The sequence below is a fragment of the Chrysemys picta genome, chromosome 4, assembly GCF_011386835.1.
Source record: "Chrysemys picta bellii isolate R12L10 chromosome 4, ASM1138683v2, whole genome shotgun sequence".
Taxonomy (NCBI): domain Eukaryota; kingdom Metazoa; phylum Chordata; order Testudines; family Emydidae; genus Chrysemys; species Chrysemys picta.
The window spans coordinates 36,906,280-37,028,175 of NC_088794.1; the positions used below are offsets into that span (position 1 = coordinate 36,906,280).

At 47.5% G+C, this 121,896-nt stretch overlaps 3 protein-coding genes and 1 long non-coding RNA gene across 11 annotated transcripts; 2 read left to right on the top strand and 2 right to left on the bottom strand.

The window, feature by feature from the left end:
- Positions 1-22,089: 22,089 nt before the first annotated feature.
- Positions 22,090-45,952, bottom strand: LOC101953472 (cytosolic 5'-nucleotidase 1A-like). Of its 3 annotated transcripts, none has more exons than XM_024102172.3 (7): positions 45,710-45,952; positions 39,394-39,452; positions 36,243-36,410; positions 34,159-34,288; positions 33,304-33,426; positions 31,597-31,775; positions 22,090-30,561 (listed from the first exon to the last, which is right to left on the bottom strand). In XM_024102172.3, the coding sequence occupies exons 2-7, from the start codon at positions 39,436-39,438 to the stop codon at positions 30,259-30,261; spliced, it is 948 nt and encodes a 315-aa protein (XP_023957940.2). In that variant the 5' UTR covers positions 39,439-39,452; positions 45,710-45,952; the 3' UTR covers positions 22,090-30,258. The 3 variants fall into 3 exon arrangements, with proteins under 3 accessions (XP_023957940.2, XP_023957941.2, XP_005307822.2); XM_024102173.3 differs by having other exon boundaries at positions 45,806-45,951; XM_005307765.4 differs by having other exon boundaries at positions 45,723-45,950.
- Positions 45,953-51,271: 5,319 nt separating this feature from the next.
- On the bottom strand, positions 51,272-56,535 carry LOC135982987 (uncharacterized). Its single transcript, XR_010600479.1, has 3 exons — positions 56,364-56,535; positions 54,948-55,063; positions 51,272-52,465 (listed from the first exon to the last, which is right to left on the bottom strand). It is a non-coding gene; the product is annotated as an uncharacterized LOC135982987 (long non-coding RNA).
- Positions 56,536-56,550: 15 nt separating this feature from the next.
- SYT8 (synaptotagmin 8) lies at positions 56,551-79,579 on the top strand. The gene is made up of 9 exons (XM_024102174.3): positions 56,551-56,751; positions 66,701-66,832; positions 68,643-68,800; positions 69,728-69,823; positions 70,537-70,704; positions 71,996-72,163; positions 74,893-75,010; positions 76,102-76,235; positions 77,335-79,579. Exons 2-9 carry the CDS (start codon positions 66,718-66,720, stop codon positions 77,566-77,568), a joined length of 1,191 nt encoding a protein of 396 aa, XP_023957942.2. The 5' UTR covers positions 56,551-56,751; positions 66,701-66,717; the 3' UTR covers positions 77,569-79,579.
- An 11,181-nt stretch (positions 79,580-90,760) lies between these two features.
- LOC103305694 (uncharacterized) lies at positions 90,761-120,530 on the top strand. Of its 6 annotated transcripts, none has more exons than XM_065592040.1 (5): positions 90,761-91,008; positions 104,113-104,211; positions 106,742-106,831; positions 108,309-108,493; positions 108,746-111,361. In XM_065592040.1, exons 2-5 carry the CDS (start codon positions 104,124-104,126, stop codon positions 109,601-109,603), a joined length of 1,221 nt encoding a protein of 406 aa, XP_065448112.1. In that variant the 5' UTR covers positions 90,761-91,008; positions 104,113-104,123; the 3' UTR covers positions 109,604-111,361. The 6 variants fall into 6 exon arrangements, 5 of the variants coding, with proteins under 5 accessions (XP_065448112.1, XP_065448115.1, XP_065448114.1 ...); XM_065592043.1 differs by having other exon boundaries at positions 90,780-91,008; positions 108,037-108,493; XM_065592042.1 differs by lacking the exon at positions 90,761-91,008 and adding an exon at positions 102,251-102,473 and having other exon boundaries at positions 108,037-108,493.
- The last annotated feature ends 1,366 nt before the right edge of the window (positions 120,531-121,896 follow it).

Consider the following 121,896-nt stretch of genomic DNA (forward strand, 5'->3'; position numbering starts at 1 on the left):
TAATTTAAAAAAAACAATACTAGCTGCCTATTTAATTTTAAAAACAGCAAAAAATATCCACCTCCCTTTCCTTTTCTTATAAGGAGTCTTGAAGTTTAAATCTCCTCAGTGTGATAGATAGGCTTGCTTTGATCTGCTTAGCTCTTGGAAGTTCAGGGACTCCGGGCTGCTGGCCCCGGGCTGCCTGAGGTCCCTAGGGACAGCTCTGTCCACCATTAGGGAATTTTTTCCCGAGAACCCCCTGTAACATTTCGTGAACCCCCAGGGGTTCACAAACCCCAGTTTGGGAACCACTGGTATAGGGTGATATGGAAGGAAGGGCAGAAGTAGACAAAAGTTGGCTATTGTCCAAAGCAAGGGCAAGAGCAGTTGAGGATGTGATAGGTGGGATGGGGCTAAATTGCGAGGACAAGAAGCTTGTGATTGGTGTGGTGGAGGAGGGGGAAGGACCCAGGAGGGAGGTGATGTGGTCAGAGTGATGGGTTAGAGGGAGGATCTTAGCAATGGAGTTTGGAACTGTCTGGAGGGGTATAAGGCTGCAGGCATGAAGGCCAGAGGGGAGGCGGTTGCAGTAGCTGAGATGCGAGAGGTGAAGGGCCCGGATGAGGGTGTTGGTGTTGCAGACACAGAGGGAAGGCAGGAGCTCTGAAGTGATGAAGGAAAAGCAGCAAGATTTAGGATGGAGGTGTGCTGGGCAGAGCTGAGCATGTGTGGGACGGACACAGTAGAATGTTGGCCGCCTCAGAGTGGGAAGCTGGCCCATCACCTGCACATTTCACACCTGTGCTCTCACCTTTCCATCAGCCTTCCAGTCACCCAAACTTTAAGGAGGACAAATAAGTTTGAAATAGAAGTGCATTTGCAGGGGTGATATATTTGCTTCGCTTGTACCTTTGATAACACACGGAGGGGCAACGTGATGATTCTGCTTGAAATGAGCTAACTTATATAGACAGTTGTGCCAGATCTTCAGTAGCTATGTGGAAGTCAATAGGTCTGCACAGATATACTCCACCTGGGAATGGGCTCCCAGGATCAAATTGGACTCCTCATGTGACCCTGTTGAAGTTAGTGAGAGTGCATAGGATGTCATTCAGAGAAATATTTGACCCTTAGCTGGGCATCTAGCTAATTAAAAGCTCTCTCATTTCCCTAGTGTCCCAGCGGCACTGTCAGCTCCCCAGCCTTCCATGGGCCAGCCCCAGAATCCATTAGGACAACTGGTTTCCGCAGTGGCTGCAGAATTTTCCCTCCTGTCTCCCCTGCAGGGATGACCTGCTTTTCTGAGGGTGGAAGTTGGCCATCCACACAAACAGCTTCAAAGAAGGTTTGGCCCTTGTCCTATGTTTTGGAGGTGAAGGCGTTTGACCAGAATCTAACTCTTTGATGTTTTGTTCCTGCTAGGTAACTGGCTGGTTGCATCCAGTTCTGATACAGACCTGGGGATAAGCCTGAGCAAATAGTTACTCTCAGCAGGAACTGCAATGACCTTGGGGAGTTACTAAGTGTAGCTGCCAAATGCTTGTGCTGGATCTTAATTATTCCTTCTGTATCTTTCTCACTGAGGGCCTGATGTTGCTAGTGGCTCCTGGTGCTGAATGCCCTTCATTCCCATTGACGTCACACGGGTGGAACTTTCCCCTGAGCAGAGCACCAGCACCAAGCCTGTGTACCACTTAATCTCACCTAAACCCTCAGGGCGCAGAGCAGCCTTCTGAACAAGAGTGAATTTCACATTGAGAGTGGGCTGTATAACACAGCTGATTTGCCCGCTCCTTTGAAGGGTGCTGCTGTGCCTCTGTTTCCCCTCCTCCTGCACCTTTCAAATACTCACGTACTGGCATTTCAACTGATGTCTCCCTTTTTGGCTTCTGGCTTATTAGTGTTATTAACAGTAACTATTTGCCCTTCACCCTTGTATCTGGTCTCCCCAAGATGTTTACAGCCTTTTCTCCAAAGGCGTCACAGTCACCTCTGTATCAGAGCTCTGGCTAGTCTTGCTTCTGGTCTGGCTTTCCAGCCAGTTAGCACTCTAATCCCAGACCTTCTGACTGGCCCTGGCCCTGGTCTCTCCCAAGCTCCCTCTTATATAATCCCCACAGGAAGTCACTTGATTCCCTGGTCATTTTACTTTTCCAGTTATGTGATCCCTCCAGTCAGATGCTTCACCCTGGGGAGCTACCATAGGTAGAATTCTGTCTTTTAAAGGGTCACTGTAAGGGGTGTGTTGGCCAAGCATGTGCTTAAAGAGCAATGCCTGGACTAGCATCAGGAGTTTGGTCTTCAGTGTCAGATGAGTGGCATTGGGCTATCATTGGCGACAAGACCTGCTTTTGGCAATGGCTGGCCTTGCTTTAGTGTGTGTAGATGGGAGCAGGGGATCTATCCTCAATGACAAAAGCTTTTTTAGAGATTGTGCATCCCCTGCTATTAGCTGTGCCAGTGCCTTGTGGATGTAAAATGTATCCAGCAAGCTGACCCATACAGTCCCCTTAAACGTATGTCAGCATCCAGAGCGTCTTCAAGTCCCTTTGGGGTAAAGCCCCAAATATTACAAATGTAAGCTCCAGATACCTCCATTCTATCTCCTTTCCCCTTCTCTATCTGTGGGGTAAATGAGTTTCTCTCATGCCTCCTCCGTGACACCGCTCTGGGCCTATTTAATGCCCTGCCTATCTCTACTTCCCATCACCAACTCGTTTCTTGTCAGCCTATGGCACCCAACACTCTAATTACACCCAAAATTAATTCTAATTAAATCCACTCATATCCTCCTAGCCTTGGAGCTCCCTGAAACTTGGCCACTCTGCCCTCCTCGCCCCAAGAGCTGCCAGAGATACAGAAACTGCCTGTAGGACATATTGTCCCCTGGATAGCTCTCCTATTTCCACCCAGAACAAAGCTGCCAGAAAGCTCAGATACTATGGTGATGTGGGTGCACATAAGCACATAGCTACCTAATCTTCCTTTCCCGCTACTCAGGCCATATCTCCTTACTACTCCAATCCCTGCACTGATTTCCTCTGCTCGTCTGCATCAAGGCCTCTGTCTAGCAAAACACTTAAGCTCATGCTTAACTTTAAGTACATAAGTAATCCCAATGACTTTCACCAGGACTACCCATGTGCTTAAGTGCTTTGCTGGCCAAAGTTCCAGGTTCTCCTCCTCGCTTCAAAGCTCTCCACAATTCTGCCCTGCTAAAGTCCCCTCAACTCCTACTATACTCACTCCTCTTCCCTCCGTTCTGCCTTCGCATCCTCATGGCTCTCTCTATCTTTCTACCATGCCACCACCATAAGCTCAGAACAGCTCCCACCCAATGTAGGCTTTGCTGGTTCCCAGCCTTACTTACAAAGAATGCATCCCAAGACCCACCAACTGACAACAGCCTGTGTTTGTTTTGCTTTGTTCTGTATTGTGCTTTCTGATTCATCCGCTCCTCGGGGCAGGCTTTGTTTGCCTCACTATATCTCTTGTGAAGCAGTAGGTAAAATGATGGGGTTGTGTGCACAGTTAATAATAACATCATCATGTTATTGGCATGTTCAGTCTATGAGTGGACAAAAAGCTACTCTGTGATCATAATGAATAAACAATGTTACAGGACTATAAATGGTAATGATTGGTTATCTTGTCTTCTCCTCCCATGATGTGAGGGCAACCATCTGAAGGTTAAGTAAGCTCTAAACCCACTACCACACCACCATGCCCATGTCATGCTCCTTCAGAAGGCCTTGTCAGATTGCGCTGTGACAAGTGGCACAGCTGATTTTTGGGTCAATGTTGCCAGTCTACTGTGTGAAATGGATGGATAGACATTTGTATTCAGCCATGTTCCACAACTTTCAGCATGTACCTCATACTCCTGACACATTCCCCCATTCCTAATGTGCACCCTGCTTCCCAGCGTGTCTTTCTCCATTCCCGGTGAGTTCCCCCGTTTCCCCATTCTGGACATATATCCCCTATGAACTCTCCATTCCCAGGACATACCCGCTATTCTCTCATGTACCCCTATTCCTGACATGGACCCTCACACCCAGTGTATTTCCCCGCTGCCATCATCTTCCTGCTGCCCTGGAACAGCTTACTATCAGCTCACACAAGGGCTAGGGAAGTACAAGTCAATTTAAATGCAATAAAAAATGGCATGACTTTCTTCCCAGAATTTCAACCAAACCTGAACTAACCCTTTCTGCAGGTTGAAGGCCATTTGGCTAATTCTCCTCTGAGTATTTTTCATTCTCACGTGTCCCTAGTTCCAGCTGGGACAAGCAGCAGAGACGTATGTGTATAATCCACACAGATTACATGGAGCCCTGTGTGGATTAGCCTGGCAAAGCACAGTTTCCGGGCAGGTGGGGGGACCATTATTGGCATGGGGAGGGAAGCAGACTCACCTGCTGTCTCAACCCCCGGACTCTGAAATGTGGAACCGTCACCCTCAAAATGAGGGACAACACACCTTGAAATGAGGAACACAATAAGGGACATACATTTTGTTATTGAACACTGTTTTATTTACCAATATATGTAGGAACAAGCATGCAAGCAGCCTGGAACATATTATGATGAGACTAAATGCTGATTCTGTGTACTCGAAGCATGCTTTACACAGAAAGCCACTATTTCCAATAAAAGAAACAGTTCATTTGCTCTAATGCTCACTGTTGTATTTTGTGGTTGTTGGGTTTTTTTTCTAACTCCAACACTTCCTTTGGTTGTGATGCCTCAAGTGTTTTGTTCATTTGAATAGAAATTAGTGGTTTAAGTGTTTTGACGTTGAACTTTTGTCTCAGCCGGTACATTGAAAACTGATCCATTAGCTGCCTGGCTTCTTCAGCACTACTTGTAATCTCCAGTGTGGCTACCAGATCAGACACAGCAGTGGCTGACACCTGCAGCTTTGATGTGGGATCAAGGAACATGTCTGCATTTTTTTAATAGCTGATCTGTTAAGAGGAATTTTAAAGTCATTCTACCCCATACTCTGACATAAAATAATGCAACTTTTTTACACCTGTACTTTTCAACAGAAGGTCCATGGAGGGCATCTTCATGCTGGTGGATATAGTCCTCACTTTCTGGACTGACACATACTTGGTTCAGAGATTGAAAATTTTCTTCGCTATCCAAGACTTTGCAGTCGTCCTGCTTGACAGCAGCCTCTGGCTTCAGTATTCTTCTAGAAAATGGCTGGACAATCCTACAGAGGTCATTATGCTAGGTCAGCAGTTGAGTTTTTTGAGCTTGCATCCTCACATTGAACTGGCATTAAATAAAGAAAATGAGATAGATGCGACAGAACTCCAGCTAGTAATCTTGCAAGTTGTATATGGCCATTATGCCTGTACTACCAGACATGGTACCCATAAGATGCTAAGGTGACAATTATGCAAGCTCTTGACACTTTCGAGACTGGCGCTCAGCTGCAGCTGTTGACCTTCATGTGACGTATTGGCTGGCCTTGCTCCACTTGCTCGCAAAGCGGCAGTGACTGGTTGCGAGCGTGAGACATGAGGACATCATGCACCAAGAACACTTGCTGAGCAGCCATATAGGGACTTGGCAATGGGCATGCGGGACTGTGGGACAACTTTAAAAACTGAGGCCAGATGCAGGCTGTACCCCACAATGTGGGACACTGGAGAGGTATGTCTGGGGCTATGCGGCAGTGGAACAGGCGGACTATGGGAGAATGGACTCACCCAGCAGGGTGCAGTGGTGGGACAGGGAGACCCTCCCTTGTAGAGACAATAGAGAAACAGGACAACTAGACTCTCACCACCGGAGCAGACATGTCCTGCATAATGCAGTGGCAGTAGACCTTTGCTGGAAGAGTTAGAGGAGCAGACTTGTCCAGTACAGCAGCGGGGTAACTGGACCCTCATTGACATGAGCTCCAGAATAGATTCATCTAGCAGACTACAGCCCAGCTCATTCTTTGATAGAGTCTAAACTGGTTTCTTTTGATGGGTCACAGTAACGATACTACCAGTTCCTCCTAGCACCCCTCAAGTTCACCTCTGCTCCATACAGACATGGAGCTGAACCAACAAACTTTAACTTTAGAAATGCTGAATCATGACTTGGAGGGGACAGGAAATGCTGTGTCTGTTGCAGAAATGAAGCCCACAGCATTTCCAGCTTCCTCCTCATCTCACTAGCTTTTTTGTTGCGTCATGTGCTTCCAAAGGGCTGAAATTTCTGCCTTGGGAACCTGAAAGCAAGTGCTCAAGGCACTTTGTTTGAATTCCATCACATTTGGAAAACATTTACATTTAGGGAGGGATTGAACAGCGCCAGAGGTGAAGCCACTGAAGTCATGGAGGAGCTGAAGTGAAAATGCGTGGTCACTCCCACAAAGCAACCACATGCTGAGTGGACCTAGAGAGAGACCTACCTTCTCACACTTAGCGGTGGTTCTGGCAGGGAAGTGTGGGGAATCTTATACTGCTCATGCCTGTTCTGTGGAACATTTGCCTGTAGCCTCCATGGCTCTCAATCCTTTGCTATTTGCCAGCACTATATTTTCCTTTCATTTGCCGTCAAAGTTGTCCTGATAAAGATCACAATTTATGCTGCCAAGACTCCTCCACATTGAGTAATACCAACCACACTGAGTATGTCTGCACTGCAGCTGGGACTGAGCCTCCCAGCCCAGGTAGACAGACTCATGGTAGTAAAGGTTGAACTAGTGTACTAAAAATAGCCACGTGGTTGTTGCAGCCCAGACTGGAGCTCTGGCTCGCAAGCATAGGGGTCAGGTCGGCTTGACAGCTTGAGCTGCAATATCCACATGGCTATTTTTCATGCACTAGCTCGAGCCCCACTAGCGTGAGTCTGGCTACCTGGGCTGGGAGGCTTGCTTGCCATCATAGTGTAGACCAGCGGTTCTCAACCAGGGGTCCAGGGCCCCCTAAGGGGCTGTGAGTAGGTTTCAGGGGGTCTGCCAAGCAGGGCCAGTGTTAGATTTGCTGGGGCCCAGGGCAGAAAGCTGAAGCCAAGAGCTCCCAGCCCTGCCACCAGGGGCTGAAGCCAAAGCCTGAGCAACTTAGCTTTGTGGGGACCTCTGTGGCGTGGGGCCCTCGACAATTGCCCTGCTTGCTACCCCCTAATGCTGGCCCTGGCTTTTATATGCAGAAAAACAGTTGTTGTGACACTGGTGGGCTGTGGGTATTTATAGCATGTTGGGGGGGGGGGGAGCGGCATGGCTCAGAAAGACAAAGGTTGAAAATCCCTGGTGTAGACATCCCCACTGAGCCTTCTCCTTCAGAGTGGAAACTGGGATTGTAAAATGAAACCACTCAAGTTTCAAAGCAGATGTTCGGGATAGGGGACAAATCACAGCTAGACTCAGATGGTCCCAGGACTGATGCGCGCTAACAGACCAGTTACTTACTAATCACTGCAATTCACCCTGCGGCAGAGGCCCAGAACAAGGCCCACCAAACATTGGAACGGCCTCTCCACTCAGGTGAATTTCACTGGAGTGAGAGCAACAGTCAAATAATCGAGATCCTGAGTCAGGACTCTTCTCTGAATTGATCCCAGCCTTCTGGGGACCCAGGCATATTATGGAAATTGTCACAAGCTCATACTTGACAGCTCTGACCAACGTTTTCAAAAAGTGACCTCTAATTTTGCATGGCTTACTGATGGGTGGCCAGTTTTGAAAATTCAGCTTCTGTGCCTTGATCATGTGTCATTACCTGAATATGAATTGCCTCAACTAGTGTATATACTTGTCTTCCTCAGTATATGCTTGATTGTATACTGTGGCCAAGATTTTCAATCCTGGATGCCTAAAGTTAGCCTCTTAAATTCATATTTAAGCACCTAAATAAATATCAGAGGTGCTTTTCCCATTGTTTCAAAGAGAATTATGGGTAACTCAGCACTTGCTCAAAATCAGTCTGCCTATATCAGGGATTCTCAAACTGGAGGTCAGGACCCCTCAGGGGGTCGCGAGGTTATTACGTGGGAGGTCGCAAGCTGTCAGCCTCCAGCCCAAACCTCGCTTTGGCTCCAGCATTTATAATGGTGTTAAATATATTAAAAATTGTTTTTAATGTATAAGGGGGGGTTGCACTCAGGCTTGCAGTGTGAAAGGGGTCACCAGTACAAAAGTCTGAGAATCCCTGACCTATATTAAGGTGCCTAAACATGGTTTGACTATTTATATTACAATTGTGCCTTGTGGTCCCAGCTGAGATTGGGACCCCGTCGTATAAATACACATAGTAAGAGACAGGCCCTGCCCCACAGAGCTTACAATCTAATAGACCCAGGGGGAAACAGGCACAAAGAGGGGAAATGACTTGCCCACAGCAGAAGAACTGGGAATAGAACCTAATGCTCAGAATGCCTAGCCCAGTGCCCATGTCATGTGACCACTCTCCCTATCCTCCATGGGCCCTCTCTGATGACCATAATAGTAGGCACGCAAGTTTGAAAATCTTGGCCAGTGCATGCCTGTAAATAACCATTTGAAACACGAATGATGATGTTGTTTCTTGTGTTACAAGTAGTGTCTTCGTTGATTATTCACTGGGAAGGAGTCTAAAAATTGTCTTTAATTGTCACTGCTCAGGCTCTGGTTTTACTTTCTGCCTCTGGTTGCAGATGGAGGTGATGTCTTCTGCTGCCATGGCTATTTGGGCATCCTCTAGCACTGAGGAGTCTGAGGCAGATTCCACTGCTGTGGACTGACTTCAGCTGATGGCAAATGCCCTTGATAGCAGGGGAGGTTAATTCAAGAGCTTCCCTCTTCTTACCAGCATCACCTCTGTGTTACTGGGTTCCCCATTAGACACCTGCTCTTCATCCAAATGCTGCTGTTGTCCCAACAGTGAGAAGCTGGGAGGAGATGGTGCTGTTTATTTGGCAGTGGAGCTGGCAGCCATCTGGCCTGTTGTATCAACAGGTCTCTCAATAGCTTCATATAGGTGCTGAATACTATGAAGGAGAGAGTGGAGGCTGTGGGGATCCCCAGGTTAGGGCTGTGACGGTGGAGGAACAGTCACCCATAACAATTCTAAGGGTTCCATCACAGGACGAATGACCTTAGCCAATGTGAAGGTGTTTGCATTTGGCCCTGCGGCTTCTTGGAGGAGGGACGGGCATAGTTTTAAATGCCACAGAGATGTCAAGCAGGATAAGTGGATATACCTCACGTGTCTCTGGCCTGCAGGAGGCCATCCACCAATGCATCAAAGGCTGTATGAGTCCCATGTGCTAGCCTGAAGCCTGATTGAGGTGGATCCAAGATACTGGCTGCTGACAGGTGGAGACTGTCTTTTGCTAGCTCCTTGATTAGCTTGCTTAGAAAATGAACATTATACACCGGGCAGTAGTTTGCACGGTCTCCAGTGTTGTGTAAAGATTTCTTTCGTATTTTTCAGACTGCTGCATGCTGTAGGGCCAGGATGGGGGAGATTCCTCATTTCCAAAAAGAAGGTTTCTAGTTTAATTCAATCCAAAGAAAAAAGTGGTTTTTGGACCCTCAGCCTGGACCATAGGGAACATCTATTCACATCACAAAAAGCCCTGCCATCCTGGAATGGCAGGGCTCAGGGTGAATTAGTATTGTGAGCTCCACATCAAAAGACAAAGTCTCAACCTCCCAGACAGGGGTAGAGGATAATGAGAATTCCTGGCCCTGGCTGTTCTCCAAGACTCTGGAAGCTGCTGAGAATCCAGTAAGACCAGTGGGTAGGGTGTGAAGCTGATTACACTGCTCTACAGCCAAAATGCTTCTGAAATAAATGTAGTCAAACTTTACTAATTCTGGGTCACTGAGAATGAAAATGATGCTTAAAATTGTTGATTGGCTCTAGTTTTCAAGATATGCTATTGGGTCAGTATATACGACCCTTGACTTGGGAATGGCGGGGGATAAGTGAGTTATAAAGGGAAGGGATCTCAATTTAAACCAGAAATGACTAAAATACATCTTTGACTGGATCTATGAATAAATCTATGACTGGGTTTGGACAGTACTTGCTTTTTAGGCAAAACAATGAATGATGCAATCTGAAGCTGGTATTGCGTCATACATGATATGAATTGCATCATGTTATTCCTAGAAGTCATGGATGATGCACTCATAACGAAGCTTACATCACTCTGCTGAACAAATTGCCCTATATCAGCTCTAGAAATCATACAGTGTCGTGCTCTCTTATTTGTCAGTGTTTGATTTTGCAAAGGGACACATTTCTGTTTAGCCAAAGTGAGCAGAGATGCCTTGTACTTGTGTGAACAGTGCAGATAGCTTCTGCTATGTTTGTGGTGAAGTGACTTTTGCATCACAAAAGCGCAGTATAACCACTATGGTTAAGAAAGCCTATCACCTTTATTTTGGCTGCAAAATTGGAGATCAGGACAAGAGGTGGGCCCCACACATATGCCGCAACACTTGTGCAACAAATCTTCGCCAGTGGTTGAACAGGAAAAGGAAATCTATGCCTTTTGCAGTGCCAATGATTTGGAGAGAGCCAACAGATCATACCAGCAATTGTTATTTCTGGATGGTGCCTCCAGTTGGGAAAGGTGTGTCAAAAAAGAAAAAGTGGACTGTGCATTATCCAAACATTCCATCAGCTATACGCCCAGTACCCCACAGAGACGGACTGCCGGTTCCTGATGCATCAGAATCATTTTCACTTGAGTCAGACGAGGAAGAGGAAGAGGATGAAACTTCTGGTCCTGAACCATCAATGTCACAGGACCCACATTTTCTCCCATCCTCCTCCTCTGAACCACACCTCATAACACAAGGTGAACTGAATGACCTTGTCAGGGATTTGGAACTACCCAAGAGTAAGGCAGAGCTGTTGGGCTCCAGACTACAGCAGTGGAATCTCCTGGCAGGTGATGTTAGGGTTTCCATGTTCCGTGACCATCAAAAGAATCTTGTCCCATTCTTCTTCATGGAAGGTGATCTTGTAGCCTGCAACAACATTGATGGTGTGATGGCAGCCCTCAACATCGTTCACGATCCAGATGAGTGGAGACTGTTCATTGATTCATCGAATACGAGTCTTAAAGCTGTTTTACTGCCTAATGGCAATGTTTTGCCATCAATTCCAGTTGGTCATGCAGTCCATATGAAGGAAACCTATGACAACATAAAACAACTTTTGAGGTGCATAAACTATGACCAACATCAGTGGCAGCTTTGTGGCGATTTGAAGGTTGTTGCTCTCTTGCTTGGTCTGCAGACTGGATACACAAAGTACTGCTGTTTTCTCTGCGAATGGGATAGTCGTGCAAGAGATTCCCACTACATCAAGAAAGATTGGCCACTCCGACAGTCATTGGCGCCTGGGAGGAAAAGTGTTCAGCATCCACCACTTGTTGAATCAAGGAAGATTTTGTTACCACCCTTACAAATCAAGCTGGGTCTGATGAAGAACTTTGTCAAGGCCATTGACAAAACACAAGCAGCTTTCAAGTACCTCCGTGGAAAATTTCCAAGGTTAAGTGAAGCTAAGATAAAGGAAGGTGTCTTTGTTGGTCCTCAGATTCGTGAACTTCTTCGAGATGATGCATTTGACCAAGCACTGCGTGGCAAGGAAAAGACGGCATGGAAATTTAGTGGCAATAAATTTTCTCAGAAACAACAAGGCAGACAACTACAGGTTGTTGGTGGAAAACCTCCTCAAGGCATACAAAAGCCTTGGTTGCAACATGTCACTAAAGATACATTTTTTGCACTCTCATCTAGATTTTTTTCCACTGAACTGCGGAGCAGTGCGCGACGAGCACGGTGAGCGATTTCACCAGGACATTGCAACAATGGAGAAATGCTATCAGGGCAAATGGAGCCCATCAATGCTTGCAGATTATTGCTGGACAGTGACAAGAGATGCTCCATTTAATGAATACAAGAGACAAGCCAAGAAGCGCCAAGTAGACACTGAATAGGACTAAACTATGTACATAATAGTTTTTTGCCTTTTGTTTCATAATAAATTTTATTTATATAACCCTTTTGCTGATTTTTAAAGTGTTACATAAACAGGACAGGTGAAATATTATCATGTAAAGCAACCATAAACACATGAAAAGACCTAGGTTTACAATTTATGATTAAAACTCTACTATCTACACAATATACATAGACATAAAATGTAAAAACTTAAATATCTTAGAAACAGTAGCCAATCAGTTGTTTTAATTGTCATATTTGAATTCAGCACATCAAAATACATAATAAATAGCACATTTTATCTCTGAAGCAGACGACTTCTCAAAAATTGTAGACCGGTGTAATGAGAAGGTGTGAATCATTATTAAAAAGAACAGGAGTACTTGTGGCACCTTAGAGACTAACAAATTTATTAGAGCATAAGCTTTCGTGGACTACAGCCCACTTCTTGTTATCTTCTCCATTTCCAGTTGTTTACACAGCCAGCTGGCCTTATCTCAGTCTTAACTAGCATGTGTCAGCCAGCTTGTCCTCCTCCAAGCCCCTATCAAGGTGAGATACTGGGAACCTCGATCAGCAACTCCAACCAGCTCTGATGAAATGGAGACTCAACTATGCATCAACTGCAGACTGAAGGCACCACATCCCTCAGCACCAAATTCTCTCCCCTGACAGCTTCACAGAGACACTGGACAGGAAGCAGATGGCTGTGGTACCTGAGAAAAAAAGAGCTCTCAGGGGAAACAAATGGTCACCTCCAAGGAGAGGAAGGGAAAGGAAAGAACGGAGCCACTCAAAAATGACAGCCCCTGGCAGGGTCTGCAGCCATCTCAGCGAGACCTCCGGACAATGTTACCAAAGGCTGCCACTAGATCTTAAAGAAGCAGAATGGATTCTTGCAACTAGTTCATCAGCTGGTGTAAATCAGCAAAGCTCCATTGACATCAGTGGAATGAGGCTGATTTATACCAGCTGAGAATCTGCACCTTGATTTCTGTCCATTGCCAGGAAAGGGCTACTAACCAGTGAGATGAGTGCAGGCTCCATACTATATCCAGACCTAAAAACCTGTTTGACCGGGCCCAGGGGAAGCTGGGCACTCCAGTTATTGCCAGAGTTCCTTCTCTGCTTCCCCCTGAAAAGGGAGAGAAGAAGCTGGGAGATAGTCAGCAAGACTAACAATGTCAACCAATCGCTTATAGTTGAGCAAGGGCCTGTGTAATAGGGTTTACAAACCCCTACAAACTGAGCACAGGCCAAAGGGAGAGGAGAATCTTCCCTGCTTATAGGCAATCAGGTGTCCGTTCCGATCCTCTGTCCGTTCACGTATCCGGGCAGAGTTCCTCTGGGCGGCGTCCACTGGCTCCCTTGACACCTTTGAGGAGCAGTGGGCACTGTCCGGGGTTCTCTGCTCGGTGTCCCCGTCAGGTTCCCTTCTTTTGACCCTTTGACCGCACTCCTGTCCCTGTTATTACTTTAGTTGTCCCCCGTAATCATTTGGGTTTCAGGCCCTGTGGGTCCTCCCCTTAGGCTGGGGGGGCGGGGATCCTTTAGCAGTGGGCGGACAAAGCTTCCCGGAACCCAATAAGTATAGGCAATCAGGCTAATCCCATGCCCAACCAGCTGCCAGAATTGCCAGTGGTGGAGACATGCCCCCACAGCTGTAACCAATAAAGACAACCAGCAGAAAGGCCTGGCATAGGAGAGGGTCAACAGCTCCATGCCAGGCTGCCTGTGAGAAACCAACCAGGAGACAAAAAGAGACTAAGAGAAGAGTTTACAGCCAGGTCTAATTGTAGATGAATTGAAGGGGACCAGTTAGGGGAAAAAGCTGGGCCCCCTAGGGAGACTGCATCAAGTGCAATTGACAGCCTAACAGTAGCTTCTTTAAGAGAAGCTGTACCTTGCCCTCTCAAAGGAAAGTACTGACAATCTGCACCAAGAATGGACCCAATGGCTGCCAGTTAGATTCTAGTAGCCAAGAGGGACAAGGTCTGGGATACTTGACTGATTGAAGGGATGCATTGCTGGATGTGTTGCAACCCACCTACTCTTGTAATTAAACCTCTAGCATATGCCACTCACAGTACAAGCTCAATTAAATGAAGCCTGAAATGCTATGGGGGTTAAAAAGGCCAGGGCAAGTGGGCAGATGGTGGGGGAGTAGAGAGAGGATAGACAGGCAATGGGGTAACACCTGATACTTTAGCCTATTCAGAAGGTCTCCAGTTTAGTACAAATACAAAACGGTTTTGGAAGCCTCTGCTTTTAGGGAACATGTCTCCAAGTTGCAAAAAGCCCTGCCCAAAATGGCATGTATGGGCAGCCTTTGAGCCACAGAGACCCAAGACTGGGTGATTCAGATGAAGGCAAAATACCCATAATGCACCTAGCAATACTGCTCTTGGGGGACGAAGGTCCTTTCTATCCCCTATAGGTGGTCATCTTATGTCCAGAACCACAAGATTTCTGCCTGTTTAATGTTTTGTATATGGTATCCACAGGGGGTCTCATGTTTTGGCTCCAGACTTCCATATAGTTAGACTACATGTGATTGATCAGCCTACTCTGTGAATCCAGGCTTCTTGGCAGAAAGATACAGCTGTTTGCTGTTTGCTCTTGACCATGCCTTTTCCTGCAGTCAGCGATGCAACAAACATAAGAGGGCTTCAGATGTGCTGGAATAAACAGTGCTTGCTGCTTTAAGAGCCAATGACGTAGCCTCCATGATGATCCCTGATCTTGGCAGCTGCTTTTAGACCCAGTGACTTAGGCCAGCAAAATTTCAAGCTGACTCACCAAGGGGTGACTGACACGTGAAGGACTCATCGAGTTCTTTCACAAACACAACAGTACTCTACTCTTTGTGCTAAGGGGTGTGCTGAGCTGTGTGCTCGAACCCCTTATTAACAGGCTGTCCTGTTACTAATCCCTGGGGAACGCTGGGGAAAAAATCTTTGTTTGAGAAAACTCTTCAGAGCACATTGCCTAAACATGAAACCCAACTGTGGCCCTAGTGAGATACCCAGCAGCAGCACCCAGTACGGCAGCTGCAGGTTTGCTGTGGGTTCACCACTTACTTCAAAGCGCTGCAGTATTGGAAACTCAGTGCTCGGAATCATTTCAGCTCGTCAGAGGGTTACTAGTGGCTTTTCCACTATTACTCTAGGACACTGCAGTGTTTTACCCAGGACAGTATTTCACACTGGCTGTAGTATTTTACTGGCTCAAGCTCTTTTTTTGTCTTTTATCTAGGAAGTCAGGAGGGTCTCACTAGAAGCTACTTGTAAATGTTTTCTATAATGAATTCAAATGACGATCTTGTATGTGAAAAAGTGTAAAAACACACATCCACACATGAGCACCCACCCACCCAGGGATACACACACTGCACGCACACACACAGAGTATGCATATATACGCACACACAGATGCAGGAATAGTCACACACATAGAGTACATATGTACATGCACACAGAGTACGCATGTACACTCACAGTCTCTCCCTCATACATAGTGTACACATATACATGCACACATAATCTCTCTCACTCACAGTACACACACAAGAACTTAGTCACACACACAGAGTACACACATACAAACACACACGGATTACCCACATACATGCAAAAACACACACACACAGACATGCATTATCACACATATACAGACACACATAGAGGACACACATACGAAGTCCAACATGGAGAATACACACACATTTGTGCATGGTTACATAGTCACACACATATACACACAGAACACAAATGTGTGCACATACAGAGTCTCTCTCTCTCTCTCCCCCCTCCCACACACGTCTACCTGCCTTTTGCCTTGTCATTTTTGTTTCCAAAACAGTCTCAAGTTGCAGCCAAAAGTTAATAAAGCTGAAATTTCTTGGACACCATCAATGCAGCTGTCAGTTAGCATGTAAACACCTGGTGTGCTGCCAGTCCCCTCCACAGCACCACCATTTCATAAAAAAGACCCAGTTTTTCTTCTTTTTCTTTCAAACTGCAGTCACACTATTGCAACAAGCCCAGGATAACTGGTGCTTATGGGGCACTGCTGTGGGGAAGCTCACAACCGTAGGAGCCCAAAGTGGTGTTGCTATGAGGAAGCCCACACTGCTGGAACGCCATTTATACATTTGACAGGCTGTGTGTGTGTGTGTGTGTGTGTGTGTGTGTGTGTGTGTGTGTGTGATAGAGAGAGTGAGTGAGCGAGAGACTTTAGGAACACTAATCTCATGTGCCAAAGTCCTGAGGCAGTTGTCACCTCCCCCTGGCATCTGGATGGACAGGGTAGTAAATGTTTTCACCCAGTCTTATGGTGACCCAGGTCATTGTGACTAGGAATAAGGGGCAAAAAAAGAAAGGGGATTGGGGACATGCCTTGGGCAAGGATCCTCTGTACAGTAATCTTCCCTAGCCCAGCAGAAACAATATCCCACTGAAGCAGGTTTCTTCTGATCTCATAGTGAGCCTGTCACATGCCTCCACAGAACAAAGCTGGCTTGTCTGGCTCTGGCTGAGGAGATCAACTCAGCCTCTTAATAGGGGCAAAACGGAGCATATCTGGGAAGCCAGGATTTCAAATACCAGCCAATGGTGCGCTTCCCGCAGGCACCATGGGCGAGGGCAACGGGGGCCAAGGCTGACCTCACGGCAGGTTGCAGAGTGTCTTTTTGTGTCTTTAAAACACACAAATTGCCTAGATGGAGTTGTTTTGCAGTCCCAGGGAGAGTTGGGCAGAGCACACCTCTGTATAGGATAGGTGTACAGGTACGGTGTGAGTGTCTGAGGGCGGAAATGTGCACTAGTCATGGGAGGAATGAATTCACTCATTCAGTGCTCTCTAGGGGTCCTGGTGCCCCCAGCAGGCCGTGCAGAATCCTTGGGTGTGTGCGGTTTGCCCCGGCTTCCTCCTTAGTCACTGCTGCGTGCAGCCATGTGGTTGGAGAGCCCAGGGTATGGTGCAAGTCTAACCAACAGGTGCTAAAGTAAGGGTGGCTGCACGGCTGAGCTGGACACGCCCAATTGCTCCAACACAGACCCAGGGTCTGAATTACTTGCCCCACAGCTGCAGACTTAACTGAAAGCAGCTTACAGAAGTGTTCTTGTCTTTAACACTCAGCTGCCCAACTCCCAGTGGGGTCTAAACACAAATAAATCCATTTACCCTGTATAAAGCTTATACAAGGTAAACTCATAAATTGTTTGCCCTCTATAACACTGAAAGAGAGATATGCACAGCTGTTTGCACCCCCGGGTATTAATACATACTCTGGGTTAATTAATAAGTAAAAAGTGATTTTATTAACTACAGAAAGTAGGATTTAATTGGTTCCAAGTAGTAACAGACAGAACAAAGTGAATTACCAAGCAAAATCAAATAAAACATGCAAGTCTATGTCTAATACAGTAAGAAACTGAATACAGATAAGATCTCACCCTCAGAGATGGTTCAATACGTTTCTTTCACAGACTGGATGCCTTCCTAGTCTGGGCACAATCCTTTCCCCTGGTACAGCCCTTGTTCCAGCTCAGGTGGTAGCTAGGGGATTCCTCATGAAGGTTCCTCCCTTTGTTCTGTTCCACCCATTTATATATCTTTTGCATAAGGCGGGAATCCTTTGTCCCTCTGGGTTCCCATCCCCACCTTCTCAATGGAAAAGCACTACGTTAAAGATGGATTCCAGTGCAGGTGACATGATCACATGTCACTGTAAGACTTCATTACCCACTTGCCAGCACACACGTATACAGGAAGACTTACAGGTAAAACACAGCCATCTGCAGTCAATTGTCCTGGTTAATGGGAGTCATCAAGATTCCAAACCACCATTAATGGCCCACACTTTGCATAATTACAATAGGCCCTCAGAGTTATATTTCATATTTCTAGTTTCAGATACAAGACTGGTACATTTATACAAATAGGATGACCACACTCAGTAGATTATAAGCTTTGTAATGATACCTTACAAGAGACCTTTTGCATGAAGCATATTCTAGTTACATTAGCATATTTTCATAAAATCATATAGAGTGCAACGTCACACCTGTGTAACCCACACACACTCTGGGTGTGGTGTTCTGTCCTGTCTAGTGGCACTGAGACCACTTAGAGAGAGTTAAATGAGTCTGTGCTACACCTTAGCTAACAGCTCATGCTTATAAGCCAGTACATCCCTCGGCCTGCGCCGCTTCCAGCAGCTCCCATTGGCCTGGAGCAGCGAACCGTGGCCAGTGGAAGCCGCGATCGGCCAGACCTGCGGACGGGGCAGGTAAACAAACTGGTCCGGCCTGCCAGGGGCTTTCCCTACACAAGCGGCATCCCAAGTTTGGGAAACACTGCTGTAGACTGTGGAGGCTTTTAGCTCATGCTGTAGAGGCTCATGCACTAAGCTCCAGAGATCCCCAGTTCAATCCTTCCTGCCGACGACTGGGGTCTGTCGGCGTTACACCTGCTCTCCTTCCTGCTGTCCTCAGGCAGCATTGCTGCCTCTCCACACTGCCCCTGCAGACCCTCCGCCTGATGAAGTGAGGAGCCCGTATCAGCCAAAGGCAAGGAGAAGTGACCCTGAGTTCCTCTGCTCGCTGTCTGAGCAGGAGCAGAACACTTACTTAGAGCTCAGCCTGACTCTTGCCAGGGTTCCCGTCTTCTGGGCCGTCACGCTAAACCACAGCCCCGCAGCCAAAATGGGAGAGCTCTCCTCCTCCACTGACCTGGATCTACTGCAGCCCCATGTCAAAGGATCCAATGGGATAGCAGAGATGCACATGTGTGTGGGTTGCTGCTGGCGGCAGGAGACTGGACCATTGAACTCTCTCAGTATGGTGAGCCCAATGTTCCTCCCTGTTATCCAGGGCTGGTGAATTGGTGACGCTTTACAGCATGGCTATAACCTCCAATGGGCCTGTATTTTACAAAATACATTGGTCCACAGTAAGGAGATGTGGCCTGTTTGAATTTTGGGAGGGTTAGGATTAGCCCTAACTCCTTCTTCCCCAACATAGCTTCATTCCCACCCAGAGGGAGGATTCTGATAGACCCACCTGTCCAGTGACCTACAGAGTCTCAATTGCAGAAGAACAGGCGGGTGAGTGTGGTGTTCATTTGGCTCAGCTTGACGTGTGTCACACTGATACACTTTAGTTGGTGCTGGTGGAAATTGCCCACATATGAGTTTGTGACAACATTTTTCATCAAAAATTAGATTTCAGAGGAAAACTTTCCTCCTCCACGCCCCTCCCCCCCAAAATAATAAAAAGCTTGGATGAAAAACTGTGTTGCAAAGTTCGGGGGTGGGGGGGTGGGGGGGTTTGATCAGTTATACAACTGGTCACATTTTTTTTTAAATTAATAAAAACAAACAGTAAAAACTTTCTCCTGCAGCCCACAACTTCCTCACCCCTTCTGCTATGGCTAGCGACCTCCTCCTCTTCTGTCTGTGCTGAGCCATGATGCATGGCCGAACAGCATGTACTCTGAGCCCCTGGAGTGCTAAATAGCTTTTGGAGCAAGCTAAAGGTTTGGTCATTGAAAATCTATAACTTAAAGACCAAACACGAAATGTTCAACGCCAATGGTCTTTGCACCTTAACATATGGATGTGAAAGCTGGAAATCCACCAAAGGTACAGACAGATGTCTAAATGGCTTCAAAAGGAAATGCCTTGGGGAAATACTAGGCATTAAATGGATTGAATTTATAACAAATGCTGAGATTGGTCAGCATACCCAACAACCGCTTATCTTTAAAGTTATTCAGAAAAGAGAATGGACATATCTGGGATATGTATTAAGAACGACACCAGAGGACCTGCCATGGTAGACATGCCATTCAGCAGATGGAGGAACATGTAAACGGGGCCGACCGAAAGAATCTCTCCATCAGTCACTCTGCAGAGAAGACAAAAACTTATGGGAATTAACAACAGGGAAAACATGCAAAGAGCAGTCCAGGATAGACAGGGATGGCAGAGCCTTGTTTGTGCTACGGGAGATGTCTGATGGCTCAGGAAGGATTCAGATTCAGAAAGTCCATTAAGTATTGGAGTGTGAACAGTTCAATAGTAACTGGGCCTAGGATCAGAGCCAATGATGGAGGATGGGCCAAGAGTCCATCACTTCGGTGGGGAGAGGGAACCAAAAGCAGAAGTGCTAGCATGGCTGGTTTGGGATGAAGCAAGACCAGTGGCTGTGTGTTCCTTCCCCTTCCCTATTGCAGGCATGTTTTGCCTCTTTCAGGTTCATCGCCCCTTGTGCTGACAGCATGGGCTGAAAACACATGGCTCCATTACCCCATCTTTAGCAGTTTATGCTGTGTAATAACCTACATGCATTTCTGTTTATTTAGGGTGAGTGTAGGCACTAGATTACCCACCCTGAATTGTGGGTGGTTTCTCTTCCCCCATCGTGCATCTGGATAACCTCCCAGTGTCCTGCCTGCCTGCCAAAGATTCCTATCTGCACCATTCCTGAGTCAGCTAATCCCTACTTGCTGAGATATTTGACTGTCAGTCTTAAACTCGGCACAGAAGCCTAGGGAATAGGGATTAATTAGGAAGTCTCATTCAGTGCTGTGTAGAAATTCTAATGTCCCAGCAGTGTTATCTCCGAGGTCCCAGCCTGGTACAGCTGAATGGTGGTGATAAGTAAGCTGGTGTGGCAGTGTAGTGGGGGTGTGACACAGGGGCATCCTTCCTGGGAAAGTAGTGGGGGTGTGACACAGGGGCATCCTTCCTGGGAAAGGTGGATGAAAAAATTCACAAGGCAGCAAGAACTAATGGTTAGAGCAGGGAACTGTGAATCATGACTCCTAACTTCTAACCTAGTCTTTGACACTGGCTTACTATGTGACCTTGGGCAACTGCTTAAGATTCTCTATGGCTCAGATTCCCCCCGCCCCCTTCCCCCGCTCTTTTAGGGTGACCAGATGTAGGCTCCTATTACCCCCCACCCCCATCTCCATCCCGATTTTTCATACTTCCTGTCTGGTCACCCTAGGCTCTTTGCATTGCTTAGGTGACAGAAAGTGGCCCTAGCTGGCCAGCACAGAATTCTCTCAGGACAGGGCAAGTCTTAGCTGGAGTTAACTAGCACAGCCTGTGTTTACACCAATTGCTTTTCACAGCCCTTAGTGTAGGGGTGTGTCACGGTGCAGCAGACCACACTTGCACTCTGCCAATTTGTAACTGGCATATGGTCTCCTAGGGCTCATAGCCAGCTAGCATCAGTTAAAGCAGCTGCTAGGCTGTTCTAACTTCTGCTGGGGCTGGGGCTGGAGCAGGTGCACTCTGAGAACCACGGGGCCAGTTAGTGCTCCCTCCCTGCCTCTGCCACACTAAACAGAACCCAATGCAAGACAGAATCTGGGCGTATGTTTCAGTTTCCTATGGTTAAATCTGGGAGAAGTATGTTTACTTACTTCCCATGGGAGTTGTGAGGGTTCATTAGCTAGTGTTTGCTCAGTACTTTGAAGAGGAAAAGTACTTAGCATTATTAAGGGTGATTACTTGTGGGGGCTACTTGAAAAAGCTAATGTTTGCACCTGTATTTAGCAAATGTAAAGTCTAGAGCCAGATCCTCTGCTGGTGCAAGTTGGTGTAGCTCCACTGACGTCCCTTTGTATCAGCTGAGGATCTGGCCCTTTATGTATTTCTTTTACAGATCTGTCTTTATGTAGGGTGACCAGATGTCCTGATTTTATAGGGAAGTCCTGATACTTGGGGCTTTGTCTTATGTAGGCACCTATTACCCCCCACTCCCTGTCCCGATTTTTCACACTTGCTGTCTGATCACCCTATCTTTAAGCAAACCTCGGGATCCAAACATGCCTGATGTTGTCTCCAGATCTGAAGTTGGCAGTCATTCTCCCATCACCTTGCATTGCAAGACATGTAAAAAAGGAGAGTGGCACCTACTGGTGAAAATATAGAACTGAAAATGATTTTCACAAACATGAATGTTCACGAAAACGTCTAAGGTTGGGGAATTTATGTCAAGTTTGGATGTCCCTAAAGAGATGACTCCGTGTTTGGATTTTACATAATAGGAGGGGCTGGAAGAGACACCTCTAGCTCAAGTTGCCCAACACTTCCCATGATAATAACTTCAACTGTTTGAGCTGAAATTTTCCATGCCGGGTGTTGGCCTCAGGTTGAATTTTTTTTTTTTAAGCTTCAGCAAAAACAATTCAGCTGTTTATAAGAACAAGATCAGGGGAAATACATTATTTTGCCCACGTTAAAAATATTCCTACAAGCATTTTGTAGAGCAGTTCTACCACTTGTGTACATTGGAGTAATGACTTGAAATTGGACAAGAGAATTGCCTTGATGTCAGAAATGTGCCTTTTACATGAAAAACTGCCTACATATGGCCATGTGAGAGCCCTTTGAAAAATCTCAGTTTGCAAATCCTCAGTATAAAGTGGTTGGATTCTGGCAGCCAAGTGCTCTGAAGAGTCCATCTGCACCCCACTCAGGGCCACAGGGTGCCCTTTCTCTGCAATTGTTGCTCCTGGGGCACCAAGAACCGGGACTGAAAGCAGGGAGATGGCCTCTCCTGTGCTCTCAATGTTCCCATGGCTAGTCCCAGTCAGTGTGGAGTAAGAAGCCACCTGACTTGAATGCAGAGAGTGTACAAGAACCAGCAGAGCAGAGGGCGTGAATTGTGATAAGGAGCCAGGGAGTGGGGAGGAGACTGAGACTGGGAACTAGTGGGTGGCAAACTGAGATAAGATGAGCAGATGGGAAGGAGCCTGGGACTGGCTGGGCAAGCAGACTGGGACAAGAAACCTAGAGTGGGAGGCTGGGACTGGGCGGGGGGAGTGAGATTGAATGAGTCTGGGGGAGGAGGGAGGCTGGGATGAAGAGTCAGAGTGGGGAGAATACTGGAACTCTGCCAGGAAGACCAGATTGGACAGGCAAGGAAACAAGGCCTAGGATGAGGAACACAGGGGGAATGAAGACTGGGAGTAGCCAGAGGAGGGGACTGAGCTGAGGAGCCAGGGAAAGGGGGTGGGAAAGAGATGGGACTGGGACAGGGACAGACTAGAATAGAAAGGGGCAGAAGGGTCTGTGACCACTAAAGAACTCTCCCCTCAGAGCCAGGAGTGGACCCCAAGATTCCTGAGCCTCACCATTCCTCTGCTGTCAGCAAATATTTGCGAAACCTACTGGCAAAATGTATATCATTTGCCTCTAGGGGCCAGTCCACATAAAAGATGACAACCTACTACTGCAATCACCAGTTACCCTGTTTGCTCAAGTGGCAGAGATCTGTACAATGAATCTATAGGCTCCAGCCCTGTTGATGTCCCATATGGGTATCAATATGCTGCCACATGCTGAGTTTGTTTTTTCAGGTTTCTTTTTTTGTTAAACTCAGGCAATTATACACAGAAATTACATTAAAACAACATTAATGTCCTGTTCATTGACATCCTGAATGACGCAGGGATAATGTGGTAAAATAGTATGTGATAATGTAATTAAAGACTGGATTATAATGCACACACAAAAGGAGGTCAAATTAAGATTACACAAGCAACCTTCTGGTATTTCCAAACTTTTGAAAGCTTGATTTTGCAACCTTACCGAATGTTCTTTTAATGTAGTATATAAATATTTGGAACAAATATAGGAAATTGGCCAGCAGGCACCATAACACACAAAACACTGTAAAAGTGGGTGGAGTTGGGGGTGAGGGAGGAGACAGAGAGAGAGAGGAGCAAAGTGTGTATTTCTTAACCTACAAAGGCCCAAACGTGGGACATGACGCTTGACAAAGACCAAAATGAGGAACAGAAAACAATCATTCATGCAGGAAACTGAAAATGCGGTGGGCTCTTCTATCAGGAATCACTCAATCCTGATGTAAATAGGAGTTTCTGAGTTTATTTGTAATATAGGTAACTTGGGGACTAAAATGAATGATGTCTCTTCAAACAAAAGACACTTCAGAGCCATGGTACCTGGGAAAACACTTTTTAGGAGCAATGTTAAATCACCAGAGATTTTATGTACTTGCTTCCTTAAGGGGCTGATCTAAAACCCTTTGAAATCAATGGAAATCTTTCCCTTGACTTCAGTGGACTCTGAACGAAGCTACATATGCTTAATAAATTGTCTGACTATGTGCATGTTTTTAATAAAAATCTTGAATAAACACTCAACTTTCCTTTCAAGTGTACAACAGGACTGTAAGAAATATTAGGCTGTTTTTTACCCTTTTATTCACACACACACACACACACACACACACACACACACACACACACACACACACACACACACACACACACACACACACAAAATTCTTTTCACCATCAAATGATGTTCATACATCTATTTATTTATCCAAGAAAATAGCATTGGCAGGAATGGAATTTGTAAATCATTTTTAAAAAGTCGTTTTCTGATCGCATTGAAATAGAAATGATTCACCTTTTTTCCTCCTCTCCCCATGATCCTTCTCTTGTTCATCCACTGGGGCTATAGAGTTTGTGGCTATAATCTGCTGATCTCATGTGTCCATGTTTTTCTCATGCTGGTGTGCAGTGTTTTGCCTCTAATGCATGACACCCTCCTCATTCCCTAAGCAGACAAGTCATTACCAGTCTGGGACTATTAACATTTCGTTATCAAACTCTGACCAGTTCCAAATGCATCTATGCCCCACAGCAGTGTTACCATAATTCTTATCCATGAATTTTTCTCGGCATCTGTCATCATCAAAAGTAAGACCAAAATTTAAATATAAACAGCAAACAACATTCATTTCTGATGGCTGCAATGGATGATCGCATGCAATGTTTTCCTATTGGATGGACATAAATATGCACCAGATGGAAAGACACCGTGTGGTCCTTTGATACTGAGTGAATATGGGATGACATTACAAAAATGAAAATTTAGGTTGAATATCAGAGAATCTATTAGCGGCTAATCTGGCATGTCTCGCACCCCCAGAAAGGGCATCTCGCACCCCCAGGGGTGCGTGCACCCTAGGTTAAGAACCACTGTATTAACCTATGGAACAATGATGGAAACCCGATCCCTTGGCACATTTTAAAATAGACTGGATGAAACACGAGACTCTGTGCTGTAGGGAACAATTCTGCACTGACAGGCATGACCTAACAGGCCTTTTCCATTTGTGAAATCTATGATTCACCTCCTTTTAGGGACTGGTGCAATAAAACCTTAGATTTCACTCAGGAGATACTCAAGCGATTCATAGCTAAAACAGAGGCAGACTGAATTTGTTATCATTGGACAGTAGTCACTGTTATTAGTGACTAGACTTGGCTGTAATTTTTCAGTTGAATTTTTTTTTCCAACCAAAAAGGACAGTGCTGGTGAAATGTGTCCTGAAAATGGTTCAATTTCCACTAAATTGTCAAATTTTTTTTTTGGTCAAAAACTCGACATTTTCCTACGAGCCATTTAAAGACAAGGTCTTTGTATTGGACATTTTTGCTAAAATAAAAGAGATTTTTCAACCAGCTCTTCTGTGTCATGCAATAGTCTATTACTGGTGAAGAATGGATGTCAGACCCTTTCTGCACGATTGCCTTCAGTTTATCACTCATCAGCACACAGCACAATCAAACAGAGAAGGTGCAGAGAAGGGCTACTGTGATGATCACAGGAACGGAGAGCCTGCCCTAGGAGAGGAGACTTAAGGGGCTTGGTTTTTTTCCGGCTAAACAAGCCAAAGGCTGAAGGAAGATATGATTGCTCTCTGTAAATAAATCAAAGGGATAAACACCAGTGAGGGAGAAGAGTTATTAAAGGGCCACTGTCAGCTCAAGAACAAATGGATATAAACTGGCCATCAATAAGTTCAGGCTTGACATTAGACAAAGGTTTCTAACCATCAGAGGAGTGAACTTCTGCAACAGCCTTCCAAGGGGAGTCGGGGGGGAAACAAAACCTAATTTGTTTTAAAGCTCAGCTTGATAAATTTGAGGGATGGTATGATGAGATTGTCTGCAATGGCATATGGCCCACCTGTGATTGCAATTAGCAAATATCTCCAACGGCTGGAGATGGGATACTAGATGGGAGATCTCTGAGTTACTACAGAAAATTCTCTCTCAGGTGTCTAGCTGGTCTTGCCCACATGCTGAGGTCTAACTGACTGCTGTATTTGGGGTCAGGAAGAAATTTTACCCCAGGTCAGATTGGCAGGGAACCTGGGATTTTTTGCTTTCCTTTGCAGCATGGGGCATGGGTCACTTGCTGGTTTGAATTAGAATAAATGGTGGATTCTCTGTAACCTGAAGTCTTTAAATCAAGATTTGAGGACTTCAGTAAGTCAGCCAGAGGTTATGGGTCTACTACAGGAGTGGCAAGCTGAAGAAGACTATTGCTATTAGCAATCTATCTACGAAAGAGATAGCATCACCTCCCCCTTCCTCAGTATGCAGTGGTCTGCAGTATTTCCACTAGAGCTTGAGAATTCTTCCTCACCAGCACCTCACATGCATTCCCCTACTTTAACCTTCTCATCTTCAGTTTCTCACAGTGCAGCCAGCATCTTTCTAGCCAGGGGAGTGATTAGGAGAGTCCATGTCACTCCTTCCATTAACCACTGGGGCCGGAAAGTTGCTTTCGAACAACACTCACTCCTGCATATAGCAGTCCTGCCTCTGAGCCCCTACTGGCTCCAGCCCCGGAGCACCCATGGAGTCAGCGCCTATTGAACAGGGTGTTGGATCCCTGCTGGCTAATGGCCATTGCTGGACCTATCCTCCATGTACTTATCTAGTTCTTATTGGACCCCTGTTATAGTTTTGATCTTCACAACAACCCCTGGAAGAGAGTTCCACAGGTTGACTGTGAAGAAATACTCTTTTTTTTGTTTTAAATCTGCTGCCTATTCATTTCATTGGATGACCTCTAGTTCTTGTGTTATGTGAAGGAATAAATAACATTTCCTTATTCAATTTTTCCACACCATTCATGATTTTATAGACCTCTATCATATGCCCCCTTAGTCATCTCTTTTCCAAGCTGAAAAATCCCAGTCTTTTTAGTTTCTCCTCATACAGAAGGTGTTCATACCCTTAATTATTTCTGTTGCCCTTCTCCGTACCTTTTCCAAATCCAATATATCTTTTCTGAGATGGGGTGACCAAATCTGCACGAACTATTCAATATGTCGGTGTACTGTGGATTTATATAGAGGCAATATGATATTTTTCTCTTATTATCTATCCCTCTCCTAATGATTCCCAATATTCTGTTAGGTTTTTTAATTGCCACTGCACATTGAGCAGATGTTTTCAGAGAACTATCCACAATGACTCCAAGAGCTCTTTATTGACTGGTGCAGCTAATTTAGACCCCATCATTTTGTATGTATTGTTGGGATTATATTTTGCCAAGTGCATTATTTTGCATTTATCCACATTGAATTTCTTCTGCAATTGTGTTGCCTAGTCACCCAGTTTTGTGAGTTCCCTTTGTAGTCTTCGCAGTCTGCTTTGGACTTAACTATCTTGAGTAATTTTGTATCATCTGCAAATTTTACCACCTGACTGCATATCCTGTTTTCCAGATCACTTATGAATATGTTGAATATGTACCTCTCTCCATTCTCACCTTTTATTCCTACCCTTTGTTTCCTATCTTTTAACTGAAGTGCCTGGCAGTATTTTCAGGTTCATCTAAGAATCCTTAATTTACTTTAATGATAAGCCTTTTGCTATCTTAATCACCCTGCCTCTGTTTATAAACAAACTCCCAGCCGAAAGGCTGTGCTACTCCCAGCTTCCAAACTCATCACATATCACATGCAAGTTGTTGCAGTTAAGAGCGCCACCTGGGGCTAGGGTAAGTAGACCTCCCCTATGAAACTCAGGGGGGAGGGGACTAGAACCCTTCCTTGCCCCCTTTAAAGGGACCAGCATTCCATTCCAGGAGTGGAATTTAGGTCTTTTATGTGCAATGCAGAGCAGTGAGATGGTTGGCTGGTTCACAGGAAGATTCCACTAATGTTTTTTAAAGGGCCTTTTCAAGGCATATTTTGTCAATTAAACATTGTTTTTCACCCACTGCTTGTAAGAGCCCCCTTGAAGCAAAAAGCTAAGTTCTGTTTGCCCAGATTTTGTGACCTGGACGCATGCCACAGCAGGGATGGGATCAATTGGCCAACATGCCTGTTTCAGTAAAAACAACATTGTGGCACCTTAGAGACTAACAATTTATTTGGGCATAAGCTTTCGTGGACTAGAACCCACTTAATCAGATGAATGGAGTGGTAAATACAGGAGCAGGTAAAGATACATGAAAGGATGGGAGTTGCCTTACCAAGTGTGCGGTCAGTCTTATGCCCAAATAAATTTGTTAGTCACTAAGGTGCCACAAGGACTCCTCATTGTTTTTGCTGATACAGACTAACTGAAACCTGTTTCAGTAAGGAGCAGCATGGTGGCCTCTGGTGGTGAATGTGTGCATAGACAAAAGGCTGAAATTCAGCCCTGGGAAAGAAACTGCAGGTTAGCAAATATAAATTAGGCTCCATCCTACTGCTTACTGCCCAGTAAAAAACCCCAAAATATCCAAAACCACTCACGACAGGCCTCAGATACACCAGCACCACAAGAACAATGCCCCAGTGTAACCAGCTGCACCTGTTACAGCCAGCAAGAACAAAAGCTAATGGCCACTTACTCCAGAAGAAACAAGGAATGTGTAATGCAGCGTGCTTAGAATAAGGCACTCGGCTAAGCCCTCTCCTACTACCCCAATACTTTGCTGTTATTTTTGAATCTTCCTGCCCCTTTTGGAATAGTTTGCTGAGATCCAAGCACTAAAATCAAAGCACTGCTGCTGGCAAGAGCACACAGGAACTGGAGTGCTAGATCATTACTGCAGCACCATACATGTAGGGCCAGATTATCAGCTAAGTTGGCATAGCTCCTCAAGTCAAAGGAGCTACCACAGATTTACACCAACTGAGAAACTGGCCCATAATTTATATCTCTATATATGTAAATACACACACGCACACACACACACACACACAGGAAATAACTCTAGTATCCTGTGTATATTATGTCTATATGAGGGCTTTGCATCATATTTGTGCACAGCTATAACCAACACAGACTTAGTTCTTAAAAAAATTATTACTGGAAAATAATGTTGGACATGATTTGTCTTGGATCCTAAGTGTGAATGACCAGATATACCGTAGGGCTTGCCATTCTTACCCTATTCTCAGCACAAACATACTCGAGATACTGCAAGAAAAGCAGCTTTGCAGTGTTGTGCATTATAAACTGACAGTGACTTGATCTTTCTGTGCCATTAAGAGGAGAGAGCAGCAGAGAGGCTGCGTGGCTGGCAGGAAAAGAGAGAACTGAGCAGAAAAGAGACGTGAAAGAGAGAGCGGTTGACATTAAATTAACTACTAGATATTAAGGACCGGATTCTGATTTCACTTACCCTGATATAATTCAACTGATTTCTGTGGAGTTACTCCTGATTTACACCAATGGGAAATCAGAATCAGGTCCAATGTAAGGCATACCTACAAACTAGAATCTATGAGAAGACAGAGTCCCTGGTCCCTGGCACTCAAATCCTGGGAGATGCTGAGCATCTGAAATGCCTGCTGAAGTCAGTGGAAGCTGCACGTGCTCACTAGCTGCTCAGCACCCCTCAGGATTTGGCCCCATATATATATAAAACATACACACTAAAAAAAAATAGTTTCCTTTGAAAAAGCACAACCCCCAACAAATGCAGCGTTTAGAGGGCATATTGGTATTTGAATAGCAGTACTGGCCCAACACTCCAAAGACCAACCCCCACGTCTGAGTGCAGGCCGAGCTTACATTGCCTGCCTCTTACGACAGTTACATGCTGTCTTCAGCTCACATGGTCTCGTCACTAGAGCTGTGGTTTCAGTGCTTGTATGACATGAGTGGTGGAGCACATTATCCCTAGTGGCTGGCAGGGCTGCAGTCATTGAAGAGACGGCTAAGGCAGATCAAGAGATGGGCGTAATAGTTACATTTCAAGCATCCTTCCTTCCTGTGGATTTTTGGCCTTCTGTTGCCACATCCCCAGGATCAGATGGACCCAGTCTTTGGAACTAAGAGAGGGACCCAAGAGTAATAGATCCAGCACCACATCAGCACACAGCATCTTCTCTCCCTCTCCCCTGAGCTTGCTTAGCATAGGTTTAGAAATCCTCCCTTATCCCTTCTGGCAGAAGCTTTGTCCTTGTGTTCTCCAATTGCATTTGGGAGGCCTGATCTTTGGAGGACCTTTGCCCCTTCATCCCTGCCCATCAGCAGTTACAGGGGACCAAGGCAGAGGGTATGCCAATATCTTGAGCCCCCTGGATGTTATGAAGGCCATCGTCAAAGAAGATGTGGGGTTGGATCTGGGAGAGGAGAGGGCCCTTGGGAGCCCCGTCCATGAAGAAGGCCTCGTCAATCGCCAGCCCCCATTCGCGGAGGGTCTTGATAGCACGGATGCCCATATCCCGGCCGCTGCGGGCAGTCACCAAGTAGGTGCGAATAGGGGAATTCTCCTGGCTGAACTTCTTGCGCATCTTCCCAAGATGCATAGCAAATGCCTTCAGTGGACCCTGGAAACCACACAGAGATTAGAGGCTGGGAGAACACGAGGAAGGGTTAATTTCACCTTTGCACAAAAATAGCCAGAAAAGAGAGCTCAAGGAAGATGGAGCAATTTCTCACAGAGGCTAGGAATGTAGATTCCTTACAGCTGCAGATCTCGGACTTTCCAGGGCCTGGATCACAATTAACTAGAGGGATGGTCTCGTGGACACTTCCCCACCCATCGATCATAAAACATCCCTGTTGCAATGACAGCAATTGCTTACATGGAAACGTGACTTTAGGAAAGCAGTTTATGCTTTGAATAGCATAAACCCGTCATAAACCTGAATAGCAGGTACCCATCTTTTAATGCAGCTTAGCAGCTAGAAACAAGAGGGAGCCAACACTGTGCCACCAGTCAGCTCTCCTCCGGCAAGTGGTCGGCAGAGCACCAGTGGTCTGTGAACTGTGCCATAGTGTGAACTGTGTAGTAGCACAGTGGGTTAGTGCTCTAACCCTTCACTTTTGAAGACTTGGTGCAAACCCCAAGTAGGTCGGAAATGGAAGTGAATGTTGTGGCCTTATCTCAGTCCTAAGTGAGCAGATGGATACATTCCAAAAGGCAGCCCCACAAAAAGAGGACCAGTTGATTGTGACAAAGGACAGTGAATTTGCTAATAAAGGTTTGCAGACTGGGAAGAGGGTTAGAAATAGAGCAAATATTCACAGGCGGCCTATCTGATTTCAGAGCAGGGCTAGTGTCACAAACCTCATCCACAGGAGAAGAGACCTATGGCCTGTTACACAGCATTCACTGAAACCAACGGGGGACTCTCCAATGCTTTCTATGGGGTGTTGGATCAGGCCAAAGCAGTCAATGTATAGGCCAGAGGCCACCCATGAATGTTTGTGCGTATTCTGCTGCAAGGGGCTATTGGTAAAACCCTAGCAGGAGGGCCCACTCACTGGTCATGTGGGTGAGTGTAACACAACCAGACTGAGCAGGTTAGAAGCAAGGGTAGGGACTGGGAAGCCCATTAAGGCAGGGCAAGCTAACATACCTCTCCCATGGGCACGGCTTCCATTGCCCTCTCATACTCCAGAGCCCCCAACAGCCCCTTCTCTCGAAAAACCCGGTCTGTCTCATCTGAGAAGAGCACGGCATCCCCATCAAACACCACTCGCAGTTGGGTGCTGGGAGTCTGCACCTCCTGCTGGAAGATGAGAGCCGCTGACACTCCTGTGGGACAGAAAGAAGTGTCACTGCCCGGCTGAGAATGGGAACCAGAGAGACTGTGTCCACGCTCCGGTGAGGGCCCAGAGTACGAGTCCTGGCTGCCTGGAGATGCTGCTCAGCAGGGCACCCCCATGCGGCAGCCAGTGGAGTCACAGAAAAACTTTGTGCTTGCATGCAATGGAGGACAGGTTGGGGAGCAGTCAGTATAGGCATAGCTTCCTCTGGGAAATTGTTACAACCTCATCCAATGCCCACTGACATCCATGGAAAGACTGTCACTGACTTCAATGGGCTTTGGATCAGGCCCTCGCAGCTTCGGGTTCCCCAAGTGAAAAGAGATGATAGATCTCCAAATAGGGCTCATCCGGCAGAGCCATTCTGGGGGTGGGAAGGAGAAGCAATGCTCAGATGTCACTGTTTGGAGACACCTCCGTAGGTGCTGTGGGAAGCGTGATTTGCTGCACCTATGCACCATGTACACCCACCACTCTCCTGCCTGTGCTTATTCTACCCTGCCAAACCCAGACATGCTCACTTGGTGCAGCTGGTGAAACTGGCTGGCACCTCCACTATATTCTTCTATGCACCTGGCCTAATGCTGGCCCTCTTCCTGCAATGGAGAAAAGGGGTTCTCTGCCCACTCTCACATACTGGGATTATAGCCAGGAAATGGGTTTTAAACCAGGAATCTTACTCAATCAGGCAGCTTTAGGGTTTTACTTCACTGCAAAGAAAAGATTTCTCGTTCAGACATAAGTTGCTTGTGGATTGTGTTGTTTGCCTGAATGAAGGAACCTCGACAGCTGGGCGAGGTCCCAGTCAAACCAGCAATGTTCATGAAAGAGAGACTCTGGCCCTGAAAGTCCTTGGAAAGATTCCTACACCCTGATTGAGGTTAAGCACATGCTTATGTTCATCCCCATTCAGGAAAGCACTTCAGCATATGCTTAATTTTAAGTGAATCACAGAAAGCAAATTTCCAATTTATAATTATAGTGCTCTGCAAACCTGATTCTAACAGCGACTCATTCAATCCGGAAGCAGGAACAGCTTGAATTTACAATACTGGATGCTCGTAATGACCAACTTGTGGCTGAATTCATAGGCAACAATTATTCACACAAACTATTTGATGTATAATTTAGAATAACGAATACATCTGAGAAAACCCATGGTCTGTTTGTGGGTATCTGGTAAACAGAAAGAGACTAAACTCTTCAGCAACAGATGAATTATGAATTACTTGCCCAGTTGCACTGGAGACCTGCTAGTTCATTTGACATGCATCATCAAAGAGTTATGTGTGACTTCTAGACACAGCTAAACTGTTAGGTTCTGAATTGTTTCCAGGCTGAGACGTAATGTGTCAAGATCGGCACAGAACCACTTCTCTGAATCGAGTAATAAACCCTTCTGAAAAAGCAAGTCTTGACATAACTTCATCTTGGGGCTAATGTGGGGAGGTGGTGTACGGCCCAGGTGTAAGAATGAAATCCCAGGCTGGGTGAGGTAGGAGAGGGAGAAAGCACACCTCGCTGGAGTGCATTGCACACGTCCATCCTGTCGGCCGAGAGGAAGAGCTTGACATTATGGGATTTCAAGTACTGGGTGGAATCTTCATCGCTGACAAAGCAAAACTTGGAAATCTCCAAACCTTAACGTCAGAAAAAGTAAATGAAATCAAATTAATACCTAGCTCTTACACAGCACTTTTCATACATGGATCTCAATGTGTTTTACAGATGAGGTCAATATCATTATCCCCACTTGATGGGAAAGCCCAGGCACTGAGCAGGGAAATGACTTGCCCAAGATCACCCAGCAAACCTATGGCAGAGCTGAAAAGCTATCTTTAATTTCTGTTTCCAGCCTGCCTTGTGCTCCAGCCTACACACTGACATAGCGCTCCCTACATCTCCTGCCATGGCCAACACACCCTAATGCAATGTCCCTTTGTTCAACTGATGTCACGACACTGCCAGGACAACAGGTGCTCCAGATATCAGTGCAATACCCCCATCCTGCTGCCTTACACTTATGCAGTGACCCTCAGCACAGCCACCATTATCTTTCCTCCCCACCTCAACACAATGTCCCTCACAATGTTAAATCTTCACTCTTTATCTCTTACATTCATGCAACATCCTTCTCAGTTTGCCAGCCATTTCCCGCAACATCCCCTTCACTTCATCCACTTTATGTGCTACCATCCCACACATAGGCTGGGTCCTTCCCCTTCCATACCACCTGTCCCCAGACTGGCGTGTATCCCCCCTGGATCCACCTCCTCATCTATTTCACAGCAGTCTCTGGAGGACCGGATGACAGTTTTCCCCCCATTCACTGAATGTGGGCTGACTTCAAGTGAGAGGTGGGATCTCCTTACCATGTTGCTTAGCACTGTTGACGATGCGCATGCCACTCTCTGGACTGTTGTTGGAGAGGATGATGACATCAAAGAGGCCCTTCTCCTCTGGGTTTCTCTCCAGGAGTTTCTCATTCACAAACTGCACGGCCTGGATGAAACAGCCAGAGACACGACACTGTTTTACAAAGTTGTATACTCACAAACGTACCCACAATCTGCTGCCACACAATTTCCAGCATTCCTCCCCCCATCCAGGAGACAGAATCGCTCTTGCTGGTGTAGAGAAATGTAGAAGACAGTGGCCCTCTGCACCCAACGGGGAACCACTCAAAGAAGGGCAGACAAATGCATTGCCATGTACTTTCCCTCAGGAATTCTGTTGTGGGAGGGGACGGCTTTAACTTGCCCTAGGGTATTACAGGAGTCCTGCAGTGGATAGGCTAACATTAGTGTGTCCCCTGATTGTTCTAGCCATGTCCCCTCCATGCAGGGCCCCTGGATGCAGAGGGGAGATTGCTGCCTTTCCACCGCCAACAGCCCTGACCCTGGGCTTAAGCCAGAAGAAGCCAAATTTAACAGTGGCCTATTGGTTGCCATAGTTATTCTCTCAGTAATTTGGTTTTGGTACTTTACGCCTCTGGTTAAACCGAAGTACTCCACCCCTTCTGGGGTAATGAGAGTCCAACGTTACTCCCAGTCTCATTCCTTGGATCACAGCCCTCCCTTAAGGGTCTGTTACTCTCCTCTCCTTCCCTGGGTACGACAGCAATGCCCCCTGCTCTGCTTCTCCCTCCGACTCAGCGGAGTTCGTGCCCTCTCTCTTCTGCAAGCTCCAACCTTCAGGCCCTCGACAGAGAAGCACCAACTCTGGCCCACTTCACTTCCCCTTTCATGCCACTTCCTTCGCTCTGCAACAGGCACCCCCTCGTTGGAGTGATTCACCCCACCCTCTGGCTGTCGTCTCTTGGGCCTCTTCCCAGGCCCTTTGACCAGAGCTCTTGCCCTTTTCCTAGTGTCTCTCTCTTTCTCCTAGTGGGGAGACGAATAGCAAGTCTTATCCTCTCTCCAGTATCTCTCACACTGATGAAAAGGGACTCCTGCTATCCTTGCCCCTTTCCCAGCATGTATTGCAGCGTGGCCTACAGCTCCCCTCAGCCATGGGAATGACAGCTCCCCAGATCCCTTATTCTGGGTCACATCCTTTTCTGTCAACATATGTTTGGCCTGAATTTAGCCTATTTTGTCTATTATACGTCATCTATTATATATACACTAAATATATATAATTCAACTTGCCTACCCACTTTCAGATGTCACCAACCTCTGCTGGTGTCATCTTCCTTCCAAATTGCTGCTGTTATGTCCTTGCTCAAGAAGTCACTTCATGGTGCTGATGTTGCTCTGTCTCTAACCTTCCCTCTTTCTAAGGTAAGGTTTCTAGGATGGTTTTGGTGAGGAAACATAGTTTTCCTTGATTTCTTACAGTTTGTCTGCCATCCTGGGTATGGCAGTAAGGCTGGTATTTATGCTTTAAACACTAAATAATTTTTAAAAATACCATAGTGATGTGGTGCTATCCAAGTTGGCCACCGTCAGTTTTGGAATGATGCCTGATGGTTTATATGTCCGCAATGTATCCCTCCACAAAACAGAACAACACACAACTCACGTGTATATTTCATTGTTCCAAATGAGGGCCAAGAGTCACACTCCTATACATGTCTGAGGAAGGCACCTCAGCAAAGTATCTTATACTGATAAGAGCTAAGGCTGGAAGTATCTTGACCTCACAAGAGCCGAGATCTCACCTGGCTATGGGCAAATGCCCAGAACTTCAAAGGTATTTAGGTGTCTAAAATTCTCACTGATTTTAATGGGAGGTGGGCACCTAAATACTTTTGAGAATCTGGGCCGAAGCATCTCACCTGGATGAAAGCAGAGGCCATACCTCACCATGAGTCAGGTACCACTCTTTGCCTTCGTCAGGGAGAGATGCCCCAGCCAAAGAGCACAAGGCTTGAAGGAACTGAAGGCTGAACTTTACCATGGACCAAGTTTCACACACATCTTGATGAGAGTGGGGGCCACTGCTGGCGTCTCACCTGAATGAAAGCGAAGGCTGTACCTTGCTCCAAGGGCTTATCCTCATTGAGTTGCTGATACTTCACATACTCTTCTTTGCCCTTTGTCAGGAACAGCTGATGTTCCTCCTCCAGGTTGAAGATGGCCCTGGTTGTCACGGCGATGACCAGCGCCTCATTTGGGTCTTTCTGCGGTGGGCAGTGGGAGATCCAAAAAGAAGAGAGGGGTGGATTTAAAGAAAGAGATGGCAATGATCAATCAGGAGAGGGTGCTGCAAAGGAGCAGTGGGAACTGCAGGCTCTGACATCATCTCCCTTCTCCCACACACTTCCTGGGGTCCTAAATACATCCACCTGGGTGAGCCTTGCAATTGCCCACACCCCCCACCACAGGCAGCCAATCTCTGCAGAGGTGGGGCCGTTCAGTGCCAAGACTTGAGCAGGCACAGTGATTGACCACTTCCGTCCAGCCTATCTTTAAAGCACCACCAGTGTCACAGTGGTGCTACAAACCTTCCCTCACCTGTGGGTGTTGTCTGCGAGCTGGTGGGTGGACACTGATAGTGCACTTCCCCAGTTAGTGGAGTCCCCCATTCAGAACCTAGATAGTGTGTTTAAATCTTACACATTACAGCAGCTGGGACAAAGTTTGTTTCAGGTGGAAGTTACTGGATGAACGGAGCTGTACACTGGGGTCAGACCAGGCAGGAATAGATGTGGGATAGGACACCTATTCTACCAACAGCTCACTTGTTACATATATTCATTGACCAGGATGAATTAAGGCATGACACCTGAGATTCAAACCCCACCATGGCAGCTGTGAGCTTTGGATAGCATGACACACACTTGATTGTTGTTGGCCCTGCTTAATCCAGGGAAGAGAGGGACCTAGGGAGAGAGATGCACCCTGGGTCTATGATGTTCACTCTCAACCCCTCAGGTCACAAAAGATAGGGCAGGCAAAGGTTGGCGGTCACGGCCCTCCCAACTTGGCAGCATGCATGGCGTATACTGTTGTCTGTCTGCGACAGTTTTGGGCAGCTGCTCCATAATTTTGGCTGATCTGGACACAGTATAGCCTCATTCCACTACCTGTGCAGAGCTGTAAATTTCAACAGAGATGACACCATCCACGGTTTCCTGCCAACACAGATTAGCTTCACTGCACATCACCAGCCCCACCTTCATTCACAGGCATTTTTCACCCCAGTTTGTCTCCACTCTTGCAAGAATAATAAAAAGTCAATAATGTTCTTCATGGATGCTACCACTTGTGAGTTTTCATTTCAGCCACTGCAAAGGCAGGCTTTTCCAAACGAATCAGTCTCACCGTCTCTTTATATAACCGGTGGTTCAATCCTGTGATGTTTCCCTACACAGTGCTCCTATAACTTCATTGGGAGCTGCAGCTTCTCAGTAGTTCTGAAAACCAAGCTGCTTTTATCTAAGTGCCTGAAAATAGGGATTCTTTAGTTCCCCTGGCATGAACATTTTAGCTCCAAAATTGAAATCAGAAGTAGATTTCAGGAGTTCCTAGCTCCCATTACTGTGCTCAGATCCCTATATCTTGTTTCTCTTTGTTGGTGGATTTTGGAATGTAAGCAGAGTCAGGATGAGCTCTACCCTGACATCTGGTGGTGAATTATGGCGAGTGTGGAAAAGAACTTCAGGGGCTGATCTTGTTTGCATAGGCACACCCACTCGCCTGGCATGAGACAACAGCAACTGAAAGTGGTTACTTTGGATGGGGTGGGATCCCCAGTTTCTCTGTTATCGGGACAGAAGGAATAAAGTGTTGTTACCCTGATTATGTGAATCAAGGATAATGAAATTGTTTTATGACAGAGGGTCTCACCATCACCTAAGTAGCACTCGCTAGACAAGGGACGTGGGTTCCAAAACCCAGTGAATGGAGAGAAGATGGGGATAGGTATTTGTACCTGATGGTATAGGCCCCCTTTGAGAGTCTGAAACACCAATTGTACCACTGCCTCTCTCTACTGTTGAATATCAGAGCTAACTTTGATTCCATTAGGAGTCTAGTTATAGGCTGCTGAGCTGAATTCACTTTGGGCCAATGGTGTACCAGCACTGGGGCTCCCCTACTACAAGCTGAAATCACTAAAAGAGCTAAAGTTACTAAGAGCTGAGATCACCTAGTGCTGTGTTAACTAATTGGGGAGCCTGAAGCTATATTGCTAAGTGGCTGGTGGAGCAGTGAGTGACGCGGAACCGTTTGCAGGGACGGCTGGAGCGGCCCAAGGAATGGCGAGCAGAGCCGTTTGTGGGGACGGCTGGAACGGCTCACAGGTTGGTGAGTGGAGCGGAGCAGCTCGTAGAGCAGAGCAGTTCGTGGGACGGCAGGAAGTGGACTGGCTTGTGGTGAAGGCTGCGGCAGAACCCCACGGAGAGGCGGCCCGTCGGCCTCGGATCACGTAAGGTGCCCCTTAACACCCTGTGTGCCCCCCTTTTACTCTGGGGCTGCACTGATCAGGGACAGAGACTTTGGGGATGTTGGACTTTGGGGACTCTGGGTGATTTTTGGGTTGCTGGATTCAAGAACCAAAGGGAAAGGACATGGCCCAATTTGCTGGGGTGGGTCTTTTGCTCATGGTTTGTGTTATGAATCCTGTTTGTGGTGTTTTTTCCAATTTAATGCTGATGTCGTTTACCTCATGTTATTAAACATTTTCTGCCACACTCAGACTCTGTGCTTGTGAGAGGGGAAGTATTGCCTCTTAGAGGTGCCGAGGGGGTGGTATGTAATTGTCCCAGGTCACTGGGTGGGGGCTCGAGCCAGTTTTGCATTGCGTTATTGAAACGGAACCCCTAGATACAGAACCCGGCCCTTGTTGCTGCCAACTTAGATGGGAAGAAGGGTTACAGGAATATCACACTGAACATAGCAACAGAGGGTCCTGTGGCACCTTTGAGACTAACAGAAGTATTGGGAGCATAAGCTTTCGTGGGTAAGAACCTCACTTCTTAAGTGAGGTTCTTACCCACGAAAGCTTATGCGCCCAATACTTCTGTTAGTCTCAAAGGTGCCACAGGACCCTCTGTTGCTTTTTACAGATTCAGACTAACACGGCTACCCCTCTGATACTTGACACTGAACATAAGCGCTTGAAATATGAAATATAAAGTGGTCTAAAAAATAGCTTCTTACCTGTTTCACATTGGTGTTTATAACTGTGCTTTCAGCCTCTGCCATCTTCTATCTCCGACCTCAAACAACAGAAAATAAATTATTAAACTTTGACGACTATGTTAGATCAAATTCAGACTCAGGAGATGTTTTAATCTTTTCAAATTTTAATCAACAAGTGGCATGGCAGTAGAGGACGCGTGGAGAGAGGGGCGGGCAGGGTCGTCTCCCCTCCTCTCCAGATTTGCTGCTTGGCTTGTACTGGGCATGCTCACATGGACTGAGCATGATCAGTCACGCTGCGGAAGCCACTGCCCTCACTCTGCCCTCCCCCACAATCGGCAGGCATGGGTCACCTACAAAAGAATAAATGTCTGATCCAACCATTTCAATCTAATCTGATCATTACCAAATTCATCCACATTGCCTCCTATTCAGCCAATGTCAGATCTGATACTTATGAAGGGTTGGTTAGCTTCAGAAATCCAGTAATTAGCACTAGAATAGAACTAGTCACTAAAAATAGTCAAACAACAGAAGTTGTGATCAAAATAAAAAATGGACCCTTTGCATTTCAGGCCTCTGTGCATAGTGTTTTTAGGGCTAAGCCTTTATATTCTGAGATAGACTGGGATGGAGGCACTGGAAACGGATTTAGGAGATCTGAGTTTCGTTCCTGGCTCTGCTACAAAGCCCAGGTGTGACCCTGAGGAAGTCCCTTAAATCTTCTTCTGCCTCAGTTGCCATCTGTAAAATGGGGATAATAGTTCTCTAACTGACAGGGGCATGTTGGGAGACTAGACTAGGCTAAATGCATTGAACAGCTAAGAGACAAATTCTGCTTTGATTAATACTCCTTGCAATCTCCACTGGTATAAATCAGGACAAAAATTGAACCAAAGGTTCTGGTTCCCTGGATCTTTCTGCCTCTTTCTCAGTAAGAGGAAGGTGCTGGTGCAGTAGGCATGGAGGGTGTCCATAGATCTGTGGAAATGAATTAAGCTTGTTAATCTGTTACTTTCCTAAATTTAAAGTCTTTTTTTTTTAATTTACCATGCAAATCTATATCAGACATCAGGGTAAGTCTGTATTAGATCACATCCATTTACTGAACCAGTACAGAACACAGACAGTAAAAACATGGAGTGAAATCATAGATCTACGTAAGTTGGTAAAACTCCCATTGACTTCAATGGACCAGTCTTTCAACCATGGATCTTATCTAGGGCTGGTCGAATACTTTACAACAAAACTATTTTTTGATGCAAAATTGGGTTTTCGACTGGAGACTTTTTTGAAGAAGCATGTGCTTTCTGAAGATAATTTCAATTTTTCATCAAAAAATAAACACCTGAAAACCGAAAAAATTTCACTATTCAGCCAAAACCCAAAATATTTCAACTGAAAACCAAAATATTTTGATTCTAAAATGCCATTTTGGTGCCTCATGGGAGTTGTAGTTTGGGTGCCTCATACTCTCATTCTCCTCCATGGGCTAGGCTGCCTACCTGGACTTGATCTCCCATGATGCACTGTTTGCTGTAATCAACCATAAAATATTCAGCACTTTCATTACTAAAAAGTAACCTTGTTATGATTTCACTGGGCAAACATATTTCACTGCAAGAGTTTAATTTTATAGGTCTCCTGCCAAAGCTAAGAGTACTGCAACAGAATAGAGTTGTCCAAAAAACAGTTTGCATCCAATTAATTAAACAGGGTTGTTATTATTATTGTTGGTATTTGTTATTTGTGTTACTGTAGCACCAAGGAACCCAGGCAAGGGCAAGGGCACCAATGACTGGAGGACAGCTAATGTGACGCCAATTTTTAAAAAGGGCTCCAGAGGTGATCCCGGTACCGGGCAAACTGGTTGAAACTACAGTATAGCAAAGAACAAAATTGTTAGACACATAGATGAGCATAATTTTGTTGGGGAAGAGTCAACCTGGTCTTTGTAAAGAGAAATCATGCCTCCCCAATCTATTAGAATTCTTTGAGGGGGGTCAACAAGCATGTGGACAAGGGGGATCCAGTGGATATTGTGTACTTAGATTTTCAGAAAGCCTTTGAAAAGGTCCCTCATCAAAGGGGCTTAACATAAGAATGGCCCTACTGGGTCAGACCAAGGGTCCACCTAGCCCAGTATCCTGTCTTCCAACAGTGGCCCATGCCAGGTGCCCCAGAGGGAATGAACAGAACAGGTAATCATCAAGTGATCCATCCCTGTCACTCATTCTCAGCTTCTGGGAAACAGAGGCTAGGGACACCATTCCTGCCCATCCTGGCTAATAGCCATTGATGGACTTATTCTCCATGAATTTATCTAGTTCTTTTTTGAACCCTGTTATGGTCTTGGACTTCACAACATCCTCTGGCAAGGAGTTCCACAGGTTGACTGTGCGTTGTGTGAAGAAATACTTCCATTTGTTTGTTTTAAACCTGCTGCCTATTAATTTCATTTGGTGACCCCTAGTTCTTGTGTTATGAGAATTAGTAAACAACACTATCTTATCTACTTTCTCTACACCAGTCAGGATTTTATAGATCTCAATCATATCTCCCCTTAGCTGTCTTTTTTCCAAGCTGAAAAGTCCCAGTCTGATTAATCTCTCCTCATATGGAAGCTGTTCCATACCCCTAATCATTTTTGTTGCCCTTTTCTGAACCTTTTCCAATTCCAATATATCTTTTTTTGAGATGGGGCAACCACATCTGCACACAGTATTTAAGATGTGGGCATACCCATGGATTTATATAGAGGCAACATGATATTTTCTGTCCTATTATCTATCCCTTTCTTAATTATTCCCAGCATTCTGTTTGTTTTTTTGACTGCCGCTGCACATTGAGTGGATGTTTTCAGAGATGACTCCAAGATCTCTTTCTTGAGTGGTAACAGCTAATTTAGACCGCATCCTTTTATATGTATAGTTGGGATTGTGCTTGCCAATGTGGGCTTGTCTATACTTACCGCGCTGGTTCGGCGGCAGGCAATCGAACTTCTGGGTTCGATTTATCGCGTCTTGTCTGGACACGATAAATCGAACTCAGAAGTGCTCCCCGTCGACTCCGGTAATCCTGCTCGCCGCGAGGAGTACGCGGAGTTGACGGGGGAGCCTGCCTGCCGGGTCTGGACCGCGGTAAGTTCGAACTAAGGTACGTCGACTTCAGCTACGTTATTCACGTAGCTGAAGTTGCGTACCTTAGTTCGATTTGGGGGTTTAGTGTAGACCAAGCCTGTGCATTACTTTGCATTTATCAACATTAAATTTCATCTGCCATTTTGTTGTCCAGTCACCCAGTTTTGAGAGATCCCTTTGTAGCTCTTCGCAGTCTGCCGGGGTCTTAACTATCTTTAGTAATTTTGTATCATCTGCAAATTGCTTAAGCAAAGTAAGCTGTCATGGGATAAGAGGGAAGGTCCTCTCATGGATTGGTAACTGGTTAAAATATAGGAAAAAAAGGGTTAGAATAAATGTTTAGTTTTCAGAATGGAGAGAGGTAAATAGTGGTGTCTCCCAGAGGCCTGTACTGAGACCAGTACTATTCAACATATTCATAAATGATCGGGAAAAAGGGGTAAACAATGAGGTGGCAAAGTTTTCAGATGATACAAAACTACTCAATATAGCTAAGTCCCAGGCAGACTGCAAAGAGCTACAAAAGAATCTCTCAAAACTGGGTGACTGGGTAACAAAATGGCAGATGAAATTCAATGTTGATAAAAGCAAAGTAATGCATATTGGAAAACATAATCCCAACTATACACAGAAAATAATGATGTCTAAATTGGCTGTTCTTGTTTTTTTATAGGTATCAAAGCAGAGGGAGATTTTAAGGGGCAAATGTGGTGGTTTCGTTAATTTGGATGGTTGCCATGCATACACAGCTAGTTACATGGTGTCTCTAGACTGCAGAGGTTTAGATCGTGGCATATTTTTGGGATTTCAATTTAGTGGTCTGTACAACCCAAGTGGTTTGTGGGTTGTTGTTATATATGCCTGCTTGTAAATAATCACAACTCAGTGCTTGAGCTCCACCCTAGCTGTGCATATTCCTCTATAACTCCCTCTGGTGAGTCAGAGAAAATAACTCGCCAGGTATGAGGTACATTTAGGTCTACAATCAATGGTGGTCAAGGAGAAAGTCTCTAGCTCAGTGGCTCTCAACCTTTTCAGACTACTGTACCCTTTTCAAGACTTAGACTTGTCTTGTGTACCCAGTGGCGCTGCAACATTTTTATTAGTGGGAGTGCTGAAAGCCAGACCCCTTACCCCTGTCCAGCCTCCAGAGCTGAGGCTGGGAGTAAAGCCCCATGCATGGGGTGGCAACTGGGATCCCGGGCCCAGGGCCGGCAACCTGGATCCCAGGCGCGGGGTGGCAGCAGAGACTTGGGCGCACGGGGCAACAGCCAGGACCCCGGGTGTGGGGTGGCAGCCGGGCCCCTGGGCGCAGGGCCATGGGTGCACAGGGCGGCAACCGGGACCCCGGGTGTGCGGGGCCAGCAGCTGAGACCCCGGGCGTGAGAGGCAGCAGACGGGACCCCATGTGCGGGGCTGGCAGCTGGGAGCCCGGGGCTGTTGCAGCACACCCTGCACCTTTAGTTCCTGCGCCGATGTGTGTACTCCCAAGTTTCTTCTCACTTAAAAAATCACAAAATCAGACATAAAAACACAAAAGTGCCACAGCACACTACTACTGAAAAATTGCTGACTTTCTCATTTTTACCACAGAATTATAAAATAAATCAATTAGAATATAAAAATTGTACTTACATTTCAGTCTACAGTATACAGAGCAGTATAAACAAATCATTGTCTATGAAATTTTAGTTTGCACTGACTTCGCTAGTGCTTTTTATGTAGCCTGTAGTAAAACTAGGCAAATATCTAGATGGGTTGATGTACCCCCTGGAAGACTCTGCATACCCCCATGGGTACATGTGCCCATCTTTGAGAACCACTGCTCTAGCTTAACCAGAACAGTACATTCTCTCAGGTACTGCGGATGCTGGAGGGTGCACATAACCCACTGGGTTGGCTCTCATGTTGATCATGAATTGTGTGTCTGAGTACCACTGTCCTCTAATAGATGGGATACAGCAGACCAGCATAGGGGTATATCAAATAGCTCCAGCTCTCACAGCTCTTGGAGGAGAAACCTGGGCTGAAGCCAAAGGCGGTGAATCCTATTCTCTATGCCACATGTAAACTAGGGTGACCAGATGTTCCAATTTTATAGGGACAGTCCCGATATTTGGGGCTTTTTCTTATATAGGCTCCTATTACCCCTCACTCCCTGTTCAGATTTTGCACACTTGCTGTCTGGTCACCCTAATGTGAACAGCCACTGAAACCCAGTGTTTTATGTGAACACCATGGATTGGTACAAGGCACATAGGCAAGAGCTGCCATTTTTGATGTTACGACAGCATGGGAGGCTGCTGAATGCTGGAGGGAGATGCCCATTAGAAGTTGGATTTGTCCATGCGCACACATGCATTTGCTGGGGAATTAAATCAATCCTCCCATTATAATGTAGAAGGAATATTGTTATAAACATGTAGCAGCAAGAGAGGTTTCCCACCACAGAGCTTCACCCAAGCAGGCAACTTGGGTCTAACCACATCAGCTGAAATGGAAAGAGCAATGAACCAGGAGAAACAGATCCATGTTTCCCTTCCAGCAGCTGAACTGAAGCAACAGTAGGGCCCTTTAGGCCAAGTCTACACTTAAAAATTAGATTGACCTAGCTACATAGCTCAGGGCTGTGAAAAATATTGTGCCCTGTATGACATAGTTAGATCGACCTACCCCTCATTGTAGACACAGCTAGGTCAATGTAAAATCCTTTCCATCAATGTTGGAAGTGTCTATATCACCGTGACACAGCTGCAGCACCCTATCTGTGCCACTGTAACGGCTGCAGTGTAGGCATACCCTTAGCGTCTGTGATGTTTCTTTGTTCTTGCAAGTGATGCTGGACTTTGCCTCTGCCCCCCTACCATCCTTGGTCTGATTGTTCTCCTGCATAAAACCAAGTTTGCTTAATTTCCATGTTCCTGTCCTACTAGACACACACAGGGGCACTGGAACAATTTTTATAGCAGGGGTGCTGAAAGTCATCGAACAAAGCTGTAAACCCCCTCTCTGTATATGATGGAAACCACTTCAAGCTGCAGCCCCAACACCCCTAGTTCCAGCACCCCTGCACACACACACAAACACACACACACAGACCAGCTTGAAAACTAATTCACTCTTACTTGGGAAAAAGCATCTTTCTTACAGACTGCCCTCAGGACAACATACAAGAGTTGTCTATAGACACATACAAGCCAAACTCACTGTGTGTGCTTCCTCCACTCTCCAGTGCAGCTTGTCACAGCAGTGGCAGCAGCATCCAATTTTTTAAAAAAGTGATGCCTCACCTTTTATATTTCCCATCCCCTGGCAGGAAGCAGAAAGGAGTGTGGCAGTGCCCATGCTCAGAGAAGCAACGCAGCATATTGGGATTCGTAGTCATCTCTGCAGCCAGGCATCCTCTCTGCAATGCAAACAGGAAGGGTTAGACTTCATTTCCCAGGCTGCGCAGCATGGCAGGCTGCCAGGTTGTGGGGAGAGGTTTTAGTCTTTAGGGTGGATCCCAGGACACTCCTCTGGTAATAACAGGTTCTGGGCGCAGCCAGGCTACTAATGAAAAGGCAGTGATAATCTCAGAATCAGAGTGCAACAGGGCTGCTCTGTTACTTTTCAGTGGTATGTTTGGTCATTCCTGCAATTCCTTCTGTTTTTAGATTCAGAGCTATTTGTAACTCACTTTCAGCTCTTTCATTTCATGGCCCTTGAAAATGGAACTGTCATAATTTAGACCAATAAATACACATATATATATACACACACCTACCCAAGAATACAAGTAATTTTATATATATATATATATATATATATATATATATATATATATATATATATATATATATATATATATATACACACACACAGAGAGAGAGAGAGAGAAACGGTGCGTTTGTTGATTACTCAGGCAAAGGGGCTAACACAGAATATGACTAGGATGCCAAGAAAAATTGTCTGTTCATTATGTGAAGATTTTAACATTTCCCACGATTATTTTTAATGTTTTAAAAAGGGGATAAAAACACTCTTCCTACCCCCCATGCTGTTGGAGGTTTAAACCTCCTGTCCAGCAAAGCATGTGTTGAAGCATCTTGAAGTCAAGGGGTCTACCCACGTGCTTAAAGTTAAGCAGATGTTTGAGTGTTTTGCTAGATCAAGGCCCAGGTGCCATAATTAGTGCTAAGTATCATTATTGACTCTTTTTCTGAAATGTATACAAGAACTAGACTCCAGTTGATGCATTGTTCTGTTACTCTGAGGTAGCTAATCTCTTCAGCTGACCTGCTAAAAGAGTCTATTTGAGTTTTTAAAACATTTTCCTTTTGAAAAATAAAGTAAAAGCCTTTTCTCCTGCCATGCCATTGGCATGACACATGGAGTTCTCTGCTGCACAGAAGCAGACCAGCTCTGTGTCCCAGGATATTGCAGATCAGACTCCGATGCACAGATGGCCTTGAGAAAGCTGGCAGCTATGCGGAAGTGCTTATGTCTTCATCAGAGGGTGGAGCAGATAAAACAATTGGGTGAAATTGCCTTCCTGTGTCAGTAGGTTTTTTAACCCTTTTGTTTCAGGCTGTCCAACTGGGCTGTTTTCAGGCAGTACACAGCTGTGTAACAGGGCCGCCCAGAGGATTCAGGGGGTCTGGGGCAAAGCAATTTCGGGGGCCCCTTCCATAAAAAAAAGTTGCAATATTATAGAATACTATATTCTCGTGGGGGCCCCTGCGGGGCCTGGGGCAAATTGCCCTACTTGCCCCCCCTCTGGGCGGCCCTGCTGTGTAAAGACATACGCTCGGGTTTCAGGCTCACATATCAATCTTGATTCTTTCATTGAATAGCCCTTTCTCAGTTTCTATTATTACTTGCATCTGTGTCTGTTTCAGGGGCCACATCCTCTGCTGAAATCAGCATAACTCCAGGGCAACCAATGAAGCTGTGCCTATGTACGTCGGCAGGGACTCTGGCTCTGCATGTCATGTGTGGACCACTGCGGCATATGTTTATTAGCCACCGTTTTTGAGTTCATAGCTTCTTTCATTATTGTTTTTATGAATAGCTCCCCCCTTTCACTGGAGGAATCCTCAGGTTCTACCTTTAGCTCACCAAGCCCCCTGAAAAGGGGTTGGTTTTATTACAGTTTCCATGTCCAAATGCTGGGCGTGTTCTATACTCCTGCCAGCTCCCACATCACTGTGACATCACTCTTTGTTTGGCATGTTGAATCCTTCGCCATGTTATTTTTTGTAAGCTCTTATGCACTTCCACAGGGAGGTTAATTGTGTGGTGAAGGGGTGAGGCTATGATAGAGGAGATCTGAGTTCAATACTTGTCTCTGCTACAAGCTTCCTGTGTCACTTCAGGTGAGTCATTTAATCGTCCTCTGCCTCAGTTCCCCATCTGTAAAATGGGGAGAGTGGTAACATTTCCCTACCTCATGGGGGCAGGAGCATTCAATCATTTGTGTTGTGCTCAGAGGTAGGTCTATAGTTAGAATGTTTACACAGTCACATGCTATGTTTGTCTATACGTCTGTTTGTTCTGGTTCTTGCTTTATGAATATTGCCTTTTCACACGTCATGTCCACCCCCTTAAGTAGCCCTTCATTGCTGCACCCTAAAGCTAGTTGACCGATACTGAGACAGTCTTCTAATATGCCAGATTCAAATACTGTGGGCCTGATTCTCCTTTCCTGAATCCCTGTGTTTGGAGTAAAGAAGGGCAGGGGCAAAGAAGATTTTTAAGCTGCCTTTGTGCTCCTCAGATTCTGGGACTGTGCAGGGGCCTGCCTGTTTCCCTGTATCAGTTACGGAAGCCTCAGGGCTGCTCTAAGTTAGACTTTGTGTTGCATCCCACAGCCCTAAATTCAGTGCATCCTGGTCACACCCCCACTCCACCCCCTGCACCAGGGGCTGGGAGCAGGACCAGAGTTGAGTCCTTATGCAAGTCCCAGGAGAGGCCCTTAGCACAGAGGTATTCTCAGGGGGCCGTTTCTGCAACTTTTAAGACCCCTTTAAGCTGCCAGAGTGGCATAAAGGGGCTTTAGTGTTATGGAGACTCAGGCTCTGGTTCTTTATCTTTAAGTCTCCTCTGCTTTCTGCTCCCCGTTTTGCTCTTTATCAAAAAAATACGTCTTTAATTGGTACGATTTTTTGCCAGGGTACAATGATCTTTGAACTTATTCGTTACTTCTTCAGAGCTTTCTTCCCCTTAATCATGCTCGGTATGAAATGCACTGTATAGCTGCAGTTCTAGTGCTATTGCACCATCAATAACTGGGCTTTTCTTTTTTTCCATTTGACTCACCCCGTGGCCCTTCTATGCAGCTCAGATTGCTTTCTGAGCCTTTCCTCAGATCTCCTTAGCATTCTCCAGGAGTTTTAGGGCAAGTGGAAGATTTACGTGTCACAGTCACATAGCGTGTACTGCAGCTGTTTTTATTGTGCCTGTTTCCTGTTGGAGTCAGCATCCCTTTCACCAGAGATTTGCAGTCAGGTCGGGTTTTCCAGTATTCCATTTTTTCCAGATCTGGTCCCATGTAATATTTCAGTGATGACACAGGTAGATTTTAGGGTAATTTATTACAGCACCAGCAGTAGTGTGTTAATCTAGCCTGGCTGTATTCTCTGGAGCTGGTTCATGTCTCCGTGTGTGGGTGTGCAGTAGTGTGGGATTGCACAGCCTGTCCTGCAGCACGAGTGGCGATTTTACACTTCCTTCTAAAGCTTACCTCTTTATAGCACAGGTGTCAGTAGAGAGAGGGGATAGCGCCCTGCTGCAGCACAGCCTTTTGTGATAATGGAATCGTTTGGTGGGGAAGGGATAAGAGGAAGTTGTGTTAATCCGAGGGTGTGCCATGCCCAGCCAGAGTTGAGATGCTAATGAAAACCTTGTTCACTGTAACGACATTAAATAGTTAAATGTGGCTTCTCTGTCAAGAGCTGCGTGAACAACTGATTTTTCAGTTCAGGGACTGGACTGAAAAATATGAAAAAAGAATTTGGGTAGTTTTGAACTGAAACTGATTTTTTTCCCTCACCAAAATGAAACAAACAAACAAACGCTCATTAAAGACTGAAAACCATCTGAAATGAAACATTGGAATGAAATGAGATTTGGGGGTGTGTGTTGTTTTGTTTACATTTCAGGTGTTTTTCACACTTTGTAAAAAAATATCTAGCTAAAGTTTGAAATTAAACGTCATTTCAAAACGAAAACTTGAAATGTTACATTTTGAAATGTTTGAAACCAACTGGACTTCTTATGAAAAAAATTTTTTTTTGGCAGCAGCTATTTACTGAATTTGACCTTAATTCGCAAATAGTTTTGATGCCCCCCAAAATGCATTTTGTGGAAAATTTATTCGCTGAAACTAATTCTTCCAGCTCTAGTTATCACTGGTTTACTCCCGTTGTAACAATCACCATTCAAATCATTTTAAGCTTTTATTAAAGAGACAGAAAAAGAGAAAAAACCAGTTAAACCATTTAAAATATTAAGTGTTAAAACAGGCTTTCATTGTAACAATATTCTTTGTTCCCATTCCCTTTATCTGTCTCTCTCACCAACAGAAGTTGGTCCAATAAAAAATATTACTTCACCCACCTTGTCGCTCTATATAGGGGAAAGTCTTGTCTGACACTTTCCGATGGCATTAAAGATGGTATTCACTCTCCTTCTTTGGGTGGGGGGAAGAGAAAAAGTTAGTTTAGATGGTCTCAAGCTGCATGTGGTATACTTGTTGGTGTCCGATCCTGTTTTCTTTCAGGAAAAACAAACACAAGAGAGAAGAGAAAATGCAGCTTCTGTCTTGGGTGCTGATGTTACCTTGCAGCTTCCCAGTTGGGGCAACACAAGCCCAGCACACTCTGATCAGCCACTCCTAGACCTGGCTAACTTGTACCAGCGTTGGGCTGTTGAAGGTGGTGTTTTTAGTTACCTGTCCGGTCATCGGATCACAGCAGTGTCAGGGGAGGCAGGTTTGTGTAATTTTTAGTGGTGCCCAGAACGGGTGCAAGTCCCGCCCCCTTCCCCCCCCCCCCCGCCTTGTAAGCCGATATATGTTTTTTAAAATAATGTAAAAATGGACTGGAAACAGTAAGAGTTTAACAGTTTCCCTATATTGCACAATTTGGGTGTGGGGGGGTGAGGGCCTGGGGTGGGGTTGGGGATGAGGGGTTTGGGATGTGGGAGGGGGCTCAGGGCTAGGCCAGAGGGTTGGCATGCAGGGGGTGAGGGCTGCGGGGTGGAGCTGGGGATGAGGGGTTCCTGGTGCAGGAGGGGGCTCAGGGCTGGGGCAGAGGGTTGGGGTCTGGGGGGGTGAGGGCTCTGGCTGGGGGTGCAGGCTCTGGGGTGGGGCAGGGGTGGGGATGAGGAGTTTGGAGTACAGGCAAGCTGCCCCAGGGCTAGGGCCAGAGAGGAGGACTCCACAGTCCCCTTGGCCCTCTCTCCCCCTGCAGCAGCGAGCTCCGGGGTAGGGGGCCCCCTCGCACACTCACCCGGCACCATCACTGCACATGCTCCTAGGGGCCGGGCCCCTCTGAGGTCCATGAAGCCCCCTCACCTCCCCTGTGGTGGGTGGGTGCCTGGGGGGAGAGGGCTGCCACCACATGTGGCCTCCTCTCCTGCTGCAGTCTGCTGTCCCTCACCATAGCCTCACGGGGGATGGGGCTGCCCCTGCCCCAGCATGGGGCAGGAGTGCTGGCTGCAGGTGGGAAGGCACGGATCACATAGTCAGACAAAAAGAACAGGAGTACTTGTGGCACCTTAGAGACTAACAAATTTATTAGAGCATAAGCTTTCATGGGCTACAGCCCACTTCTTCGGATGCATATAGTCGGACACTCACCCAAGCCCCAGCAGCTGCTCAGGTGAGGTCCAGACTCTGTCTCTCAGAAGCCCCCTTGGTGTCACCTCCAGTGGGTGCAAGGGGAGGGGAGGGCTGCCAATCATGTGGTTGCCTCCTCCTCTCCGCAGGTGCAGCAGCCGCCTCAGCCTGCCACCGCTCTTGTGTTGTAGGCAGCAGCGGCCGGCGGTGGCAGCGAGGGAGCACAGCGTGGAATGGCAGGGCAGCCGCTCGCTTGAGGCAGGGACACTCCAGGGTCCGGGGAAGGCACGCGGGGGCAGCAGGCAGGGCTGGGGGAGAGCATTGGTGGAGCCGGGCCCCTGGGCCCTGAATATTCCTGGGGCCCGGCCACATGGGCCAATACAACTCGCCGACCCTAAGCAGTGTTGCAAAAGGTGGAGCTGTCTTGGACGGCTAAGCCACATTCTTATTAGACAGGAGACAAATGGAGAGAGACAGGAAAGAGGAGAAATAAAGTGGGAAGGAAAATGACACATGGGGGAAGGAGTGACAGCAGGAAGCTAAGTCTCACCAGAGACATTTTCTTTCTTTGCTGGTCTCTTCTCTCCCCTTTTGTTCAGGATTTAGCTGAAGATGGTGGAAGTGGTGATGTCATTGGGTTCCTTCTGTCTGGTCAGGATGTTTTTCAGGATCAGGATGATGACGGCTCAGTGGTGTCATGGTGGATCCCAGGAGACAGTGGAGTGGCAGCAGCTATGAGGGTGAAGCTTGCTCCTTCGAGTCCAAGAGTTCAGTTATTCCTCAGTCAACAATGTCCAACAAGGGGAGGCAACCACCTCCCATTAAAATTAACCAATCAAACTCATTATGGCAATTTAACCACCACCATTTATTTCCTCCCATTTCTCTAATCTTTCATGTTATTATTATGCTAACCTGTGACTTTCCCCGGAGCTTTGCAGACCCTTCATCATGGTTCTTTTCAACAATCCAGTCTGTATCATTTGATTTGCCTTCAACTTTAATAACAGTTTTATCTAACAACCTGATTTGGAGTGTTGTTAACTAGGCCTCTGCACAACACTCCTTCCCACAGCCAGCTATTCCTATAGGAGGTGCAGTGGTATCTGTTGTGATTCTCCAAGAGTCCCTGCAATAAAGATGATATAAAATAGCTCTTCAGCATTGGAGGTAGAGACACAGAATCTACTGTCAAATGGGCCAGCCCAGCAGATTAGAAACTATTCAGTAAGCTACCAAGAAGGAGAGACAAAGCTCCTGAATAATTTTGTTCTGGGGCTGTAACCTACTGGGTCCAGTGCCCGTAGGTGGTTAGAGGCTAATATTCCATCACCATTTTAACCCCTACTAACTGCATCTTTGAGCCATTAGATATCTCTGTGTGCTGTGCAGTGTTCCAGAAAGGTGTAGTCCCTGGTAAAGCAAGGAGACAAAGCTGGAACCAAAGCTATGGGGAAGTCTGTTTATTTGTATTGATAATTTGTAGTTTTCTTTAACAAATGCCTCCTGCCTCCAGACTGTGCTATTTTATATATCACAACACAGGCCACTACATCTTGCTATTTATTGACCCAATGTTTCTTTGTTTTTCCTCATCCTCTTTCAAAAAAGGCTGTATTCATTCTGAATTTTTTGTAGCAAATAACTAGAGACAAGCGTAAACCAAACCCACTCCCGTACTTGTCCCCCTTCCCATTTCTCCATTCCTTCTTCTGAATACATTAAATCCTGAGGGAATTCAAAAACCAGATCTGGCTCTGAATTTTGTGGCGTGAGCCTGTTTCTGGATATGACAAAGAACCAGCTTAAAAGCCTGACATGTTGTTCCCCTGGCCTTAACATTACATATCTAAACATTTGTTGAACACCTTAGTGCCAGAATTCCTGCACAACTAAGACGCAGCCTTCACATTTACCGTCTGTGAAACCATTTTCCGCATCCCAGGTAATGACTTGCTATCCAGTAAGCTGACTACAGTGGTTATTATGGTCCAGAGTTAATAATTAAGCAGTCCTGTTTGCTATGGGCTATTCTCTTAAATGCTGCACCGGAGAAGACTACACTAGGCATGATATACAGAGCAAAGTTGACAGAGAAAGAAAACTCCCTCTCTCAAAATAAACCCATGAGTCTGATGTAACACCAGTTCACTGGTTTTTGTGACATGCCCAGTGGCTTGTGAACTTTGTCTGGATGGATTTATTCTGTTGGAAGGATGGTCACTGGCCACAGTCTTGATAAATTAGGCAGGGAGAGAGAAAGAGGGAGTGTGTAAGTGAGAGGGGTAGGTGGTAAGGGAAGGATGGGGATGATCTGATGTTCTGATTCTCAGAGTGTGACATCTGAGAAGTGGATTTTAAAAGAAAAATAAATTGTGAGCACACTTTCCCAGACAATAATGTCTTGAGGAATAAGCTTCCACACACGATACTGAGCAAGGAATGATGGAGGAGCACTGGCTGCGGAGACCTCACAGGTCCTGCAGCCCCACCAGGAATCAAACTCAGCCCTGCTGCATCTCAGTCATTTAGAACCTTTCTGCACAGCCCTGTGGGGAATTGGGTTATAACACAATTGCAAGCGGAGAGCTTTATAGCAGGGTTTGACCTTGTCTGTGTTAATGGGAACAAATCATAATGCAAGAATATTATATTTTATTACAGCGTTAGAGCCTGATTCTCCGCTGGCTCCTAAGCAGGGGGGACATAGGTGCCTTCCTGCTCACCCAGATCCTGGGGGGTAACCGGGAACTGAAGCCTCAGAGCTATTTAACTAGCACTCCTGGAGAAGCTCCCAATGGCCAGCTTGCTGTGCTGGCTTTACACCCCCTGTGTATTCTGCTGTGCAAAGGGAATTGCCATCTGCCCTGTCAAAGCAGCTCTCCATCCCTTTAGTGCCAAATGGATGGAGCAGCTGCCAAGGATCTTGCATGTAATTGTTCCAGGCAGGCTCCCAGTTAGGCCATGTCTACACTGCAAAATTAAGTCGACCTAACAGTACAGCCGCTGCAGTAATTACATCATTTGTGCATTGCTACACTTTGATCCTTGTGTCGGCGGTGCATGTCCTCACTGGGAGCGCTTGTATCAATTGTACTGCCAGCGTGGGGCATTGTGGGATGGCTTCTGAAAGCCAGTAACAGTCCATGTAAGTAACCCAGTATCTACACTGCCACTGCGTTGACCTACCTACATTGACCAGGACTCTATGCCTCTTGTGGAGGTGAAGTTATTAAGTTGTGTAGCGGGGCAGTTATATCGGCGGGAGTGAAATTTTAGTGTAGACACTTCCAGGGACGGCTCTAGGCACCAGTGCTCCAAGCGTGTGCTTGGGGTGGCATTTTCCAAGGGGCGGCATTCTGGATCCTTTTTTTTTTTTTTTTGCTTGGGGTGCAAAAAGCCAGAAGCCGGGGCAAGGCAGGGGGGTGAGGGCTGTGGCTGGGCATGTGGACTCTGGGGTGGGGCTGGGGATTAAGGGTTCGGGGTGCAGGAGGATGCTCTGAGCTGGGACCGAGGGGTTCGGAGGGCGTGAGGGGGATCAGGGCTGGGGCAGGGGGTTAGGATGCGGGGGGAGGGGTGGCTCAGGGATGCAGGCTCTGGGTGGCGCTTACCTCAAGCAGCTTCCAGAAGCAGCGGTATGTCCCCCACTCCAGCTCCTATGCCGAGCTGCAGCCAGGCAGCCCTGTTGCACTGTCCACAGGTGCCGCCCTTGCTGCTCCCATTTTGGCTGTGGTTCCCAGACAATGGTAGGGTTACCACATTTAAAAAATAAAAAAAGAGGACACTCCATGGGCCCTAGCCCCGCCCCTTTCCCACCCCCGGCCCCGCCCCAACTCCGCCCTTTCCCTCCCCTTTCCCAAAGTCCCCGTCCTAACTCCACCTCCTCCCTCCCAGCCACACGAAAAGGGCTGCCCGAGCGCTACCGGCTTTACAGTTTGCCAGGCAGCCTCCAGACCCTGCGCCCCGGGCCGGCGCTTCCCCAGCGCAGCTGGAGCCCAGGAGGGGAAGCGCCCAGCCGGGGGCGCAGGGTCTGGAGGCTGCCCGGAAAACCATGAAGCTAGTAGCACTCGGGCTTTGGGCAGCCCCTATGCCTCCGAACCTTGCGCCCCCGGCCGGGCACTTCTCCTCCCTGGCTCCAGCTGCTCTGCTCCTCCCCGGACTCAGACTTCGGCTCTGTTTAAGAGCCAAGCTGCCCGAGCCAGCGCTACCGGCTTCGGGTAGCCCCCCTTGCCTCCGGACCCCGAGCCGCCGGCTGGGCAGTTCTCCTCCCCGGCTCCAGCTGCTCTGCTCCGGCGCGCAGGGTCCGGAGGCACGGGGGCTGCCCGAAGCCGGTAGCGCTGGCTCGGGCAGCTTGGCTCTTAAACAGAGCCGAAGTCTGAGTCCGGGGAGGAGCAGAGCAGCCGCGGGAGAGGAAGTGCCCGGCCGGTATTTTTTCCGGACATGTTCGGCTTTTTGGCAATTCCCCCCGGACGGGGGTTTGATTGCCGAAAAGCTGAACATGTCCGGGAAAAACCGGACGTATGGTAACCCTAGACAATGGGAGCTGTGGGGGGCGGCACTAGGGGCAGGGACAGCGTGTGGAGCGGAGCCCCCTGGCTGCCCCAAGCATAGGAGCTGTAGGGGAGACATGCCGCTGCTTCCGGGAGCCGTGCGGAGCGGCCTCCGACCCTGCTCCCCGATTGGAGCGCCGGAGTGGGGCAAGTCTCAGACCCTGCTCCCCAGTGGGAGCTTGAGGGATGGATTAAAATGGCTGGCGGACCGAATCCGGGCCGCAGGCCGTAGTTTGCCCACCCCTGTTGTACACAGTGGTGCAGAAATGCTGGCTGTGGGGTAGCTACTAATGACTCCTGCTCCAAACTTCCCCAGTGAGGAGAAGCCTATAGCAAGTGGCTTTAACAGAAGGTGGGGGTGTCAGGTGTGCTGAGGTGGGTCAAAATAAGGAAGATCATTAACACCAAATTTAATTAAGCTTCCCACTTCAGAGGTTGCTGTCCCCCTGATGCAAACAAGTAGCAGATTAACAATACCTGTTGCCTCCAGTTTCTTCAGCCTGTTAGCTTGTGCCCAGGCAGAGAGAGTCTCTTGATTTTGCTTCCTGGTCCCACTGGGAGTTCCCTTAGTGGCTTTTTTTGTGTGCAGGTGAATAGGTTAATGCCTGAGGTGGGGCTTCCTAGAGCCTTTCCAATCGGTCTGGTTTCTCAGCTCGCAAAGAAGAATTTCCTGTTTGGGCTGCACTGTACAGAGACACGGTGATCCTTGCTGTGAGCCACCAGCTCCGTGTGCTGAGCTGAGGGCTAATGGGCCCCACAATAATGGGTCCTTTTCAGATTCTGAGGTAGGGAGAGGAATCAATAGACCCAGGAGAAGGGCTCAGCTGTTGCTAAGGTGGGAAAAAGGGAGGCTGGAAACAAAGAGGTAAGTGGTTTCCTTCCCCTTATATAGCTCCTACCTGCTTATCTGATACAAAATGACTGGCCAAATTCCACTCTGTGTGCAACCCCATTGACTTCTATAGGAGCTGTAACCTAGATCCCAGTCTGCCCTCAAGCTCAGATGTATCTCCCTCAGTGATAATGAGTATCTCTCTCCTGGGAAATCCCAGAACGAAGCCAAGTTTTATTCTGTACAATCAGCTTAGTGCCCGGTGGCTTCGGTATATTCATTCCTGTGCACAGCATTCATTTCCTGCCCATTAGGGGATGGCTGGAGGGGCTTGTCTGCAGAATGTTAAGCGTTCAAAGGCTAGTGGGCAAATATGGATTTTTGCTAGTTTCAGCTCTATTGTTTACTGCAGTCACCCACAGAATAAGCAGAATTGTTCATTGTCCAACTTTGGTGGTCAGAATAAAGGTATTTCCTGTATATTTATTCTGTCTCCGATCAAATGCACTGCAAAGCAAATAGTACTGTTGTACAACGATGGTGTAGCACCTTCCATCTTGATGGGACCCAAAGTTCTTTACAGACAATATACATACAGCTCTGTTGAAATGCAGCCATCTCGCCGACTGGCAGGCCAATAACTATCTAGCATGCAGCATACTGCCTGATGGGGTTGAGGGGAGAGGAGATTTGGGGAAAGGAAATCAGTTCCATGCTTCACTTCTATGCAAACTATTGAGGGAAGTTGTATAAAGTCTAGTATAAAGTTGGCCATTTGAGGAAAGATTTCAGAAATATGTGCTATGACATGACCTTTTATGTGTCACTGCATATTTTATATATCATGGGGCCAGATCCTGCCCGGGCATAAATCAGCATAACTACAGATTAGAACTACCCCATTTTTCACCAGCTGACAATCTGGCCATTGAAAGCAAAGATTCTGGGCCAAATCCTTGGGTGGGCCCATAATACACACAGCACAACTCAGGGAGAGTGGAAGTGGGTGAAGACGTCCATAAGAGCAAGCTACAGCAGTCTGAAGGTGGCTTTGATTTACACCATCTACCCATGGTGCTAAGGGGCCATTCCAGCACCTGGGGATCACTGTGGGATAGGGACACCAGGACTATGCCCCCTTTTCCACATGACCAGAAGTGGGGGCAGTGTACGGATTGTTATGGCAACTTGCCCCCTGAAGATCCCCTGTAGACAAGAGAAGTCTTGAAGTAACCAGTTAAGCCAGCTTTAGGGCTGCTTTGAATTGCCAGAGCAGCACAAATCATCTGGAAGGTGCAGAAGGTTCGGGGCCTGTCTATGGAGAATGAAAACCCATAGGGGGCTTCTATTTGCTAGTCTTGCCATGGGATCTACTCCATTATATCATGGCAGGAAGCAACCTGCTCAAATCAGAGAAAATCCAACCGATACTCTTTAGTTTCTAGTACAACTTGGCCATTAATGCCTAATGAAGCATTTAGGCCACATAATTCTCCGATTTTTTTCTGTTTATGAATGCTCCACAAACAAATTGTGATTTTCTCCAGTTTATTTGTTACCAAAGTTATTCATTGAATAATGTCTCCAAAGAATTCTTATTCTGGAGTCTGGTCGAATGACTTGCTCAAGGTCACACAGGAGGTCTGTGGCAGAGAGGAGAACTGAACCAAGATATCCTGGGTCGCTATCCAGTGCCTTAAATGCAAGACCACCCTGGAAACTCATTTGTTAGACTATTCATGGAAAATAAACTCAGAAAAGCCTGCAGGGTTAGCTGAAATGAGTGCAAATAGTTGAGAAAATATTGGCAGAAAATATTTTGCAGTATTCACTCATCTTTAGTTTTTGACTGGCTAGTAACTATCTTTAAGTATTTATTTGCTTGTGTAGTTTTTGGGGAAAAGAATCTTCCTTGATGGGCTGTTGTTTGCTCGCTCCTACTTGTTCACCTGACTGGATAGGGTATCCGATATTTACCCTGGGCCAGCCCCATAGCTGATGTAAATCAGCATAGCTCCCTGGAGGTCCATTGAAAAGCTACTGATTTACACCAGCTGAGGATCTGGTTTTGCACCAATACCAATATTGCACCATCCAATCTCTAGATCTCTTTGGAACTCAACTCAACTTTGTTGGGGGGAGAGCAGTCCCTCCCCATCAAAATCTCAGAGCTAACTGCACCTGCACTTCTTGTGGGTCCGCCCCTGTTATATTAATGGATGTGAAAGACCCCCCTAATGTGAACCTACAATCTACCAAGATGGCCTAGGTATAAAAAGCTCTGGCACCACCACCAGTGATCCATATTGCACAGCTTTCTGCTTCCTTCCACCGTAACCACTGTCTTCCACACGACCAACCTAAATTGGAACAACCATAGCTCAAATGAACACTTCCAACTGGATAGCAGCTTCCCCCATCCCCAGAGATCCTCCCATACAAACAAGCCAGGATGGAGGGGCCTGCGACTGCCCTATAAAGCTCAGAGATTTATCCCTACTCTCTACCAGAACAGCAGAACCCCTCCAGCTCTGTACTAACTTTCTCCTGCAGAAAGAGTATTGCAGTGGAAAATACTGGGGCAGGATATTTCTTTCACCTAATAGCAGTAACTGGGACTGAAGTCAGTGGCAGTTGCTCAGATGCAGTGGAAAAAGAATGGGGCCCTGGGATTTGAAGCATAAAGAGGGAGCAGAGAAGTAAAATGTCTTGCTTCTCAGTTCTTCCTGCTTGAGGGGAAATTGAGAAAGCTGACCAGCTCTGCTAATGCACCAGGGCTAATCCCTGCCCCATTACACACACAGATTGACCACATGTGACTAGCTGTTTTTGATTGATGTTAAGCCTCGGAAAATCAACCTGGTATCCTAGCTATCAAACACAAGACAGCCCATCACCGGCTTTCTATATATAGGGACAGGCCCTCAGCTGTGCTAATTAGCAGAGCACCATCGAAGGGAATGTTGATGGGCTGACACCAATTGAGGAGCTGTCCCTGTATATAAAAGTCAGCATCTCTCCACTCATGTCAGTGGTGTGATGCTAATTGACACCAGCGGAGGAACTGGCCCATAATGTTAATAGAGCCCTTGGGTTACAGAAGGTGTTGGGAGGAGAATAGCACCAGAAACCAATTTTCTGCAATGTTTAGTAATTAGGTGCCTGGAGAGACTTCTTGGGGAGGTGGCCTTGGGACACTAATCTCTGACCTTTAACAACACCTAGTAAAGCAGGAGCGTTGCCAGGCAATTAACAGGCAGGGAAAGAGCTGCTGCGGACACCCGGTTCCCACCTTTGTGTGTACACACACCCACACGTTAATCTGCGACAGGCGCACACCCATTCTCAGGCTGAACGTCACTCGAGGGTGTGTAGCCAGGCATAAAAGTTGCATTCGTGGTAGATGAAGTATGGTCCTCAGAAGAAAGCTGTCCCGGGCCTGGAGGAGTTGGGTGCTAGAGAAGGAAAGGTGAAAAAGGATAACAACAGGGGAGCCAGCAAGTTTCCCACACAGCCCTTCCCCTGAATCTCAGTACTGTCCTGCAGCCAATGCATTAAAACTTCTGTGGCATTTTTAGAATGAGCAGGGGTGTTAGTCCCTGCTGTCCTTACCAAATCCCCTTGCGGTTTCAGTTGGATACCTTGTTCTTCACCTCCTATCCTAAACTGTTGTGTAGTGTTCAGGGCCGGCTCTGGCTTTCTGGCTGCCCCAAGCAAAAAAAAAAAAAAAACCTGCGGCAGCCGGAACAGCGAAGCAAAAAAAAACAAACAAAAAAAGCCCTGCGGCGCGGCCGGAGCGCGGGTGCAGGGGGACTCCCTTCCCTGCAGATGTGGGGGAAGTGGGAGGGAGCGGGGAGAGAGAGAAGGGGGGCGGCCAGGGCTTCAGCGGGGTGCTGCAACGCGGCCCCTCCTACCGTGCCCCCTGCCGGGAGGGCTCCGCACCACTCTGGTTGGCTGGGAGGGAAAGACGTGGGCTGCCCTGCTGGGCTTGCTGCAGGGCACTCCCGTCCTCCACGCCGCTGCCCCCTACAGGGCAGCCGGAGCGGAACAACAACAACAACAAAAAAACCCAAAAAAACAAAACAAAAAAAAAGCGGCCGTGCCGCCCTAGGATTGGGCAGAATGCCGCCTCCTACAAGCTGCTGCCCCAAGCACCAGTTTGCTTGGCTGGTGCCTGGAGCCGGCCCTGGTAGTGTTGTTGTGTGTTTAGCAGCTGCCGTATTTCCATCCCAGAGGTGGAGGATGAGATCCTTTAGCTCCCTCAAAGGAGTGTCATAGAGCTAATTTTATATCATGCTTTGAGATCTGGTGAAAGATGATACAGAAGTATCTGTGGTCTTTTCCTTCTCTTACTTTATTGTTTTCTACCATTGAGCCTCAGCCATTTGAGCATGAGTTTTCCTTCCCTCCTTCCCATTTCTAAGGCTCCTGCCAATAAACAGTTAGACAGTCTGCCTGGTGAACGTGGCAGTGCATAGATGCAGACCATGAGCCTGATTCTCATGTACACGCAGGCCCTTTTAAACCACTCTGGCAGTGGTGTAATGTACTCTGACTTTACGGCCCCTCTTTGCTGCCAGAGCAATATAAAGGGGCCACAATATAAATGAGAACTAGGCCCTGTGTGTGTGTGTATGTATAGAGCATGTGTGTGCGCATTTGTAGCTATCCATTACATGTGTGAATGTATTTGTAAGTATGTCTATATTGATATGTGCTTGTGTGACAGTAGTTATGTGTCTATTTTTACTATATGCATGTCTGTATGTGTACATTCAGTATTTACAATATGTGCATACGTGTGTAGGTCCGTGTGGGTGCATGTTTACATCTAGAGTAAGTATCTCTGAGTCTCTGATCACATGCCTGTCCTTGTGCATGCTGGCATTTGTGTGTGCCTGTTTGTGCGTGAACTGGATACTATGAATTTGATAAAATCCACATCATTCAGTGCAGTGGGACATTTTTCCTGACATTCTGTTCCGGATGCCAGCGGAGAGTTATCACTGTTTGTTTGCCGTAGCTATCTCGAGGGCGTGGCACATGCCAAAGATCCATTTGTTCCATGTGTATAGGAGGAACCAGCTTATTGTCCCACAACTTGTATATTCCTAGGGTTAGATTGTAACTCAAGCACACAACCCTGAGCAAGGGGTGAGGCCAAAGCTGCATCAACCAGGGAGTAGCCCCAGGAGCCATTTTGCCTCAGAGACTCCCCTTTGAGTCCCAATGCTTCCTTCTTGCTCTCCTGGAGTAGGAATTTACCTTACCATCAGTAAAGTCCTACTTACCCCAAGCTGGCTCAATGAGTAGGGAGTTGGAGCCAAGGTTATGCTTGTTCCTCACCCTTCCTTGCTCGCTTGCTCCACGAGGGAGTACGCAGGCAAATAACCTTGCTTACTACTTAGGGTTACCATACGTCCTCTTTTTCCCGGACATGTCCGGCTTTTCGGCAGTCAAACCCCCGTCCGGGGGGAATTGCCAAAAAGCCGAACATGTCCGGGAAAATGGCGGCTCTGTTTAAGAGCCGGGCTGCCTGAACGCTAACGGCTTCGGGCAGCCCCGTGCCTCCAGACCCTGCGCCGCGGGAGCCCGGGAGGGGAAGTGCCCGGTTGGGGGCGCAGGATCTGGAGGCACGGGGCTGCCCGAAGCTGGTAGCGCTCGGGCAGCCTGGCTCCTAAATAGAGCGGGGGTGGCTGGAGCCTCCAGCCGCCCGGGCTGTGTGTAACTGACACAGTGTCAGTTACACAGAGCCGCAGCCGCTGGAGGCTCTGTTTAAGAACCGGGCTGCCCGAGAGCTACCGGCTTCGGGCAGCCCCCTTGCCTCCGGACCCTGCGCCCCCAGCCGGGCACTTCCCCTCCCGGGCTCCGGCGGCGCAGGGTCCGGAGGCACGGGGCTGCCCGAAGCCGGTAGCTCTGGGGCAGCCCGGCTCTTAGAGCCTAAGAGGAGCAGAGCCTCCAGCTGCGGGGGCTCTGCTCCTCTTCGGCTCTGTGTAACTTATACAGTGTAAGTTACGCAGAGCCGCCGGAGCCCCGGAGGGGAAGTGCCCGGCTGGGGGCGCAGGGTCCGGAGGCATAGGGGCTGCCCAAAGCCCGAGCGCTACCGGCTTCACGGTTTGCTGGGCAGCCTCCAGACCCTGCGCCCCCGGCTGGGCGCTTCCCCTCCCAGGCTCCAGCTGCGCTGGGGAAGCGCCGGCTGGGGGCGCAGGGTCTGGGGGCTGCCCGGCAAACCGTGAAGCTGGTAGCACTGGGGCAGCCCTTTCCCCCTGGCTGGGAGTGGGAGGGAGGAGGGGGCGGAGTTAGGGTGGGGGAAGGGGCGGAGGTGGGGGGGGCTAGGGGTGGGGAAATGGGCGGGGCCATGGCCCGTGGAGGGTCCTCTTTTTTTATTTATGAGATATGGTAACCCTATTACTACTACATGCCTGTAACAATCTTGGGGCTCATTAAATAACAAGCCAGTGAATGAGAAAGGAATAAAACTTTAATAAAACAAACTGGAGAGCTTCTGTAGTGAGCTGCGGCCCACAGCCATGTGGTCCCCGCCACCCTCCCTAGGTACATCTCCAAATTCCCACACTCACAACACTATCCCTTATGAGAGAGCATCTCCAAATCACAATCTTTCATAAACATATCTCTACAATACCTGGACCCAGTATCTTGCTGCCTTAGGCATAGGGGTGTACGTGGCGTTTTTGTTCCTTCGTCTGGATGCGTGGTCTGAGCACAGTTCAGAAATTTGGGCATCACTATAGACGTCTATTATGCGGCAAAGGCAGTAGAAATTCCTGCACTATAGAAAGTGTGAATGGGAATATATTTCTAATCTGACAGTTTACACACAGGTTTCAGGGGGGAAATGCACACAATTAGAAACCCAATGTTCTTTACCTGGGGTACTGAACACACCATATTGGATTATTAAAAGTGCAAGACCATTAAAAATCTAATTTGCTTTGCACCATTCTTATGGATTCTCTTTTTGCATTTCATGAAGCTTGGAGGGACATAACTGCACAGGTTACTTTCACTTTTGTTTACAGTTTTCACTTTCTAATTCACAGCACTAGCAGCCGGTTAGGGTCGCTGTAACTGCAGGGGAATATTTAAATTAAAGAGAGTTTTTTCACTAAAGTTAAAACAAAATTAATTAAAGTACTTTCTAATGGCTGCTTTGGAGTAATTTTAGTTCAGACAAATGTGTGCTCGGGATTCTAAAATGCCTTTCTTCAGCACTGAATAGAGTCCGTTCTTTGTTCTGCCTGCCGGATGTTTGGAAATTTACATGGGATTTTCAAAAGTGCTCAGTGTTAGCAGAACTCTGATTTCAGTTGGGGCCTCTAGATACTACTATACTGCAAGTTATAATAGCCTTGAATTTAATTAAATCCTTAGTTGAGGTTTGTGAATCACTTTGAAAACAAAAAGCTCTGTGTACATTTATTACTGTTATGAAACATTCTCACCAAAACTCAGCCAAGGGAAATTTCTCTTTAGGAATATTCTCTGCCCATGACTTGTCTCTTTGCTGAGTGGCAGTGTGGCAGGCAATATACACTTGCATTTTCTCATTAAATGCAGACAAGCTCACATTCAGCAAGTGGCTGCTGGGAGCCAAGGTAAATAGGCACATACTTTGCAGTGTCCATCACATCAGTCTGGCGTGGCATTGAGTAATATTATTCCAGGGAGGAGATCCACACACCTGGCTTTGATTATTGACTGGCCAACACCCAGCATGTTCATGGACGGGTGTTGCGCACTCTTCCTTGGGGGAAGGGCCTTGTATATTGTAATTGTGTAAACATTCCTAGTAATAATACTAATAATACCTAGAGCTTTTCAGCAGCAGATCTCAAAGCACTTTACAAAGGTCAGAATCATTATCCCCCTTTTCCAGATGGTGAAACTGAGGCACAGAGATGAAGTAACTTGCCCAAGGTCACCCAGCAGGGCAGTAGCAGAGCCAGGAATAGACCAGGTCTCCTGACTCCCAGTCCAGTGCTCCATCCACTAGCACACACTGCCTCCTGCTGAAGTCCCTACTAAGGACTTCTCTGATTGCTGACTCACTATCACAGCAATTTTTCCTTTTGCTTCCCACTCAGACAACATTAGGCCAGATTGTGACCCCTTTGTGCACAACGCTGAGCTATTATTCATGGTTACCCCCAGGGGAGACAGTATGGTCAAATAGCTATTGCACTGGCCCAGGAGACAGGAAAGGTGTGTCACTTTTCTTCTCTGTGCTTCTGTTTCTCCCATTCTTTGTCTGTTTTGTCTATTTAGACTGTAAGGTGTTTGGGCTTGGGACTGTCTCTCACTCTGTGTATGTAAAAGGCCTAGCACGAGGCCCTGATCTTGATGGCACCTCTAGGTGCTATAGTCATATAAATAATTGAAGTCAATGGGACTAGTTGTGTGAGTTACTGCTCAGCTGAGTAATGGGGCCTGTTCCATTGTTAGCACCCTCACGTACACATATCCCAAACCTCTCTTCTCCTTGTTGATTCGTTTAATAATAAATCTCTTCCTGTTAATTCTGAAAAAAAGGCTGATGTGTGGTTCCTGGACATTCATGGATGACACAACTCTTCTTTCTTTCCACCTGTCCATGCTGTAATGTCCCACTGGCCATATTACTGTGTCTCCACGCTGGTGGGTGCCAGATGCAATGCTCTCATAGAACAGCGGTAATGCAGTCATGGCCTAGGGTTTAAGGATCCAATACTAGATGCTATGGTGCACTTCTATAAAGGTAATGAGATGCTATCCCAGTGCTGGAGGCTGTGATTAACATAGCAGAGGTGAAGATGCAGTCATGTCTCAGGACTGGAGGCTCCCAGATCCTGCACAGCATCATAACGAAGATGGTGTATTATGATGCAGTTCTTAGTGTCTAGTGTGTTCCAAGTTTACTAACGTTCTGTAGTTTCAGTTGGACACAGTGTTCTCCACTTCCTGTGCTCAACTGCAGTGTGGAGTTAAAGCCTGCTTCTAATCCTCTTTTACGTTCCACCCCAGAGGGGGTTGCATTTCAGTGAGTGAAAACAGAGGTCTGTCTGTGTGGTTTGTAACACTTCCCAAGCATGTTGGAATCCTTAGGGACATATGGGTACCCTATAAATGCAAGGGGCCCATGATTCTCTATGCAGAGTTGGGCACTCCATGCATGGATCACTGACTTTCCACTATCTTCCCCTCCATTGCTGCATGTGGATATTCATTTGCCCCAGGAATGGAATTCAGGAGCAGGGCTGGGGAAGAAAGAGAATGGAGCAGGAGAGAAACTGCTCTCTGTGGGATCATCTATTACCGACTGCGGGTCCCCTCTGAGGCTGCTACTGAGTCAGGGGATACAGCCAATGCAAGCGCAACTCCTGCTCCAGCCATGCTGCCACAGGGAGAGGTCAGTGCCAAATGGCTCCTGTTTCTGTGGAGAAGGAAGTTCCTTTCCTCCTGGATCCTTGACATTTGTAGGGTTGGGAGGGAGCATGAACTCCTACACCTCCAGCTCCTCAAATCTCTCCCACCTGAGGCGATGGTTGCAGGTAAGCGCCATGAGGGTGAATGGAGCTTTCATCCTCCCTGTCCCTTTCCCAGTAGTTTCTCTGCAGGAGAAGACTGTCACATTACATAGAATCACAGTATTTCTTAAATAGGAGGCATTTATTAGAGAAAAGCACAGATGACCGACACAATCAAACAGACTTCCGCATAGCTTGAGTCCCAGCTTTGTCTCTGTTGCTTATCAGGGACTACAACCTGTCTGGAATTCTGTCCAGCACACAGAGACACCTAGTGGTTGAATATTATAATGCAAATTAACACATTCTTACAGAGGTGATCTGGTCCAAGCTACTCATATTTTACTATGTTTGTTTCATGTGTTATATGTATTTACTCTTACTGGAGTCCGGGACTGGAGAGACAAACAGTGCAAAGGAAATTAATTTCCCATTTATCGTGTTTGTTTCTTCAGGTCGGCCACACCTACTCATGGCTAACAAAATGAGTTCAGACATCACTACTGCCCCCAGTGCACTCACGACGACCGCTGCTCTGACTACTGCCAAGCCTGGCTTCATCGATGGCATTATTAACAAAATACCTTGTGAGTAAATTAAAGGTGGCAGAGTGGGCACAAGTGTTGGGTTCATCAGGGATTAATTTATTTGCTGAATTCATCGTGAGTCAACCATGCTTCCTCTTGGACTTACCCTTGATCTCACAGATGGCTGCCACCAGCCAAAGCTCCATGGCTGCCCCTATAAGCTTTAAAACCCTCAGCTCCTCCGAACCTCTGCCAGCAGCAGCCAGGGAGGGAGAGAGGTGAACCCTGCAGACTGAGGACACTGCTCCTGGCCTCAGAGCCTAGTGGTCCCTTCTCTCAACCAGCTCCTTTGCCTTTTTCACCCCTCCAGCTCCACTTCATGGTGACCTGAAGTGAAAACTCAAAGACAGGATGGTTTGATGTGATGTCCTTAGGACCAAGTTCGAATGGGGGCTCCCATAGCCACTGGGCACCTTAGAAAGAGCAACGAAGAAAGGGGGGATTTAGGAAATGACAGCGCCACCTAGTGGCACCACAGTTTAAGGTTGTGTTAAGCTGTACGGTATAAGCATGGCGCCAGGGGCTTGGCCAAGGAAGGGCCTGAAATTCTGTGGCCTGATTCCTGGATTGTGCTGCACTCCAGTGGCAGTTTCTGATACATTTTTAAAATATAGGTAGCTGTTAAATCTAAAAATGACTCGTGCAATCAGCATAGTGTTTATTTTGGGATGGCAGGAGGAGGTGTTTAGCTGGATGTTTCTGATAGAAAGATCAGCCAGGAAAGAGTGAACAATGTGGCCATGGAAACTGGTATCTTTAGGTTTCAGATTTAACAGCCTAGTGAGATGAACACAGTGGTTCATGGCTGTCGGAGAGCGATTATTCCAGGCTGTCTCCGGACTCCTGGAGGCAATAGTGCAGCAGTTACATCTGGTTATGTTCTGTACCTTTAGTTTTTTCAGCCATGAACATTTTTTTTCCAAAGTGAAAGTTTGTATTTTGCAGCAAATTCCTGCATCAAGGGAGTGAACTCCCAGGCCAGTTCAATTGCTGCAGAACTGCAGGCGAAACTCGACCATGAGTACAAGAGCTTAGCAAAGCCAATCTTCATAACAAAGAACAGATATAGCTCATCTGGGAGCCCACATATTAACCTGTAAATAAATATGAATTCCCACAGCTACAATGCTGGTTCTGTCACGCTGACCTGCACTGATTCCTCAAACAGAGGGACCTCTGCCACCAAAATGACACATCATTTAATGATGGCTGGGAACATAACATATATCACTGCCGGATCTGATATTCACAACCCCTTTACTACTTCTTATTCTCTTCCAAGCCCATGATGATCAGGAAGCACATAAAGGAACCTGCCGGGATGTAAGCAGGTGGGATTTAAAGGACATGGCAGTGTTTGTGCAGGATGTGACACTTAATCTATCTCCATGGGGTTATTCCCCGCCTCCCCACCCCGACAGCTAGGATCTTAGGCACAGGGAAGATAAGGCCAGACTTTTCAGATGGGTGTGCCAAGCGTTGGACAATTCATTAATCCATATTCCAGCACGTCAGTCAGAGTGGCCTCATTTTCAGAAGTGCTGATCACACACAGCTCTGAGTTAGGTCAGGGGGAGTTGCAAAAGCTCAACATCTCTGAAAATCAGACCACTTTTATTTAGGTGCCTAAATGTGGATGTAGGTGCCTAAAGTCCACCATTTGGGCCTTAAGTGATATGCCCAGGGCTCAGATGATAACTCAGGAGTCCTGATAACATTCTCTCCCTAGAAACAGGGATTATCTAGACAGGCATGCCATAAAAAGTGATCTAACCCCATTTATTTCTCTGTTTCCAAAACGGTGCAACAGTACCCAAATGGGCCCTCATCGCCATTGCAGTCGCGGCAGGCCTTCTCCTCATCCTCTTCCTCATCTGCATCATCAAGTGCTGCTGTTGTAAGAAGAAGCACAAGAAGAAGGAGAAACTCAACTTGCAAAACATCAATGGCGCCACCACTGCCAGCCTGGTATGCCCCTCCCATTGCCCCTCCTCCGCCTTACTCCACAGCTGGTAGATGCACTCAGAAGCAGCAGCATGTTCTAGTGAGCTGAGTGACAAGGCTGGAGAGCCAAGAACGTACGGGTTTTGCCATGGAATCATAGAATCATAGAATATCAGGGTTGGAAGGGACCTCAGGAGGTCATCTAGTCCAACCCCCTGCTCAAAGCAGGGCCAATCCCCAACTGGGGCAGCTTCTGTTCAGAACCGACCTCAAGCTAAATTAGCAATGTGTGCTGCAGGCCAGAATGAGGATGGTTTAGCACAGATGTGTATGGAGAACTTCCCCAGCACCTGTCTGTCTGATGACTTTATGGTTCTAGTTAGTGCTATGAGTTACCCATTTTCATGAGCTCCAAATTAATCAGATATGGAAATAGAGGAAGAAAAACGGAAGTACAGGATGCAGTGTGTCTTTGAGTCTGGGAGCAGCCAGCATGAGAGAGATCTATGTGTAGTGTGGCAGAATAAGACATACCAGTGTCCCTTTTTGGACTACGGGGGCTTATTGATGGAGCCTTGCATAATCCTGAGGCTGTCCTGATTTTTGTTTGCTTGGTTCACTTCAGTGTGGCCGGTCTTCAGACTCATATTCCCAGAATGTAATAGGGATCCTTTCATCATTTGTCACAATCTAAACATGACTTTACAACAGTGACCTCCAGGACTGCAGCACATTGCAGTACAGTGTAATGAGCTTGGGGTTCACTCTTATCTGTTCAGGAAAGACCAAGCAGCTTGGGCTGGCAGCATCATCTCTGGAATATGGGGACATGGTTAGAGAACTGCATTGTTGCCCCTAGTCTCCAGCCATGGAGAAATCCCAAAGATCCCAGTCTTGAACCTTCATGAGCATTGTTATTTTGGAAGACATTCTGCTGCTTTCTTGCTGTAGGTCCAGCCAGATATGGAAGATTTGGAGTCTGGGCTTGAGAACGAGAAGCGAGGAAGGCTGCAGTATTCCCTGGAGTATAACTTCCGTAGCCAGGAGGTAGGATGAGCTACCTAGTACTGATGGAAGTGGCAGGAAATGCCTTTTTTTTTGCATGGTCAGATTCTCCTCCTTCACCGCATTCCAAACCCTCTCCTTTCAGAGCAGGGCCGGCTCCAGGCACCAGCGAAGGAAGCAGGTGCCTGGGGCGGCCAATAGAAAGAGCCGGCACTCCGTCCGGTATTGGGGTGGCACGTCCGGGTCTCCGGTGGCAATTCGGCGGTGGGTCCTTCATTCCCCTTCTTCTTCTTTGGCGGCACTTCGGCAGCAGCTCAATCGGGTTTTCCTTTTTTTTTTTTTTTTTTTTTAACTTCGCCGCTTGGGGCGGCAAAAAAGCTGGAGCTGGCCCTGTTTCAGAGCCAGCTCTGCACCTTTTCCCCTTGCCCATCACATTTTCCACCCCCACACCAGCCAGTCAGCATGCTGATCCTCTGCTGTGCACACAGCTCCAGTTCCTCCCCTAAAGCTGTGGGCACAGCTGCAGATACTAAAGAGGTCCTAGCCCGCCAGTTGGCCATCAGGGTCCCTTCTGCCTTCCTGGCTACTGATCCATAACAGCACCCCCAACATTGCTTTCTACAACAAAAAGCACCTATCATGCTTTTCTGTGTCCAGTTGCAACAGACTTTGCCTACAGCCACCTGGAAAGTTGCAAAGCCGAGCCAGCTCTCCCTCCTTACATGGAATAACCTTTTGCTGTTGATATTTTTCAGATGAAGGTTGGAGTGAAGCAGGCAGCAGATTTAAAGGCCATGGACAGTGGGGGGACCTCTGACCCATACGTTATTGTCTACCTAACATCTGATATGAGGAAGAAGTATGAAAGCAAGGTTTACCGGAAGACGTTGAACCCTGTCTTCAATGAGACCTTCACCTTCCAGGTGAGAAACGCTCTCAGCTACTCCCTCTCATCCACATTGCTGCTGTAAGTTGCTCTTGACTCACTGCTTGTGAGCTGAGAGCAGACATCAAATAGCTAGTGCTGATCCTGCACAGCGCAGATACAGAGTGTGGCATGTACGAGAGCAAGGCAAACAAGTGAGAGCAAAATCCGCCTGCTTTGTGGCAGGAATAGGGCCAAGGAGGAGAGACGCAGAAGATAGATTTCTCCTCAGGCCCATCCATTCTTATCCACATGTCCCCCTTTTATGCCCTGGATTCTTGAGAATAAAGAAAGAGGGTCTGAGATTTTCTTACATTTATACTTACACCTTTTCCCCCGTCACAGGGCGGCTCTGTCACTATCCAGTGTGCCACACTGCCTGGTCTGTTTCTGGCTCTCTTAACCACCAACACACACCAGATTGTTACCCTTTTACCATGTGGCTATTGATTCTTCACTTACACAGTATAACTGAATGCATTGCAGGCTTATACAGTGAGAGGAGACTTCTACACAGCCATCTCTCCTCAGCTCAGGCTCACCCTCTGAGCTTCCCCCTAGCTCCTGTTCCTCCCACTTACATCTTCCCCATTACTGAGCCAAATTACTTCCTTAGCCCAGCAATTACCACCCAAGGGTCATTAATCCCCAGCAGAAACTGACAAATTGGCTTTAATGAAGCCTGTACTTTTCCCTGTGTTGCAGCAACCAGGGTGCTACTAATAGTGCTCTGTCACACTCCCCTCCATTGCCCCCCCTGAATCCCTCACTCATGTGTGTGCTGCAGCACAATCAGTTTGCTCTCCCGGTTGTGCAGCACCATACACACACACACACACACACCTGCAGGAGTAAAGCTTTGGTCTCTTGTACAAACACTGCTGTGTCCTGCCAGTTTCTTCTGCTGAGTCTGAGTGGGAAATGGGAACTTGTCACCTCTCAGTGGTCCCTCCTGCAAATGATCCCAGCAACAAATCTTCTCTCCTTCCTTTGGTTTCCAGGACCCAGGGGTCCTTCCTGCTCAGGGCTTCAGGCCAGCAGAGTAGCGTGTTGGGAATCCTAGCGCTGAATGACCATGGAGGCTGACTCTCACTTTGGGAGAGGAGGAGGGCCTGCCCAGGCCCAGATGTGCCTTCAGCGCAAGGGGAAATGGAGTGGCAATGGAGTGAGGGAAGCTCTGTTACATCTCTGCTGCCCCAGACTCACGAGACGGAGCTCCAACAGAAGAGCACGACAGTGGTATTGTTAACTCCCACACTGCAATTCCTTTCTCGTCTCCTCCTGGACAGATTCCCCAGGCGGAGATGTCCGAGTCCACCCTGGTGATGCAGATCTACGACTTCAACCGCTTTGCCAAACACGACATCATTGGCGAGGTCCGGCTGCCTCTGGGCGACTTCGATCTTCAGCATGTGATTGAGCAGTGGCAAGAGCTCACCGCTGCCAGTAAGATGGAGGTGGGTATCCAAGTCAAACCCCAGAATGAGGGGAGCAGCAAGCGGGCAAAGGGAAACTGAACCAGTGGCAAGATATCTCACAGATCTCCCCATGGAAGTCTTGATTCCATCACTTTCACTCGTGTTGAGCAGCACCTCCCTCGTCAGCAAATACTTCTGCTGAAGTCCCCTGGGCTAGGACTTTTGCAACCCTTACTCAATTGCACAGGGGTGCAAAGCCTGCCTGGTTGCTCAGATTTCCCCTCCAGACACAGCGAGGAGAGCAGAGGCTACTCCCTCCACGTGCCTTGCAATGAGCCAATAAGTGAGGAAGGGATGGAGAGGGGTAAAGAGTGGGAGAAGCCAGAATGGATGGCCGGGATTATGGGTAGTAAACTGCTCCATGAGCCTGGGTGAAATAACTCGCTCCTCCCCCAAAGGAGTAGGAAAAGCACATTTGTAGCTGGAATGTTTGCCAAAAACAAACGTTGAGTTGCTCTGTTTGATATATAACCAGAGAACTGCAACTTCTGCTGAGATGGTTGGTTACAGAAGCAGGATGGCTAAGCCAAGCAGTCAAAAGTCATGAGTCAGCAACCCCGCCCCCACCATCATTCATGGCCTGACTTCAAAATCATGAGATTTTTCAAAATAATAAACATTGGGTTCTTTTTATTTGTCTTGCTTTTTGAGCCATTAAGGCTCACATTTTCAAGCTTTCCTCTATAGTCATGAGGGCCAGAAGACTAGACCTGTACTTTTAAAAAGTTGTTTGTTTGAAAATGGAAATTCTCTTATAATGACAGAAGTCCAGGAGCTGGGGTTTTAAGAAAAGCACCAAATATTATGAGACTCATAATATAAATCACAAGAATTGGCAATGCTGTCTAGTCATGTGGAATTGTTTCTATTCTCTGGTTGGATGAAATGCTACTAACCAAAACAGTGTGAAATGCAAATGTTGAAGATGACAGTCAAATCTACAGTTCAAAATTCATGCCATGCTGGTTATTCACTGTAAATTATACCACTTATGTAATTAGAGTTACATAAAATAGTTACATAAGTTATGCAAATGAGTCCCATCAGTTACAGCATGAACTATAGTTTGTAGCTTTGGTTGTAATACTCCTAATTAACAACTAGAAGTTTGCTATTAATTTTGTCTAGCTATAAAACTGGACAGTTTCTTGGTGTGTCTGAAGATTATTTGCAAATGGGGTGGGGGGAGGTAAAATTCAGTGAATACAAGATTAATTGTAAATTATTTATTCACCTGATAAAAATCCACACTGGAGTGTGTAGCAGATCCGATCAAAAATTTGCAAATTTGTCAACATTTCAACAAAAAACTGGGATAGTATTTTCAATGACATTTCCATGAAAATGTTGTCCCACTTTTCAACCTGTATACCTGGTCAAAGTGTTGAAAAATAGGCAATTTCATCAAAATTTCAACAAAAAAGAGACAACATTTTCAATGAACTTTGCCCCCAGAGGAACGTGGCCTTTGATGAACTGTGACTTGCAACGTATGAGGCTATCATTCCACACTAGAGCAGATCAGAAAACAGGACATCATTTAAACATTTTTTCACATTTTCACCCATTCTTTTTATGCAATTTCAACCAAAAATTTTTGTTTGAAATTTCAAATTTGGAAGTTTTCTCCCACTTCTAACCCCCCGGAGCGTGAGATGTAACCTGTGTCCTTACTGTTGTGGTCATGTCCTGTGGCATCCTTCTAGGAGAATTGATTAAATGCAGGAATAAGATGTTGCATTCACAGGCCAGTTCCTTTGTGTATCCACAGGACAGGTGCAGCAGAGGCAGTGATGGAGAGCACTAGCCTTAGTCACCCTAACCCTGGACAGGGGACAACAGAAGCCCTACCACCCTGAGGCCTATTCCTAGCTTCCCCTTAGGAACGGAACACTGGCCTGGGGGAATTCCTCCCTTTAGTATCACTAATCCTAGCCCTGGGGGCCCCTCCCCTTAGTAATGCTAACCTTAGCCTGTGGAATCTTAACCTGATACCAGGGACCCCTACCCTTAGTATCCCTAACTTTAACGTGGGAATCCCTACGAGCCCCAGGCCAAACCCTAGCCCAGAAAAGCCTACCCTTAATAACCTTACCCCTACCCTAGGGAGCCCTACTCTCAGTAACCTTAACCGTAGCCCGGAGAGGCCTACTTTTAGAAACCCTAACCCTAGCCTGGGGAGCCCTACAATTAGTAACTCTCACCCTAGCTCAGGGAGCCCTACCTGTCCCAGGCATAACACTAGCCTGGAAAGGCCCACCCTTAGTAACCCTAACCGTAGCCTGTGGAGTCTGACCAGCCCCAGGCCTAACCTGACCCAAGAGGGCTCCACCCTTGGTAAAACTAACACTAGCTTGGGCAGTGCTACTGGACCCAGGTCTGATCCTAGCTAGTGAACCTTAGTAACCCTAACTCTACTCTGGGAAGCCCTACCAGCCCCATGCATAATCCTAATCCAGAGAAGCTTACCCTTTGTAACTCTAAGCCTACTTTGAAGTTCCCTACTGGCCACAGACCTTACCCTACCCTGGAGATCCCTACCCTTGGTAACCCTATCCCTACCCCTTGGAGTCCTACTGGCCCAAAGGCTAACCCCTAGTCCATAGAGGCCCACTGGCCCCTGGCATTGGCCGGGTTGGCTATATTGCTCTGATCTTGTCATCAAGCATTCACTGATCACTTCTCTTTTGACTTTGTGTTTCTAACAGCAAGAGCGCCTTGGGGAGATCTGTTTCTCACTCCGATACATCCCCAGCACCAGCAAGCTCACTGTGGTGATCTTGGAAGCCAAGAAGCTCAAGAGGATGGACTCAAGTGGATTGTCAGGTAAGGAGGAAGGGCCCACAATGATTGTACAGTGTGGGATTTGGGAGTGTGGGGCACACAAGGAAGGACACACCATGATGCTGCATTGACAGATAAGCTCCAACTAGACAGGTTCTCCTTAAACACAGGTCTCTCTCTGCCCCAGCACAATTCAGGCTTGACTCCTATTGCTATAATGGGAGTGGAGATAAGACAGGCAGAAATACAGAAGGCACCAACGGTATGAGTTGTGGATTCAAATTCAGCCTCAGGTGATGGGGAAGAATGAGTTTGATTGTCTAGTTCCAGTTTCCAACACCATATATTTGCAAGAGAGATAAGGGGTGAGGTGATATTTTTTTATTGGATCCACTTCTGCTGTTGAAAAAGGTCACCCACCTTGTCTCTCTAATATCCTAGGACCAACATGGCTACAACAACACTGCAAACATAGATTTGTAACACAGTTTGGCAAAAGCTTGTACAATAGGCAACTTCTGCGTTTGTCTTCAGGAGAAGGGCTCTGGGGGCTCCCAAACAGTGTGTGTGGGGACTTTGTGTCTGTGGGTGGAAAGGGCACAGGATAGACCTCCTCTGTGTGTATGGGGCTGTGTTTAAACTAGGAACCCCCTAGCATATGAGGTTAGAAGCCCCATGCCCTGTGCCTCTCCTTTGCGTCTATCCCTCTTCCTCATTTTGCCCCATCACAACCATTGTGAGGAGTAACAGGAAGGGCTGCAAGTTGGGATTCAGGTGCATTGGCAGAGCTGTGTGGAATTGCAGGAGATATCACAAATCAGGACTGAGGTTGATTAGCTGAATTGTGGGGGAAGCCCAGGGCTGGGAAAGCAGGGGTTTCTGCAGGTCAGAACCGAGGTGCACTGGCAAGGCCGTGGGCTACAACAGCAGTGGGCCCTCTAGATCAGGACCGAGGTGCATTGGCAAAGCCATGCAGAGGCCAGTTCCCAGGAAAGCTAGCAGAATTCTGAATGCCAATGTTCCATGAAGCTGTTTCATGGGCGAGCTGCGGAAATCTTTGCGCCAAGGGATAGCATTAATGATACTGGTTGGCCATGCCCTCCACTCCTTCCTACGTTCTCTTTGTTTCTCAGACCCCTTCGTCAAAGTGCAGCTTATCTTGAACAAGAAGAAATGGAAGAAGAAGAAGACAGGTGTGAAGAAGAGCACTTTAAGCCCCTACTTCAATGAGGCATTTACTTTTGACGTGCCTTTCAACCAGATCCAGGTAGGTTTCCCCAGCCAGGGAGAGCATTCGGTAACAGACACGCACCGCTAGCAATGAACCCAAGGTCACTGGCTGTGAGGTGGCTGCTATAACTGAGAGTGCTAACAAAAAAAATAGTCCTGTTGGTGCCGTGAGCTGCCATTGTGATGGTGGCTTAGCCTTGCTCAGTTGTTCTGCCAGGCTAAGGGAAATGAAGTGGTGTCTCCTACAATACAGGGGTCTCCTGCAATACAGACAGACATGGAGTTTGGAACTCAGGGAGGTGAAGGGTTTGAGTGGGGGGCGGGGGTGAGTGGCTTTCAGGTGCTGCCCCCTCTTGGCTGATGTTGTCATCCTCAAAGGAAATCCGTCACCCCGGATTTACACTAGGGATGTGTAGGGGCCCTGCTGAATGCATTTTTCATTCCAGACCCAGATACTGTATTTCTCACACTTTTCTGTAGCACAGATGGGAGCAGGGGAGTGGTCAGGAGGTAATGGAAAGGAATGGGGAGCATCCCAGAGCGGGTTCTCCCTCTCCCTGGTGTGAGCATGACCCTCCCAGCCAAACCTCCAAGTCCTTTCCAGGGGATAAGCCAAATCCCAAATAAAAGTTCAGACTTTGTTTTCAAGAAGAGGTGGGGATGCATGCCAGTCAGTCAGTCTGTCCAATCAGCCCATCCCCAGTCATGGCTGGCTTCTTCCTCCTTTTATACAGGGCCACTAAGCATGTAGGGTTAACAAACCAGCTGCATCTGCTCTACAGTAGCCACTTAACCCTTCCCTGACTGATTTTATACACACTCTTGCAGAGGCCTACATGCCTCTCCATAGGCAGCCCCAGCCAACTTGCTCAGGGGCCAGTGGTACATTTTAGGAGACAGAGAACATACCCCTCACAGAGACAAGGGATTAAAACATTTTACAACGGCATCCCTATGGGAAAATCACCCTTCTCTCTCTAGCCATGCTCCCTCATTTTCTTTTCCTCTGAATCCTTTTGTCTACCCTCTTCTTCTGCTTCCTTTTTTATCTGCCCCCTATTGTCTTTATTCTCCCTTTCCATGCATCCCCTCCTTCCTTCTCTCTCTCACCTGTTCCATTTGTGCCTTCCCTCCAGAACATCGACTTGGTGATTTCAGTCTGGGATCATGACAAGGTGACCAAGAACCAACAGATTGGCAAGGTGTTCCTGGGCTGCAGAGCCACGGGCAACCAGCTGCGCCACTGGTCAGACATGTTGGCCAATCCCCGCCGACCCATCGCCCAGTGGCACAACCTGCAGCCGGTAGAAGAAGTGGACAATGCCCTGGGGCTGAAATCCCACTTCAAGCTGCCTCTGCCTGGCAAATAAAGGGAGGCTTCTATCTCTCTCTCTCTCCACTTGGGATCATAAGGAACTTGAGACAATGGGCATGCTTGGATGGATGGTCTGGAGTGCCAAGGAAAGGCAAGAAGTGCCCGGGCTGGGAGAGTTGGGGGGATTTTGCTATGAAGAATCTGTATGGATTAGATTTGTAGCCAAAATATAAGTGAGCAAGAACCAAGTTCTTCAGGCCATGTTGGGAACTAGTCACTCATGCATATGGCACCTTAGGCTAATGACAAGAGCTTTGAGAGCCCCAGAACCTACAATCTATCCCCAGCATAAATATCCTCTGCTTCGAGCCAGTGGAGGGAACTGCGGGGAACATGTCTTTGTGCTAAATTTTGTGGTTGGGAGTTGACTCAGAGACATGTATACCCAAGGCAGGGTGGGTGGGGATCTGGAAACAGCCTGGCCTCGGGTGAGGAGGGGGATACTGGTGATGTACGGACACATGGAGTGGGTTATTTCCACCATGACTAAGAGAGAGAAATACATGCAACTGAAAATAATGCAGTAGCAACACTTCCTTTGATACAAACCTGCACAATAACAACAATACAGTTCAATGGACTGGCACGGATAGATGGGCTGCTTCTTACTGGAAGGAGCCAGGTGGGATGATCATCTATAATCATGTTTTACTCGGGGGGGGAGGGCATTGCTAGAAGATTTTTGCACACGCCAAAGATGCTGAGACATGGCAGGCTAGGGAAAGACATGGTGTCAAGGAGTCTGATATTCAAATTGAGGGGAAGAAGGGCAGACTTGCAGTCAAGGCACTGGAGCCCTGGGTTAAATTCTCTGCTCTGCTACAGGTTTCCAGTGGACTTTAGGCATGTCACCTAGTCTCTCAATGGGAATACCAGGGCTGCCCCACATCCCAGGAGTGCTGTGGGGCACCCACTTTGACACAATGGTCATGGGGCTATGTACCTAGTTAGACAGACCTCCTGCAAGGATCCCGCCCTCAGTTCTAGGAGCCACTTCACAGCCAGTGAGCTTGGTGTGTGTCCATTACGGTGTGCTCTCCCTGCCTGGCTGGATGCTGCTGCTGTATTTAACATGGATTAACTCCCCTTGATTGCAGCATATAGACACTGACAGGCTCCTCTAGTACTTCTGAGCCTTCCTCTTATTGAGCGTGAGAAGCCCCCTCTCTGTGGGAGTGCAGTGGGGCGCTCCCAGGACCCTGTGGTATGTTGCTTAGCACTGTGCTATTCAGTCCATAGCCCCAGTGAAGAATGTGGCCGAGGGCTGCTTCAACGCTGTAGACAAGCTTCATTATTGCTGTGGTGAGGTGGATCGTGTGGACCAGGAAAGTTGGGGGTTTGGTGGGAAATACTGAGAGGTTGGGCAGGGAAAAGCCTCCCTCAAAACATGCTGGGAAGTGGATTCCCTCCCACGGTAGCTTCTGCTTAAAAACAAAAATCAGCTGTTTTAGCTGACAAAGCAGCACTGGCCAGGATTCCCTGCACACACCTGAGACCCCCTAGCTGGTGCTTCAGTACAGACCAGTCTCACTCCATCAGCTCACCTGCCTGCATCTGAATGAGGAAAGACACCTGGATTAGCTCAGACTAGAGAGAAAACTGCTAAGGGTGCAGTGCTGCGTCGGGGACATATCTCTCCTGGTCCTTGAGTTTGCATTTCAAGGGACCATTCATTCTGGGGATTTTTAAGGGGTTCTTTGTTTTAGATTAAGACCTTACCCTGATGCCGTGGGGCACCTCTGCCTGCCTTTGCCAGCTAGGGCTTCTATTGAGAGAAGACGGAATTGGCCAGGTGTCAAACCGCATCTTGGCAAAAACTGTGGGGAACACTGAATACACTCTTACTCTCGGTGCATGTAGTGCCTAGCACAATGGGGCCCCCATCTTGGCTGGGGCTGCTAAGGGCCTCCATAATATGAATAATTCTTAATTGTAATAATTAAAAAAATCCCTCTGCTAGAAAAACAGAGGTACAGAGCAATAAAATCCCGAATGTTAAAACGGTTCACTCTGCCTGCTCTGCTGTGGAGAAAGCCATCTGGCCACATGTTTTCCTGGTGCAGCTCTGTTGACCTCAGTGGGTTTACGCTAGTAGTTCTTATTGTAACCAAAGGGAATCAGGAACATAGGTCAATGGAATTTGTCCTCCTAACCCCCATAGGCACTTTTGAAAATCTCACAGTAAACAGTTTAAGGAGTCAGATCATTGTAAATGATAAGTGAGAGAATTTAAAACAGAACAGTTAAATATCATATCCTCCTTTACTGATCTGCCATGCCAAATACTAAGAGGGCAGGATTTTGGGCCAGATCCTTGGCTGGTCTAAATCAGCATCACTCCAGCGACATCAGTCAGTGGAGGATCTGGTCCCTGTAGCAGCTGTTGATGTTGCTGACTCCTAAAGTGCACTCTCCACTCCTTGTCTGGCTCTAGGTTTCTGTGGTCTGGCATCAGGTGCTGCTGCAGAAAGAACCCACAACTTGGGGCTGATCACATGGGAGGTGGCCTTGCAAAGTAAGCACAGCATCCGTGTCTGCCATTGGAGACTGTCTCCAGACCTACACAACCTTCAGGTGACTGGTGTCCTTACCAATACCAGCATCCTACGGGTTACATGAAAGCAGCCTTTGAATTGTTTGTGGAGGTTTGTGATGGCTATTGTTCTGTCATGTCCTGAGAAGCCAGAGTGCTTTTGTTTCTAGATAGGTAACAGGCCTGCCCTGAAGGATCCTCCAGTGCTGGGGTAAATCAGGGCTGTACTTTTGCAGCCCTAACTTGGACTAGGGCTGGGTGGCCCTGATCATGGAAGCAAAGCTAATTTTTTAGTTGATTTCCTAATTCTGCAAGGCACTCAGATGCCACAGACATGGGTGAGGAATAAGATTCTAAAGAGAATAAATGTTCTCCATCTCCAGCTAGCCAGTGGCTGGCCCTAGCAAGCAGAAGAGCCTGCTGATTACTGAGTGCTAATTGTGCTCCAGGTTTGATTCTCCAGCAAAAATTAGAGCAGCCTTCAGGCTGCTCCAAACTATGCCAAGGACTGTTCCAGTAGCCTGTGTTAGCAGGACACAGACACACCATGGCCACTTTCCCTTTTCTCTGGTCACACCCCTGTGCTGGGGGCCAGGGTTGGGGGTTGGCATGGCAGCTATTACAATGGCTCTACACCATCTGGGTATTTCCCTATGAAGGAGGAATCTTTTAGGTAGCTGATCCTGCACTGTACTGCCAGAGCAGAGCAGAATAGCTGTAGCACATTAGAAAATTGAAGCCATCATCTCTGAACTTGATCCCAAAAGTGTAAGGGAGTTTTAAGTGAGTCTAATTTACACCAACATCACATATTGCCTCTGATTTTGGCTCTTTGTTTCTTATGGAGAAAGACCTGCAGGGACAAGCAACTTGCTTGCCTTTGGGGAGGAGAGAACTGAAGACATTAAAGTCTTTGATTTATAGGAGAAGAAATTAATCTTAAATTATCTGGAGCTCCACTGAATGGCTAGCAGAGAGTTAAACAAATACCAACAGCGTGTGAAAAGCTGAGAAAAAACATAATAGAGATTAATAACCTGAACTTGACTAAAAAAAACATTGTCCAGGATCCTTAATAAATGTTCTGAGTTTAATGCTACTTATTATTGAACAAGCTGGAAAAAACCGAGACGATCATTCTGAAATTGATGCAGCAAGTAGAGTGAGGCCTATAGTGGGCAAATGGAATATAGTGAGTACATTTAATGAACTAAAGGGTAAAATAAATCAGCTGAGAAATGCCTGTAGAACGGACATGCAGAAAATTAAAGCCTCAGGCTTAACACACGATAGACTGGACTGTACGAAAGGTAACATTTATAAATGGATGCAGAGTTCAGAATTCATCTCAGGGAGTGGAGGTGGGGTGTTTAGGTCCATTCTTTAGTGGGTAGTGGTTTCAGCTGGTACAGTGGAAATGGGACTGTCAGGGTCACTAGAGATGGGTGAATCTGTGTGCCTAACTTCAAATTCCTTTGTAAATGTTGGCCTTGAAGGATCAAGTTGGCTGTTACTGGGTTTTTGTTCTGTTGAGGAGGTTTTGAATAAAAAGCAGCAGAGGGGGTGGAGAATAAAATATTGGTCAGTTTCCCAGCAACAACAAAATCAGTGATGCAGAATCTGGGCTGATTCTAAATGTAACTTTCTTTATCTACACATGTACACCAGTCCTGGAACAAAGGTGGTCAAACAGCATGTAGGTCAATCCCTGCTTCCAGGAATTTCAGTCCAACATCAGTGGCTGATTCCTAGGAAGCAACTCTGCCTCAAGAATTGACTATTCAGAGACAAAGATAATGAGCAAGCTTTCCTGCTGCTTGCCCAGCGCCTTCTCTCTTCAAGCTGTCCCTGCACAGAACCTTGCATAACCCAGTCTAGCAACTGCACAGCATATCTTCCTAGTAAAAATTTGCTCACGCAGTAAGAAAAGGAACGTAGAATTCTAAGTATATGAGCACCACCATCTGCCATAACAATACTTACTGAAAAAAGAAGGTGAAAGATGGAGTGAAGAGCTGGGCAGTGTGAGAAAAAGCTACAGAGGGTTCAATTCAATGTTATCCCATGGCCCTTTTGGGTCCAGGTGAAAACACTCTGTCACTGTGGGTCTCTATGCCAGGTGAGATATGCTGGAGTGGGGAGGGGATGGGCATTCCAGGGTGTGACCAGGAAGGGGGTGTGTTTAAGGTGTTTACTGTTCTTATTCCTCAATAGTTCTGTGGATACTGGCTGGGGGAGCTGAGGTCTTACTTTGTAGAACTGGAACATTTGCCTCAGCTAGTGGACAAGCACTGAACTGGAGAAGGACAGGGCCTCCTCACCCTTTATTCAGTCTGGACCTGTTTCCTTGTGAAGTAGCTTGTAGGAAGTCTGTGGTTCTGAGGCTTCAAACAATTGTCTGGCATTTTCCATGGATCTTCAAAAGTGAGGGGCATCTGCATGAGAACGGAAGGGAGCTGGTGCTGTCACCAGGACCAGACGGTCTTCATCCAAGAGTTCAGAAGGAACTCAAATATGAAATTGCAGAACTACTAACTGTGGTTTGTAATCTATTGCTTGTACCAGATGATGGGAGGTTAGCTAACATAGCGCCAATTTTTTAAAAAGGCTCCAGAGGCGATCCTGGTGATTGCAGGCTGGAGGTCTAACTTCAGGGCCAGGCAAATTAGTTGAAACTATAGTGAAGAACAGAATTATCAGATACATAGATGAACACAATATGTTGGGGAAGAGTCAACATGGCTTTTGTAAAGGGAAATCATGCCTCACCAATCTATTAGAATTCTTTGAGGGTGTCAACAAGCCTGTGCACAAGGGTGATCCAGTGGATATAGTGTAGAACTTCCAGAAAGCCTTTGATAGGGTCCCTCAGCAAAGGTTCTTAAGCAAAATAAGCAGTCATGGGATAAGAGGGAAGGTATTGTAATGGATCACAGATCCATGGTTAAAGGATACGAAACAAAGGGTAGATAAATGGTCAGTTTTTACAGAGAAGAGAGGCAAATATCTTTGGGGGACCCCACTCTGTACTGGGACCAATGCTGTTCAACATATTCATAAATGATCTGGAAAAAGGGATGAACAGTGAGGTGTCAACGTTTGCACATGATACAAAAAGTTACTCAAGACAGTTAGTTCCGGAGCTGTCTGTGAAGAATTACAAAGCAATCTCACAAAACTGGGTGACTTGGCAACAAAATAGTGGATGAAATTCAGTGTTGATAAGTGCAAGTTGTGCACCTTGAAAAACATAATCCCAGCTATACATAGAAAATGATGGGGTCTAAATTAGCTGTTACCACTCAATAAATAGATCTTGGAGTCATTGTGGATAGTTCTCTGAAAACATCTGCTCAATGTGCAGCAGCAGTCAAAAAAGCGAACAGAATGTTAGGGACCATTAGGAAAGGGATAGACTATAAGATAGAAAATATCATAATGCCACTATATAAATCCATGGTACACCCATACCTTGAATACTATGTGCAGTTCTCGTTGCTCCATCTCAAAAAAGGATATATTAGAACTGAAAAAAGTACATAGATGGGCGAGAAATTGATTAGGGGTATGACACAGCTTCCATATAAGGAGAGATAAAAAAGTCTGGGACTGTTCAGCCTAGAAAAGAGATGACTAAAGGGGGGATATGATAGAGGTCTAGCAAATCATGAATAGTGTGCAGAAAGTGCTATTTACTCCTTTACATAACAAATGAACCAGAGGTCACCCAGTGAAATTAATAGGCAAAATGTTTAAAACAAACATAAGGAAGTACTTCTTTACACAATGCACAGTCAACCTATGGAACTCCTTGCCAGAGGATGTTGTGAAGGCCAAAAGTATAACTGGGTTCCAAAGAGAATTAGATAAGTTTGTGGAGGATAGGTCCATCAATAGCTATTAGCCAAGATGGCGAATGATGTAACCCCATGCTTCTGATGTCCCTAAACCTCTAACTGCCAGAAGCTGGGACTGGATGACAGGGAATGGACAACGTGGTAATTGCTCAGTTCATTCCCTCAGAAGCATCTAGCATCTGCCACTGTCGGAAGACAGGATACTGGGCTAGATGGACCACTGGTCTGACTCACTATGACCATTCTTATACAGGGAGGAGAGAGGGTTCTCTATACAAGGTAAACCCAAGGCGGGGGAACTGAGCCATTTAACTGTGAGAGAAGAATTCAGTATCATCTCTGGCAAGAGGTCAAACCACCTACCTTTTAGTTTTTAATGCACTTTTGAAGGATTTTTTTCTTCCTCTGTATTTTGATGCTGTTTTCCACATGGCTTTGAGAACCTCTCAGTGCATTGTCCTTATGTTCTGGCTAGGTTCTTTTTGCTCCTGCCTGTTGCTGCATGGAGCATGGCTCAGGGAGCTCATCTTCTTCTGATTTCTTCTCCATGAACATAAAGAAAAAGTCTCTTGTTGTGATGGAAGGATCCACCTGCCTGAATGAAGCCACGGTGGATGGTATCTTGGTAATGGGAGGGAGGATGGACTTCTGGTGATAGGCGCCGACTTCCCCTCTTTTCCGTGGGTGCTTGACCCCCCCCGCCCCTGCCCCGCCCCCACTCCACCCCTTTCATGAGGCCCCGCCCCTGCCCCGCCTCTTCCCACCCCTTACCTGCCCCCATTCCAAAGTTCCCGCCCCAACTCCGCCCCCTCCCTGCCCCTATTCCAACTCCTTCCCCAAATCCCCGGCCCGGCCCTGCCTCTTCCCCGCCTCCTCCCCTGAGCATGCCACGTTCCCCCTTAGGGTGACCAGATGTCCCGATTTTATAGGGACAGTCCCGATTTTTGGGTCTTTTTCTTATATAGGCTCCTATTACCCCCCACCCCTTGTCCTGATTTTTCACACTTGCTGTCTGGTCACCCTATTCCCACTCCTCCCCCCATCCCAGACTGTGCAAACAGCTGTTTGGCGGCGGGTGGGCGGGAAGCCCTGGAAGCTAGGCGGAGGAGTGGGGATGCAGTACGCTTGGGGGGGGGGGAGGAGGCAGAGGTGAGGCGTGGGGGAGGGGAGTTTGGCTGCCGGTGGGTGCAGAGCACCCACTAATTTTTCCCCATGGGTGCTCCAGCCCGGAGTACCCACAGAATCGGCGCCTATGCTTGTGGTTAAAGTAGCAGCTTGGTAATAAGAAGGGCTGAGTTCTTATCCTGGCTTGGCCTTAGACCCTCTGTATGACCCGGGGTTAGTCATTTGATTTCTCTGTGCCTCAGTTCCCCATCTGTAAAACAGGAATGTTAATCCTTCCTTTCTAACAATCAAAAATATGTTTCTAGTATTTGGAGATTCCCCAGACAGCAGATAATACACTACTGTCACTCTTAGTTAAATGGTAGGGAAGGAAATGTTCTTCTCCAGCTTTTAAAAAGGCACCTCAAACTCTCTAATCACTCTCTCTGGCCAATTTCTAAGGTCTCTACTCTGTCCCTGTGATATCTACCTGCCATTGTCTATTAGTGCCATGCAGTCACAGAGTCAAAATAACATAGAATTAAACTACACAAAAACAACTCTCTTGAGAGGAGCCTTTGAAATTCTGATGAACAGATGGATGCTCAACCAATGTGCCACTTTGCTAGTTGCATGTCACACACCCACTGGTCACAGACATTTTTTTACCATGAGCTCAACCCTGGAGAAATTCAAGCAGCTTGAGAGCTCTTTGGAGTCCCAGCCTGCAAGCTACACATGAGACAGTGTTAGGAAACAGATGGTGTTCTCCAGGGGAGTAACAAATTCCATCTCTGACCTCTGCAATGGAACAGGCTTTACTACACAAGGAGCGAAATCGGCATCGCTCAGTCTTTCGGGGCTAATCCATCCCAGAGCAAAGGGGGGCAGTATAAAGGCTCCATTTGCCTAAATCAGGGGTAGGCAACCTATGGCATGTGTGCCGAAGGCAGCACGTGAGCTGATTTTCAGTGGCACTCACACTGCCCGGGTCCTGGCCACCGGTCCAGGGGACTCTGCATTTTAATTTAATTTTAAATGAAGCTTCTTAAACATTTTAAAAACCTTATTTACTTTACACACAACAATAGTTTAGTTATATATTATAGACTTATAGAAAGAGACCTTCTAAAAACGTTAACATGTATTACTGGCACGTGAAACCTTAAATCAGAGTGAATAAATGAAGGCTCGGCACACCACTTCTGAAAGGTTGCCGACCCCTGACCTAAATCCTAACTTGTACCCAGCTACCCAATAGCTTCTATAGGCCTTGTGACAACCAGGGAATACACAATGTGTAGAACTCCTCCTGGGCCTGCCTGGGGCTCTTGCAGGGTAGGGTTACCATACGTCCGGTTTTTCCCGGACATGTCCGGCTTTTCGGAATCAAACCCCTGTCCGGGGGGAATTGCCAAAAAGCCGAACATGTCCGGGAAAATGCCGGCCGGGCACTTCCCCTCCCGCGGCGGCTCTGCTCCTCCCCTGACTCTTTGGCTCTGTTTAAGAGCCGAGCTGCCCGAGTGCTATGGGCTTCAGGCAGCCCCCATGCCTCCGGACCCCAGCCACCGGCCGGGCACTTCCCCTCCCGGGCTCCGGCGGCGCAGGGTCCGGAGGCATGGGGACTGCCCGAAGCCGGTAGCGCTGGGGCAGCTCGGCTCTTAAACAGAGCCAAAGAGTCAGGGGAGGAGCAGAGCCACTACGGCCGGAGGCGGCTCTGCTCCTCCCCTGACTCTTCGGCTCTGTTTAAGAGCCGAGCGCTACGGGCTTTGGGCAGCCCCCATACCTCCGGACCCTGCGCCGCCGGAGCCCGGGAGGGGAAGTGCCCGGCCGGGGGCGCAGGGTCCGGAGGCATAGGGGCTGCCCGAAGCCCAAGTGCTACCAGCTTCACGGTTTGCCGGGCAGCCTCCAGACCCTGTGCCCCCAGCTGGGCGCTTCCCCTCCCGGGCTCCAGCTGCGCTGGGGAAGCGCCGGCCGGGGGCGCAGGGTCTGGGGGCTGCCCGGCAAACCGTGAAGCCGGTAGCGCTCGGGCAGCCCTTTTCGGGTGGCTGGGAGTGGGAGGGAGGAGGGGTCAGAGTTAGGGCGGGGTTGGAGTGGGGAAGGGGCGGAGTTGGGGCGGGGCTGGGGGTGGGAAATGGGCGGGGCCTGGGGTCCTCTTTTTTTATTTGTCAACTATGGTAACCCTATTGCAGGGGGTGAATATATGTGTGTTGGGGAAGGGTTACAGAGCTGTCTCTGCACATGGCAGGAAGGGCCTCTTATAGGAGGGAGTACTAACTGAGGGAAAGAGAATGCAGGGCAATTCCTGAACTTTATCCTGGAATTACTGGGAATTTTTCCATTGATATCAATGGGAACAGGATCAGGCCTATGAAGAGAAGACCAGCAGATTGCACAGAGCTCACTGGATGAACAGAGCCAAAGTGGCAGGTAGAAGGTAATTCAGTTAGTTAATATGGGCCACACAAATGCAATCAAACAAGGCAGTAATGGTTCCCCCTGTGTTTAAAGTGCCTCAGAAGGATTGGTGCAAGGTTCCTGAGCTCTGACTCCGGTACAGCTATCCCCTTTGAGGAGAGAGATAGAGTCAAATAATTTGAAAATGCCAGAAAACTGTGGTGTTCTCCATAGGATTTAAAGCAGGGTTAAGGGTCCGAGCTATGAATGTTCAGGTCTAAGGGAAATATTCCTTCGAGAAATCTCTGTGTTAATCTGACTGAAAAACCTGCGCTGAGAAATTAGCTTAATGCTAAACTCAATGGGGAATTGCTACACAGAAATCACAGGGTGCTAAACCATCTGAGAAACCAACACCAGAGAAACACTGATAAGTAAGGATACGATTCTGTCACAGAGGTCACAGATTCTGTGACTTTCCGGGACCTCTGTGACTTCTTCTGGGACAGGGCTGGAGCCGCTGTCAGCCCCAGGCCGTCAGAGCAGGGCTGAAGCAGCGGCTGGGGTTGGATCAGCACTTCTGGGGCTGAAGTAGCGGTGGTCAGCCCCTGACGCAGGAGCAGTGGCAGGGCTGGAGCAGCTGTCGGCCGTCAGCCCTGGTGCTGCCAGAGCAGAAGCAGCGGTCCCTGGGCTGCCGGAACAGCAGTCAGCCCTGGGCCCACCGGAGCAGCGGCTGGGCAGAATCTTAACCTTACTGATAAGAAATATAAGCTCTTTTGAGCAGGGAGGATCTTTTTGTCTTCTGTTTGTACAGCACCTAGCACAGTGGGGCCCTGGTTCATGGCTGGGGCTCCCAGGCACTACCGTAACACAGATAATAAATATTCCCAGTATTTGAAATCATTGATGCTTGCACCAAGCTGTGAGCAGTTCATAGCCTGGAGAGTGAAATTTTACAGCTAACAGATGCAAGGGACTCTTCTAATGCATTAGTGAGCCAAGTATAGTACAGAGAGTTGCTGTATAAATGTGCATTACACTGTTCTGCCATTGCGCCTCTGTTATCTATTGCTGTTCTAGTCCCCCTCCCACCCCTCCCAAGTTCTATCAATACCACTCAGTCCCAGACTGCAGCAGCCAGTTATTCCAGCCCCGGCCTTCTCCTTAATAGAATCCACATGTCGTGCCAGACTCTGTGGTTTTTGCAAAGTGACCTAACCTCCATTAGGGACGTGGATGAGACCAAATCCTTCCATTTGTTCCTCAACTAGATTTGATGCTGTCTCTCTGCAAGTTAAAAAAGCTGATAGCTAATGCACTGACCCTCTGTGTCATCCTTGTTGGAGCTGTCAGGTTCTAACCCCTAATGACCTTTTTAGCTCTATCACAAAACTATTTCATGAGAGCGTTAGGTTAGATGAGAGCAGATAATGGAGACCACAGTGTATTCTGCCCGCAGCCCCACCCCAGCGACTCCCATTCCAGGGAGTTCTATTCCCAAAGTCATGGATGAGACTGTTTTCTCTCTCCTTCATCCTCCACCCTGACCCTTGTTTTTTCTACTTCTCAGCTTGGAAGTCACCAGCCCTAGCCCTACGCTTATCCCGTGAATGGCCACAGTGAAAGCAAAGTCCCCTTCTCTCTCCCTCCTGCCTGTATTTTAGTTTCTCCTCAGTGGGTGGATTTTGCTGTCAGATGGAGAGCGGAGGAGAGTGTGGGAGCAGGTAGGGCTCACTCTGGTAGGCTGGAGGTGCCTGCGCTCATGGCAGAGTGATGTCTACTGGGGGCATCTGTAAAGCAGATCCCCCCCTTCCATAGCTCTTAGCTATGGGTGGGATTGGAGAGAGTTGCCAGAAAGAATCAAAGTAGGAACTCTCCAGACGAGGAAGGAACAGTAATGGAGGGTCAGCAGGGGTCTCTCTGAATATATGTGCCCTCCACTTTGTTATAGAGTTGTCTCTGTTATAACAGGTTTCAGAGTAGCAGCCGTGTTAGTCTGTATCTGCAAAAAGAAGAACAGGAGGACTTGTGGCACCTTAGAGACTAACAAATTTATTAGAGCATAAGCTTTCGTGGACTACAGCCCACTTCCTCGGATGACTACAGCCCACTTCCTCGGATGCATATGCATCCGAGGAAGTGGGCTGTAGTCCACGAAAGCTTATGCTCTAATAAATTTGTTAGTCTCTAAGGTGCCACAAGTACTCCTGTTCTTCTTTCTGTTATAACAGCTTCATTTAGAGGCAAGGCTCCTGGGGCTCCATTAAGCCCTGTTAAAAGCTTCTCACTATGTCTTCACTTGCTTTGCTTATAATGCTCCCACCCAGTATGCCGAGCTGGTGAGATTACTGTTCTAATGAGAGGGAGGCTGCAGGTCTGCTTGCAAATCAACCCCCACTGGGGCTCAGAGCACAGGAGCTGTCTCCCCTCTGCAGAGCTGGAAGAGTGGAAGGGCCCCAGCCAGAAAGTACAGGGCTGAGGGCAAGATGTCAAAGCAAGGTCCTCCTTGTAGCCCCACCCAAACTGTGATTGCCTAAATGTCCTCCCCTCCCCACTGCCCTGTCTCCTTCCCCTGTGGGCTCACTTCCCCATTAGATTTATTCCCCTTCTCTCCCAACACATGCATTCTAAAGCTTTTATTTCAGCCGCAGCCAGAGATCGGACTCACTCACCTGTTGCTCAAATTCCCCTTTGCACCTCCTGATGAACTACCCACTCCCACCCATGCTGGGACCCAGATGCATGCGTGCATTCATCCAGGTACCACGGCAAACAGTCAGCCAGACACATTCATTGGCCCCTGATTCTCATTCCCTAATTCCTGTGCTTGGGGGACAGATGAGCATAGCAAAGGTGGCATTAGTCTATCTTGGAGCTGCTTGTATTCTGGAGAAACAGAGAGGAGCTGGAGTGTAGGGCACTCCAGCCACACCCTAGACCTGCGACCTATACTAGAGACTGGTAGAAAGACTTTGTCTATGTCAGCATTAGTAGAACCCAGACCTGGGCCCACTCACTGCAGTGGGGCTTCGCTTCTGTAAATCCAGAGGCACTGGGAGCGGATTTCAACCCTTACTCTGGAAAAGTGAGATGCTTTAAAAGTAAAGTTTGCTGTAACCTGTTCTGCATGTTCCTTCCCTCCCCTGCCATCTGCAGCTGAGCCATCCTAGGGGGACTTATTGCTCATAGATCGTGAGACACTGGGAACTGTCTTTTCTCAGTTATACCACGCCACCCTCTTTCCAGCAAGGAGCCTGTGAAGCACTCAGCTGCCTCTCTGGATCCTAGGCTGTGACGTGTGGCTCCATCGAGAGAGCAGTATCCAGGATACCCAGAACCAGCAGAGCCAGCCAATCGCAGCCTCTGAGAAGCCAGTTCCACAGAGGAGCAGACCCTTCATAACTGATTGAGCCATGCCTGTTCGTTTCAAGGAAACCAGCGGCACTGAAGTTAGCCGGGAGTGTTAAGAGGAAGAGACAGAACAGCTGAGCGCCAGTCGCTGGTGATGCCGTGTAGCACTGCTTGATTTACAAGGACACACAAGGTAAATAATTCTGTAAACTTTGTTTCAGCAGCTCTTGCTCAGTGAAAAGGAGAAACACCGGCAGGATCTATCTCTGTTCTTTTTGGCCCTGGCAGCTGTAGTATCCAAATGCCTCATAGTTAGGGCTGCAGGTTTGTCATGGTGCAGAAAAAGTCATTGATATCAGGATTTCTCGGATTGTCTGTGACTTCCAGTAGGAAGGCTCTAGGGGGTTGCTGGCTTGGTGTAGAGAGGAGGACCAGGGGCTGGGCTGTGTGGGAGCCCACCCCTCATACACTCCACAGCCGTGGCTCCTGGGTCCCACTGGCTGGGCCTGGCTCCCTGCCCTGGGTTGTGATCACAGCATCACCCACTCAAATTTGGCACTACAGCCCCTCTGTCATGACAGAGGGGCCATAGGGCCACACCTGAGCGATGCTGTGACCCTGTGCACCAGGTTGCAACATACAGAGGGAGGAGCCTTGGTCCAGCTCTGCAGGACACAGGAGCTGCTGCTGCCCATGTCTGAGGTGTGTGTGGAGCAGGCTTGCTCCTCACCCCTGCCCCCCCAATTGTGTCCCTGGTGTCTCCCCTCCTCATCATGCCAGGATAAGGTTGTGGTGCCGGGGTGAATGGCGCAGCTGTGGGTGGTCAGTCCCCCCTCATTTGTCGAGACACTTTTTATAAAAAATCACGGAGCAGATGCTAAACCCATGACTTTTACTACATTTACTGTGACTGCTCTGTGATTTTTGATTAAAAAATGCTGTGACAAATCTGCAGCCCAACTCAGAATTGTTAATGGATTTTATCCTTATCCAGTGAGGAAGGGAGGTATTATCCCCATTTTACAGATGGGGAACTGACGCACAGGGTAGATCAAGTGAATTGCCCAAAGTCACACAGCAGGTTCATTCATGGCAGAGCTGAGAACTGAATCCTGGTCTCCTGAGCCCTGTTCATTAGGTCAGCCTTCACACCCCAGAGCTCCACCTGGTTAAAGCAAGCTAGCCAATGGCCTTTGCAGCTGTATTAGCAATTTAAGCAGAGTAGCATTTCAAAATACTGATGTCAGAGAGAGCGACTGAATGTGCTAAGTGTATTGTGGATTGGCAAGAGAAAGCTGCTGGAATTCTGCTATGTTCTGATCTAATGCTTCTTTTCAAGGGAGAATTTGATCTGGTGTGAAATGGCAAGAGGTTCTGGGCTTTGTTCAGGAAGGGACACTGACCACTACTAGCCCCAAGGGAAAACTTGATCACTACCCAGCTGGACACTGCTTGATATTCTTAGAACTGTACAGAGAGACATTCCTAGGAACGAAGGAAAATGACTCGCTGCAGATTTCATTAGAACATGACTCTGGAGAGCAAATTGTGAAAGATGCATCTGCAATTTGGAGTTCATGAGAGATGGAAGTGCCCAGCGCCTTGTCAGGGTTTGACCCTGACTGAGAGAAGATGGTGAGGGCATCCCAAAGTTCTATGGCTAATTGTTGAAACTGGCTGTACAATCCCTTGTGCTGGCTACAAATTATACCTTGGTCCTTTGAGCTCAGCAGAACAGTATTTGCTTTCAGTTGTACAGACAGCTGCATTGCACATGCATATTGATTTGACATTCATTAAAGCACCCTGAGTGTGATCAGTTTTGCAAGGAAACATTATTATCCTTTCCAAAAATTTAAATACCTGACGGGCTTATGGAAATCCAAGAGGACATTGGAATAGGGCAGACAGGCTCTTCTACAAGCGGTAATGGTCTGGGTAACAAAGGCAGTCAGAAGTGGATTAAAGGAAGATTCCGGCCTTATGTCAGGAGAAGGATGGACTCACCTGGAAGATAGAGCAGTAGTACAGTGCACAGATGTTTGCTGCAGGCTGGCATCCGTTGGGACGGGGATGGACTGCCTCAGTTGGGAGGAAGATCAAGGATGCTGGATTGGGAGGAAGATAAATCTTCTGGGGGGCTGGAAGGAGCAGTCTGTCTCTGTAGGAGGAGGCCAGGAGATGGGGCTGGGAGGGAGATATGGTTAGGGGCAGGGCCGGCTCAGGTTTTTTGCCGCCCCAAGCAGCGAAAGAAAAAAAAAAAAAAAAAAAAAAAAAAAGCCGTGATCGGCGGCACTTACAGGGGCGGTGAGTCCTTCACTCCCAGAGGGACTGAGGGACCCGCCGCCGAATTGCTGCCGAAGACCCGGACGTGCCGCCTCTTCTCATTGGCTGCCCCAAGCACCTGCTTCATTCGCTGGCTCCTGGAGCCGGCCCTGGTTAGGGGAAGCAAAACCCATTTGGCCAAGCTGCAAAATGTGAACCTGGATTTAGAACACTGTAAAGTTTGGGGTGTTTGGATCCCAAGGTAGGGAGTGGGAACAGGCTCAGCCCATTGGAGAGAGAGGGATACCTTGCAAAACTGCTCTTTGCTTCTGGCGCTGGATTTCCAATGCCATCATAGGCCTGGGTTTTCTGCATCTGGAGTTTTGGTGTGAACGTGTCTCTAGCCACTCTAGTGACAGTTGTAAGACTCCTTTCACCCCATACAGACTGATTTTGCCGGGGCTGGAAGGCTAGGGGGATTATGGAAACAGGGCACTGGAGAGTTTAGCATGTGGAACTGCCTAATGTCTTAGACCAGGGGTTCTCAAACTTCATTGCACCCCGACCCCCTTCTGACAACAAAAATTACTACATGACTGCAGGAGAGGGAGGCCAAAGCCAAAGCCCCACTGCCCGAGGTTAGGTGGGGGCGGGGGTCAAAGCCGAAGGCCAAGGGCTTCAGCCCCAGGCGGGGGGCCTGTAGCCCGAGCTACGCCACCCAAGGCTGAAGCCCTCGGGCTTTGGTGCCACGTGGTGAGGCTCGTTCCCCAGCAAGTCTAACGCCAGCCCTGGCGACCCACTTTGGGTCCTGACCCACAATTTGAGAACCATTGTCTTAGACGCTATGACATATGATTTCAAAAAGATATGCCTGCTCCATGGGACTTGCATATTCTGCTGGAGTTGGTCACACACAATGCTGGGCTGTCTCACTTGGACACCTGTGAAACAAAGGAGCCAGTCCTAGTGGAACTTGCATCTCCATGCTGAAGACTCCTGCCGTGTGACAGCACAGAATCAGAGAGGTGTCATGCAGTCATGTCCTGTGCTACGGGAGGCTCCGGCATGCTGTACTGTGAGGAGTTAAAGAAAGCCACATTCACGGATATTTAAATTTCCCCTGAGCACAGGCAGGCTTCCAGGGCTGAATCCCAAAATCTCTCATTCAGTTTTCACTTGGACAAATCTCCCACAGACTTCAGCATCACTCAGGATCTGACTATTTCTAGACATGATAGCAGATGGACTGTTAATAACTGCAGTCCAGTTAATTTTACCTCTGTTCCACATGAGAAACCTCAGTTGAGTTATAAAATGGTAGGTTATTTAGAGGATTCATAGATTCCAAGGCCAGAAGGGACCATTTTGACTATCTAGTCTGACCTCTTATATAACAGAGGCCATAGAACACCCCCAAAATAATTCCTAGAGCAGATCTTTTAGAAGAACATCTAATTGTGATTTAAAAATGGTCAGAGATGGAGAATCTGCCACAACCCTTGGAAAGATGTTCCAATAATAGGCTAAGAAACAGGGTGCTCTTTGTGTGGTCCCCTCAGCTGTGGAATTCACTCCCTCCCTGATCTGAAATTGTCCTAGGCCTAGTCTACACTACAGAGTTAGCTCGAAGGAAGCTGCCTTAAGTAGACTTGTTAATGTCTACACTTTCGGGTCCTTTACGCCGACCTAAGTCGCCTCTAATGTCAACTTCTGTAATCCACCTCTCCAAGAGGCGCAGCATTGTGAGTTTTTCATGGGTTGACCTCGAGGTAGTGTAGATGCAGCATTGTGAGTGTAATTCGACTTAATTGGCCTCCAGGTGGTGTCCCACAATGCTCATCTGTGACCGCTCTGGAGATCATTCTCAACTCTGCTGCACTGCAGCCAGATACACAGGAAACAGCCCCTCCCCAGCTAAACCCCAGGATTTTTTGATTTCCCATTTCCTGTTTGATCAGCATTGGGAACATGCCAGCTTGAGCACAGCTGATCATGGAGACTACATGCCTCAAACGCGCTCCAGCCTGGTCTGCACAGGAGGTGGTGGATCTCATCGCTGTGTGGGGAGAAGAGTCTGTGCAGGCAGAGCTCTGATCCAGCAGAAGAAATGCTGACATCTATGGAAAGATCGCTTGTGGAATGGGGGAGAAGGGGTACACAAGGGACACACAGCATTGCTGTGAAAATAAAAGAACTTCGCCAAGTGTACCAGAAGGCAAGGGAGGTGAACAGTCATTCTGGTGCTGAACCCCACACATGCCGGTTCTAGAATGAGCTGCATGCAATTCTCAGGGGTGACACTACCAGTACCCGCACAAGCAACGTAGACACCTCATAGGTGTGTTAGTCTAGGGACAACAAGGAGGACAATACGGTGGATGAGGAAGAGGAGGAATGGGGATGGGGGGGAGGGATAACTCGGTGGTTTGAGCATTGGCCTGCTAAACCCAGGGTTGTGAGTTCAGTCCTTGAGGGGGCCACTTGGGGATCTGGGGCAAAATCAGTACCTGGTCCTGCTAGTGAAGGCAGGGGGCTGGACTCAATGACCTTTCAAGGTCCCTTCCAGTTCTAGGAGATGGGATATCTCCATTAATAATAATAAAAAAAAAAACAGGCAAGTGGTGGATCAATTCTCCCTGAGAGCCAGGAAATATTTTTAACCCTGGAGCCCTGTGGGTCGCAGGACATCACGGTGACAGACCATGATGCCAGGGAAGGCACCTCTGGTGAGTATACAGTTACAATCAAAGTCCAGTTAAACTTTAGCAGGCACACACATTCAGTGGCATTGCACGTTTACTGTGAAGAAAAAGTGAAGTGCTGTGGTTCTCTGCTTACAAGAGGCCGCTCCAGCTACACAGAGGGTAGCCCCCGGAAAAGACAGTTTATGTAGACTGGGATAACCTGGGAATCCTCCATGGATATCTCTAGGAAATTTTCATGGAGGTACTCTGCAATCCTTTGCAGAAGGTTTCTAGGCAGGGCAGTCTTATTTCTTCCACCATGGTAGGACACTTTCCCACGCAACTCCTGAATTAATTCTGCTGGCATCATTGCGGTACACAGCATAGCAGCATAAGGGTCGATACCCAGGCGCTTGCAGCATCTCCTTTCTTTCTACCTCTGTTACCCTCAGGAGACCGATATCACATAGGGTCACCTAGGGAAAACGGGGGAAGTTCTCATTAAAAGTGCTCTTACAAGAAAAAAAAAAAAAGAGCATGTAGACCCCACCCCCCCACATTCCAGATCACCAAACCATGCGGCCACTAATGTTCCTTTACTGTGCTCGGCATGGGTCAGCAAGTAGTTTAAGTGGCTGATAGGGGACTGGTGCCCCACATGTGAGATTCCTCAATTTTGGAGTGAAAACGTTCCCCCCTACACCCCGTTTGTAAACAGCTTCCCATGGGTGCTATGGGGAGGGTCGATTGTTCGATTAGCTACCTCTGCTCCCAACAGGAGCCTGCCATAAACTTCATTAAAAGTGTGGTCACCCATGACTTGTGGGGAGGAGTCTACTCACCATAGCCAGAACAGCAAAACGGTGCAGTGAACGGTTACGGATTCAGATTATGTTATGGCTTGCACCTAGTGTAATAAGGATTTTTTTCCAAATGAAAACGGCCTTGCTATGGAAACATTTTATGCATGTACAATGGTCCCTTTCTTTTTTCTCATGACTGACAGCTGGAAATGTGTTCTTCGGCATGTCCTCAACACCAGAAAGGTTTCAGAGTAGCAGCCGTGTTAGTCTGTATCCGCAAAAAGAACAGGAAAACAGACTTTCGCTGATTAGAAGGGAGAGAAAGAGAACACGGGAGGACATGTTCACTGATATAATGAACGCCTCTGGGACAGCTGACACAGAGCTGAGAGCCTGGAGGATTTCATTGTCTGAGAAGTTAGACATGGACATGGAGAGCAGGAAAGCTTACCATGAGCATGAGTGTGCGGTGCAGGCTGAGATGCTTCAGATTATGATGGACCAAGCAGATATGTTGAGGCATCTGGTTGAACTACAGGAACAGAAGCAGGAGGGTAGAGTCCCTCTGCAGACCCTGGTGGACACCCAGCCAGCATCGCCTGGCACAGAATCACCCTCCCCCCAAGCGTTCCATGAGGCATGGGAGAAAAGTCCATTATCCCTTTCACTTAACTCAGGGGGAGGGTACAAGGAACAGAAGGCGCCCATTCACAGACCTTTGATGGTGTAGAATGCGGTGTTATGTTACACAGCTGAAAATGTTTCTCCCTGTAATGGGGTGGGACTCACCCTTGTGGCGCATCCTGCTGGTGGTCCAGGGAATTAGCGTTTCCAGCACTGGAGCGCCCTCTGCAGGCCGGGGTCTCGCTACCACTGGACCCGAGTCCCTCCTGGACTCCAGTGCCCCTTTCTGGCTGGGGTGCTGCCCCTTGGCAGTACCCCAACAGATCTGGGTCTCCCCTCCCCAGGGAACCCCCACCCTCTTATCCCCACCTCGCCTCAGTATATGGCTACTGCCAGTCGCCGTCTAGCCCCTGCTCACTGGGATGGACTGCAGTGTACATGCCATTCATCATAGGCAAGGGGGGTTTTGGACCTGCTGCCTCTGCCTGCTCTTGGGCTGCCCGCTGCAACCCCCAGTACCCTTTTTTCGCCTTTAACAAGGCCTGCAGCCTGGGGGGGGGGGTTCTAGGCCGGAGCTCCCCAGCTCCTTGGGCCTTCCCCCAGCCCTCCCCCACAGTACCCTTTTCTGGCCTTTAACAAGCCTGCAGCCTGGGGGGTTTCTAGGCTGGAGCTCCCCAGTTCCTCTAGCCTTCCCGCAGCCCGGCTCCAGTCTTGGTACCCTCTCAGCTTCCAGGCAGCCAGGCCCTTCCCTCTCTACCGCTAGAGAGAGACTTGTGTGCTCCTGGCCCACTGCCCTGATTGGGGCGTGGCCGAATCTGTGGCTGGTTCCCCAATCAGCCGAGGCTTTCTTCACAGCCACAGCCCTCTCCAGGGCTGCTTTTAACCTGTTCCTCAGGAGTTCCCGTTCCAACTTTATAACCCCTTTTCCCCAAGGCTAACTTTTTTTTCTGTTCTCCCTCTTTACTTATGTTTGTTAAATAAAGTAAATGGATTCAAGAAAGAAATGTCCTTTATTGAGTAGAAGCAGTGGGCTTGGGTGGGGGGGTTGGCTTTACAGGTACAGCGATACAAGCCAGGTGAAGCTATGGGAAAGCACAATGCAGACAAGCAGCTCACATTACTATGACTCGTTATAGAAACGGCTTTTCAAAGTCTCATGGATTCGCCGCGCCCCTTGCTGTGCTCTTCTTATTGCCCTGGTGTCTGGTTGCTCAAAAATGGCTGCCATGCAATCTGCCTCAACTGCCCACCCCTGTGGAAAATTTCTCCCCTTTTTTCCCACAGATATTATGGAGCACACAGCAGGCAGCTATAACTATGGGGATGTTTTCTTTACTAAGTCCAACCTTGTTAGTAAACTTCTCCAGCGTCCTTTTAAACGACCAAAGGCACATTCAATCACCATTCTGCACTTGCTGAGCCTAGAGTTGAACCGTTCCTTACTGCTGTCCAGACGGACGGTATATGGCTTCATGAGCCATGGGAGCAAGGGGTAGTCTGGGTTCCCCATGATAACTATAGGCATCTCAACATCATCAATGTTCATTTTGTGGTCTGGAAAGAAAGTCCCAGATTGCAGCTTTTTGAGCAGACCCCAGTTCCTAAAGATGCGCGTGTCATGAACCTTTCCTGACCATCCTACGTTGATGTTGGTGAAACACCCCCTGTGATCCACCAGCACTTGTAACACCATTGAAAAGTATCCTTTTTGGTTTATGTACTCTTTGGCAAGGTGGTCTGGTGCTAAGATGGGGATATGCGTGCCATCTATTGCCTCACCACAATTAGGGAACCCCATCGCAGCAAAACCATCCAATATGTCCTGCAGATCTCCCAGACTCACTACCCTTCGTAGCAGAAGTTGATTAATGGCCCTGCATACTTGGAGCACAGCAGCTCCCATGGTTGATTTAACTATTCCAAATTGATTCCCCATTGACCGGTAACTGTCTGGTATTGCAAGCTTCCAAATAGTGATCGCCACTCGCTTCTCCACTGTCAGAGCAGCTCTCATTTTTGTGTTGCTGAACTGCAGGGCAGAGGAAAACTCTGCACAAAGTTCCTGGAAGGTGGCCTTTGGCATTCAAAAGTTCTGCAGCCACTGCTCGTCATCCCATACCTGCAAAACAATGTAGTCCCACCACTCAGTGCTTGTTTCATGGGACCAGAAACCGCAGCTGCTCTGTGACTGCCAGCAGCAACTGTGAATTGTTTTTTTCAAAGGCTTGCAGCAGGGCTGCTTGCAGGACATCACTATGTTCCATGCGGAACCTACTTCGGCTCTGGAAATACTGCAGGAGAAGACGCGAGGTGTTTGAAATGCTCACAGCAAGAGTGCACAACTGAGCAGCCTCCATGCTTCTGGGGTTATGGCGTACGTGTGGCGGTTTTAAGGCGCGAAAACCACTGGGTTGTTTGCCATTGATATGAGGGAGGGAGGACAGTGCATCATGGGATGCCAACGCAATGTTCCCATTCTCCCCTGTGACAATGTTTTGGTCCCATGAGGCATTGCAGAAACTTCCCAAAACACACTGCGGCAAGTTGCACTTTGGGATAGCTACCCATGATGCACTGCTTTGTGCATCAATGCAAGCGCTGCTAGTGAGGACACACTCCATCGAGACAATGAGCATGGTGTGGCACAATCGACTTAATTAATTCGGAGGCTCGAGGTCGAATTAGATAAAGTCAATTTAATTTTGTAGTGTAGACAAGCCCCTATTTTGACACCATCAGGGCATGCTGCTAGACTCAAGCTGAGAGAGACTGGGAGAGCTAGCAGGAAGCCATAAAGATCAAATCTATGTTCTTGGCTACTGTCTTATGCTTCATTTTAATTGGTTGGAGGATGGTACTTAGAGAAGCTTGTTTATTGAACTGTATTTTTAAAATGTGCCATGGAGCATTTAGAGCAAAGGCTGTGTTGTCCCACAAACTTATACAGGATCGTTTTAGGGGTCAAGACAAAGATGCCACATTAATCTGTAACTATTAGCACATACCACACATTATAATTAACATTAAGCTTATCAGAATAAAGAAAACAACAATTGGATGTAACATAATTGTTAAAGTTGAAGACCAGGAGGGGGACCATCCCTTTAAAATATCATACCAATGGTGCGTCATGATTTGCTCTGCTTGTGCAGATACTCTTAATATTTCAGATCCCTGATGTAAAATAGCCAAACTGCGTGTTTGAATCTGGGTCCGTGTGGCTTCAATCAGTTGGCTAATTTGTTTATTTTCCTGTATTAGTTTGAATTACAATATTGCACAGAAGTTACAATGTAGACAAAATGGCAAGTGTAATGAAAGTTACAACGTAGGCAAAATGGCAAGTGTAATGAAATGGTGAACAGAAGTTACAATGGTACAGTGAATAACTAAAAACAATTTCATTCACATTGGTTCTACATTGTAAAACAATTTCATTCACATTGGTTCTACAGCTGCAATGTGTGTGTTTATACAATTTAGAAGAATGTTCGCTTTCTTTGCAGGAGTTCTTATCCCATCCTTGCCACAGGCTAGAGAAGTGAGCCCAGGATTGGGAGTCAGGAACTCACAAATTCTAATCATCTATGTCTGTGCAAAGTGGCTGTTAAGTGTCACCAGAGCAGCCTGCCATTCTGTCCTTTCTTTGCACAGGTGTTAATTCGTACATAAAGTGCAAGGCAGTGGAGAACTGGGGCCTGGGAGTGTAGAAATATTGTCTGTGTATGTAGAGGTTTTGTGAGAAACAAATCAAGGATTGTTATTCGGTTACAAGTGCATGCTAGAGTGTTCCACTACTTACTATGAGTCACATATTTATTTTATTATTTTGGGTTAATTATGTGTATGGAAATACTTACTAGGGGTAGAAGAATGAAATTAATAAAGTGTACAAGTAAACTGATAATAATACATGTGGTAACCCTGGGCAACAGGGCCTGATATGGTGTTGCCAACTCCCATTATTTTTATCACAAGTCTTGTGATATTTCCTGTTACCCGGTGCTGAGAATCTCAGCTTTGTTTAAAAAAAAAAATTGGCCTTCATGTTTGTGGAGGAAAGCCTGGACAGTGTGAATTGAATGTAACTTAGAGGTTGAGAAACCAAAAGAAAAATAGAAAGAATGCAAAATTTATTTGTTCAAAATCTCATGTTTTTAAGACAACGGTTTAGGGGGGTCTGACTCATGTGTTTTGATGGACTGGGGCTGGCAAAACTGCACTAGCAAAAGAGCAAAGTTATCTGCATCATTAATACTTATTAACCAGTGTTGTGAACTCTAATGATTTTATGGTGACTTTCATGTTGGGTGTTTTTTCTCTTTTTTTCTTTAAAGCCTCAGCTCCTGGACTTATGTGTTTACGTGAATATCTGAGCTTTAATTAAAAAAAAAAAGAGAACTAAGTTTCTATCCCTGATGGTTGTAGAGAAGAAGGTTAAACATGAAACCTAATGGCCCCTAAAACAGAAGGCAAATACCCATCCCTCCAAATTTTCTTTTTAAATCTTATGATTTTAAGCCACCTCATGGATTGGCATGGAGGAGCTGGCTCATGACTTTGTTGCTTGGGGTTGGCAGGGCTGTGGTAGTAAGAGCTCTCATGTGGTGAGGAGTGGCTAGAGCACTGGGCAGTTCTTCAGTCAGAGTAGGGTGACCCCATCTTCCCATATTATTAGGGCCATGATCCTGGTATTAGGGGCTTTGTCTTATATCATAGAATATCAGGGTTGGAAGGGACCTCAGGAGGTCATCTAGTCCAACCCCCTGCTCAAAGCAGGACCAGTCCCCAAAGAGATTTTTGCCCCCAATCCCTAAATGCCCTCCCCCCCCCCCGATTGAATTTACAACCCTGGGTTTAGCAGGCCAATGCTCAAGCCACTGAGCTATCCCTCCCACCCAGTATATGCAACTATACCCCCTCTCCCTGGGAAAAAAAATGTACTGATTGCTATTAGATCACCCTAAGAGAGAGTGACAGTGCAACAGCTCCCAGGAGCGAAGGCAAAGCAAAATAGGACAGAGGAGGGAAGGAAGGGGCCGCCCCCCAAGACCCAGCCCGGAAGGGAGCGAGCCCAAGTGAGGCAGTGCTGGGAGCCAGGGCAGCCTCTCTTAGAGCAGGGGCGTGAGAGGGACCTGCTTTGTTCCAAAGACTACATCTCCCAGCTGCCCCGGCACGGCCGCCCCTTCTCTCCGGGGAGTGTCCCTTGCACTTGCAGACGAGCAGCGGCTGCAGACTAGGCTCTGCGCACCCCAGTAGGCTCAGTCCCCGGGATTCCCCAGGTAAAACTTCCCGGGGGAGTTCTTCAGAGTTGCTCCGAGCACCAGGGATAACTTCCCGAAGCGGCCAAGTGGTGCTTGGGGAAACTCCTCCAGCGGGGGTGGCTGGGCTGGGCTGGCTACTGCCCGGGCAGTGGTGCTGGTGGGGGGCTGGGAATGTGTTAGGTCGGGGGAGACTTGGGGGCTGCATGGGGCGGGTGTGATGGGGCAGAGCCAGTCTGGGCTGGAGTTGAGGGTTGTGTGTGTGATGGGGGGGCGGGGGCTACGGTGAATATACCCTGCCTGGCGGGGGTGTCTCTGCACTGTGGGGTCGGGAGGGAGGGAAGCACTGGGCTGGGAGCTGGCTGTGTGTATCTTTGTGCTGAAGCTGGGGGAGGGGAATGAAGGGGGTGTTTCTCCTCTGTACTTCTTTTCAGTCCTGCCTTTCTGGGGGGACAGCAGCTCTCAGAGCAGGGTTCAACTGCCTCATCCCTCCCTGCTGCCTTGGGCTCCCCCCGCCCCGGGTGTGTTCTGGGGGCACCTGTGGTCTTGCAGGTGTGAGTTTCACTCTCAAGGCAGGCACTGAATTCTGGTTTCTGTGAGTGTGTTTGTCTTCCTGGTTAATTCCTTGGCACCTGCTGGCTCCTGGTACCAACACTCCTCCAGCCCAGGACTTGCTGCTCTTTACCTTTCCAAAGTTTGGAACAGCACTAGGCTTTTGGATGCTCCCAAAGCCCCAGGGTATTTCTGGCTTCTGCTTTTGACTTTTTGTTGTTGTTAGTTTTGGATCAGTCTCTTAAAAGTTAAGACACTTGTACAGACATTGCAGTGCAATGCTTTAGAACTGCCACCTCCCTCTTTCCCCTTCCCTTATTACTTTCTGTTGGTCTCCTTTTGCTTTCTCATGATAGTAGCCGTTTTCCCTTTTGGGGTTCTAGTGAGAGGGAAAACCTCTTTCTCTCTCCCAAAATCATCTGGGGGGATGAATGCTACAGGTGACAATGTTACAATAGATATGTGGGATTTTTTTACCCTTAAGGTTTTTCTTCTAATTTAACCTCCTGGCAGATGACAAGTAACTAAACCAAGACCCATGCATCCTCCCCTCTTGCCTTCTCGTCCTTGGCTTTGAGTTACATTTAATGGGACAGATTGCGCCCAGTAATGAAACATATAACTAGCCTTGGACAACAAAGTTGGTTCACCATCCTGACTAAATGCTAGATCCATGATTATGACATGTTAGGGGAGATGCTGCTGACTCTATTGTCCAACACCGTGCTGAATGTTAAGTTATCTATGTACGTGCAGCTACTCAGATTTAGATTTCTTTCAAATGGGAAGCAGAGCTTTTCTCACCATGCAGAAGAAAAGGCATCTCTAGTTTTAAAAGCTTGTATGTTTCAGATCTGAGCTCATTTTATATATAGCTCCACATTTTGCAAACATCCTGAAATTTGAGGGCATGGCTGCAGCTGGGATTTGATTCAGGCTCTATCTCCATTTTACATACACACTTAAGTGATCTTATCAGAAAAAGAGAACCAGTTGTTGTGTGAATTGGCAGCCTCATTCTTCTGTCTCCCAGCAGTCCAGATCTCTCAATGTAAAAGGTGAGCAGTTGTGTTTGTAGGTTTTGATTTCTTGTTTTTCCCTGTTGCAGGCCCGAGGACAATGGAGTCAGTGGAGAAATGGCACAAGGATTTCATAGCCTTCAAGCTTCTGGACAAAAAATGTAACTCAAAGAGGAATGGGGTTACAGGTGAGCGAGAGAAGGGAAAATAGGATGTGGGCCCAGACTCGCCCAACAGGAGTCCCTGGAGGGAAGGGTGTAACAACTGCAGCGACATCAGTCTCCGTGGTTTCAAATGCTGTAATGTATATTTCAAAGCTTGCTGTATCCCCTTCATGCCACCACCTCCAAAGAAGGCTTGTGGCCTAATGGTTAGGGTGGAACATGGAAATCAGAACTCCTAGGTTCTAGTCCCAGTTCTGGTAATTACTCAAGTGAATGCCCAAAGTCATACCCTAACGTCTCTGTGCCTCAATTTCCCCATCTGCAAAATGGCAGTTACTGACCTACCTCACCAGGGTATTGGGAGGCTTAACCAGCCTTTGGGAGGTGCTCTTGCCATCTACAGTCCTTACAAAAATGATATGATAAAAGATTTTAAGCCAAAAAATTCAAATTAGGGAGCCTAAGGTGAGCCCCCCCCCAAGCCAAACATATGGCCACTGGCAGCTGTTTAACTAAAGGTGTGTTTCAAAACCAACTTAGTTAAACTGCTGCATCCCCTGTGTGGACATTCTTATTTTAGTTTAAGGTAAACTGAAATAAACTTGTAGTCTCTTAGGAACAAAGTTATGTGGAACTCTTCTGCAAATTCTTAAGCATGTGCTTAACTTTAAGTACTTGAAGTCAACAGGACTTGACCATAGTGAAGTGTACCACATACAGAAGTGTTTGCAGAATCCTGGCCTAAGAATGCCCACGTATGGGGTTTGCACCAGTTAAGCTAAACTAGCATAAGTTTGTATGTACATGACACACAGTGACCCCTGTGATCGCAGTGGGGGATCTGCCTGTGCAGAGGTAACAGACTCCCAAGGCTTGATACAGCTGTGTGGGTGTGAGGGGAGAGCTCTTCTCTAAGGCTGCCCATCACTTGCCATACCCAGGTGCAACAGGGTAACATGTCATGTCTGATGTATGGTGATCAGCTGCTGTTTTGAGGCACCATAATACTAGAAACAAGGGGATCTATCATGGATGGAGTGGAAGCCCAAGCATCACACTTGCTGGCCTCAGGAGAGGTGTGAAGATTGTCTGAAAATAGTGTTTGTGTTGTCTGATTCTGAAGTTAGCTAGAAACTGGCGACATCTTAAATGTGCCCTTTAGGGAGGGACTCTGTAATAAGCACGTTATTCTGGGGAAGCTGGTTTTAGGATGTTGTGGAGTAAATTCAGTACAAACCTGATTATTTTAAGATCTCTGGCATGGGAGGTGGGTGGGTTTCAGCTAATTGAAGAATTGGCCCAATGATCTCTGTTGCCTGCACTGCGTCTTCTAAGCCCTGATCAGAGTGGAAGCAGATTGCCAGGCCATTGGTACTTGGAAGCATCTGCGCTCTGGATTTGTGGTTTGTACAGCACAGCGAGGAGTTGCTGGCCAGCAGAACATTACCCTGTATATGTGGCATAGCCGGGACTGTACTGTACCTATTTAGATGGTGCTTAGTCATAGGCCGTGGCAGGATGCTTGTGAGCAGTTGCTGTCTGTCCTGTGGGTCTATACTTGGAAATACTCTAAATAAAGTGGGGTTTTGCCCTGATACATCAGGTCACTTGCAGTGCCCTTGCTAATATGCATGTGTCAAGGCTGTATCCCCACTTTGAACTTTAGGGTACAAATGTAGGGGCGGCCTGCATGAAAACTTCTAAGCTTAACTACCAGCTTAGCCCTGGTCCGCTGCCACCATTTTCAATGGATTCCCTCCCTGGGAAGCCTTGAAAAACCTTCACCAATTCCCTGGTGAATACAGATCCAAACCCCTTGGATCTAAAACAAGGAGAAATTAACCATTCCCCCTCCTTCCTCCCACCAACTCCTGGTGAATACAGATCCAACCCCCTTGGATCTAAAACAAGGAGAAATTAACCATTCCCCCTCCTTCCTCCCACCAACTCCTGGTGAATCAAGATCCAAACCCCTTGGATCTTAAAACAAGGAAAAATCAATCAGGTTCTTAAAAAGAAGGCTTTTAATTAAAGAAAAAGGTAAAAATTATCTCTGTAAAATCAGTATGGAAATTAACCTTACAGGGTAATCAAACTTATAGAGTTCAGAGGACTCCCCTCTAGTCTTAGGTTTAAAGTACAGCAAACAAAGATAAACACCCTAGTAAAAGGTACATTTACAAGTTGAGAAAACAAAGGAAAACTAACACGCCTTGCCTGGCTATTTACTTACAAGTTTGAAATAGGAGAGACTTGTTTAGAAAGATGTGGAGAACCTGGATTGATGTCTGGTCCCTCTCAGTCCCAAGAGCGAACACACTCCCAAACAAAGAACACAAACAAAAGCCTCCCCCCCCCCCCAAGATTTGAAAGTATCTTGTCCCCTTATTGGTCCTTAGGTCAGATGCCAGCCAGGTTACCTGAGCTTCTTAACCCTTTACAGGGAAAAGGATTTTGGAGTCTCTGGCCAGGAGGGATTTTATAGTACTGTACACAGGACAGCTGTTACCCTTCCCTTTATAGTTATGACAGCATGTCCTTCTCAATTTTCCAGGCTTGATTGTAAAGCACCTTCAGAAAACCTTGAAGATGCCCAGCTCCTTGCAGCTCTCCTCCTCGGTGGCTCTCTCCCAGCACTGCACAGGTGGGTGTAGGCGTATGAGATGTTCCAAGCGGCTGCCTATTTTTAAACCTGGCTTTTACACAGCTCCTGAAGAATCATGGAGAGCTGCAAAACAAATATTGAGGAGCAACTGGTTAGCAGGGAAGTGACTGGCCTTGGGGTTTTGTGTGGAGTGCAGCTAGGCTATTGCTCCCTTCTTAAAGATGTATAGAGGGTTTCCAGACGAATAGCCCTGCTGTTATTTCTTAGTGGCTTCGTGACCCAGAAAGCTTTATGTCAGTGGTTCAGGGGTGGGAGGTAGCAACGGGCTTTAAAATGTTAATCATTTAAGCCTACTGGGATCTAAATCTGTGCGTCCTGCATGTTCTGTTCAGACGCTTGCCTCTTTCGTTTGTAAGCTCTTTGGAGCAGAGACTGACACACACCCACACCCACCCACCTCCCCTCTCTCTGTGTGAGCACAGATTGGTGAATGCATGGTCAGTGCTTCTTAAAGTCCATGGTCTTGGATTGGAAAAGCTAACTGTTAACCTGTTGGAGCGAGATTTTTGGGAGTGCTTTCTGCTGAACTCTGTAGTTGAAGAGTATGTAATTATATCTCAGTTTCTTAGCATGGTAAGTTCTCAGCACAGGGCTGGGTGCTAGAAACGTATGGCTTCTAGTGCTGGCTCTGATTAGAACATCTGGTAGGTGGGAGGCTGGCGTTCAGAGGGTTCTGTTACTCAGGTTCCACACTCCCTAACCAGCTGTACATTAACATAATTAGAGAGAGCTACATGCAGTAGGGTGGGTTGGGGCTTCTTCTCTCCCTCCTGTAGCCTAGCCTCCCTTCATTCCCTCTGTAATCTCTGTGCTCTATATGTGGGGGAGAGTGAAACTGATCTGTCAGCTTCATTTGTTGCTGCTTCCATGTGGAGTGGAGCATTTGGCGGGGAGGGATAGTAAGTGTGGCACAAAGTTTTGGCTCATTGAGCTTTTCTGTGGCTTGCGCGACAAGTCCTTTCACCTCTTGGCCTCCGTTTCCTTTTCTCCTTTAAAACTTGCCTTACAGGGATGTGAGGATTGATTAGTGCTAGTGCTTTTAGAGATGGGTGGTACTGCACAGTAAAGCTACTAAGCACTAGCCTCTATGTAACTAAGGGTTGTCAGGAGCCATTGGGTCTGTAATGAAACACTCTGGAAACAAATGGACTCCGAGCTCAATATTTCATTGTTTTGCCTTCCAGAAAGTGGGAAAACCGCAAGCACCCTGACAAATGGACTGAAAGATTTCACTGTAGCTTCTGAGTCCCTCTGAATCTCCAGCTAAAATGCTCTTCCCATAATTGGTTCAAGCTCTTCTCTCAATGAATCTCATTATTCCTGCAGCAACAGCAGAACATTAAAGGGAATGTTGAGGAAAGGCTTATTAAGATGCACAGAGCCCTGTCTCTCAACAAGGCAGGTCTTTGTGATGAAAGCACTTTCTGTGCATGGGTCGCTTTCTCTATCTCTGCAGGCTCTTGTCCAAACTTGATGATGAATAGGAATGAAGCGCTCAATCGAAAGCCTGACAATGTATCCCCTGCACCCCAGCTGCCCACTAGGAAACATCGAACGCTCTGCTTTTCGCTCTCATCGGATGGGGATGGCCACTCTGATGGCCTGGTGTCCCAGGGTTGGCGGAGGAGTCTGCAGGCTCAGGTGAGGAGTGATTTGGGTGTGGTTGTGGCATGTGCTCTGTCTGATAGAAGGGTAACTGGCTAGTTAGATGTCTGGCCATAGACATTTTTGAGGCTTTTAAGGCCTCTAGTGTAATCTGCTCCTGTGGCAGTTTGATATCTTGGCTGCTTGACTGGGCCTACTGCCATCTCTGGCCCCTCTGCTGCTCCAGCTGCCCGTGAAGGTCTGAGAAAACAGGGTGCCAGCAGTCTAACCAGTCTCTTTGTCTTGCAGATGGAGCAGGCTCACAGTGGTGGAACTGCCAGCAGCACAGGGTCTCTGGAGCGGGCGTCCCTTTTCTGTGCCTCTAGATCCAATTCTTCCTCTAGTTCTACCTTGTCCAGTCCAGTGGGTCCACTCACCAAAGCCAAATCCTCCAGCCGGTTCTCCCTGTTCTCTCCGCCACCTTGGAACAGCAGTGCCAAGCTGGATTCCAACCCTCTGTCCTGCTCCAGCTCCAAGAAGTCCCGCAACTACAGCCAGAGGGGGGGTGCGAAGCCTGAGGAGCCCAGTGACCCAAAGCCAGGAGGACCGGAATACTTCAACTTCTCGGAGCCCGTCATCGCCAGGGTGATGGACTGCATCTACCTGGGGAACCTCAATGCGGCCTACTGCGGGAGGGTGCTGTGCAGGAACAACATCGACAGCATCATCGACATGAGCAGCCTGCCCAGCAACTGCAGCCTGAGTGTCATTCCATGCACATGCAGCCGAGGAGGGCTCCGGCACAGCTGGTCCCGCCTCAAGGTGGACATCCAGGGCCCCCTGAATGGGGAATGTCCTGCCCTGAGGGAGCCTTGCTTCTGGGACATCAATGAGTGCATTGAAGCCTCTTTGGAGAAAAGGAAGCGGGTTCTCATCCACTGTCTGGATGGCTATTCCCTGGCCCCTACATGTGTCATCCAGTACCTGATGGTGAAGCATAACATGAGGCTGATGGCAGCTTATGAGTTTGTGAGGGCCAGGTACCCGCTGAACATCCGTGAGTGCCATCGGGATATGCTGGTGGGCCTGGAGAGGTCTCTGCAGCCTGGAGATGTGGACATGGAGCGTTTGAAGCATTCCATGTCCCGGAAGGTAGCATGGACTTAAAAGGACAATGTGGCGAGGTACGGAGTGCTGTAACTGCTCGGTACTAGCCCTGAAGTGGAACCCGAGGCAGCCCAAAAAAATAAAATAGCCTTCATCTCCCTTAACATGGTGACTGTAGCTGTTCCATATGGAAAAGGACAATGCTGGTGCATGCTCTAGAAGCTGTGTGCAAGGCAGGTGGCTATCCTGGGCAGTCGCTGCTGTGGCCATAGTGCAGCAGAAATGGAGTGTGGGAAGGTCTCTCAACCCGTGTAATGCTTCACAAGTCACTCTGGACAAGGATTACTGGGAGGAAACCTCAAGGCACACCAAGGTGTGTGTCAGCAGGGTCCTGAGTTGACTCTCTGTAAAGCAGGGCTAGGGGTAAGACATAGGTTTGTTCAGTGATTCTGGACAGGTGTTTCTAATGACCACTGGGTCATTAGACCTCTCCCTACTGGGGATCATAGCTAGGTTTTTATGGAAGGTACCGTGTCTATAGCCAATTCTCTCAACTGTTTTAGGGGCCAGGGGGAAGGGTTATAATTTGGGTAAAGAGAACATGTTAACACCTGAAAACAGGTAGCAATTCTGGCATCAGAGCACCCCTTGGGACTGTGATAACCAGACTTTGGTTTGGTTATGAAGGACATTAAACTAGTGTCTTCTGGTGCCACATTGGATTCATTATTACATGACACACATGGAGCGCCTGTAGTGTGCAAAGTGCTTTCAAGTAGAAGATACAGCCCCTGTGCCCCAAGTGCTTACAGTCTAATAATGGAAAAGATGAGAAGATGCGGGAGGTGAGAAAAAAGATGGGGGCGGGAGGACAAGGGTAACAGCAATGGCAGTGGTTGATTGCTTAATGTATGCCAGTTGGCTTAGTCTCCCACCATCTCCTAGCAACATCTACATGTGGATTCCTGAGAGCCCAGGACAACAGTGCAGTAGTCAAATCTCTGGATTATTGGGCAGATCCTCTGTGGTGTGCCCAGGTCTTGTCTAAACTTCAGACAGGAGGAGCCCGGGCTGAGCTGTTCCTGGAGCCACGGTCACATTCATCATTCTGGGGGTGTTGTACCAGTTCACCAGCTCCATGGAAACTCCATCTCTTCCTGAAGTTTCACGTGTCTGCTCCTGGTCAGGGTGGCTTTCGTGTCCTCTGGCAGCAGGTGGCTTCTCCTTTAACTCAGAGCAAAGCTCCTCTCTGAAGGATCAGAGTTTCCTTACATTTTCACTAAGTTTCTGCATGGATCTTCTCCTCCTTCAGTCTCTAGCTAAGTACTGCTCTTCTTCAGTCAGAAACTGGTGCCCTTTCTCACACTTGAACATCATCACTCTCTGACTGGCTGTTTGATTTTTCTGACACTTGTTGGGTTTCCTCCTTGCCTTGGCTTCCAATTTGAGCCTCTCTGATTATTTGTACAGAACATAAGGAGCTTGCTGGAGTTCCACCTTGCACTTCTGGGCTGCCTGCTCTAAGGGAAACCTCCCAGAGGCCCGTGACCTCTGATCTCACCCAAGGTTACAAATGAAGTAGCCTAGTGGCTTTGTTATCATACTAACCCATTGGCTAATCTAAACCTTTCACTGGAACTTCTGGCCCCATGGTCTGAGGGTGAATAGGACTGTTTGATTCCCCCTGTGATTCAAAAATACTACACTACTTTATTAAAACAACAAAGTGACGGGACCATCAGCTCTCCTTAACCTTTCAGGCCAACATTTGAAAGTGTAAAGCAGTAACAAAACTCTTAATAAAAGTCCATACCCGTCTTGCCTATGTGGACTCTGATACTTCTCTTTCAGCTTGGCCAACATACAAGGCACCCTTGAACTCTGGGAATGGTGTGGAGCAGGCTTAGGACTTTTGTGAATTGCAGTGGGTGTAGGAACTGTACTGGGTGCTGTGGAAGTGAATTGGGTAACCCACCAGTTCTGAGCATCACTCCTAGTGCCAAGCAACTATTTGTAGCGCTTGTGGGCAATTTGTTGCTGAACTGTGTAGTTTTGCGTGCAGCAAGAATGTTGTTTAGTTGAAGAGCTTGCAGTAGAATCCTTGGAGACAATAATAAAGACTGGTTTAACTTTGGGAAATGTGGCTTGCCTAGCTGGTGATAGGAAGAACAGAAGCAATGCCGCTAACCTGTTTTGCTAAAGGGCTGCTGTAGCCCGATGCGGGAAACCACCTATTTAGAAATGCTACCGTTCTCTCTTTCTTTTTCATTCCTAAGGAAGAATCTTTGAAAAACAGCCTCTTGCAGAGGAATTGAAGCAGCAGGAGCAGATATTCCTCCCAGGAAGTTGTGGGTGCATCTACACTACAGAGGCTATACCATCATTGCTAGGGTCCTACCAAATTCACGGTCCATTTTGGTCAATTTCACGGTTATAGAATTTTAAAAATAGTCAATTTCATGATTTCAGCTATTTAAATCTGAAATTTCATGGTGGTGTAACTGGGGGGGTCCCAATCCAAAAGGGATTTTTGGGGGGGGGGGTCACAAAGTTGTTGTAGGGAAGTGACGGGATTGCCACCTTTACTTCTGCGCTGATGCTGGTGATAGCGCTGCCTTCAGAGTTGGGCAGCTGGAAAGTGGCAGCTGCTGGCCAGCAGTCCAGCTCTGCAGGCAGAGCCACCAGTAGCAACGCAGAAGGAAGGATGGTATGGTACGGTATTGTCACCCTTACTTCTGGGCTGCTGCCTGCAGAGCTGGGCCCTCAGCCAGCAGCCGCCACTCTCTGGCCACCCACCTCTGAAGGCAGCAGGTGCAGAAGTAAGGGTGTCATGGCATGGTATTGCCATTCTTACTTCTGCACTGCTGCTGGTGGGGCGCTGCCTTCAAAGCTGGGCACCTGGCCAGCAACTGCCGCTCTCTAGCCACCCAGAAGGCAGTGCAGAAGTAAGGGTGGCAAAACCACAGCCCCCCTTACAATAACCTTGTGACACCTTCCCCTCACCCGCCCCCCCCCCCCCCCCCCCGTGACTCTCTTTTGGGTTGAGACCCCCAGTTTGAGAAATGCTGGTCTCTCCCGTGAAATCTGTATGGTGTAGGGTAAAAGTACACAAAAGACCAGATTTCATGGGCCATGACACGTTTTTCACAGCCATGAATTTGGTAGGGCCCTAGTCATTGCTATGTTGGCTTAGCTATGCCAGTATACCCCTGCCCCCCCCCCCCAGTACAGACACAGCCTCCAGCCACAGAAGGAGTTTTTCAGTCAATGTCGGAACACCACCTCCCCAAATGAAGTTAACTGTATTGACAGAAAGGCTTCTGTCGACATAGCTGTGTCTACATTGGGGGTTCTGTCAGCATGGTGCCATTGGTCAGAGATACGTTTTTTTCACATCCCTGACTGATGTAGCTATGCAGATGTAACTTTTCAGTGTAGACCAAGTCTGTCTCTTTGCTGGCAATATTACACTCCTCCTTAGTAGCCCCTTCCGTCATGTAGACCTTACCTACAGTCTGATTTTTTTTTTTGTCACTTTTCCCAGTCACATTGCCACCAGTTCATCTCCACGGCTGATAGCCACTAATGTAGGCAGGATGCCGATAGCTATAAGCGTCATAAACTCCACATTCACTAGGCCCATTCTGAGCACAGATTAAACTGCTGGTGCTCTGTCTAAACTAGTGCTCCCATCATCACTACCATTGCTGGAGCTGCGGTGATGCGGACATTTGATGGAAAGATGTCAGTGTAGACAGAGCCAAAGGGGAAAACTAGTGAATGGATCTGATCCCATGAGGAAGGGTGATCTACTGGATACAGTGCTAGCCTTAGACTTGAAAGACCTGGGTTTGATTCCCTGCCCTGCACCAGACTTCTTGTCAAGACTTCAGATTACTTAGTTTCACTGTTCCTCAGTTTCTTATCAGTAAGAGGGGGATAATAGTATGTCCCTAGTCACAGGGGTGTTGAAGATAAATATGCTGTTAACGGGCCAGATAACTACTTTAGATCCTGCTCCCGTGGAAGATAATGTCAAAACGCCCATGGACATCATTAGAAGTGGGATTGGGCTGTGTGGGTGGAATAAGCAGACAGAACAGATAATAGCATCAGCAATAGCTACCGTCATTTCCTGACAAATGGCCTTAGTAACAACATTGGGGCAGAGAAATAAGTCTACAAGGAAACTGGCTTGCAGAGAGGCCACAGTTTCCTAGGACAAGTCCAGCAGCTTCTCCGTTATCAAACTGCATGTAAAAATAAGCATGAAAGTCAATGGGACGTGTGCTCCAAATTCAGGTTGGTGCTTGTCAACATCCCTGCAAGGCTGGCTGTTTTCTAACGCAGGGCCTGCCTGAGCGGTGTGAGTTGCAGCAGCTATTTGAGTAGGGCTCCAATTATTGTTAGGCCTCAGAAGGGTACATTACCGCCAGTGTCCAATTTGGCTATTAAACCAAAACATACACGCTGCTCTCTTGGCTCCTGTGAACGAGGGCCATTCCCAGGGGAAGGAAATGAGGGGGTGGCGGGGCTGGGAGGAGAGAAAGGAAGTGAACCTCTGCTATGCTGCTGTTCTACCAGCAGATGGCAAAAAGTAGTCACCTTTCCAACTGTGATGCATGCACTGTAAAAGCCAAAAGAACGAGCAGTCCTTGTGGCACCTTAGAGACTATGCCCACGAAAGCTTATGCTCAAATATATTTGTTAGTCTCTAAGGTAACACAAGGACTCCTCGTTCTTTTTGCTGATACAGACTAACACGGCTACCACTCTGAAACCTGTAAAAGCCAAGTTTGTCTTCACATATTGTCTTCACATGACGTTTTAGTAAGTAAACTTGACTTGCAGTACTGTTCAGCAATTGAGTTGTGTTTCCGTGTAGCAGAGAAGCTCTGATAGAAGGGGCTATCTTTGTGACTTGTTTGCACAGAGTCTAGTTTACATGGGGCCCTCATCCTTGTTCTTCCTAGGTACTACCATAATAGAAAGGAAGAGAGTCCCTTCCCCCACAAAGAAAGAACTTCCTGGCCAAGGTTATGAAAACAGGGATGTAATTTTATACACGTGCTTGCTCATGGAATGAGAGTGGCAGTACCAAGAGCACTTAATAGTGTGCATCTCCTTCCTCCCATCAGCAAGAGACTTCTGATGAGCTAAAAATCTTTCTATGTATTTCCAAGAGCCCTGAGGTGGATTACAGCCATGGGGTCAGATCCTCAGCTAGTGTAAAGTGGCATAGGTCCATTGACTAGTGAAGCTGCACCGGTTTACAACTGCTGATGGTCTAGTCCCTGATGTTACAGAATCGCTCCTTCTCACCTCTATCCCACAAAAGGGTTGCTGGGTAGGGAAGATGGGTGTTGCCATTGAAAATTTCACTTCTTGTGAGGGGAAAAACTCATTTGCTGCTAAGGTGAGAAATTGGCCCTTCACACTCTGGGCTTTCTGTTTATCTGCCGTGCTGTAGGCAACAGCATCTGTGGCTGCTCTGATGCTAGAAGGTAGCAGAACAGGAAGTCTGCAGCAGTGAGCTTGCTGCTAAAGGCTTACTTATTTTAAAGATGATGCCAGAGCTGACTTTGTATTGGCCTTGAAACACCAGTGGAGTTGGAGTGTAAGGGGGGAGCAGAATGAGGTAGAGCAGGTACGGGAATGGGAATCTAGGACCCTGATTTCTAATTCTTACTTTGTGACCGTGGGCAAGTCACTTCACCTCTGTGCGTCTCCTTTTCTTCGTCTGTAACATGAAGATTCTGACACTAGTCCACCTTTTTAATGTGCCTTGCAATCGATGGGTGAAGAGTGCTAAGGAGCAGAAAGAAATCCTAACCTCATTATAGTTGGGAAGAATGTTGCTATTTACTTCACCGGGGCTAGTATTCTAATGCCTCTCCTCCCACCCCTCTGTTTCCCACTGTGCAGTGCAGTTCTGCCATGCTCACACCCTCCCTTGGGCTGCTAGAGGAAAAAACTGTGTCCATTTTGATGCCCACAGCAGACTACCTGAAAAAAGACAGTAACGGCCCTGTCCATGTTGTGTTGCCAAAAGCATGATAGTTTCTTCCAAGGTGGGAATTTGGCCAATAACCTATGTGTGCATGGATTGCTAGAAGAGATCTGCAAGAGGTAGCTCTTTGGGGCCCTTGAACATACCCACCAGTGTGAACGTGGATGAATTCAGCCAGCCACAAGCATGCTACTGAGATGAGCCCCCAGAACTACTGAAATATCTTTATTTTCTCCAGTACAGGTTGGGATTATTCATTTTGTAAAACTATAAAGGATGGGTTTTATTTAACCCCCTTTTTGGTTTGCTTTTTAAAAATGCTTCTCATTGTGTTGAAGCACCATGTGCAGAAGGGATGGCGGGCTTGTCAATTTTGATCATGTGAAATTGAAGGTGAAATGAACTTATGATCACATTGTATGCTTGGGGACCACTGTTTCACATGCTACAACTGCAGGGGGCCGGGAAGGGAAGATGGTGGTAGGGAGTGAATGTAAACTGCAGGCTTCTTAGGCCATGTCTACACTACAAACTTTTGCTGACTCCTCAAGGCCACAACAGCTGCCGATAAAACCCACACGGGTGCCATTGTCAGTATGGTCGCAATGGAAAGTGAACATTTAAGTTTAGAACTTCCTTCCCTCACTCCCCTAAAGTTTTAAGCAAGACATGCTTTAGACACTTCTGCTTCAGAGTGCTTGTGCGTGGTGCTGCTCACAGGACCAGCTCTGGTGAGTGTGGCCTGCTGGGGTGAGGGAAATGAGGAAGGAATTGCTCGGTTGCATGTAAGTAGATGTGGGAATCTAGGGCAGTGGCAATGAATGCTAGCACCGTTCTCCAGAGGCGGTGGTGATTTTAGCTGATCTCTCACTTCTGAGGGTAATAAAGGCACAGAGAACACAGTTACTGCTGGAATTCCAAAGCCAGCTGGGTCTGTACACTGCTAGCCTGTGTACTGCAATGGTGCCTGCCGAAGTTATTACCAACGGGTGTGGGAAAGTGTCCCACCACGGAGGAAGAACTAAGGCAGCCGTCTCTAGAAGCCTTCAGGAGAGGATTACAGAGTACCTACGTGAAAGTTCTATTAAGATCTCTCAGGAAGATTCAAGGGACATCCCTGTGTATGTAAACAAACTGCTCCGCATGGTCCCCTATGCCTACCTCTATAGGGGAGTGTAAAGCAGATAACTCAACCTGTTTCTGCTGTACCGCTACCTCTTCTAGTCTGCGTAAAGTCATGAAAAGTTGATAGCTGTGTCCTGTTAAGTAGGGGGGGTACTGTCAGTACATCCTTGTAATGGAGAATAAATTTACACACTTATCTGAGCTTCCTACCCCTGCAATGGGTTTATCTGTGCTTGACTGCCTGGACTGCAGTGGAGCCTCAAACAGGTCGTGGCTCCTGGCATAGGTGGAATCCCCCAGTTGCATGTCCCCCATCCTCCTTTTTCCTCCTGCTCATCCTCACTGTTCATAGCAGGGGCCTGTGACTTGGGCTCCTCAGAAGTATCCACAGTGGTGTGCGGGGTTGTGGTTGGGTCTCCGCCAAGGATGGCAGGCAGCTCTTCGTAAAAGTGTCAGGTCTGTGGCTTGGCACTGGATCAATGGTTGGCCTTCCTGACCTTCTGGTATGCCTGCACAGTTCTTTGTCTTCCAGGCGGCACTGCTGCTGGTTCCCGTTGTACCCCTTCTCCTGCATCCTCCCTGCAATCTGCTCATAGATGTCAACATACCTATGGTAGGTTTGGAGCTGTGCCTCTACAACCTCTTCTCCCCACAGGCCCAGAAGATCCCATATCTCATGTCTACTCCAGGCTGGAGTGCGTCTGGAGCATGTAGCTGTTGTGGTGCACACAACAATGGAGAGCTGCTAAGTGTGCTCACCAAGCTCAGCAATCAGGAAAAGATATTTCAAAAATTCACTGAGTTGTAAAGTGGAGTGGAGTGGGCTTCCGGTCTCCGTGACCCTGGGCAGTGGAGTCACAATTGTGACCAGAGTGGTCCGTGTTAGGAAGACTGTTCTAGTCACCATAGGTAATTCAGCGTCTACACTCACACTGCATTGACCTCAGTACATCAACCTTGGCTCAGCACTGCTTGGGGAGGTGGTGTTACTGTGTTGCAAGAACAGGGCCCTTACATCGGTGGGAGACAAATGTAAGTGTAGACCTATGCACAACTAGGTCAATGCAAGGTGGCTTGTGTCGACCTAACATTGTAATGTAGACCAGGCCTTACAGCCCTAATTTGCACTTAGGCCTGGCCTACACTTAAAAATTAGATCAACCTGGCTATGCCGCTCGGGGCTTTGAAAAATGTTGTGCTCTGAGTGCTGTAGTTGGGTTGACCTAACCCCTGGTGTAGACATGGGTAAGTCAATGGAAGAGTTCTACTGGATTAACTACGTTGACGGAACCCCCCCTTCTGTTGATATGGGAAGGGTCTACACTATGGTGCTCTAGCCGCTGTAGGATAGACATGGCCTCTGTTAAGGTAACAGCTGGTCCTAGGCCTTTGCAGTCCTGATCTGCCTGCCAGAGCCCTCTCTTTTCTGACTCTGATGTTAGTGGGCCATGACATTGAACCTTCCCCTAACCACCTTCCCCCACTCCTTGCTTGGAAAGTTTTGTCTGAGCTCCACTCCTGGCCACCTGGGACACCTCGATAGGGTAATGAAACTGCTGAGCCTCATGCACAGGAGGGGGGTTCACCACAATATGAGTGAGCATCCAAAGGAGGAATGTTCTTGCCTTTGAGCCATGCAAATGCTGTGCCTTTATCAATGCTGCTAATGAAAAGTTCCTTCCTCCATGATCACTGCAATTCACCAGAGTTGCCCCCTCTCCTGCCACAAAGTTGTAAACCTCCATCTCCCTCCCCTCTAGAGACTCCCTGAGTCACTGCAGCTTCTCTCTCCTCCAAGACGCCTTGAATGCTGGCTGGATCGACTGCTTTAGCCAAGGGAGGTGCTCTGTATTTCTGGACCCTCGCACGTCATTGGTCTGAGGAGATCTCCATGCCCTTAAAGAGTAGGTGGCTTTTCTGCTGAGCCATCGGAGAAACCCATTTATACCTCCTCCCTGAGCCAGCTGCCTGTGGCTTGCCAGTTGATCCTGTCCTTCCACCAGTGCTGTCTGTTTTTCTCCTTGGGACTTAGGTGAGCCCTTTGCATGTCTCTTACTGACCCAGCTTGCTGTTACAGGAGTCAGGGGGAATGGAACTTGCTTTCTGAGTTTGAGATAAGTGCTGATGTGTCTGGACTTTTGCTGGCACAGCTGAGGTGGGGAAAGCTTTAAAACTCCAATTAACCTGGCACCCCATCTCCAGCAGTTCAGTCAGCCTGAGCTTTCTCAGGTATGTCTATTGTATTTATTGATCACATCTGAAATGGTCCATCCTGTTTACTGCAGGTATGCCCTCGATATTTGATTCTATCAGTCCCCCAGTCAATTGCTTTTGCTCAAGTAACCAAGTTAAAGGAAAAGCAAAGACCCACAATGCTTAAATCTGACCTGGGATCTAGTTCCCAAGGCTATAGGGGCCAAATCATCAGGTGGTATAAATCAGCATAACTCCATCAGCTACTCTGATTTACCCCAGTTGATGATCTGGTGCTAGGGGTTTCTTCCACGCTGAATAGATCTGCAGAGTATAGAACCCGCTAGCTTGGTCTCCCAATAGAGAGTTCTGATTTGCTGTCGATTTTTGCATGCCATGTGTTAAACAGGCAAGTTAAGGCTGCAGGGAGCAGATGCTAATATAGTTAGTCAAATAGAAGAGAATGTGAGGCTCTTCTTGTCTGGCTTCCTTTCCACTTGCCATTTAAGATGCCATTAAAAAGAGCAGGGAGAATTTTATTTAAAAATAACCTGCCTGGAGCTCCCACATTCCTCAGATGCCAAGTCTCTTGTCTGTATTGTTGCCTCTTGTGGTTGCCACTGCGTTGCCTTGACCTCCCTGACTCATGAGGGCTGGCACCGGGAAAGGCTGCAGCCCAAGGAGACAGCTGGAGCTCCTTGCGAGCTGCCCTGACCATTTTTAGAAGCACTTTCTCCCTAGTTACGGGATGGCCCCCGCACATTTTCCAGGATAAAGTTTCCTTGAGGAGATCAGCGTGGCTTTCTACGCCGCCCCCTTGACCTTTATCTCTTCCTTTGTCCAAATTAACTCCTTCCATCCTTCCCCAGCCCTCCCAAATCTACAAAGAGCTGCATTCTGGGATTAGCAGGCACAATCTATGATGTATTATTTATGTTGCTTTAGCAGCTTGGTACCTGATTGTGCTCAGTGCTGTACACACCCAATGAAAACACGGTGCCTTGACCTTCCCATCTATGGCTCCCCATCCGTGTAGTCACTGAGTGCCTCACATCTTTCATGGATTTATTCCCACGATGCCCCGGAGAGGTAGAGACGTGCTATTATCCCCGTTGTAAAAAGTGGGGAATCGAGGCCCAGAGAGATTGCGACTTGCCAAGGCCACTCGGGAAGCCTGTGACGAGGAAGGGATTTGGGTTCAATTCCCTGCCCTACAGTGTTTATAAAATAAATACATGATGAGTCAACAGGCAGCCCACCATATTGTGTTCTCATAGTGCGCTTGGTGAGAAAAGGGGTGCCTGGATGATCAAAGAAGGTGGAAGCCGGGGGCGGCTGCAGGGGTCCTTTCACACACGAGGACTTTTTGCCATGGCTGTCATGTTCCCTAAGCATTTTGTCCAATCCAAAAGACTCTGGGTGCTGCAGTTTCCTTGGTTTGGGGTGAGAACATGATTGGCACCTCTCCATAACCCACAGCCTGCTTCTCTGGGAAACTGGATTTTGCAGAAGTTGGAAAACAAGCACGAACCGGTTCCTCTTTATGATGAAACTGTCCTTTTCTGATTAATCCAATAAATTCACTTTGAACACAAATAATTGTAACACTTCTTTTTAATTGCAGGTTCTAAATCCACTAAACCAAGATGTCAGAGTAAGTTTCTGGTTTTGTCTCCAACATGATGGCATTGGTTTGCTTTTTAGTCTTTAAAATAAGTGCCAACTTTTGTTTCTAAATTCTGTCTCTTGTTTTTGGTTCTGATACTAATCTCCTTTTTTCTCTCCTTTCCTCCCTCCCTCCCTTTTTCTATCTCTTTCTCCCTGAACAGTGAAGAAGTAAGTCTCTCTCTCTGGGATTTTTTTCTTAGTAATGTTTCATGGGGATAGTATCACATTTGGCTTTGTGCTATCTTGCTAAAAAGACCAGCTCCTAGAAGGAAATGTGGATCTATAAAACTCACCTAACTAAATACGCAAACTAAAAAGGTTTAAAAGGACAAGTGCTCAGCAGCTGAAAGGCAGGAGATAGTGTTTTGGAGGAGGTGTGGTTCTTGGCTGTAGTTTGCAGGTTGGATTTCCCCCAAGAGCATCCTTGCTTCCCTAGCTGATCACAAGATGGTGCTGTGGAAGATGTACCTGCTGCCCCAGCTGAGTGGAAGGTGTTCATGGTCCATTAGCCGCGTAGCTTCTACAGCAACAGAGGCAATTATAGAGACAGGAATGGCCGCAAAGGTGCATCCTCTCTGGCTCAGCTGGCTGTGGTGCATGATGTTGATCCCTTTGCACCCACCAATCCTTGTCTAATCCCTTTTTGAAGGTGATTCTCTGTGACCTGACTCTGGGTTAGCATGAGGCTGCCCGCTTAGAAACGCCTCTTGACTCCAGTTAGAACAGGATCAGGCCTTTGTGTCAAGCTGTGCTCAACTCTCTGGCCAGCCTGGGAATGGCTGTGAAGGATTTTGAAGAGTCCCATCGGCAGTGTAAGCCTGGATGGGGAGGGGCACATGTGGAATCCCCTCAGAAGAATTCCTCCCTCCCTGTAGAATCTACCTGTTCCTTCTGCTGTGTCTGGCTTGTCTCTGACTCACTCTGGGTGAAATTCTACCCCTGTTTTTTTGAGGCATATGTGATGCTTAGGCCTTGAGCTGGGGTGGATTTTGTCCAGAGAGCTGTTACGGACTCAGTATCGGGATGAATTGCCCCATAGTAAAGTAGAGGAGTGGAAGCAATTCACTGCAAGGCTTGATGCTGGTTCTGTGAGAATCATCCAGAATACCCTGCTCTGTGTGTCGCTTCACGGTGGAACCTTGGCCGATCTCCTAAGTGACACAGGATGGGGTCTGTAATTACTTGGATAGGGGAGAACTCCAAGGAAACCCAAGCACTGCATGGTGATAGTTTGATTCCCTCTTGCACCAATGCCATAACACAGGGATGGGGGACACTCTGGTTCTGGGGGTGCTGCCTTTCAGATGCCAGGCAAAACCTAGGTTCTGCTCATCCATCAGATCAAATCATGAGGTCC

Bases quoted from the DNA above. Each gene is read 5' to 3' on its own strand.
- LOC103305694 (XM_065592040.1), top strand. From the start codon at position 104,124: ATGGAGTCAGTGGAGAAATGGCACAAGGATTTCATAGCCTTCAAGCTT. The intron at 106,832-108,308 runs GTGGGTGTAGGC...CTATCTCTGCAG, and splicing joins TCTCTCCCAGCACTGCACAG to GCTCTTGTCCAAACTTGATG. The intron at 108,494-108,745 runs GTGAGGAGTGAT...TTTGTCTTGCAG, and splicing joins GGAGGAGTCTGCAGGCTCAG to ATGGAGCAGGCTCACAGTGG.
- SYT8 (XM_024102174.3), top strand. From the start codon at position 66,718: ATGGCTAACAAAATGAGTTCAGACATCACTACTGCCCCCAGTGCACTC. The intron at 69,824-70,536 runs GTAGGATGAGCT...GATATTTTTCAG, and splicing joins ATAACTTCCGTAGCCAGGAG to ATGAAGGTTGGAGTGAAGCA. The intron at 70,705-71,995 runs GTGAGAAACGCT...CCTCCTGGACAG, and splicing joins ATGAGACCTTCACCTTCCAG to ATTCCCCAGGCGGAGATGTC.
- LOC101953472 (XM_024102172.3), bottom strand. From the start codon at position 39,438: ATGGCAGAGGCTGAAAGCACAGTTATAAACACCAATGTGAAACAG. The intron at 33,427-34,158 runs GTAAGGAGATCC...TCTGACGTTAAG, and splicing joins CAACAGTGCTAAGCAACATG to GTTTGGAGATTTCCAAGTTT. The intron at 31,776-33,303 runs GTGTGCTTTCTC...TCTGTCCCACAG, and splicing joins GTGCAATGCACTCCAGCGAG to GAGTGTCAGCGGCTCTCATC.